This window comes from Equus caballus, chromosome 20, assembly GCF_041296265.1.
Source record: "Equus caballus isolate H_3958 breed thoroughbred chromosome 20, TB-T2T, whole genome shotgun sequence".
NCBI lineage: Eukaryota > Metazoa > Chordata > Mammalia > Perissodactyla > Equidae > Equus > Equus caballus.
Genome location: NC_091703.1, coordinates 35872652 through 36003085, shown reverse-complemented (window position 1 = coordinate 36003085; position 130434 = coordinate 35872652). Strand labels below are relative to the sequence as shown.

The 130434-nt window shown below is 38.0% G+C and overlaps 3 protein-coding genes across 3 annotated transcripts in view; all 3 read left to right on the top strand.

Annotated features, from left to right (window-relative positions):
• Positions 1-8860: 8860 nt before the first annotated feature.
• LOC100060096 (patr class I histocompatibility antigen, A-2 alpha chain-like) lies at positions 8861-23753 on the top strand. The gene is made up of 9 exons (XM_070244137.1): positions 8861-8972; positions 9032-9115; positions 9364-9606; positions 10383-10502; positions 12676-12696; positions 15009-15026; positions 17604-17624; positions 19044-19064; positions 23440-23753. The coding sequence occupies exons 1-9, from the start codon at positions 8861-8863 to the stop codon at positions 23451-23453; spliced, it is 654 nt and encodes a 217-aa protein (XP_070100238.1). The 3' UTR covers positions 23454-23753.
• An 8547-nt stretch (positions 23754-32300) lies between these two features.
• On the top strand, positions 32301-72540 carry LOC111769161 (butyrophilin subfamily 1 member A1-like). The gene is made up of 13 exons (XM_070245385.1): positions 32301-32554; positions 34867-34887; positions 44390-44500; positions 53254-53271; positions 53510-53542; positions 58557-58577; positions 59899-59919; positions 60893-60913; positions 67735-67755; positions 68678-68704; positions 69175-69201; positions 69765-69791; positions 69951-72540. Exons 1-13 carry the CDS (start codon positions 32494-32496, stop codon positions 70478-70480), a joined length of 939 nt encoding a protein of 312 aa, XP_070101486.1. The 5' UTR covers positions 32301-32493; the 3' UTR covers positions 70481-72540.
• Positions 72541-123798: 51258 nt separating this feature from the next.
• The window catches only part of LOC100059994 (HLA class I histocompatibility antigen, alpha chain G), a 15747-nt gene continuing 9111 nt past the window's right edge, over positions 123799-130434 (top strand). The window contains exons 1-5 of the mRNA XM_070244391.1: positions 123799-124367; positions 124675-124944; positions 125196-125471; positions 125868-126143; positions 126275-126468. Coding sequence (XP_070100492.1) covers positions 124301-124367; positions 124675-124944; positions 125196-125471; positions 125868-126143; positions 126275-126468 — 1083 coding nt within the window. The 5' untranslated portion in view covers positions 123799-124300. The remainder of the gene's footprint in view (positions 124368-124674; positions 124945-125195; positions 125472-125867; positions 126144-126274; positions 126469-130434) is intronic.

The window sequence follows — 130434 nt, the reverse complement described above, 5'->3', positions numbered from 1 at the left end:
TTTATTTCTTTTTCGTGCCTAATTGCTCTGGCCAAAATCTTTAGTACTATGTTGAATAAGAGTGGTGAGAGGGGCCAGCCCGGTGGCAGTGGTTAAGTTAGCACTTTCTGCTTTGGTGGCCCAGGGTTCATCAGTTCACATACCGGGTGCAGACCTATGTACTGCTTGTCAAGCCATGCTGTGGTAGGCATCCCACATATAAAGTAGAGGAAGATGGGCACAGGTGTTAGCTCAGGGCCAGTCTTCCTCAGCAAAAAAGAGGACAATTGGCAGCAGATGTTAACTCAGGGCTAATCTTCCTCAAAAAAGAAAAAAAAGAGTAGTGAGAGTGGGTACCCTTGTCTTGTTTCTATTCTCAGTGGGATGGCTTTCAGTTTCTCCCCATTGAATATGATGTTGGCAATGGGTTTGTCACATATGGCCTTTATTATGTTGAGGTATTTTTCACCTATATACATTTTATTGAGAGTTAATATCATGAACAGATTTGGGTCTTGTCAAATGCTTTCTCTCCATCTATGGAGATGATCATGTGGTTTTGCTCCTCCTTTTGTTAATATGGTGTAAGACATTGACTGATTTGTGGATGTTGAACCATCCCTGTGTCCCTGGTATGAATCTCACTTGATCATGGTGTATGATCTTTTTAATGTGTTGCTGTATTCTGTTTGCTAAGGTTTTGTTGAGGATTTTTGCATCTATGTTCATCAGTGATATTGGCCTGTAATTTTCTTTCTTTGTGTTGTCCTTGTCTGGGTTTTGGATCAGGGTGATGTTGGCTTCATAGAATGTGTTAAGAATACTTCTGTCTTCCTCAATTTTGGGGAACAGTTTGAGAAGAATTGGTAATAAATTCTCTTTGAATGTTTGGTAGAATTCTCCCAAGAAGCTGTCTCATCCTGGACTTTTATTTTTGGGGAGGGTTTTGATTACAGTTTCAGTCTCTTTACTTGTGATTGGTCTATTCAGATTCTCTATTTCTTCTTGATTCAGTTTTGGGAGGTTGTAAGGGTCTAAGAATTTGTCCACTTCTTCTAGATTGTCCAGGTTTTGGCATACAGTTTTTCATAATATTCTCTTATAATCTTTTGTATTTCTGTGGTATCAATTGTAATTTCTCCTCTTTCATTTCTAATTTTATTTGAGCCTTCTCCTTTTCTTAGTGAGTCTGGATAATTTTTTTTATCCTCTCAAAGAACCAGCTTCTTGTTTCATTGATCTTTTCTACAGTCTTTTTTGTTTCCATTTCATTTATTTCTGCTATAATTTTTATTATTTCCCTCCTTCTGCTGAGTTTAGGCTTTGTTTGTTCTTCTTTTTCTAATAATGTTTGGTGTAGTTTAACATTGTTTATTTGAACATTTTCTTGTTTGTTTATGTAGGCCTGTATTGATATAAATTTCCCTCTTAAGACCACTTGTATTGCATGCCATAAGAGTTGGTATGGTGTGTTTTTGTTCTAGTTTGTCCCCAAATAGTTTTTAATTATCCCTTTATTTCTTCAATGATCCATTGGTTGTTCACTAGCATGTGGTTTAGTCTCCAAATTTTTGTTCATTTTGTAGCTTTTTTCTTGTGGTTGATTTCTAGTCTCAAGGCATTATGGTTGGAAAAGGTAGTAGATATGATTTCAATCTTCTTAAATTTATTGAGGTTTGCCTTGTTTCCCAATATATGGTCTAGCCTTAAGAACATTCCAGGAGTGCCTGAGAAGAATGTATATTCTGCTGTTTTTGGGTGGAACGTGCTCTATATAGCTATTAAGTTCATCTTTTCTAGTTTTTTGTTTAAATCCACCATCTCCTTGTTGTATTTTTGTCTGGATGATCTATCCATTGATGCAAGTCAGGTGTTGAAGTCCCCTACTATTACTGTGTTGTTGTTGATATCTCCTTTTAGGTTTGGTAATAGTTGCTTTATTTACTTTGGTGCTCCTCTGTTAGGTGCATGCATGTTTATAGATGTTATGTGTTCTTGGTGGAGAGTCCCTTTTATCATTATATACTGCTTCTCTATGTCTCTCTTCACTAGTTTTACCTTGAAGTCTACTTTGTCTGATATAAATATGGCAACCCCTGCTTTCTTTTGTTTGCCATTAGTTTGGAGTATTGTCTTCCATCCCTTCACTCTGAGCCTACGTTTTTCTCTAGGGCTGAGACGTGTTTCCTGGAGGCACTATATTGTTGGGTCTTGTTCTGTAATCCATCCTGCCACTCTGTCTTTTGATTGGAGAATTCAATACATTTACATTTAGAGTGGTTTTTGATATATGAGGGCTTAATATTGCCATCTTATTGCATGTTTCCCAGTTCTTCTGCATTTCCTTTGTTTCTCGCCCCATGTATTTCAGACTACCCATTTGGTTAGGTAGTTTTCTCTGTTGGTTTTCTTTGTTTTCTCCTTTATTGTAAATATCTCTGTTCTAATTATTTGTTTAGTGGTTACCCTTAGGTTTATGTAAAAAATCTCATAGTTGAGACAGTTCATTTTCTGATAGCCTCTTATTTCCTTAGACTATACTGATTCCATCTCTTTCCTTTTCCCCTTATAAGTTATTTTTGTCCTATCTCTTTCCATCCTGTGTTGTCAGTTTGTGCTTAAAATGATGAACTCATTTTTGTTTTTGTGTTTTCCTTTTCTTTATCCTTGATGTTAAAGTTAAGTGTTTACTAACCTGATCTGAAAGAAAGCTGCCATTTTCTCAATATTGTCTACCTATTCACCTCCTTGCTCAGGGCTTTGTAGCCCCTTTCTTATTTTTTTTTTTCAGGTATGAGGGCCTTCTTGAGGATTTCTTGTATGGGGGGAGTCTTGTGGCAATGAACTCCCTTAGTTTTTGTTTACCTGGGAAAGGGTTTATTTTCTCCTGCCATATTTGAAGGATACTTTTGCTGGATAGAGTATTCTTGGCTGAAATTTGTTGTCTTTCAGGATTTTGAATCTATCATTCCACCCTCTCCTAGTCTGTAAGGTTTCTGCCGAGAAATCTGCTGAAAGCCAGGTAGGGGTTCCTTTCTAAGTTATTTTCTTCTGTCTTGCTGCCCTTAGTATAATTTCTTTGTCTCTGACTTTTGCCAGCTTCACTACTGTAAGCCTTTGAGCAGGTCTTTTTACATTGACAAAGTTATGAGATCTGGAGGCCTCCTTAACATGGATTTCCAGCTCCCTCCCCAGGTTTGGGAAGTTCTCATCTATTATCTCTTTGAACAAGCTTTCTGTTCCATTATCCTCTCCCCCCTCTTGAATACCTATAACCCTTATGTTGCATTTCCTGATTGAGTCAGATATTCCTCTGAGAACTTCTTGATTTCTTTTTAATCTTTTCTCTCTTCTCCTCCCTCTGAAGCATTTCTATAGCACTATCCTCTAACTGACTGATTTTCTCCTCCACATTGTCAGCTTCGTTGCTTAGGGAATCCAGATTTTTCTTTATTTTGTCCATTGAAGTTTTCATCTCCAACAATCTTGATTGGTTGTTCTTCATGGTTTCAATCTCCTTAGTGAAGAAGCTCCTGAATTTGGTTAAACTGGCAGTTTTTAAATTGCAGCTTATGAACCATTCTTGGTTAACTTTTTTAAAAAACAAAAGAGAAAAGAAAATATGAAAGTTCATTGCAAGGATCCTCAGGAGAACTACCACACTAGAGCAAAGCCACAACCAATGTTATAAGCCATGTGAGGCAGAGAGCCGGGATGCCATAAAAAAATATACTGGTTAGAAATAGGTTATTTGATCTTTTGCTCACTGGCATCTCTAAGATTTTCTAGTATACAATGTGTAATCTGATGTGCAAGGTAATTCTATCTTGAGAAGGATTTGATGTATTACTTACATTTAACCTCACATACAACTGAATTAACCTGTTTTACAGAAGTGGAAAAGCACATTGTTGATCAATATAGGCTAAACTGCACAACCTTATAAAGGGGTAACCAACCAGTGATAGAATAGAAAGTGTGAATGGAAAATACAGTAGAGCTGCTTTAAAAATCTTCAGAGACACATATAACAGTGCTTTTTGGAATCACGTTGGTGATTCTCATTCCAAAACATAGTAAAAGATGTTAAACTTATTACAGGATGCCAACTGAATAGCCAGTTTTTGGAAAACTTTGTTTCTAGATTGGAGTTAACTATTTCTGCCTCCTGCATCCCACCAAAATTGCTGTCATGATGCTAATCTAGCTACACAGACTGAGGTATGAGAATCACATTTTTCTAACTGAAAAGCAATTTCACTACACAAATGTATTTGAAGATGATGTTGAATGAGAGAACTGGCATCTTAGCCAATATCTTTTATGTTCTTAAACTCAATTTGAAACATCTATGGAAAAACAAAGATAGTTATTATTTTAAAGGCATTTTTATGGCACTCAGGTCTTGAAACTGTATGATCTGGCTGCTATATACTCTCAATTTTGTTGCAACTTATTGTAGGGGACATTATTATTAAAGGCATTTGCAAGAAAAACTTACAAATATTATTTTACCTCCTGTCTCTGTCTCAAACTTTTAATCATTACTTCCCAAAAGAGAAGTGAAAAGCATTAAAGAAAAATAATCAGATAAGACAAGCATTCATTTACAAAATCCTGAAATAATATTTAATTTTGGTTTTAACATGTATATAAATACTTTGATACTCCTCCCTTCTAGAGGTAGAGGTTAATTCCCTCCTCTTGAGTGTGGGCTGTACTTAATGACTCACTGCTAACTGACAGAGTAAGGCTGATGGAATGGTGTGTGACTCTGGGTCCAGGACATAAAACACACTGCAGCTTCCATCTTGGGTGTTCCCTCTCTTGGATCACTTGCTTTGGGAGAAGCCAACTACCTAGTCATTAGCCATATTATGGAAAAATCCACAGGTACGAGGTACTCAGGCCTCCTGCGACCATCCAAGAAGGAACTGAGCCCTCTTCCAACAGCCATATGTGTGAGCCATGTCTCCTCTGAATCCTTCTATCCCAGTCAAGCCATCAGATGATGCAGCCCTGGGTGACAGCTTGACTGCAATCTTGCGAGACACCATGAGCCAGAAGCACTCAGGTAAACCTCTCCTGGATTCTTGCCCCTGGGAAACTCTGGGAGACAATACACATTTGTTGTTTAGAGCTGCTAAGTTTTGGGCAATTTGTTATGCTGCGGCACATAACTAACGCAGTGCCGAAAGAGAGAGTGAATTATTGCACTTTAATTTTCATTTGCTCTAAATGAATTATAAAATGTTAAAATATCATTTGGTTTTAAGATTTAAGGAGAACTTCCATGGCTAATAGGATTTATTTTATTATGACTCACAACAATCTATTTACTTGAACTTTAATTTCCAATTGTGACTCAGTTAAACACAAAAAGAAGACCCAGGCCATGCTAGGCTGATTCTATGATGGTCCACAACAACCACCTGCTAGCTATTCACCTTTCTCCCAGTGATTCAATCAAACACTAATATAGATGCTGCTGTGAAGGGATTTTGCAGATGGATCTAAGGTCTCAAATCAGTTGACTTTAAGACACGGGGATTATCCTGGGTTGGACTGTCTTAATCAAGTAAGCCCTGATGAGGTGTTCTTCCTGAGGAAAGATATTCAAAGAGTGAGAGGGATTCAATGTGAGGGATTTTCTCCATTGCAGGCTTTGAAAATGGAGGAACCACATGGCAAAGAATGCTGATGGCCACTAGGTATTGAGACCAGCCCTCCCCCAGCTCCTTACTGACAGTTGTGAAGGAAACAGGGAGCTCAGTCCCACAACTGGAAAAAATTGAATTCTGTTAACAGTCTGTATATAAGCTTGGAGGAGGATACTGAGCTCAAGATGAGAACATAGTTTTGTGAAACCCTGAACAGAGAACCCATCTGCACTATGTCGGGATTTCTTTCTTTTTTCTTTATTTATTGAAGTAACACTGGCTTATAACATTATGTAAATTTCAGGTGTACATCATTATATTTCAGCTTCTGTATAGACCACACTGTGTTCATCACCAAAAGTCTGGGTGCCATCCATCACAGTACACGTGTCCCTTTACCTCTTTGGCGCTCCCCCTCCCTCTTCCCCTCTTTTAACCCTGAAACTATAAAACTCCCAAAAGAAAACATAGGCAATATGCTCTTTGACATTGGTCTTAGCAGTATCTTTTTAAATATCTCTTCAGGCAAGGGAAACAAAAGAAAAAATAAACAAATGGGACTACATCAAACTAAAAAGCTTCTGCACAGCAAAGGAAACCATCAATAAAACAAAAAGACAACCCACCAACTGAGAGAAAATATTTGCAAATCATCTAACTGATAAGGAATTAATATCCAAAATATATAAAGAACTCATACAACTGAACAACAAAAAACAAACCACCTGATCAAAAAAATGGACAGAGGATATGAACAGACATTTTTCCAAAGAAGATATACAAATGATCAACAGGCACATGAAAAGATGTTCAACATCACTAATTATTAGGGAAATGCAAAGCAAATCTACAATGAGATATCACCTTACACCTGTCATAATGGCTATTAGAATGACAAGAAATAAGAAGTGTTGGAGAGGATGTGGAGAAAAAGGAACCTTCATACACTGCTAGTCAGAATGAAAGCTGATGCAGCCACTATGGAAAACAGTATGGAGATTTCTCAAAAAAATTAAAAATAGAAATACCATGTGCCTAGATTTCTGACTAAGGAACTGTAAACAAATAAACAGGTGTTGTTTCGAGCCACTAAGTCATGCTAATTTGTTATTCAGTAACAGAAACTAATACACAGGCTCACTGTGCAACAGATAGGCACATAGCATTTTTTCCATGGGAATGAATTTATGAATTAGTATGAATGTAATAAAATCTTTCCTAACTTTTTTTTGTATTTTTCATTTTTATTTTACATAATGCAGTTAAATTTTTTAAAATCATATTTCATTCATTCATTCAACAACTAATCTAATGCCTACTACGTACCAGGAGTGGCTTTATATATTGAGGATACAACTTTAACCCAAACAGCTCAAAGCCCATGTGCTCATGTGCCTTACATTTTAGAGGCTTCCCAAGAGTGAGATGGAGACATTGGAGCATTTTAAGTGAAGAAATGACACATCCTGACTCACATTAACGAAATCACTGACCACAGTGAGTAGAATAATTTATGAACTGCAGCGCTGGTGCCATAATTCAGGAGTGAGAGGGTGGTGGAGACTAAGGGGAGACGAGGGCCTGAGGGGTGAGAGGGACAGAGAGAAGGGCTGGAGGAGCAGGGGTGGGGAAAAGAAACAGGTAAAGAATTCTAAAGCAGTGGAATTCTCAGATCTAAACATACATACTGTTTTATTGATCTTTAATAAATATATCTACAGACCTAGTAGAGTATTCTTGGTATTTAATACATTCTTTGGAGCTGCCTAAAAACTAATTGCCTCCTTTTGTTAATCAGTTTAAAAACATGTGTCCTGATAAAATATGCACATTACTTAGATGTGAGTAACTGATAAAAATAGGCAATGAAGGAGCACCGGTGAAGGGCACTTTGACTGAGTTGAGCACTTTCATGTTTGAGGTGATTAATACACAGTAACAAACTGTGCTTCCATGTGCTCCTTTGTACTGAGGATAAGTCAGGGACTCAGACACACTCAGGGCTATGGAATGAAGATCATTTGAAAATGCAACAAACCTGAGTCACAGATATACTGTCTGGGAAAGTAAAACAGGGGCTTTGTGAGTCTGATTGCAGTGCTGTGCAGATATGTTTCTGTACGAAGGGGTCAAAATCACTTCTTTTACAGATTAGATTCCTGATGTTCGGAGGGATTTCAAGATTGTGTTACCCATTGGGGTTAACAAAAAGGAACCTGGTCTCCATGAGAACCTCTATCTGGTGTTTTCAGGCACAACTTCTCCGGGCTTACAGAGAAAACTCCTGTCCCTCCACCTCCATTCCCAGGGCGAGCTCACTCTCTGGCATCAAGTTCTCTGGGGCTGAGTATTTTTCTGCAAGAGTCCAGGAGTAGAGTTAAGAAGTAGGAGCACAGCTCAAGTAGGGGGAAGCCAGGAAGAGAAGAGGAGGAACAGGGGCTGAGCCCAGCCTGAGGATTTCTCCCCGGTTTCCTCAGACAGCCCCGGGGCCAGGACTCAGGGAGACGGTGTGACAAAGAGCTCTTGTTGCGAAAGGAGAGGGGTCAGAGAAAAGTCCCAGGTCCTGGAGTGTGGCTCTCAGGGTGCGGGGCCCGAGGGCAGTGTCTGGGGCGGGGAAGCTCAGTGTTGGGGAGTTCCCATCTCCCAGAGTTTCACTTCTCCCTCTCACAACCTGTGTCAGGTCTTTGTGCCTGAATTCTCCTGAAGATGCCCCAGTTCTCAATCCCATTGCGCGTCCGGTTTCTAGAGAAATCAATCAGCGCCACCGCGGTTGCCGGTAATAAAGTCTCCACTGACCCGCCAGGACTCAGATTCTCCTTAGACCATGAGGATGCAGGTCACGATGCCTCGACCCCTCCTCCTGCTGCTGCTCTCGGGGTCATGGTCCGGATCCAGACCTGGGCGGATGAGTGCAGCATCGGGAGGAAACCACCTCTGCGGCGGGCGGAGCGAGTGGACTGCGCGGTCTGGGCGCAGGACCCCCAAGGAAGGCGAGGCTCCGCGAACACCCGCCCAGACCACCCACCTCTGCCCGGGCCCATCCAGATCCCTCCCTTCTCCTGACGCCCTCTCTCCCCACACCTAAATCCCGGCCCTTCTCGGTTGGCCGGCCCTTTTCCATCTTACGAACTCCTCGTCTCCTCCGTTTTCGGCACCGGGACCCGCGCCGGGAGGAGGATCGGCCGGGTCTCAGCCCCTCCCCGCCCCCAGGCTCCCACTCCATGAGTTATTTCTACACCGCCGTGTCCCGGCCCGGCCGCGGGGAGCCCCGCTTCATCGCCGTCGGCTACATGGACTACACCCAGTTCGTGCGGTTCGACAGCGACGCCGCGAGTCCGAGGGTGGAGCCGTGGGCACCGTGGGTGGAGCGGGAGGGGCCTGAGTGTTGGGAGCGACAGACGCGGAAGGTCAAGGGCCAGGCACAGATTTTCTGAGTCTGAACACCCTGCGTGGCTACTACAACCAGAGCGAGGCTGGTGAGCGAAGCGGGCCCGGGTCCAGGTCGCGACCCCCATCCCCACGGACGGGCCGGGGTCTCCCCGAGTCCAAGAGTCACCCCGAATGTGCGGGACCTGCCGGGCCCCTCCACTAGAGTAGAGACAACAGGGACTTTCACTGGGTTTCATGTTAGGTTTAGGTTTAATCACTGCCTAGTGGTCAGGGAGGGCGCAGGGCTGACCTTGGGGGCAGGGTTAGGGTCTCACACCCTCCCCTGGATGTATAGCTGCGACTTGGGCTGGACGGGCGTCTCCTCCGCGGGTACAGTCAGCCTACGACGGCGCCGATTACATCGCCCTGAACGAGGACCTGCGCTCCTGGACCGCGGCGGACACGGCGGCTCAGATCACCCGGCGCAAGTGGGAAGCGGCCGGTGTGGCGGAGCAGCACAGGGACTACCTGGAGGGCACGTGCGTGTTGTGTCTCCGCAGATACCTGGAGAACCGGAAGGAGACGCTCCCTCGCACAGGTACGCGGGACCGCGGGGCTTGTTCGATCTCGCATCAGGCTGAGGGTCTGCTACAAGGAGAGGAGGCAAATGAGAGGACACCAGAACACCCCTGTCCTGTGGGTAGGGAGACTGAGTCTGCCTGGGTTTTCAGATCTGGTACCAGAGAGCAACACACCCGAAGTGCCCACCATTCTCTCTGGACAATTAAGAGATTCAGTCTCTCTTGGAGATGGAGAGGAAAGCCATCCCTGAAAAAACTGATGAGCAGTTCCATTTGACTCTGGCAGTGGCTGTGGAAACCATGGGGGACTTTCTCTCTTAGGCCTTGTTCTCTGCCCCACACACAATGTGTTTGAAGTCTGACTCCAGTTCAAACTTCTTACTTTACCACTCAGAACCCCCCAAGACACATATGACCCACCACCCCATCTCAGACCTGGAGGTCCCCCTAAGGTGCTGAGCCCTGGGCTTATACCCAGGGGAGATCACCCTGACCTGGCAGGCTGATAGGGAGGACCTGACCCAGGACACAGAGCTTGTGGAGACCAGACCTGCAGGGGACGGGACCTTCCAGAAGTGGGCAGCTGTGGTGGTGCCTTCTGGAGAGGAGCAGAGATACACGTGCCATGTGCAGCACGAGGGCCTGCCTGAGCCCGTCACCCTGAGATGGGGTAAGGAGGGAGGCGTGGGCTCAGAGCCTCTTCTCAGGGAAATCAGGAGCCCTTCTGGAGACCTTCAGCAGGGTCAGGGCTGAAGCCTGGGGACCAGGGACTCACCTTCCCTTCTCTTCCCAGAACGGCTTCTTCAGGCCGCCAACCCCATCATGGGCATCACTGCTAATCAGATTTTCCCTCAAATTGTGACTGCTGTGCTAGCTGTGATGATTGGATCTATGATCTGGAAGAGGAGCTCAGGTAGGGTGGGCAGCGTGTCATGGGATCTTGTTCTTTTATCCATACAGCCATTCTATGTCTTTTGATTGGAGAATTTAATCAATTTCTGTTTAACATAATTATTGATAGGTAAAAACTTAACTGTTGTCATTTTGTTAATTGTTTTTCAGTTGTTTTGTAGAACATTGTTCCTTGTTTCTTATCATGCTGTCTTTTTTTCGTGTTTTGATATCTTTTTTTATCAGTATGCTTTTACTTCTTTATCATTTTTGTGTAATTGCCGCAGGTTTTCCCCTTGTGGTTACCATGAGATTTATATAAAATATCTTAAAACTATGACACCCTATTTTAAACTGACAACTTAACTTCAATAGAATTCCTAAGCTTTACACTTCTGCTTCTTCTTGACCTCAGATTTTACATTATCGTTATTGCAAGTTACATATATTTTACATTGTGTAAGTAATAACAGATTCTTGTAATTATGATTATTTTTACTGTTTATATTTTAACTTTTAAACTAAAGTTGTAAATGAATTATGCACCACCATTACCGTGTTACAGAGTCTAACTTTGACTGTACATTTGACATTACCAGTGAGTTTTACACTACCTTTTATATTATTGTACTAGGGTATTCCTAAAATATATTTTCGTTAAACACTAACGTAATCATTAAAGTTTTAATATCCTTCTTTTCCTAGTGATATTTTTCAATTACGTTTTTGTTTTCAGAGGGAAGGAATTTAGGGATATATCTCTTTAATGCATGGAGTAGGCTTCATATGACTACGGTACAGACAGAGTTATGGACAGATGGGTGTTTTACTGTATACTTCCTCATCACTTTTTAAATACCTGTCTCATGTATGCCTGCTTATTTGCATTTTATTCTGAAAAGGAGAGAAGGCCCAATGAAGGACAAAATCTTGATAGTGTTTACCCCAGATGATTTACCACTCTACTTCCTGTCATTGTATCATTTCCTATCTTAATTTCTTTTGTGCTAAGAGATGGGAGAATATAAAACAATATGGTCTCTGACTGATGAGATGTCCTTGGAACCTTGTGGTTCCAGTTCTCAGAAATATGGGTCAGTTTGAACCACAGAGTAGACTATGAAAGGGTTTCAAGTTTTTGTCCGCCTCCTTCCTGACATCGTGCTCTCATTTTTAATGAACTGGTTATTTCTCCCTTTTATTTTTCAGATAAGAGCGAACAGGAAAAAGACAAATCCAATTAATGTATTTCACTGTGTACCTAGTCACGGTTTCATCTGTTTCTTGTACTTTTGTTTTCAATTCTGTATGATCATATTCCTCAACTCCAACATATACATATTTTTTGTGATTTTGCGTTATCTTTCCAACTGAAGTCTGCCATCCTCATTTATTACTCAATTTCGCCCATTATTACCTGTTTTATTTCTCTTGTCAAGGCAATCAATGTAGAAGATCATTTCTGTGGCACGAATTTTTATTAATAATATACCTGTGGAGTTTTGGTATTTTTAAAGTTTCTGATGTCTAAGTTTTCTGCAAGGATCAGGTCATTTGATTTAGAATAGCTTTTCCTGCCACTAAATACTTCATTTCCCTTCCTTTCATGCAATTTAGTTAATATAATTGTCATTTAGGCTTGTGTTAAAATAAAACTCAGATAAAACAAGGTTATGTACTAATAGATTGAGGGGAATGTTGTAAATAGAAGCACCCAGGAAACTAACTCTGCATTTTCTCTTCAAGCAGTGGTTCAGTAATCTGAAAATCAATGTTTGTGGCTACCTTATACAACATAGTTACCACAATAATGAGAATTGACTATTAATATTTAGTAGCTGTCAAGAGCCTACCAAAACTAAGAAAATGTGTAGTAAAAACTTGAATAATGTCAAAAGGGATCAAGAATATTTTTTATGAGGTAACCACCAGAATTAATGTTTCTAAAATGTTTTGTGTTGCACTAAATTCATTCCAGTTCCCGTTTTCATTTTTGATAAAATATTCTCTGGAGAAAAGTGAGCTTTCAGCCACCACTATTGATGCATGTTTGTGAGTGAGTAAGTGTGTGTGTGTGTGTCCTTTTCTACATCCTGATGGGTTTGATTTTACATTTAAAATTTTGAATACATTTGAATTTTCTTCACGTTTGTTTCCCATGACATTTACATTAATCTTTCCATTTTATTTTTCAGAACGGCTTCAGAAAATATTTGGTAAGATATCTGTGACAATTCTTTACTCTTAAAACTATTTAAGTGACTGCTTTGTTGGTTTTTAGTGCTCCCTGCTGTTTTACCTACATGACATTCATTAGCTCGCCCTTCTCCTAGATGGCTACACTTCCCTCCTCCAGATTTTTGTTTATGAACGTCTTCCATATTATGTTCTCTCCATGTCTGTTTTTCTATCTTTCATCCATTCTCATTCCTTCTTTTTTCATTCCATACTGGTCCATCCCTGTAAACATGGGCTTCTTCCATCTTCTGGAGACTTGCCACAGTTGTATGTTGAAGAGATGAAGGGAATTAGGCTGCTAGGCATATGGTTTCCATTCTACATATATTTTCTGGGAAATGACTATTAATTTAGGACCTCTGTTGTGTATTTGAAGTAGGAGGGCACATTAAGATGCAATCAATTTTAGCTCAAACCTTAAGAAATGAGAGAACAGTCCTACCTTGCTGAATGAGGTTTCTCCCTCCATTGTCCTTTTAAAGTCTGTAAATTCTGTTGTCTCTTATATGGTCAAGTGTCAACTTCTGGCTCACTTTCCACTGCCCTTGAATGTCTCAACCAAGTGCTCTCAGGTATATAAATATTTTACATAATTTTTCCTATTTTTTCTTTCTAACTATAGTAAATATCATTTTACTTTTTCACTTTTATTGACACAATTATTTATTCTGAAAACTGCAGTTCCTTTTAAATGTCTATAGAGGAACTTTATGTATTAAGGAAAGTTCACTGATAATATATTTCTCAATTCAGAACATTTTAATCTATTGTTCTAGGATATTTCCAACAGTTTTTCATGAAACATTAATAGAATGATTAAATGTTCGACATCATCCTTTTCTAATGAGATGTTTCAATGATTTTTTTTCCGAGGGGATGGAGTTTAGGAATATACCTGCTAGAGATACAGTTTGGGGACAGTTGGATGCTTTTACTGTTGGCTTCCTCATCTCTCTTAAGCACCTGTCTTGTGTATTGGTGTGTATTTGCACTATATTTTGGAAAGGAAGAAGGCTCGATGCAAGGCCTATGATGGGTATTGTTTATCCCAAAGGTGGTCATGTCAGCCTCTGCTCATGGTTTCACCTCCTATTTGATTACTTTTGCAGCAAGGGCTGTATGGAAGTAGAACAACATTGCCTGTGATTGGTGAGATGGCTTTTGGAATCTTCTGGTTCCATTTCTCAGAAATATTGGTCAGTTTGAACTGTAGAGAAAAGTAGGGAAGTGATTCAAATTTTTATATTCTTTGCTCACTGACATGTGCCTTCATTTTGAATGAACTGGTTGTTTTTTCCTTTTGTTTCATCTATAAGTGTGAACAGGAGAAAACAAAAGTCCCATTCACGTATTTCACTGTGTGCCTAGTCATGGTTTCATCTTTTTCCTCTTTGTCTTCACCTATTGGTGATCATCATTCTCAACTCTAATATACGTACTTGTTTGCCTTATCTTTCTAAAAGAGCTTGCTGTTTTCTTTTTTAATTCATTTTCCCCTATTATTACTGGTGTGAATTTTCCTGTCATTTCAGTAATTGTCGACAGATCCTTTTTGTCAAGTATAATTTTATTAATCACATACCTCTGATGTTTTGGCATTTTCAAAGTGGCTAATGTGTAGGTTTTGTCTTAGATAACTCAAGTCATTTGATTTAGAACCCCCTTCACTGCCATTTAGTACTGTATTTCCCTTTACTTCGTGTGATTTAGTTAAGATAAGCCTCATTCAGGCAAGAGTTAGAATAGAAACTCTCATAAAACAAGGTTATGTATTAATAGATTGAGGGAAGTGTACTAAATCAAGGCACCCAAGACTAACCCTGTATTTTCTCTGCAAGCAGTGGTTCACTATTCTGTAAATCAGTGTTTGTGACTACTTTATACAACATAGTTACCACAATAATGAGAATTGACTATTTTATTTAGTAGCAGTCAAGAGATTACCAAAACTAACAAAATGAATAATAAAAACTTTAATAATGTCAAAGGGATCAAGAATATTTTTTATGAGGTAACCACCACAGCTAATATTTCTGAAATGTTTTGTATTGCCGTAAATTCATTCTGTTTCCCCTATTTTCATTGTTTGTAAAGTATTCTCTGGACAAAAGTGGCCTTTCAGCCACTGTTGATGCATATTTGTGAGTGAGTGAGTATGTGTTTCTGTGTGTATGTGTGTCCGTTTCTCCATCCTGATGGTTTTATTTTACATTTAAAATTTTTAAATTTGAATTTTCTTCACATTGGTTTCACATGATACTTACATTAATCTTCCCATTTTATTTTTCAGAACTTCATGAAAAAATTGGTAAGTTTCATCTGACAACCCTTTACTCCCATAACCATTTAAGTGGCTGCTGTCTTGGTCTTTAGTGTTCCCTGCCATTTTACCTACATGACATCCATTTCCTCACCTTCTCCTAGATATCTTCACTTCCCTCTCCTCAATTTTTGTTTATGAACTTCTTCCTTATTACATTCTCTCCATTTCTGTTTTTCTACCTTTCATCCATTCCCATTCCTTTTTGTTTTCATTCCATACTGGTCCGTTGCTGTAAACATGGGCTTCTTCCATCTTCCAGAGTCTTGCCATAGTTGTATGTTGAAGAGATGAGGGGAATTAGGCTGCTAGGCATATGGTTTCCATTCTACATATATTTTCTGGAAATGACTATTAATTTGGGACCTCTATTGTGTATTTGAAGTAGGAGGGCACATTAAGATGCTATCAATTTAGCCCAAACCTTAAGAAATGAGAGAACAGTCCTACCTTACTGAATGAGGTTTCTCCCTCCGTTGTCCTTTGAAAGACTGTAAATTCTGTTGTCTCTTATCCGTCAGTTGAGAGCTCGTGGCCTACTTTCCACTGTCCTTGAACTTATTACCCAAGTGCTGCCTGGTATCCAAATATTTTACATAATTTTTCCTGCTTTTTTCCTTTCTAACCTTAGTAAATATTGTTATATTTTTGTAATTTATTGACATACTTAATAATTCTGAAAACTGCAATTCCTTTTAAATGTTTATAGAAGAACTTTATGTATTATGGAAAGTTCATTGATAATATATTTCTCAATTCAGAATATATTAAGCTATTGTTCTAGATATTTCCAAAAATTTTTTCATAAAATATTAATGTAATGATTTAAAGTTGAACATCATCCTTTTGTAATGATGTTTTTCTCCTTTTTTTTTTTGGTGAGGAAGATTGCCCCTGAGCTAACATGTATTGCCAATCATCCTCTTTTTGGTTCAGGAAGATTGTCACTGAGCAAACATCCATGCCAATCTTCTTCTGTTTTGTATGTTAGATGCTGTCACAGCATGGCCTGATGAGCAGTGTGTAGGTCTGTGCCTGGGATCTGAACCTGATAACCCCAGGCCGCAGAAGTGGAGCATATGAAGTTAACCACCATGCCACCAGGCCAGCCCCTCTAATGACCTTTTTCAATGATTTTTTTTTCAGAGGGAATAGATTTCAGGAATATACTTGCTAGAGATACAGTTGGGGGACAGATAGATGCTTTTACTGTTTGCACCCTCATCTCTCTTAAGCATCTGTATTGTGTATTGGTGTGTGTTTGCACTATATTTTGAAAAGGAAAAAGGCTCAATGCAAGACCAATGATGGATATTGTTTATCCCAAAAGAAGTCATATCAACATACTCTCATGGTTTCATTTCATATTTAGTACTTTTGCACCAGGGGCTGTATAGAGGTAGAACAACATTACCTGTGGTTGGTGAGGATGCTTTTGGAATCTTCTGGTTCCAGTCCTGAGAAATATTGCTCAGTTTGAACCATAGAGAAAACTAGGGAAGTGTTTCAAATTCTTATCTTCTTTGCTCACTGACATGTGCCTTCATTTTGAATGAATTGGTCATTTTATCATTTTGTTTCATCTGTAAGTGTGAACAGGAAAAAAGGCAAGTCCCATTCACATATTTCACTGTGTTCCTAGTCATAGTTTCATCTGTTTCTTCCCTGTCTTCAACTATTAATGATCATCATTCTCAACTCCAGTATACGTACATGTTCGCATGATTTGTCTCATTACCTTATCTTTCTAACAGACCGTGCTGTTTTCTTTTTCAATTCACTTTCTCCTATTATTCCTGCTGTGAATTTTCCTGTCATTTCAATAATTGTCAACAGATCCTTTTTGTCAAGTATAATTTTATTAATCATATACCTCTGATGTTGTGGCGTTCTCAAAGTGGCTAATCTGTCCATTTTATGTAAGATAACTCAAGTCGTTGGATTTAGAACCCCCTTCACTTCCAGTTAATACTTTATTTCCCTTCATTTCATGTGATTTAGTTAAGATAAGCTTCATTCAGCCTCGAGTTAAAATAGAAACTCACACAAAACTAGGTTTTATGTTAATGGGGGTCATGAAAATGTTGGGAATAGAGGGTCCAAGGAACCTAACCTAGATTTCCTCCTGGAATAGTGGTTCAGTATATTCTAAACCAGTGTTTTTGGTCACTATATACAACATAGCCACTGCAATAACCTGAATTGACTATATATATGTAACTGCAGTCAAGGAATTTATTAAAGTTAGCAAACTGCATAACAAATATGTAGATAATTTCAAAAAGAATCAAGAATAATTTTTTAAGCAAACCACCAGAATTAATATTTCTGAAGTTTCTTCTTAGACCTTTTACCCCTTTTAATTTATGAAGTATTTTCTCTGGACATAAAGAGACCCTTTAGTGACTGTTGGTGCATTTATATATGCTTCCCTGTGTGTGTGTGTGTGAGCTTATCTGTATTCTGATACATTTAACTTTACGTGTGTATTTTTCAATAAATTTGAATTTAATTTGAGTTTGTATTACCTAATATTTACATTGATCTTTCCATTTTATTTTTCAGAAGAACTTCAGAAAAATTTTGGTAAATTATCTCTGACAATTCTTTATTCCCATACCTCTTTAAAATGACTGCTCTCTTGATATGGTTCACATTCCCTGCCTTTTTACCTGTGTACCTTCCATTGGCCCATCCTTCTTTTGGGTGTCTACTATCCCCTGTCCAACTTTTTTGCTTACGGACCTCTCCTATGTTAAGGTTTTCCATCTCTGTCCCTTCCTTCCATTCTTTCCCCATTCCTTCTTTTCTTTTTTTCATCCCATATTTGTCCTTCCCTGTAAACATTGGCCTCTTCTGTCTTCCAGAGACTTGCCATAGTTTCATTAGGAATTTTGTGAGATGAAGAGGAGTAGGCTAATAGGCGTATGATTTCCACTCTCTATATATTGTGTTGAAAAAGTCCATTAATTTAGAACCTCCGTCACATATTACAAGTTCAAGGGGCCATTATATGCAATTGATATTTTCCAAACCTTAAGGGATGGGAAAATATTCCAAATTTGATGAGTGAAATTTCTCCCTCCATTGTCCTGTGAAAGACTGTAATTTTTGATAGCATTAGTGTGAGCTTGAGTCTCACTCTTTTGTTGCCCGTCATTATATTACCCAAGTGTTCCCAGGTACACAAATATTTTACATAATTTTTCTAGGCTTTTTGTTTCTACCTAGCTATAGCAAATGTTCTTTGTTCTTCCACATTCTTATACATACAATTATTAATTCTGCAAACTTTAATACCTTTTAAATGCTCGCAGAAGGATGTTCTATCTGAAGGAAAGTTCGTATATAATATAACTTCAATTCAGAATTTTTTATGTGAATGACATGAGAAGCTATTGTCCTAGGATGATTCCCAAAGAATTTTTCTAAAGCACTAATTCAATCATTAAACGTTTAACAACCTCCTTTTCTAATGGCACGTTTCAATTATATTTTTGCTTACAGATGGAATGGAATTCGGAAATATGTGTCTTTAATGTATGTAGCAGGCCTCATACAGCTACTGCTATAGATAGAGTTTTTGACTATCTGATGGGTATTTTACATAACAGGGGTACTTTTCCTGTAGATTTTTTCATCACATTTTAACTACCTATCTTGTGTATGTGTGTGTGCTGGTATTTTAGTCTGAAAAAGGTAGAAGGCTCAATGAACGAAGAATGTGTGATATTATTTATCCCAGAGTAAATCCTATTCTACCTCCTGTCATGCTTTCATTTCCTATCTTAATTCCTTTTGCACAAAGGAATGGAGGGAATTAAAATTACATTGCTTTTCTTTGCTTAAATGGTCTTTGGGAGCTTTTGGTTCCAATTCTTAGAAATAAGAATCGGTTTTAACAAAGGAGTAAACAATGGAAGGGTTTCAAAATATTGTCCTCCTCTTGACATTGTGCCTTCGTTTTTAATGAATTGGTCTTTCTTCTTCCTTTTTTTTTTTCAGATGAGTGTCAACAGGAAAAAGGCAAGTCTACTTACTGTATTTCATGTTGGACATGATCTTTGTCTATCTGTTTATTTTACCTTTGTCTTCAACTCTTAACGATTATCTTCCTCAACTCCAACATATATGTACTTTTACATAACTTTTTCTCATTATCTAATTTCTATTCCTACAGATTTGCCATAGTTTCATTATGAAGTGGGTGAGCATTAGGTTGATAGACACGTGGTTTCTATTCTATGTATACATTCCTTGAAAATTTCCAAACTTCGGAATTCTTTCATGTATTCTAAGTTTGAGGGCCTACTGGTGTGAAATTGATTCTTCCCGAAACCTTTAAAGATAAGAGAAGATGTCAAACATGCTGAGTGAAGTTTCTCCCTACACTGTCCTTTCAAAGACTGTGTGAACTCAGAGGTCATTCATTGGTCAAGAGTCACTCTTCTACTACCATGGGATATATTACCCAAGAGTTTCTGGGTATACAATTATTCTACATAACATTTTCTGGCTTTATAAAATTTTCGATCATAATGATTGTTCTTTATTCTTGTCCATATTTATTGACACACTATCAAATCAACAAACTACCATTCCTTTTAAATATTTCTAGAAGGATTTTTATCTTAAGGAAAGGTCAAATATAAATGTATCTCTTAGTTCTGAGTTTTTTATGTGAATGATTCATAAGACTGTTGTCCTGAGATGTTTCTGAAAGATTTCTTCATAAAACACTAATATAATCATTAGAACTTTCATGACCTCCTTTTCTAATGACACTTTGAATTCTATTTTTGTTTTCAGAGGGAACTGAATTTAGGAATACATCTCTTTAATGTATATAGCAGTTTTCATATGTTAAAAGATAACTGAGGCACATGAAGATTTCCAACAGTTTATCTGAGCACACATCAATTTGAATTGGGCAATACCAAACTGAAAGTTAGCTGGAATGCTCCACCAGCAGGAACTAGAGGCAAGGTTTTTATAAAGAAGATGAGGAAGCAACGCAAAGAAATGAGAGTAATCATATTCTCATTTCAGTCTATGTAGACAGATCTTTTCTGTCAAGTGTTTTATTAATAATATCCTTTGGAAGTTATGGTATTTTTAAAGTGACTGTCGTATTAGTTTTCGCTAAGATAGGCTCAGGTCATTTGATCAGAATCCACTCACCTGCCTTTTAATACTTAACTTTCCTCTCTTTATTTTACTTAGTACAGAAATAATGAGATTATTCTCACAGGAATGGATATGAGATAACTATATCTTCATCTTTTGAATTTGGAAAATTGGGTTAGAAGGCATCTAAATTCAGGAAAGTTATCATTTGAGAGACATGGATGAGTATTAATAGATGGTTAAGTCTAGAGAATAAGGAAAGATGGAAAAGGGACCGAGCAGTGGAATTGACACCATCAAAGAGGTTTCTTCAAAGAATGTAGGTCAAGTACATATGTAGTTTTATGTACATACTACATAAAATCTTGAGGCTATAAAGTGCAAGAATCCCCAAGATACTGGCGTTTTACAAACTGTGAGATCTAGAAATGATCTTATCCCTTGAAATTTACAACTAAGTTTTGTCAGGGACTTCAAGAAAGCCTAGAGGGGAGACTTTGGAAGATGGCAGTGTTGGAGGATCCTGAACTCACCTCCTCACATGGACACAACAAATCTACCACTGCCTGTAGAACAGTTTCCTCTGAGAGAGATCTGTAAACTGGATAATAAGCTCTGTAACTACAGACAACACAGACAGGTGGAAGAGGCAGTGACACAGCTGCATTGATGGAAAAACCACAACATTCCTATGGCGCATCACAGGCAGTAATGATCTCAAAAGTACAGATCTTCTCCAGAGGAGTGGGGGATCTTAGCTCCACATTAGGCATCCCAGCCCTTAGATTCAGCACAACAGAGATGAGATCTCATAATACTTGGCTTTGCTGGCTTTGAAAACTATTGGAGAATATGCACAGGAAAACTAAAAATCTTCAGAGAAATAAAAATCTGCTTGTAAATGGCCTATGCACAGATTCACCCAACCTAGAAACACCAGATAAAAATGTGTGTGGTCCATTATAAGAGAGACTCATTCACCAAGTTTGAAGCATATATTAGAGAGGCAGGAAGATCTGCCCCCACCCTACCCCCAAGACTGAGACATTGGCAACAGCTATTACTGTGACCTAGTTGAGTCATGCTGACACAGAGGCTGCCAGTTACCACTGGATTTCTTCCTCTAGCCTGTTACTTCAGGCATCTGCTATGCCCAGTGTAGCACCTGAGGCAATCCCATACAGCCAGGGAACAGGATGCCTGCCCCAGGGAGAAGTTCTGCACACCGGAAAGCCCCAAACTGTTGGACCTATGTCTGCAGGGCATGTGGGACCTGGGTAGCAGGACAAGTGGGTCCATGTCAGCAGGGTGCATGTGGGCCAGTGGAGGTGGGCAATGGAGCATGTTGAAGTAGACTTGTGCCACTGGCCATCACAAGCAGCCACACATTGGATCTTCCCTGCACTCCAGTGCTTGAAATATTTGTGCCCTGCCATGTGTGGGTTGGCTCCACCCATTTTCACTCTTTATGCACCTGTGTATTACAAGGCAGCATAGCCAAAGCTGGCTAGAGGCCTCCCCCACTCAAAAGAGAGCCACCAACAGCCACACACCACAGGGAACTGCACCAGAGATCTGTAGCAATTGTGAGCCCTTGAGCCTAGCAACCAGCTACTTTGGGGACCTGACTTATTTAATAGCCAAACAGCAGCAGTTGTGTGCTATTAGACCTTGCAGACAGATGTTCCAGAGGCTAGTCCCACCCAATAAAGTAAACGTAGCAGCCAAATGTGCCTGAGCCTCACAACCAACCAACTTGGGGACCAGCCTGGCCTACTGGTGTGCCCACAGCAATAGCAACCCAGCCATAACAGAAAGGCATGCTCAGCCCACACAGCAGACACTCCTGGAGCATTTGGCTTGAGTGACAAGAGGGGAGCACATTGTTGGACCCCATAAGTCGTCTCCTACATAAGGCCATGTTTCCAAGATCAGGAGATGTAGCTGATCTACCTAATACATAGATATAAGTGCTGAGAATTAGGCAAAATGAGACAAAGAAATATGTTCTCAATAAGGGAGGAGGGCAAATCCTCAGAAAAAGAACTAAATGAAATGGAGATAAACAATCTGCCTGATGAGGAATATAAACTAATAGTCATAAGGATGTTTACTGATCCTGGGAGAAGAATAGGTGAATACAGTGAGAGCTTCAAAAAATAATTGGAAAATATAAAAAAGAACCAATCAGAACTGAAGTCTACAATAATGGAAATTAAAAATTCACTAGAGGGAATCAACAACAGGCTAGATGACACAGAAGAATGGATCAGCAATCTGGATGAAAGAGTAGAGGCAATCACCCCAGCTGAACAGAAAAAAGAACTTAAAAGAATGAGGACAGTCTAAGAACCCTCTGGGACAACATCAAGAGTACTAACATCTGCTATTACAGCATTATTGACAATAACCAAGATATGGAAACAAGCTAAGTCCTCATCAACAGATGAATGGATAAAGAAGATGTGACATAAATATATATATATGAGATATATATATATATATATATATATATATATATATATATATATGACTACTATTAAAAATGAGGAATAAGGAAATCCTGCCGTTTGCTATAACTTGGTTGGACCTCGAGAGCATTATGTATGACAAGTGAAATAAGTCAGGTAGAGAAAAACAAATACTGTATGATATCATTTGTATGTGGAATCTAAAAAGGACAAATCAGAGAAACACAAAGTAGAATTGTGGTTCCCAGGGGTTGAAGGGTGGGAGAAATGGGGAAATATTGCTCAAAGGGTACAAACTCCCAGTAATAATATGAACAAATTTGGGTATTTAATGTATAGCTCATAACACTGTATCATATACTTGAATGTTGCTAAGAGAGTCCATCTTAAAAGTTCTCACCATGAAAAATAAAATTATAACTATATGATGGGGTGGAAGTGGTAGCTAATGCTACTGTGGTAATCATTTTGCAATTTATAAATGTATCATATCAACATAATGTACACCTTAAACTTACACAATACTATGTGGCAATTATATCTCAATAAAGCTGGAAAGAAAAACGAAAGAAAAAACAAGAAATCTCCTCTTATTAAATGACTAGTCACAGAGGCTACATTTATGATTTTGGAAAACTCACAAAGGATAAAATCAAGTCCTTTTTTTTTGAAGTTTAAAACATGGTGCCAAATACAGTAATTAAAAATACTGGACCTAAGACATTACTAGCCTTGCTGGACCTAAAATAATTTATTTCTCTCTCTCTCTCTCTCTTTTTGTTTTTTGTTTTTTTTTTTTATAGAAATGCCTCCATGAGCTCACAGATAGACACACAAGGAATGTGTAAAATGTTCAGCAGCCTATATTTCACAGTACAAAACACCCACTTGGCCAAGACCAGTCCAACAACGGGGAAGGAGGCAAGGAAAGCCCAACCTTTAAAACATGATAGAGATGAAAATGTAATGCTTATTAATAAACCTGAGATTATGAGAACATTTTCCTAAAGACTACAAGTTGAGATAAAATAAAACTGCATACATGAATATACTGAGCTTTGCAGAATATTTAAAGTCAGAAACAATGAAAATAGCAGGAAAGATTTATGAAAATCAGGTAAGAGTGAAAACTTTGACCAGAAAATTCCTCCAGCATTGATTCATTAACTTACATACTAGAACGACATGTAAAGCTCACCATCCTCTAACTTTATCTAATAACAACACAAAAAATTAAAGTCTAGTTAATATAACATGTGTTAGGAACTCCAGACTGTCTTCTCCACGTGTATAAGATGGCTATACGTTTCATTTGGTATAATCATAGAGTAATGCCCTTCCATTTCTTCACAAATTAGTTCTTATTCTTGCGATCTCATTTCAAAGATTACACTTGCCTTATATATTCTTTAAAGTCAGAATATTTAAAAAATAAGGAAAATGAAATAACACAATCAAGATGGAATCAAAGGACTCTGTTATAGCTTTACCCAAAGATCAATTATACTTTAACTACCCTCATGATTTTTAGTTGCATCCAACCAGTTTTATGGGAGAGGCACCACAGTATCTTTATGTTACAGGCTCTTAACATCAGCCCTGATATCAGTTCCCCCACATTGAACCCAGCGTATATGGGGTTAAAACTAAAACCCACCGCCCCCTTTCCTGCTTCTCTAGCTCCACTCATATGGAAATACCTGTTTCTTTAAACTTGGACTCCTTGAGATTTACAACTAAATGGGAGTTACAAATTGTTAAAAGCCCAGGTGGCCTGGAGTTGGAGGCACACTAAAGTTTAGCTAATCACGTGACCTTGAGTTTGCCAGGGAAGCTGCTGTCTCAAGAGTATCAAGGAGCGGAGGCTTCCCAGACCTCAACTCCTCACTCCCGGCGCTCAAACCCGCCTCAAACAGGAAGAGAGACAAGAGACAAAGGCGAAGGACGCCCACCTGCCATCCTCCTATCTCACCCCCCCCCCCACCCCCACCCCCCGCGCCTTGCTGCAAGCAGCCTCTCAAGGCCAAATGCAGGCTGGTGGGAAAACGCCAGCCTGCACAGCTACATGCACCCCCTCCCCTCCCCAAAGCCCCAAATAAAAATCCCTACCCATTCCTCATCGGGGAGCTAGCAATTTTTGAGGCATGAGCCCTTGCTTTGCTCCCTGTGCCTGGCATAGTAAAAACCTTTCCTCTTCCACTCAAGACTCTGTTCTCATTATTTGGATTGGCATCGGGTTCAGAGACCGAACTTTCAGTTACATTTATACCCATGTAGATAATATGGATAAAGAATGCTCAATTAATTGTAGTAATAACTTTAATGAGAAGAACAAAGTTCAAAATATTTCCTGTCTTTTCCCTCTGTGGCTAGTGAGATAACAGAGTCCTTAAACAGTGCAATCTCTCTCACCTAACCTTGTCCTAAAGGCTCTGCATGAGCTGATAGATAAGGAATAAGAGGCACAGAGATGTCAGCCTAGGCCTGTACTTCTTAATCCTGGGTGCACAGTATTATCACTTGAGAATATTTTTTAAATTACTGATTCAAAATCCTGACTTCTCTCCCCTCCTCCAACCCCTGAGAAATTTCTATTTGACTAGTCTGAGGTGAAACCTTGGTGATGGCACTTTTTACAAAGCTCTTCAGGTGATGACTCTCACGGTTAATCAGAGTTGAGAACTGTTAATCTAGAAGTAGGGTTAATATTTCAACCCAGGTGAGTAAACAAATGGACTTTGATGCTATGCTTCATTATGCTTCATCACTTAGAATATGTATTTCTCAGGTATGAAATGAAGATTGGTACATAGCTGGTTAGCTGGCCAAAAATAAATTTGAAAACTTTTTATCCTTACTAAGCATGGCTTGGGATTAATTTTATGCTTTTGACAGTTGTGAAATTAAGTAAATTTGTGGTTCTTTCCCCAGTCCCATTCCTCTCCGTGTCTTCTCATTCCAGTCAAGGTAGATAAGGGATGTTCGAATTGGCCTAATTCGAGAACAACAGGGACTGCCTCTCTCGGATTATCCCTCATCTTTCTGTAAAGTTAGAGAAGTAAGGAGAATATAGAGCCTCCTTCTGTAAAGCTGGAAAGATAAGACAGTTTGGTGAGGGTAAGGCTCCAATTGCCACTGCCTAAGACAGTGAGGCAGGTAGTATAGATAAGTTATGTTTTCGGTTTTGGGTAAACATTCTTGGAAATTAGCGTTGATGAGGACATTCTTTCTGGGCAAGTTTTTCCTCCCCATCAACAGGTGATGTAGAGAGCTTCATGGAAAAGGGGAAATTTGTCTTTTCTCTTTCAAATGCTATCAAGAGACTTAAAACACTTTCTATCCTTTTGGCTATCAATTTATATCTCAAATTCATGGGATAGAGCACACGATTGTGCTGTCCAAAATTACCCTATGTCTAGGGCCAAAGCCTAGAGAAGAATAGAAAAAGGTATAAAGCAGAAATAAGCATTAGTCCTATAAGACCTCACTGTCCTCAGCCTCTACCTCTCAGTTTCTTCCCATTATTGACTTATGATCTTGGGTAGGCAGGTAGGACAAGGGGAATTGGCATTTTTGAAGGCAAAATCTCACTTGGAAATTATTAGTTCCCTATACTGGATTAAGTGTCTAGGATTTATCAATTAAATTGCAACCTAAAATAATGCCTGGATGGGCAGTGTTCTGGAAAGAGCCAGATTCTGGTATCGGAGAAGATAGAGAGTAATTTTGAGGGTCAAGTCTGGCTATTCTGTGTCTTCAAATACGTAATATAATTAACCTGACAGAAAGTCCTATATCAGATGTAAAGCTGCTGCATTCACAGAAAGACTACTAGATAGGTTCTGACATAGGCATCCATTTCTGGGACTATGGTGGTAAGTGAGGTCACTGCAATCCACAAAGAAGCTATCCTTCTTATGACAGGGTCTCAGTGAATTAGTTATCTATTACTGTGCAACAAATTACCCCAAAACCCAGGGCTTGAAACAACAAATGCATATTAACTCTCAGGTCAGGAATTGGGGATTGGTTTAGCTGGGTAGCTCCAGCTCCTAGTCTCTCATGAGGTTGCCGTCAAGATGTTGGCTACGGCAGCAATCATCTGGAGGCTTGACTGGAGCTGGAGGACCTGCTTACAAGAAGACCCCTTCACAGGGCTGTTAACTGAAGGCCTCAGTTCCTCATCATATGATTATCTCCACTGCACCACCTGGTGTTTGCAAGACATGGCACGTATCTTCCCCCAGAGCAAGAGATGAGAGAGAAAGAGAGATTGGAGCTGCAACGTCTTCTAAAACCTGATCTTGGAAGTGACATTCTATCACTTCTGCTGTTTCAATTGGTCATACAGACCAACCTTGGTAAAATGTGGAAGAGTACAATTACTATGAGTGAGGGTCATTTTATTATACTGCCTTGGTTTAGTTTTCTTTGTTTACAGTATTTGAAATTTGTAGAGATCCTCAGATATGTGAACTTAGTTTGCATCAAATTTGAGAAAAGTTGAGTCATTGTCTCTTCAATTATCTTTCTGGCCCTGTCTCTGTCCTTTTGGGAACTCCAATTGCACATATTTTAGCCCATTTGAATTGTCCCACAGCTCATGAACACTTTATTTTTTTCAATCTTTCATTTTCTCTATATTTCATTTTGGGTATTTTCTATATTGTCTTCGAATTCACTAATTTTTTTCTCTGCAATGTTTAGCCTACGGCTAATCCCATCCAGTGTAGTTTTCATATCAAACATTATAGTTTTCCTCTCTAGAATTTTGATATGGCCTTTTTAATGTCTTCCATATTGCTACTTAATATGTTCAATCTTTCCTCTAGCTTCTTGAACATAGGGAATGTAGTTATAATAACTTTTAATGTTCCTATCATCTGTATCATACCAGTTACTTTTCAGTTGATTCATTTTCTCCTCTGTGTGGGTCATATTTTCTTATTTCTCTGCACAGTTGGTAACTTTAAATTGGATGCCAGACATTGTGACCTTTTCCTTATTAGATGATGGATATTTTTGTGTTCCTATAAATAGTTTTCAGCTTTGTTCTAAAGCACAGGTACACAGGGGCCAGCCCAGTGGCATAGTGGTTAAGTTCTCATGCTCCACTTTGGTGGCCTGGGATTCGCTGGTTCGTATCCCTGGCACGGATCAAGCCATGCTGTGGTAGGCATCCCACATAGAAAATAGAGGTAGATGGGCACGGATGTTAGCTCAGGGCCAGTCTTCCTCAGCAAAAAGAGGAGGATTGGAGGTGGGTGTTAGCTCAGAGCTAACATTATTCCTCAAATAAGTAAATAAATAAATAAATAAAACACAGTTACTTGGTATCAGTTTGATCCTTTGGCATTGTTTTTAAGATTTGGCAGGAAGAATCAGAAATGTGCTTAGTAAAAGGCTAAATTCTGCCCACTACTAACATAAAATGATTCTGAGAACTCTATCTGATACTCCATGTGTTGTGTGGTTTTCCAATTTGACTGGCAGAGAGAACTATTCTAGACCCTGTGTGAACTCCATTGATTGATCCTTCTAATCCTCTCAGGTGGTTTCTTCTCCATCCTTGGGTAGTCTCCTCACATACATGCATTGTTCAATAATCAACTGAAGACTTAAGGGAAACCCTCTGGAGCTCTCTCTCTCTCTGTGCAGTTATCTCTTCTCCAACGCTTTACAAACTCTAGCCAGTCTTGGCTTCCCTGGACTCCCAGATTGATCTCATCAAATCAGGGAAAGAGCTGGGTGCAGCTAGGCTTCCATCTCCATGCTCTATGGCCTAGAAACTTTCTCTAGTCAGTGAGCTGGGGCAATTTCAGGCCTCACTTAATTTGTTTTCCATCTCTCAGTATCATTGTCCTTCAATGTCTGACACTCAATGTCTTGAAAACTATTTTTTCATATATTTTTTCAGTTGTTTAAAAATTTGTTTCAAGTCCCTGTTACCCCATCTTTCCCCAAAGCAGACGTCATATGCTAGGATTTTGTCAAATCCACACACCAATTTTGTGAGAATTTACATCTCTTTTAGTAATAAATCTTTAAACGTGAACTTAGAACATTGAAGTTTTTGAACTGTTTTTAAAGTATTTCTTCCTAAGTATTTTGTGATTTTGAGGATAATGTATCCCTTTTTCAAATTGTATGTTTTGGTTCTATAGAAATACAATGATTTCTTAATATTTTTCATATATTGGATAACCTTGGTAAACTCATTAATTTCAATAATTTAACCATAGAATTTTTTGCGGTTTCTAAATATGCAATTACTTCACTTGCACGTGACAGTTTTAGTTCCTCTATTTCAATATTTGTGAAAGTTCCAACTCCTTTTATCTTAGTTTGTGATTGAAATACTAAGATACCCTACATTCCTGTTATTCTGAAAATTAGGGGATGAAATCAGAGCTAAGGCTTGTCAATTGGTTAGATCCAGATTTCTCACCCATGTGACTGACTGGTTTTGTTAGATCAAGTCTAAGCATGTGGGCTTGAGACAAAGATTGTGGAATCTGAAAGAAGGGAAAATGTGTGTGCAGGTGCAGAGTATGGATTAAAAAAATCAATAAGGAAAGCAAATACCTAAGGCAAAGGGCCTGAGATTATGATATGCTACACTTGGCTGAGTAGTTCTCTCACCTAATAAATTCTTATCTAAATAACTGCCACTTAGAAGCCCTCTGGTTAATCAATGAACAGCTATACAATTAGATAGTACTTTTCATTTTATTTCCATTCACCTTTCTTCCTCTCTGGATTTCAGACATTCTTTCAGGTGCATCTTTGGCCCTTTTAACTCTGGTCTGCATGATATTCCATCCCATATTCATGCGCTCCTTAATGCCTAGGCATTGGTACTCTGGAGGAGTCACCTCTTACTCCTCAGGAGAAAAAAACTGCTGAAGATTCAACCACATTTAACCACTTTAACAGCTCATAAACTAGACAACTAGACAAAGGTACAATCAATTATTGCCTGGATCACTTTAGCAACAGTCTCCCTGCTTCTTCTTTTCCTCCCACTACTGTCTATTCTTAGTACAGCAGCAAGATTGGTTGTTTTATGTCTTAATACAGACATCAGTTGGAATGTGTCATTTTCCTACTCAATGACCCATAGTGTCTCCCTATTTGACTCAAGTTGAAATCAAAGTCCTGTTAGTGGCTTACTAGATGCTACACAATCTGCTACTTTTCTGACCTCTTCTCATTATTGTCTTCCTGGCTCACTTCACACCAGTCACATAGGCCTCTTTATATTCCTTGAAAACACCAGGCACATTCCTTCCTTATGGTCTTTGTTGTAGTTGTTTCCTCTGCCTGGAAAATTCTTCACCCAGAAATCCACTTAGATGAGACTTTGCTCAAGTATTATCTTCTCACAGAGGCCTACTGACCTATTCAAGTTGAAATTCCCCTGCAGCTGCCAGCAGTCCTAATACGCTGCTCATGTTTTCTTTTCCCATAGCACTTATCATCTTCTAATGTTCTGTAGCCCCCGAGTGGTATATTAATTTCACTAATGGCCCAAATTTGTCATCTTCTCCACATGCACAGTCTTTTCAGTACAACTTTGCACTTCGTCCCATTAAGAAGTGGAATATATTCCCTTCTCCTTAATTCTGAATTTTATCGTGTAACTTTGCTTAGTCAAGAGATGTTAACAGTTGTGACATAAGCAGAAGTTTGTAAAAGCACTTGCATGTTTCTCTTGTCTCTTGCCCTGCTGTCATCACAAAACATATCCAGGCTAGCCTCCTAGAGGATGGCACACGGAGCGGAGCCAAGTAGATCTAGTTGTTCTCACTGAGGTTATTCTAGATTAGTCAGTCAGAGCTCACCAGTAGACATAAGTGACCTTAAATCACTGATCTATAGAATCAGGGTCTGAATATATGCTTATTTTTGTATGCCACTGAGATTTTGTGTTTCGTTGCACAGCATTATTGTAGCAAAGATCATACCCTGTTGTAATGTAAGTGACACAAGGGCATGACTTATTTCTTTTGTTTTGTTTTTACTGGTATATCCCAAGTAACTAGTATAATGCTTATGGTGGGTATTTAATACATATTTGCTTAATCATAAATAAAGTGATATAAAAACACACTTCCAATGCATTGCTTACATATGTTAAAGGAGGATTACAGTTAAATTCTACACCAATCATAATGCCTAAACATAAAAGATATTGAGTAAACATCTTGATCTTGAGCCTACACATAAAAAATAATTTTCTCAATTATTTTTAAAAATGAATTATTTTTCAATGAAGTAGACAGCTTTTGGAGATCTGTGTATAAAGTGATAAACACATTTTTTTTTAGTTTAGTTTAGTTTAGATAGGCACCAAACAGTCAACCAGATACCTTAAGTTTCCTTGAGCAGTTTTGGGGATAATATCTACCATACTACTCCCATATAAAATTTTTAGTCAAACAGATCTCGAAGACATTTTGATTTTCCTTCTATCACTTCTGGCTTTACAGCTTCCCTTCATGGTGATATGGGATGGAAAGGTCATACCTGGAATCTGCCAAATTCTCTTTTATCCTTCTAGGCTAGTGCTTCTAGATGAGATACCATTACCCATGGATACTGATCACACAGAAGGTTAACATTTTCTTGGCTCTGTAATCTAAGCTACCCATCCAAACCAATCTTCTCAGAAAAGCTCACTCTTAATTTAATTAATTTTTAAATGTTATTGAGTCATGTTCTATACAGGTATCTTGAGTACAAAGCAAGAGAAAAAGCAGACACAAACTCCTTCCATTAAGGAGTTTACTTTCTTATGGATGAGACAATAAACTTTTAAGTGAGTTAAATATGGGTATATTAAATGGTGATAAATACTAAGAAGAAAATAGAGTAGTAAAGGTGTATAAGGATTAAAGGAGAGTGGGAACATTAGACAATTTGTCCAGGAAAAGTCTCACTGCAAATGTGAATAAAGACCTGAGAGGGTGAAGGAGAGAGTCATGTGAAAATCCAGAGAAAGAGAATTCAAGGCAGACGAAAGAGAGAGTACAAAGAAAAAGCTGCTTGGAGAATTCATGGAACAACAAGGAGGCAGGTCTGGTTAGAGCAGGTGATTAAACAGTGTGAGATGAGGTCAGAGATGCAGTCTCAGGGACACCACTGAAGAGCCTGGTGGGCCAGTGTAAGGATCAGAAAGATAAAGAGAACCCATGGCAGAGTCGAGGTCCAACACAGCAAGTGGAAATTAGAAGGTTACTGAATCTAAGGAGGATAGAGGCCAGTACTGAATTTGTACTGCAAAAGAACAGGCTGGAGCAAGGAGACTAGAATCTGTGTATAAAGTCTTGAGAAAAAAGAAGAGGAACCTGCTTTGTAACAACTCTGGCTTAGTTTTGTTGATCTATACAAATTATCAAGTGAACATAAAATTTCTCATTTTAGCACTAGACAACCTCACTGGGGTTGATTTCCATGGATAAAAAAAAAAAACAAACAAATCCAGTCATCCATTTATCAATCGATCTTTTGTGTATATGTATTTATTTACACATGTATTCAAATGAGCAAATGAACAACTACAACTAAAATATTGTTTTATGATCCTATAAGGTCCAGAGTTCAGAGTCTCCTTCCTTGTTTCTGGATTAACTCCATACTCCACCTAGCTACAGAGCTCGGGAGCAAGAAACCTGATTCACATGACTGAAGCTTCTCTCTGACCCAGGGACATTGCCGTGGGTGGTATATTCTCTTCCCTCTGTGCTTGTATAGGGAACACAAAGGCATTTCAGAATCCTGCCAACACAGCTCAGAACAGAGCTGGGAATTTCCTTTGGGCCACGAGTGACACGTGAAACATACTCCTTCCTGAGATGGTGGCTCAGCCAATAGATCACTGTAGAAAATTATTTATGAAGCATGAGAGCCATGAAGGTGAGTTTTCTTTTTATTTGCTGCTATTGTTTGTGCTTGTATGTATGAGTGTGTGTGTGTGTGTGTGTGTGTGTGTGTGTGTGTGAGGCTATGTGTCTAGTGCCTCTAAAAAAGTGTTTGGGCCGGAAAGATAAAGTATAAGTCAGGGTACAAGGTATAAGAGTTGGATCTGTTACTCTTGCAGGTCTGCTGGAACTGACTTCTCATTTCTTCTCATTCCCTAATTAGCTGCTCCAAAGGAGTTCTCAGTTAACTAACCTCTCTCTCATTAGAGATTCATTTCTCTTCCACCTCATTCTTCTTCCTCACTTCTACCAGTGCACTCAAATTTTGGGATATTATCTCTCTCCCTATATTTCTCCTATTCTTATGTGTAATGCTCCTGGATAATACGCTTTGTGCATGTTCTAACTTTTGTTCTTCTCTCTGCTCTAACTTCACAATTCAAAACTCCTAGAGTGATCTCACTTCCATCCATCCTTTTCTATATGTAATTTATTTAAAAAAATATAACCAGAAGTGAGAAATGAATAAATGTGATGTTTACATTCTAAAAGTCATGAAAAATGACCTTATACACTTGAAAACCAACACTCTCATACAGGCCACTCTGTGTAATAATGAAAGAAAGGCTTCTGTCAAGGAACGCATTGCTGTGGAATTATAACATGCTGTTAATATTCATGGTGAACACATTTTAATGTGCACTAATTGGGGGTTTTGGGAGTTGAGTAGAGATCCAACCTACAGTGTCTGTCTTTCTGATTCATAGTAAGTCCTGAAAAAATCGATGTATAATAAGACTGTGGGTAAGTGATTAACCTTTTCTGTTTGGAAAAATAAACAATCAAGGATCACCCATAAAGACAGAGAATGGAAAAAATTTACCTTTGGCCATCAGTGAGGTATCATTCAAGCTATCCTCACTTAAGATTTATAAAATGCTCTAAAAATGTTTCATGCAAGAATATGGCATTGGACTACTTTCATCTTAACTTTAAAAATTTATTTGCTTTGCAATATTTAATGAACACCTTCTTTTTGCTGCTGTTGTTTTTTCAGTGGAACTGTTGGAATGTGTAGGTAAATTTCTCTTGTATTTTCTTATATCCAAGACCATATCTTACACAGAAGCATTTTTGCTACTATTGACTAATCTATTTAGAATCTAAAATTACACAAATATAATAGAAAAGGAAATATAGTTTGCCATGTTCTCTTTCTCAATGACTATAATATATCACTTTTGCAATGTAAGATAATTTTTTTCATCACCTTACTTACTACGGTTTTATGTATATATCAAATACATAGTATTTTTGCTTAACATCAGAGTAATGTTCAGTAGTGGAATAACATGAGGACAAAAATAAGTGACAGAGAATGAGAGACATATGGGCAGGAGGGAAGGTAGGAAATAATGTTATTATAGAAAGACAAATCAAGTTATATTCAAAAAAGAATGGAGTGGTAGATATTATACATGCTGTAGAAAATTTAAGAACGTGGATCGAAAACTGAGCAGCAGATTTAGCATAAATTGTTGTTGACCTTTAGCAGTGCATTTACAGTGTAATATTGGGAGAAAAAGTGTAACTGTACATGATAGATAAGACAAAGATAGGTGATCTGGTCACTTTTGGAGAAAGGAGATTGGATACAAGACCAAAGGGACCAATCCATGAGGTGACCATTTGCCTAGGCAGACAGCTGGACCAAAACTTCCTGCTCACACAGTACCAATAGTTATTATGTAAATAAGTCCAATTCTCTCCATCAGGCATTTGGCTGAGATATAAATAGGGAATTGTTGGTCTCTAGCAAGAAGAAAGATGAAAATATAAACAAAAAGAAGTGGGAATATAGCTGAGTCATATTACAGCCAGATTAAGTAAAATTGGCTACATCTCAGTAAGTTAAATTCTTGGAATTTATCTCAATTATTTAAATCAATTTTCCATGAAAAACAATAATTAAATAATCTGAATGACATGTAAGACATTATTATCTTCAGAAACATTTTCTGCAAAACCTCTTTTTTAAAACGTAACATTTACGCTATGCTTTAAAAGTTTAGAATGTATAATTTTTCATGTAGGCTTTCAAAGTAAAGATGAGATTCATAGACGAAAAAAGGATTTTTCCTGTTTATTTCTCATTTCTTAGATTCATACTTTTTGTCACAAAAGTTGTTTCTCTTAGATGTGATTCTGTCTCTACATAATGATGCATTTATTTGCTAAAGAAAACTTCAAATTTTATCTTCTACATATTATTTTAAAATAATGATGTGTACTCATTTTAATTTCCAGGAAATCTATTGGAAAAGACAGGTGAGTTCTTTTATTACTCTCTATACAAAATTTTGTTGGGTTCTTAGTCCAATTTAAATCCTCAGTTAACTCATCTCCTAACCTCTATTAATTTTAAGTTAGATGTTTTAAATATGTAAGTTAAACACTTTTTCTTGTATTTCTAAATTTTAGATGTTTTTTAAGTATATCATTTATCTTGAAACCAATTTTGAGTTTATTCTTCTGTAAACCAATTAAACTTGGACCAATTATGTGATCCAGCAAAAATAGCCTAAATTAGGAGGTTGCAGGAGCTGAAAGATGGTTTTATCCAAAGAAAGAAGTGGTAAATATATGGTGACTGCTTCAGAGAGGTCACAAATTTTAACTTTGGAATAAAATGCACATTAGAAAATACATGTCACCTATTAGAAAATCTTCGGTGTTCTTCACTGTACAATCTTATGTAAAGTCCTTAAGCTCTCTGTTCCTCAGATTCATAGTGTGTTAAGTGACTTCCAGCTTCAAAGATCTATCTGCATTAAATGAGGTTCAATATACAAAGCACCTTGTCCTGTGTTTTCACACAAGTTAATGGGAACTGCCTCGTGAAGACAATGATCATGAAAATGGTGAAACTGAGCCTAAACTAAGACATGCTAGAGTTTATTTGTAATTATATATGAAAGTTGACCTTTCTGTTTGCAACTTTAAAATTCTCAACCTGTAATAAGAATTTTAGAGGGTATTCAACTTTTTATTTATCAGGAAAATGTTTACATCAACATAGGGAATTCATTCTTCATTTTTAGAAGAATTTTCAGTTCTTTGTTATCTACTGAGGAAGGTCACAGCAAAGATATTTTACCTCTATCCTAATGGTATTTCTATGAGTCCTTAAATTATACTTTTCATAACAATATCAAAAATATGTTAACATTTATCTGTTTACAAGAAATGTCATTCCATGGTGATATTCCCGACTTTCCTTTTTCTCTTTTGTCTTCCACAATTTTTTTTGAGATTCCCTCTTGCTCTATTTCCTTTGCATTTATTATGCATCCATCCAGGGCCATTTTCATGGGTGTGAGAGCTGTGTAGTTGCACAGACTCCTGCCCTCAGTAGGGCTTCACACTTGGTTTAATGTTTCACAGTCACCATCTTGAAATTCTTAATAAGTTTTCAGCAAGGAGCCCTACATTTTCATTTTGCACTGAAATTTTGCAAGTTCTATAGCTGGTCCTGTATCCATCCCACACTTTTTGGCACTGTTCTCTGCCTTCTTTCCATTTTGCTCCACAATTCCTGTCTCTTCTCTCTTTTCTTAGCTTAGCTCTTCAATCTACTCTCTACCTTTGGAGTGCTCACCATAAATGCCTCCTGAAAATTTTACAAAAGTGGAATTGGAGCATGAAGCTAAACCAGAAAGCCGTGCATGCGTCCCCTCCTCAAGGAAACTCCCCTTTCTTCCACTCTGCTGAGGGAAGAGTTGTAGACTATGCTTTCACCAGGAATCACTGTTCCCTGTCCCAAGTGATCCAGTCACTGCTGAAGGTGAAGAGCAGAACACTTTTCCAAGGGCATCTCATATTGGAGGGCCAGTGACCCTAAAAAGGGCAGATCCAAAAACTGTGTCCTAGCAACAGGAATAGCAATCAGCTCAGCCCATCAAATTATCTCTCACCCAAATGTGGGCAAAGAACTAAGGAAGTAAGTGTCAGTCTGTAGTGGGAAGAAAGATAGGAGTAGAAACAAAGAGGAGTAGAGGCTAAGAAAGGAGCTGGCAGAGCTGGCAGAGCACTTAAGTAAACTTACACGTTTCAATGATGAAGAGGCAGGAAGGCACCAAGTTCTGAGTGATCCACCAGTTACAGTTTCTGTGAGTCCTGCTGTCCTCTCGTCATGTCCTTTCTCAGAGACTGGCCAGTTCCTGTGAGCTTCTCAAACTTGTGTCTTCATTATTGCAACCTAAATCCGTAGAATTTATTTCAAATATTTAAATCACATCGTTTTCAACTACAATAAAAGGTCAGATTACTCTCAAAGGGACTTTTTCAAAATCTTTCCAAGGCTCAGAGTTTTGGTTGTCAGGAAGTTTGTGCCGATGGTTTTCTTGTAAGGCATCTGCTCTGCCTATGTGGTGATCAGTAACAGATAGGTGTGAGTGACACACTGTTCTTCTCTGAATAAAACTTCAAAATTCATCATCTGCTCTTTATTATTTTACACATAATCCTCTCTTGTTTTTCTTTGAAATGTATTCATTTTTTAATATTCATTTTGTATTTGTAGTACAAGTGAAATATAAACAAATAAACACTATTTCCATACTAAACATTACCTTTAAACTACTTTCTGTCTCTTTTTGGTATATCCATAGTGAGCCTAAATATCATATCTGATCTCGTTATCATTCAGAAATAGGAAGAAGTAGGATAAATTCCCATATCACCTTGTAAAAATAAACATGGCAAACGGTAGGAAACTCATTAAGCTGAATTTCTTTCTTTATCTTCTTTGCATATATAGACTCATAAGTTGCTCAGGGTTGAAAAGAATCTCATGGTTAATCTATTCCAACCTTACTTTACTTAGAATTAAATAAGCACCAATGAGCAGTAATCTTTTCAATGGCATAAATCAGTGAGAGAAAGCTCAGGCCCAGAAAGTTAGAAAACAGATCCAGAAGTTAGAGCAAGACTGGAGTGAAGAAAATTTTCAGAATAAAAGAGTAGGTCTGGGCCGGCTTGTGGCCAAGTGGTTAAGTTTGCTCTCTCTCCTTTGGCGGCCAATTCTGATCCTGGATGCGGACCTAGCACCACTCATCAGGCCATGCTGAGGCGGTGCCCCACATAGCAGAACTAGAAGGATCTACAACTAGAATATACAACTATGCACTGGTGGGCTTTAAGGAAAAGAAGAAAAAAAGAAGAAGAAGAAAGTTGGCAAAAGATGTTAGCTCGGGCCGATATTTAAAAAAAAAAAAAATAGGTATAAGATGGAATTTCCTACGCAATTGCCCAGAGAACTCATTAGCGTTTTATTTTTCTCCTATAGTTGATTCAGTACTTAAGGTATGAATTTATTTATTTAATTTCAAAAAGGAAGGAGAATGATTCTTTATTGTTTTTCAATGACACTGTAATCACACTTGTTCCTTTGGAACACCAAGAGTGTAACCCACTTACTCCTATACTTTTTACCACAATTTTATGCAAGATGTTTGTGAAATGAGAATTTGGGAACAAACTCACTAACTTCTATTTATAAAATTCATCTGTGTCTCACCTAAAACTGCACGGTTCTAGAGGTGTGCACATGAATCATTGTGGTGCAGCAAAAAGATATCCAACTAGAAGCCTGATGAGTTAACTGCATCTTCAGGTTCCAACCTGAATGCCACCACAGAGGAGCTATGCTGTTTTCATTCAGGTAGAGTCTCTCCTGTTTCTTACCCCAGATTAGGAGTCAGCAAACATTATATGTAAAGGAGCAGATAGTAAATATTTTAGGCTTTTCAGACCAAGAGATAAAATCAAAAATATTAAGTAGGTACTTAGATAACAAGAAAGAAAATAAATCCCACAAAAATTTTACTGATGAAATTCAAAATGTAATAATAATTATTGAGTACAATTTTTGTAATGCAGATCTAATAATGAGAGGAAAGTAATTTTTGGAGGAAATAAGATCTTGTTTAATTGTGGTTTAAAGTTAGCATTCCTTATCACTAGAAAAATTGCAAGTGTTTATCTGTTAATAATGGTTTGTAATAAGATTTATGCATTTCATCTTTGAAAATGTTTTTTCACACAGAGAGCTACTGACAAATAATCAATCAGTCCACAAGCATATGACTTTGATTGAGCTTAAATCACTTGAAAGGCAATATTTGAATTCTATTTGATTCTTTTCTTACTATTTTCCTTTAGAATGTCATAACCTTGCAGATTAGCAGCGTCCAATTGAAGGTTATTTGGAAGCTCCTTAACTGCACAATTAACTGGATTTTAAAAATATGGAAATGTCCTTTGCTGTTGCATTGAGTACTCCTGGAAATTTAGTTTAAACCTGAAAATATATCTGGTGCAAATTTGTGTGAAAGTGATCTTTTTGCTTGTTTTACCTTTTGACATCACAGAAATTATGTAAAGTAGCTTGACACTTCATGTGCTTCAAGTATTAATTGTAAGAAAAATGTCTTTGTCACAGTGTAAATTTCACATGTAAGCTCTATTTTATCCTGTACTTTTAGGTTGAATTTGTTAAGAAACATTATTATGTCTGCAGTACAAGCTATTTTCCAAAGTTATATTGTTTTCAATATGAGTGATTGACATTATTCTTCTAATTCAGAAAATTTCAATCTCAACCTTGAGTTTAAAAAGAACACACAATAAAACTTTATCACAGCCAAGCTATCAAAATCCTCTCTGGTAAAGTAAGTCAGATTCTATTTCTGACAAAAATTCTCAGAATTAACAATGCTTGAGTAAACCATAGTGAATGAATGTTCAATGATACAAGGGAGATTAAAATGTTTTAAAATATTTTCTGCAAAGTATCTACAGATGAATAACAAAAAATAACCTTACATTCTCACAGATTTTTAAAATATGTCCAATTAAGTCTTATAATGATCCATACGTACTTTTTACCAACAGAAATTTGAGCATATTTTAGCAAATTCCACTTCAGGTTATACCAAGTTAGTGTTTAATCAACTTTTAAAAAAATTTTCTCATTTGTATTTATTCCATGAAAACTATTTATAGAGGCTAATTTTTCAGTCACTTCAAATTTGGCATTGACTCCTTGAAGAAGGAGCAATAACTGAGCAGTATTGGTAAGTTCCATCAAGAGGCAAGAAAATCACTCAAAATTGTTTACCTTGTTTCCCACCTCCGTATTATTCCTTATTTAAAAAAAAATTACCTGAGGGTATTATCCTGAGTGAAATAAGTCTGATGGAGAAAGAAAAATACTGTATGATTTCATTCATATGTGGGAGATCAAAAAAAATAGTAATAACACACAAACACATAAATACAGAGAATGGATTGGTAGTTACCAGAAGTGTTGGGAGGTGAGGGGAGAATGGAAGGGGTAAAAAAGGCACATTCGTACTATGGTGGATGGAAACTAGACTTTTGGTGGTGAATATGATGTTGTCTATACAGAAGTTGGAATATAAAGATGTACACCGGAAATTTATATAATGTTAAATTAAACCAATGTTACCTCAATAAAAAATTATTTCAATATAATTATAAATTCACAGAAAGTTGACAAATAGTACAGTGAGACTCCATGTATCTTTTACTCACTTTCCTCCAATGATTACATCTTACCTAACTATAGTACAATGTACATAACCAAAACCAGGAAATTAACACTGATACGCCAAATGTGTATAGTTTCATGTCATTTTATCACCTGCGTAGATTTGTGTAACCACGTTCACAATCAAGATACAGAAAAATTCCTTCACCATAAAGGACTTTTTCAGGTTACTGCTTGATACTCACATCGATCTCTCTCCTTCCCACCCTCACCATCCTCAGCCCCTGATAACCACTAAACTGTTTTTTAACTCTGTAATTTTGCCAATTTGATAGTGTTATATTGAAGGAATCATACATTGTAATCCTTTGCAGTCAGCTTTTTTTCACTCAGCATAATGCTCTTCTGATCTGTCCAAGTTGTTACAAGTTCAGTAGTTTGTTACTTTTTATTGTGGAATAGTATTAAATAACATGGACATATTGCAGTTTGTTTAACCACTCCCTCATTGAATGACATTTGAGCTTGAGTTTCCGGGTTGTCGTTATTACAAATAAACTTACTATGAACATTCAAGTAAGTCTACTTTATCTGATATTAATGTAGCCACTCCTGCTTCCTTTTATTTAATATATGCATCATATATATTTTTCTATCATTTTACTTTCAACCTACCTCTGTACTTATATTTGAAGTGACTTTCTTGACAGTATATACTCTGGTAATTTTTTAAATCCATCCTATTGATATATGTCTCTTAAGTGGTGTACTTAGGCCATTTATATCTATTCTTATATTAGGACTTAAGTCTGCCATTTTATTTTTGTTTTCTGTTAGCCCTCTACTTTTTACTTCTATGTTTTCTTTGTCTAGCCTTCTCACATGTTACAGAAACATTTTTTAGAATTCCATTTTTATCTACATTATTTTAATTATTTATCTCTTGGAATAGATGTTTTAGTGGTTGTTCTAGCCATTGCACTATACGTAACTGTCTTATCACAGTTTACTGGTGTTGACATTTCGCTAGCTTAAATAAATTGTAGAAACCTTATCTCCCTTTAGATCCGTTTATCCTCGCTCATTTATAATTATATTTTATGTAGCCTCTATATGCATTGAGAAGCATATCAAATAATGTTACAACTTTTGCTTCAACCATCAAATATATTTTAGAAAACTCAAAAGGAAAAGGAAAATCTATTTATCTATATATTTGACCATACTTATCCTCCTTCCCTTGTTCTGTCTTCCCTACTGATGTTCCAAGATCCCTTATTTTATCACTCCCTTTCAATTTCAAGAACTTTATTTAGCCATTCTTTTAGAATAGGTCTGCTGGCAAGAAATTCACTTAGTTTACTTTAATCTGAAAATTTCCTTATTTCCCCTGAAGGATATTTTCACTGAGTATAGAATTCTGATTGATAGTTCTTTTCTTTCAGCACTTTAAAAATATTCTGCCACTTCCTTCTGACTTCCATGGTTTCTGATTAGAAATCTGTAATTCAAATTGATTTTCTCCTAAAGGTAAGGAGTTGTTCGTCTACTTTCAAGATGTTTTTGTCTTTAGTTTTCAGAAGTTGGATTATGATGTTTCTGGGCATGGATTTATTTGGGTTTATCCTATTTGTGGTTTGCTCAACTGACTGAATCTGTAAGTTAATATCTTTTGCCAAATTTGTGAAATTTTCAGCCATCATTTATTCCAATACTTTTTTAGCCCCACACTCTTTGTCCTCTCCTGGGACCCCAATGACATGAACATTAGATTTTTTGTTATAGTTCCACAGGACCCTGAGTCTCTAATCATTTATTTCAGTCTATTTCCTCTCTCTTGTTCAGATTGGATAATTAGTATTGTTCTGTATTCAAGTTCACTGAGACTCATTCTTCATCATCTCTGTTCTCTGTTAAGCCCATTTAGTGAGTATTTTATTTTGGATATTGTATTTTCTTAAATTTCTTTTTGGTTCTCCTTTATAACTTCTATTTATTTCCTAAGACTTTCTATTTTTTTATCTGTTACGAGTGTGTTCATAATTACTTATTTTTATGATAACAATCTTAAAATCCTTGTCAGATTATTCAAACATCTTTGCCATTTTGGTGTTGGTGTTTATTGATTATCTTTTTTCATTCATGTTGATATTTTCCTGGTTCTCCCAGATATGAAGAGTGATTTTCTATTGTATCCTGGACGTTTTGAGTGTTATGAGACTATGGATTTTACTTAAATCATCTGTTTTATCAAGTTTCAAATGTCACCACATGAATCAGAGAAAGAGGACATCACCTCATCAGTGTTAAGTGGAAGTGGAAGTACTCAGCATTCCCCACTAAGCATTTATTAACACTCTAGGAGGAGAGAGGCACTTTGTTACCACTGAGTAGGGCTGAAAGTTCAGGTTCCCTCTGGTCCCCTGTTGACACCATCACACCTGGTAGAGTGATGACCACCTCATTACTATTCTCCATGTGGTCTCCACTGACTCTGTGGCACGGTAGGGGAAGTGGCCTCACTGCTGCTGGCTGAGAATGAAAGCTCTAGCTCTTCACTTTGCCTTCACCAACACCAACCCAGGAGGGGAAGGGGTACATGTTGGTTGAGTGAAGGTGAATTTCTAGGCTCCTTGGTCTTTGCTGAATAGTGGGAGTGGGGCTCAGTTTTTTCTGTGGTGTTTCATTGGAGTAGGGGCGTTATTATTTAAAAGTGCCTTGCTGGGCTGCCAATTCGTGGTCCTTTGGCTACAGAGAGCATGCTTTCCTTGGGGGTTATTTTATCTTCCCCCATTAATATGTCTGGGTTTCTTCAGCAGCTAGTTAGGCATATAATAGGCAGAAAGAAAACCCAGGGAACTCACTATGCATCATTCCCTGGGTCCCAAGAACTCTAGCCTCTTTACTTTCTTGTAAGCACGTTTCAGAGTCTTTTTGTTTTATATATATATATGTACAGGGTTTTAGGCCATAGTTATTAGGAGGAATAGGAAAAAGTATGTATATTCTGTCTTCTTTCATAACTAGATAGTGCCTTGGTTTCTATTTGGCTGATGATATTGTTCACAATGTCTTCAAACTTTTGAACAAATGTTGTCAACAAAAGATCAATAGACTTAAGTTTATTTTCTCTGGACACATTTCTTTGGCCACTTCAATCAAATACAGTTTAATTTAGCTCACCATTGTTCAATGACTTCTCTTGCTTGACTAAGAAATGAGACCTTGAAGACTTACTTTTGTTGCAGTCTCATTTTCCTTTTTATTATTTTCATGAAGAAATTCTTCTGTGTTGAGATAGTAAGCTTTAAACTTTATAAGTTTTCTAAGTTGTTTTACCATAATTTGAGAATATTGTGATGAATATTAGTCAGGCAATGCCAGTTTATATTGTTATCTTTTAGCACAGCTACAGTGTCATTGCATAATAGAAACATAATTCACTAATAAAATAATCCACACTAAAATACCTTAAAATGTTTCTTTCGAAGTCTATTTTTTCTTCTTTTCTTGTTTTGACATGATTGATGTTTTCTGGTAATAAAACAAAGAGATAAAATAAAGTGTTGCTGTGCAGCGAGAGTTGAACAACTCAACATGATGTTAAGCTATAACTGCATCGCTGTACTACAAACAGTCTTGATTGCAACTACTTATCTCTGTTATTGTAATTAAAAAGCAGCTTTAGACCACACATATATGAAGGAGAATAGCTGAGTTCTATGGACATTGAAATTTGAACTGCATATTATTTTGCATCATAAAATAGTATTCTGATTTTCATTTTTTTCAGTGTTTTAAAGATGTGAAATCCATTATGAAATCACAAAACTTCCACAAATATATGTCAACTTGATTTGGTCTGTGGGCCATAGTCTGACAATTACTGCCCTAGATAATGTTTGGCTTCGTAGGGAATAGCAAAGTGATGAGGGCAGACCTGGGACTTGGCAGAGATTCCCTCATTTACTGTGAGGTGTCCACACTCAGGTATTTTTCACAACCCACGAGAGAAGCATCTCCACAACCCATGAACTACTCTGAGATATTCAGTCCCATACTGTCTTCTGTGTGGCTGCTACACTACCACACCTCTGGTACTTAGGAGTCATGGAATCCCTCAACTCTATCCATGAAGACTGAAACTTGGTCATAGACCTACATGTTACTTGAAGTATAGAATAAAATTTTCATTGTAGAAACAGCAATAGGGTTGGTCTGGATGTTAATAAGAAAATTCTGGTATTCATTTTTCAGAATCTCAGCCCAAAGTAGATGATGTGGACATCTTCACTGCAGCTCGCCTTCTCCAATACCTAATGTTATTCTTTATTATTTATATGTGCAGAAGAGAATATCACAAAAGTGGTAAGTTAGTAAGTATGTAAAGTGATATCTTAAGGGAACTATCCACTACACTGACAGATTTTCACATGGTTCCTGAATGATGATAAGAGAGATGAGAAGGATCTGACATTCCTATTATAAAAGCAGAATTGGAGGTAAGAGATATGATAGTTCCACTTTATTGTCTACCTTTCACTTTTGATGGGAACTCATTAATTTAGTTCTGGGGAATACAGTATAAGAGAGATTTTGACAAACTGCAATCCATCAAGTGTACTGTTCCCAAAATTGTAAAGATTCTGAAAACAGTTCTTAAAAATTAACAGGATAAGTAAATAATATGTTAACAAGGAAACGCACAATATATGAGGTACTTGTGAAACTTCTCAATTATTTTGATAACTCTTCATTGAGAAAAGATATTCTCTCTCTGTCTCTCTCTCCTCAGAGTTAGTTCAGCTGTTAGAATTAGAAATACTGATTAAAGTTTTAAAGGGTCATGTCTGAGCACTATATAAGGAAGTATTTTAATGGTGAGACCTTTCTGAATATTGACTATGCCTACAAAGAAGGTCATGAGTTCACTACCACTGAAAGCATTTAATCAAATCTTAATGGTCATATAGAGGAATTGATTTTCTTGTATTAGAGAATAGATTCTTACATTAGAAAATAGATTCGTAAATTACATGGAGGATTGATTATGATATATTTTATCATAAAGAATGTGCAAGTGTAAAACAGAAATCCTAAAATTTTCAAGCAAGATTTGTGGGGAGATATTAAGAAAGTTTTACCTCACATTTTTTACAATTTTTAAAGTTACTTTAGAAAAAAATATTATCTCCTTAGAAAAATATAACATGCAGTACCTACAAATTCAAAAATTATGATCATGCAGAAATATTCAAAGAAATACATTTGGATTTTTTCAGTATAGATTCATAGAAGGAAACAGGAATCAATGATAAAGAATGAAATCTCATGAAATATGTTTCATTCTAGTAAACAAGCACACTGGATTTAAATGAATGCTGCTAAATAAAATCAAGACAACATTTTTAAAAACTCAATTTAAATTAGTATACAGTCAACATAACAGTAAAAATGGATATTGGTACAAAATAGAAAGTAAAATTTGAACAAATGTTTTTAGAGTTCCTAATAATACATTAAAACAATCAATATAGTATTAGAATCTGCTACAAGGCATATAGCCACACAATCCAATTTAAGGAATTGAAATGCCATATCTATGTAAGGACTAATTGCAAATATTTAACTGAAGACTATTACAGAACAGGTGACAGGAAAGCTGTTGTTCTACTCTCTTAGGCTGACAAAAGGGATGGACTTAGTTTTCTTTGTGTAGCTCTTACATATGTAAATCATTATAGCTTTAATGGAGAATACTCAGAGCTACGGAATTCCAAAAGTTTTGCATGGTCATGCCCAGAAGAAACACTCAAGTAGTCATATTCATGTGTTCTTATTATCATCCTTGCCATACTGCACATCTACTGGGTATGGACCACGAAAACCCTCCAATGACATTCTCCATGGAATGGTTGTGTTCAGGGCTGGCTTCACAAGTATGCAATTTATGCAGTTGCTCAAGGCCCAGTGCTGATAATGTCCCATACTTGATAGAATTCTCTGCTGTCATTATCTTGAAGTTTTTAATAATTTTATCTTTGAATATCTGTTTCATAAGTGAAGTCAAATGAGACAATAGACCACACATATGAGGAAAGGAAATACACTGATGGGCAGTGTGTGCAAGTAGCTGTGATCCAGCGGCAGCCTACACTTAGTGGGTTCAGACCTGTGGGTACAATAGGCAGTTCACAAACATTGTGGTTGGCCCAATGCACATGCAAAGCCCTGTGGCAGGCAAGAGCACCATGGAGCCAAGGGTGTTACTGAGCTTTGACCTGAGCCCAGATTTGTGACAGCAGCAGTGGCAACAGCAGCAGAAGTGGCATCAGTGGCTGTAGCTGTGGGAAAGAGGAGGAGGTTTTCATGGGAACAGTGAAAGGACATGCAATGGAAGCCAGTCTGTCAATCTGTTCCCAGAGCCTATCCCTGTAGCATCTGCACAAATATTAACTCTCTGATCTGTGTTGGGAGAAAAACTGCCAGAAAATGGTCAGTAAATTTTGTCAGTAAGTAATGTCAAAATAAAAGTGTGCAAATGGACATTACAATAATTCATATGTGAGAGTTATTACAATTCTTCAAATGGTTTAGAGTTTTCAATTGTGAAATCTACTGAAAAATTACACAGGAAATATCCACAGGCTTACAAATATAAACTAAAGTTAAGGATTGTCACATTCAATTTATAAAAGAATACTATGTTTATACAAAGCTTTGGATGAGCCAGTTATTAATGGAGACCATTTTAAATTAATTTACCTGTAATTGAAGATACAGCAATAGAATGCATAAAAAAGACATTTTGAGTTATATATGAACCATGAAGCCACTTTCAGTTTCCTGTAGAACTTACATGAGTTACAGGAAGTGTCAGAGAAACATTAAAACACCATTGTAAAACTTTACCGTTAAGGGCAGTGCTTACCTGAATAGCAGAGTGAAGATCTCTCTAAATGCATTTCTCCATAAAAGCAATGAAAATACTGATAAAATTGTGAAAGTCAGAGCTCTGTAAATTAACCAAAGTTTTGCCACAATCTGAAGAATATTTATTCAAGAAGAACTGCTGAACTTAAGTAAGAACAATAAGATTTTGTGCATTGTAACCTGGCCTAGTCCTGTCCCTCTCTCTCCAGCTCTGTGGTAGCCTTTAAATGCAGCAGCTTTGCAACCACGGTGGCTGTGGAACTCAGAAGGCTTGCAGCAACCAGAGTATTTGCCGTATTTGACTTGTCTCATCGATCCCTGGAAAAATATCATTCACAGGACGTTGCCATTATTTGGTCTGGCTCAGAACTTGCTTCATGGAAAAAACCCTATCCCCAGGTAATTTGTCAAAAATAATCAACTGTACTTTTTCAGAGCTACCTAAGAATGTGATACCTTTCAGGCAAATAAGAGTCAGAACAAAACTTTTAAAGAAGATTTGCGCAATGAGATGTCCAAAGGGACTTTGAAAACCCTGACATATTCTTGGGAATCTAGAAGTCTGCAGGCATGTACAGGGCTAGGCCCATGCCCAGGAAAACCGAAAAGGGTCCCAATCTCTCACATCTGGCTGACTGAGACTGTGCACATCAGAAAGAGAAGGCTAAAGCAAAGCTATAAACTTCCTGAGCATCAAAGGCATATCCTAACACACACACAGAGCCCCTTAGCAAAAGGTGGTAAACTTATTGGCTCGAGGCAGTTAAGGAAATCTCAGACTGATCATTAGCTGACCAAGAAGCTAAGCAATCAGAGACTACAATGGCTACATACTACATGGAATGCAGACTTCACAGAATCAGTCCAGGAAAGTCACTCAACAAACAAAGATCAGGAAAACAACAACATGACTTGGTGGAGGGAGAGGAACCGGATTTCTAGAGTTGCCATGTTATATTTTCTATAAATTTCAATTTTCAACCAAAAATTAGGAGATGCAAAAAAAAAAAAAGGAAAGCATGGTCCATACACAGAAAAAGACAGAAACTGTTCCAGATGGGGTGTAGATATTGGACTTATTAGCCAAAGGTTTTTAAATAAGCTATTACAAATATATCAAAGCATGAAAGAGAACCATATCTAAAGAACTAAAGACAAGTATAACAACGATGTCCATTGAACAGGGAATAAAGAGATAGAGAATAAAGAGATAGAAATTATTGAAAATAACCAAACAGAAACTTTTTAATTGAAAAGTACAAAAAGAATACTAATTTTTTCAAATGCACATAAACATTCTGCTGAATAGACCATATACTTCATAAAACAGGTACTAACACACTTTAAAGATTGAAATCACATGAAGTATGATCTCTGACCTCAATGAAATTATTTTACAAATCAGCAATAGAAGAAAGTTTGGGAACATATATTAGGAAATTAAACAACACATTTTAAAATAACCAATGGGTCAAAGAAGAAATTACAAGGAAAATAAGAAAATATTTTCATCTGAATAAAAATAAAAACAGAACTTCTTCCCATTTCATGGCTGAATAATACTCCATTGTATGCATAGACCATATTTTATTTATCCTTTTCTCCGTGTATGGATTTTGAGGTTCATGCTACATCTTTTGGCTGTTGTTAACAGTGTTACTGTGAACCTTCCTGTACAAGTATTTGTTTGAATGCTTATTTCCAATTTTGAGGGACATACACCAAGGAATAGATTGCTGGGTCATATGGTGTACTATGTTTAACATTTTGGAGAAATACCGTGTTTTTCACAGCAGCAGCACCATTTTACATCCCCACCAGCAATGTACTAGAGTTTCAATTTCCCAACAGCCTCATCAACACTAGCTATCTTCCTTTTTTTTAAAAAAAAAAAATAGCGATCCATGTGCATATGAAGTGGTATCTTACTGTGTTTTGTGTTTGCATTATCCTAATGATTAAAGATACTGAGCATCATTTCATGTGCTTATTGGGCATTTGTATATCTTCCTTAGAGAAACGTCTATTCAAGTCCTCTGCCTATTTTTAGAAAGGGTTGTTTTTCTTTTTATTGTTGAATTGTAAGTGTTCTTTATACATCCTTGTTACTAGACTCTTATAAGATGTATAATTTGCAAATATTTTCTCTCATTCTGTAGATTGTCTTTTAATTTTCTTGATAGAGTCCTTTGATGCACAAAAGTTTTTAATTTTTATGAGTCCAATTCATCTATTTTTTTCTCTTGTTTATGCTTTTGGTGTCATTTCTAAGAATACATTGCCAAAACCAAAGTCACAGAGAGGTCCCTCTATGTTTTCTTATAAAAGTTTTATAGTCATAGCTCTCACATTTAGGTCTTTGATCCATTTTGAGTTATTGTTTTGGATATAGAGAGGTGAGAATCCAATTTCATTCTTTTACATGTGGAAATCTAGCTATCCCAACATCATTTATTGAAAAGATTATTCTTTCCCCATCGAATTGTCCTGGAATCTTTATCAAAAGTCCGTTGACAATAGACTTACAGGTCCATTTCTGAATTCTCAGTTCTATTTCATCGGTCTACATGTCCATCCTTATCCCAGGACCAGACTGTTTTGATTATTGCTGCTTTGCAGTTAGTATTAAAATCAGGCAGTTTTAGTCCTCTGAGTTTATTTTTGTTTTTCAAAATTGGCTTAGGTGGCTACGGTCCCTTAAAATTTCATGTGAATTTCAAGATCAGCTTTTTTCAATATCAAAAAATATATATTATTGGAATTTTGACAACAATTGCATTGAATCTGTACATCACTTTGGGGAGTACTACGATCTTGAAATATGAAATCTTCCTATCCATGATCATGGAGATTTTTACATTTATTTAGGTCTATGTTAATTTCTTTTAGAAATATCTTATACTTTTCAATGTACAAGATTTTTGCCTCCTTGGTTAAATTTACTCCTAAGCTTTTTATTCTTTTAGGTGCTATTGTTAATGAAATTGTTTTCTTAATTTTATTTTTGGATAATTCCTTGCTTCTCTACAAAAGTAAAACTGATATTTGTGGGTTGATCCCACATTCTGCAATTTTGCTGAATTTGTTTAGAAAAAATGGCAAGGAAAAGGATGGTCTGTCAGAAGAGAAGAGCTTTTTGGCAACATCTGCCCTACTCTAGGGCAAATGACAACTGTCCACCCTCAACCCCCTGAGGGTTTCAGCCGAGCTCAGAGAAGAACTAAGCTTCTACTCTTTCCTGGCAGCATAAGGCAGAAGGAGATAGTGCAAGACAGTGTTAGGTGGCATTCTGCTTTTCTTCTACACTGATGTCAGCTGAATTCAGCTGAGCTTTCATACCCACGCGGCAGGGAGACGGTGACGGGAGGCCACGCTCTGCTTTCTCCAGGAGTCAGTGAGGCAAAGGAGCAAGCTGAATTAGACTTCCACTAGGAATCAATGCAGCAGGATGAATGGGCATCCTGCTTCACCCAGGGTGATAACAGCTGGGACCAACAGGAAGCTGAATATTCACTCCCACCCTGGAAACACATGCTACACATAAGACAGGATGACTTCCTGCTAAGAGGAAGAACAAGTAGAATCCAGGGATCTCACAATATAATACCCAAAATTTTCAGAATAAAATTTTAAAATATCATTCTTCATGCTGAGATCAAAAGACAATCACCACCTGAATGATGGAAGACAATCAACAGAAACCAACACTGAGATGACACAGTTGTTGGAAGTATCTGATATGAATGGCAAAGCTGCAATCATAAAATTGCTTCAATGAGCAATTACAGAAACGCTTGAAACAAACGAAAAATAGAAAATTTCATGAGAGAAATAGATTTTAGAGAAACTGAATAGAGAAACTAAAAAATGTAATAACTGAAATAGGAAAGTGTCTCAATGGGCTCAATGTTAAATTGGAGATGACAGAGAAAAGAAACTGAACTTGAAGACAGATGAATAGAAATCACTCAGTCAGGAAAAAAGAGAGAAAATAGACATGCACACAAAAGAAACAGAGACCAGGAACTCATGGACAATATAAAAATAATCTACTATTTGTGTTATAATCTACCAGAGTCCCAGAGGAGATGACAAAGAGTATGGGGCTGAAAAAAATTGGAGTAAATAATGGTGAAATGAAAAAAATATACAGATTCAAGATACTGAAATGATCCCAAACAGGATAAACCTAAAGAAACCCACAATGAGATATCACTACACACATTTTAGAAGAGCTAAAATTTAAAAACAAAATCGAAAAGCATCCAGTGCTGGTGAGAATGTGAGGAAACTGGATTTCTAAAATTCCTGGTGGGCACAACCACTCTATTAAATAATTTGGCATTTTGTTATAAAAATAAATATGCTCTTAAAATATGAATCAACCATCACACACTTAGGAATTTATTCTAAAGAAATAAAAACTTATGTTCACACACAAAATCTCCTATGCAAATATTCATAACAACTTTACTTGTATTAGCAAAAAACTGGAAACAAAACAAATATCCTTTAATGGATAAATGGCTAAATAAACTGTGGTACATCCATACAGTGGAATAGTATTCAGCAATAAGATTGAGCAGACTATTGATTCATACAAACTTGATAGACTTCAATGGCATTGTGCTTAGTGAAAAGAAGTCTATCTCAAAAGACTACATCCTATATGATTCCATTTGTGCAACATTTAAAAAATGACAAAACTATAGCGATGGGGTATAGATTAGTGGTTGCCAGGGGACAGGAGAAGAGCAGGGGTGGGGAATGGGAATATAAAGAGACTGTACAAGAGATTTTCTTTGTGATTATGAAACAGTTCTGTATCTTGATTATGGTGGTATTTACTTGAGTCTATATGTGGGAGAAAATTTCATAAACATACACACACATCAAAGCACAGAAAAATGGTGAAACCTGAATGAGACATGTTGTATAGTTAACAGTACTATAATATAGTAACATTATTGTACCGATGTAAATTTCTTTGTTTTGATATTTTGGACAAGATATTATCTATCATTAGGGGAATCTGGGTGAAAGATATATATGACTTTATACACAAATTTTACAAAGAGGAAAAAATACTATGATTGCTGTATACTACATCGGGCAAAGTAAAAGAGACTAGAAATGAAAAGCATGGAAATTCACAGCAGAGAAATAGAAACTAGAAAAAATAGCCAAATCAAAATTTTAAAACTGAAAAATATAATATCTGAAATTCAAATATTGTATTGGCACAATAGCTGAATGTAGATGAAAAAGTAAAAAGACAAGAAACTGAAAAACAAATCCATAGAATTTTTCATATCTGAAGAACAGAGAGGGAAAATATATTCAAACAATGAACAGAGCTTTGGGGGAACTGTGAGATAAAACGAAAATTTCTAACACATAATTCACGAGATTCCCAGAAAGAGAGGAGAAAGATTGGGGCATAAAACATATTTGCAGAAGAATGCCAAATATTTTTCAAATTTGGTGAAAGATTTAAATTTAAGAATGCAAAATGCTCAGCAAAATATAGAGAATAAACTCAAAGAATACATCACTAGATATATCACAGCCACAATTATTAAAAACCAAAGATAAAGAAACAAATTTTGAAAGCATCCAAAGGAAAACAACACAATTCCCACAGAAGAGAAATGACTTAAAACCAGGTGATTTCACATCAGAAATCACAGGATTGAGAATATAGTGAATCAACATCATTAAACTGCTGAAAGAAGACTGTGAACCCAGTAGTCTATACATCCAGTGAAAGTAGCAATAAAGAAAAAAATAAAGACATTCGTGCATGGAAGAAAGAAAAGTCAGGGAATTAGTTACCAGAAGATGTGTTTTCCCTGTTGCTTATTTGTCGTAGACATTTTAAAGAAGTGCAGGATTAGAACCACACCAAAATGGAGAATGTTTTTCACCTGTCTGTTGTGCAAGTCTTTCTCTTTGGACACAAATACTCTGGATTTCCTTTGTCACAGAAAGTGCTTACCATGGGGGCAGCTGATGTCCAGGTTTGCTCTTGAAGGGGCTGGTGCTTTGGCCACAACTGATTGCTTTATCTTTCGATCAAGACTCCTTGGCCACTGGAATGTGACCTTCTGACCACTGGCTGCAGTGGGTCAGTGCCATCAAGCATCAACTATTTTATGTAATCGATATTTCTCCTATTTGTTTTTCAGGGGAAAAGAAAGAAAACGGTGAGTTTCAAATCCTGATCCATTTACAAAGGATATCATTACAGCAAACCCAGTTTCAGACAATAACAAAGAAAGAGTTTCAGTATCATTACATTGTGTAGAATAAAACTTTCCCCCACTACACCAATCTATTTGAAAGTATTACTCCATTGCAATTTGCTTCAATTTAATCTCTCATAAATTTGATCCTGTTTGTTTTACAAGTGGTCCAAATTTTTTTATCTAATTTCTTTTTCAGAGACAAGGAAGGAAGAAATTAAGCCAGAGCAAGGTAAGCCTTTTATCTTAACATAAATACAAATTATGTAATTAAGGCAATGTCAGCCCTTGACTCTGGGAGAGCAACACTTTGGGCATATTGGCATTTTGTTGAACCAAGGGCTTTGCCAATGAGTAAACTAATTGATTTTACTCTCTGTTATTTCATTGGTTGATTGCTTCTATTGATTTATTTTTTACTTATATTGATGTGAAATTCATATAACATTGAATTAACCATTTTGAATTGCACAATTTAGTGATGTTTAGTGCATTCACAATATTGCCTATCACCTCCGTCTAGTTTCAAAAGGATTTCATCACCCCCAGAATAAACTTTATACTCATTAAGAAGTCACTTTCCCTACCCGACTTAGTCTCTGGCAACAACTAGTCTGCTTTCTGTCTCTGACTTCACCTATTTTTATATGATCTCATATCCATGGGATTATATAATATGTGATCTTTTGTGTCTGCCTTCTTTCACTTGCGTAAAATTTTAGAGGTTCATTCATGTATCAGTACTTTATTCCTTTTCATGGCTGAATAATACTTCATTGTATGGGTATACAATATTTTGTTTATCCATTTACCAATTGATGGACTTTTGGTTTTTCCTAGTTTTTGACTATTGTGAATAGTGCTGCTATGAATATTCCTGTACAAGTGTTTGTTTGAATACCCGTTTTCAATTTTGGGGATAAATATCTAGCAATAGAATCACTGGGTCATATGATATACCATGTTTAACTTTTTCAGGGTCTACCAAACTGTTTTCCACAGAAGTGTCGTCATTTTACATTATCATCAGCAAAGTATTAGAGTTCCAGTTTCTCCACATCTTCACTAACACTCATTATTTTCCTTTTTTTATTATAGCAATACCAGTATGTATGAAGGGATATCTCATTGCAGTTGTGATACGCATCTCCTTAATGACTAAATTTCAGATGTACATCATTGTATTTCTACTTCTAAATAGACCTCATCGTGTTTAATAGCAAAGTCTAGTTGTCATCTGTCACTGTACACATGTGCCCTTTTACCCCTCTTGCCCTCCTCCCACCCACTTCCCCTCTGGTAACTACCAATCTGTTCTTTGTATCTATGTTATGTGCTTCTTTGTTTACCTTCCACATATGAGTGAAGTCATATAGTAATTATCTTCCTTCATCTGACTGACTTCTCTCAGCACAATGCCCTCAAGGGCCATTAATGTTGTCACAATGGCAAGATTTCATCTATTTTTATGGTTGAGTAGTATTCCATTATATATATATGTATATATATATATGTGTGTGTGTGTGTGTGCATATATATTCCGTTATATATATTATATATACATATATATGTACATATGTACCACATCTTTGTCCATTCATCCATTGATGGGTGCTTAGGTATCTTTCAAGTCTTGGCTACTGTGAATAATGCTGCAATGAACATAGGGGTGCAAATAACTTTCGTATTAGTGTTCTCATGTTGTTTGGATAAATACCCAGAAGTGGAAAAGCTGGATCATATGGTGTTTCTATTTTTAATTTTTTTAGGAATATCCATACTATTTTCAATAGTAGCTACACCAGTTTATATTCCCACCAACAGTGTACGAGGATTCTCTTTTCTCCACATTCTCTCCAACACTTGCTATTTCTTGTCTTTTTATGGGCATTCTGATGGGCATGTGGTGATATCCCATTGTAGTTTTAATTTGCCTTTCCCTAATAATTAGTCATATTGAACATCTTTTCACATGATTGTTGGATATCTGTATATTCTCTTTGGAGAAATATCTGGTCATATCCTCTGCTCATTTTGTGATTGGGTTGTTTGGATTTTTGTTGTTGAGTTGTATGAGTTCTCTGTATATTTTGGATATTAACCTGTTAGCAAATATCTGATTTTCAAACATCTTCTCTCAGTTGGTAGGTTGTCTTTTCATTTGTTGATGGTTTCCTTTGCCATGCAGAAGCTTTTATGTTTGATATAATTCCATTTGTTTATTCTTGCTTTTGTTTCCCTTGCCTGGAGAGCTATGATATTCAAAAAGATGCTGCTAATACTGAAGTCAAAGAGTGTACTACTTATGTTTTCTTCTAGTAGTTTTATAGTTTCAAGTCTTACATTCAAGTCTTTAATTCACTTTGAGTTAATTTTTGGGTAAGGTGTAAGATAATGGTCTAATTTCATTCTTTTTCGTGTGGCTGTCCAGTTTTCCTGACACCATTTATTGAAGAGATTTTTCTTTCTCATTGTATGTTCTTAACCCCTTTGCTGAAAATTAGCTGTCCATAGATGTGTGAGTTTGTTTCTGGGCCTTTGATTCTGTTCTATTGATCCGTGTGTCTGTATTTCTGCCAGTATCATGCAGTTTTGATTAGTAGAGCTTTGTAGTATATTTTGAATTCAAGGAGTGTGATACCTCTAGCTTTGTTCTTTTTTCTCAGGATTGCTTTGGCTATTCGGGGTCTTTTGTTGTTCCATTTAAATTTTAGAATTCTTTGTTCTATTTCCATAAAAAATGTCATTGGGATTCTGAGCAGGAATACATTGAATCTGTAGATTGTCTTAAGTAAAGTAATATGGACATTTTACCTATGTTAATTATTCTAATCCAGGAGCATGGAATATCTTTCCATTTGTTTATGTCTTCTTCATTCCTTTCAACAATGTTTTATAGTTTTCCATGTACATGTTTTTCACCTCCTAGGTTAAATTTATTCCTAGATATTTTATTCTTTTTGTTGTGATTGTAAATGGGATTATATTCTTTATTTCTCTTCCTGCTAGTTCATTGTTAGTGTATAGAAATGCAAGTGATTTTTGTATGTTGATTTTGTACCCTGCAAATTTATTGTATTCATTAACTACTTCTAATACTTTTTTAGTGGATTCTTTAGGATTTTCTATATATAGAATCATGTCATCTGTAAATAGTGACAGTTTTACTTTTTTCCAATTTGGATAGGTTTTATTTCTTTTTCTGGCTTAATTACTCCATCTAGGTCTTCCTATTCTTTTTCTGCTGTTGTTGTTGTTGATTGTGCATTGGTGCCATTTCCAAGAATTCATTCTCAAGTCCAAGATCATAAAAATGTACCCATATGTTTTATTTAAGAGTTTCATAGTTTTAAGTTCTTGCATTTAAATCTTTGATCTATTTTGAGTAAGTAAAATAAATGCAGCAGAGCATTGAAAAATAAGTAAGAAAGGCCCGTCTGTATTATTGAATAGTTGGGAGTTTAAGTGCACTTTAAGTGTCCTAATAGGAGAATCCTAAGAGGAGAAAAGGACCATGATGTTAAATCACTAACTGGATTTTCAAATGAAGCAATTGAAATAAGAAAAAAAAAAAAGGTATGTATTATACTATGTCAAATTTTTTGAGGATCTGCCAAACTGTTTTCATAGTCCTCCTGTATATTACGTAGTATTGTACAGAACTACATAGTATTTAGAGAGTGTTGCTTCACCCTAGTGCTTTTTTCTTCTACTGAAAATATATTTTTCTAATAATAAAATACACAGAAAAATTTGTGTCTTAATTTCTCCCTTCTATCATATATTAAGTTAAATGGAAAGAAAATTATAATATTTATGAATCATTGGAGTAACTTAGTTAAAAATAACTAAGAACTATATACTTAAAACTTCTCTTTATCCCAGGGAGAGTGGGTAATATGAGAATTATGTTAAAATGAAGGTCAAAACAAACAATGATAAAGAGAACTGGAGATGACATAAGCAGATAAGACAGTTTTAAAATTTATAAAAAGAATAAACGGATGACATTTGTACATAACAGAGTGACTGCATAGGGCCATAAAACAGAAGAGGAAGTCTACACTCTCATATAAAGCCTTGACAAGCTCCAATCATATCAAGGCCAAAGGCAGTGAAGAATTAGAGTGCACTGTGGAGTTGAAAATAAGAGGGTAATGGAAACAAGTTGTATGAATTTTCCCAGTATGACTTTTACCGCTAAATAGTCTTTATAATCTAGGAACTTGCACATCACAGAAAAAAAAAAAAAGACAACTAATACTTCACCATTATAAAAAACTAATTTTTATAAAGAAAAAAATCTTTATAATCTGCTACTTGTGTTCCTCAAAATAACGACTATCTCTACATCTTATTATCCTAAAACAAAGCTCACCTTCTATAAAGCCAAATCCAGGGACAGAGGGTGTCCAATTTGCTTTTAAATGGTCTTACTTTTAAATATGAATTCATTACTAATATTCACCCATAATTTGATATGTTGTTTAACACAGAAAATGAAAAACTGTTTCCTTTAAATGATGCTGGAGTGCAGAGGGATAATACAGAAAACAGAATGGATTATTTTTTTTGGATAAAACCATCAACTTTGATCAGACTCACTTTGGATAAAATTCCAACTCTGACATAAGCAACTGTGGGAAACTCAGCAAGTAATACATCCTTGCTCTATTCTCAGTTTACTCTTCCGCATAAGCATAATAATTTACTTCCAGAGCAATTTTGTTGACCAAATTTAATGTGGCTTGCAAAGCACATATCACAGAGCCTGGTACAGAGAAAGCACTCAATGAAAGGCAATGGTAATTGTGATGATGATGGTGGTAATAACGATGATGGTGATGATGATGATGAGAATGAGAATGATGGTATTACATCTGAAGAAGACTTTACCAAAGCATTTTGGGTGATTATAAATTGAATCATAATAAATTTAAAATTTTTTCTCTACCATTTGACATAAAGTAATGATGACCCCCATAGATTTTTCAGTAAAATGCATAGAAAATAAATATATTATTTTCTGTCTGAAGTGGCTAGCCATTTATATATAGAACAGGTGAAAATATTTTTGAAAGACTTTTTGTTTCTGTTTCACAGTGATTCTTATATTACTCTGTGTGTGTGTCCATTTCTGCATTCTCATGGGTTCAATTTTACATTTAAAAATTTTAATACATTTGAGTTTTCTTCATGTGTGTTTCCAGTGATATTTACATTAATCTTTCCATTTTACTCTTCAGAAGAACTTCAGAAAAAACTTGGTAAGATGTCTCTGACAACTCTTTACTAACCATTGAAGTGGCTGCTGTCTTGGTCTTTAGTGCTCCCTGTCATTTTACCTACATGACATCCCGTGGCTCACCCTTCTCCTAGATGTCTACTCTTCGCTCCCCCATATTTTTGTTTATGAACTTCTTCCATGTTACCTTCTCCCCATTTCTGTGTTTCTACCTTTCACTCATTCCCATTGCTTCTGTTTTCATTCCATACTGATCCTTCCTTGTAAACATTGGCTTCTTCCGTTTTCAAGAAACTTGCCATAGTTGTATGATGATGTGGAAGAGATGAAGGGAATTAGGTGGATAGGCATCTGGTTTCCATTCTACATATATTTTCTAGAAAATGACCATTAAGTTAGGACCTCTGTTATGTATCTGAAGTAGGAGGGCACAGTAAGATGCCTTCAGTTTTACCGCAAACCTTAAGAAATGAGAGAACAGTCCTACATTGCTGAATGAGGTTTCTCCCTCCATTGTCCTTTGAAAGACTGTAAATTCTCTTGTCTCTTATTGATCAAGTGTGAAGTTGAGGTTCACTTTCAACTGTCCTTGAACATATTACCCAAGTGCTCCCAGGTATACAAATATTTTACATAATTTTTCCTGTTGTTTTTCCCTTTTCAAAGATAGTATGTATCATTTATACTTTTGTGTTTTTACCAAAACAATTATCAATTCTGGGAACTGCAATTCCTTTTAAATGTTTATAGAAGAACTTTATATATTAAGGAAAGTTCATTGATAATATATTTCTCAAATCACAATATTTTAAGCTGTTGTTCTAGGACATTTCCAAAAATTTTTTCATAAAACCTTAATATAATGATTAAGAGTTTAACATCATCCTTTTCTAATGACATTTTTCAGAGGAAATAGATTTTAGGAATATATCTGCTAGAGATACAGTTTGGGGACAGACGGATGCTTTTACCGTTTGCTTCCTCTTCTCTCTCAAGCACCTGTCTTGTGTATTGTTGTGTGCTTGCCCTATATTTTGAAAGGTAAAGGGTTCCACCCAAAACCAATACCGGACATCGTTTATCCCAAAAGAGGTCATCTCAACCTCCTCTCAGGCTTTCATTTTCTATTTAGTTACTTTTGCACCAAGGAGTGTGTAGAACTAAAACAACATTGCTTGTGATTGGTGAGATGGCTTTTGGAATCTTCTGGTTCCAGTTCTGAGAAATACTGGTCAGTTTGAACCATAGAGAAAACTAGGAAAGTGGTTCAAATTTTTATCTTTGCTCACTGACACGTGCCTTCATTTTGAATGAATTGGTCCTTTCTTCCTTTTATTTTACAGATAAGAGTGAACAGGAAAAAGGCAAGTCCCATTCACATATTTCACTGTGTACCTAGTGATGGTTTGATCTGTTTCTTGTACGCTTGTCTTCAACTATTAATGATCATCATTCTCAACTCCAATATACATATCTGTTTACAGGATTTGTCTCATTACCTTATCTTTCTAACCAAGCTTGCTGTTTTCTCTTTTAATTCACTTTCCCTTGTTATTACTGCTATGAATTGTCCTGCTTCTTCAATATTGTAGACAGATGCTTTTTGTCAAGTTTAATTTTATTAATCATATACCTCTGATGTTCTGGCATTTTCAAAGTGGCTCACATGTAAGTTTTGTCTAAGGTAACTCACGTCTTTTGATTTAGAACCCCCTTCATTGGCATTTCATACTTCCCTTCCTTTCATGTGATTTACTTAAGGTAAGCTTCATCCAGGCATGAGTTAAAATGGAAACTCATATAAAATAAGCTTATATGTTAAGTGATTGAGGGAAATGTTGTAAATAGAGGCACTCAGGAAACTAACCCTGCATTTCCTCTACAAGCCGTGGTTCAGTATTCTAAAAATCAGTGTTTGTGGCTACTTTATACAAAGAAGTTACCACAGTAATGGGAAATGACTTCTAATAGTTAGGAGCAGTCAAGAGCCTACCAAAACCAATAAAATGAATAGGAAAAGCTTAAATAATGTCAAAAGGGATCAAGAATATTTTTTATGAGGTAACCATCACAGCTGATATTTCTAAAATGTTTTCTTACAGTAAATTCATCCTGCTTCCCCATCTTCACTTTTCATAAAAAATTCTCTGGATAAAGTGAACTTTCAGTCTCTGTTTATGCATGCATGTGAGTGAATGAGTGCCTGCACGTGTGTCTGTCTGTCTGTTTCTGCATCCTGATAAGTTTGAATTTACATTTAAAATTTTAATACATTTGAATTTTCTTCACGTTTGTTTTCAATGATATTTACATTAATCTTTCCATTTTATTTTTCAGAAGAACTTCAGAATAAATTGGGTAAGATGTCTCTGACAACCCTTTACTCCCATAACCATTGAAGTTGCTGCTGTCTTGGTCTTTAGTGTTCCCTGCCATTTTACCTACATGACATCCATTGGCTCATCCTTCTCCTAGATGTCTACACTTCCCTCCCCCATATTTTTGTTTATGAACTTCTTTCATGTTACATTCTCTCCATTTCTGTTTTTCTGCCTTTCAGTCATTCCCACTGCTTCTGTTTTCATTCCATACCAGTCCTTGCCTATGAACATTGGTCTCTTCCACCTTCAAGGTACTTGCCATAGTTGTATTGTGAAATTGGAGAGATGAAGGCAATTAGGCTGATAGTCATCTGGTTCCAATTCTACATATATTTTCTGGAACATTACCATTAACTTAGGACCTCTGTTGTGTGTTTGAAGTATGAGGGCTTGCTGAATGTGTTTTCTCTCACCATTGTCCTAATAGAGACTGTAAATTCTGACTAATAGTCATAAAGATGCTTACTTATCCTGGGAGAATAGCTGAACAGTGTGAGAGCTTCAACAAAGAAATGGAAAATATAAAAAAAAAACTAATGAGAGGGGTCACCCTGGGGGTGCAACAGTTAAGTTCGCACATTCTGCTTCAGCAGCGCAGGGTTCTCCAGTTCAGATCCCAGGTGCAGACATGGCACCACTTGGCAAGCCACACTGTGGTAGGCATCCCACAGATAAAGTGGAGGAAGATGGGCATGGATGTTAGCTCAGTGCCAGTCTTCCTCAGCAAAAAGAGGAGGATTGGCAGCATATGTTAGCTCAAGGATAATCTTCATCAAAAAAAATCTAATGAAAACTGAAGAATACAATAATGGAAATGAAAAATTCATTAGTGGGAATCTACAACAGAGTAAATGGAACAGAAGAATGGATCAACAATCTAGATGGGAGAATAGAGGAAAGCACCTAAGGTGAACAGAAAATAAAAATATTTGAAAGAACGAAGACAGTCTAAGAAGCCTCTGGGACAACATCAATCACACTAACATTTGCATTATAGGTGTCTCAGAAGGAGAAGATAGAGAAAACGTGGTAGACAACTTATTTTAAGAAATAACAGATCAAAACTTCCTTGACTTGGGGAAGAAAACAGACATCCAGGTACAGGAAGCATGCAGAGCACTAAAGAAGATGAACTCAAAGAGGCCCACACCAAGACACATTATAATTAAAATGTCAAGAATTCAAGATAAAGAGAGAATCTTAAAAGCTGCAAGAGAAAGGCAACTAGTTATATACAAGGTAAACCCCATAGGGCTATCAGCTGACTTCTCAGCAGAAACCTGACAGACTAGAAGGAAGTGGCATGATATATTCAAAGTGTTGAAAGAAAAAAACCTACAACCAAGAATACTCTATCTGGCAAGGTTATAATTCAGAATGGAAGGAGTGATGAACAGTTTTCTAGACAAGGAAAAACTAAAAGAGTTCATCACCACTAAACCAGCCTTACAAGAGAGGTTAAAGGGATTTCTTTAAGTGGAAAAGAAAAGGCAAAAAATAAGAACAAGAAATTATTAAAGAAAAATATCACTGATAAAGACAAATTTACAAATAAGTTAGTAGATGAACCACCTATAAAGCTAGAATGAAAGTCAAAAGACAAAAAGTACTAAAATTATCTATATATATTAAAAGGAGTTAAGGGATACACAATAATAAAAGAGGTAAACTATGATTTCAAAAACATAAAACACAGGCAGGGGGGAGTAAAAGTGTAGGGCTTTTAGTAAGAGGTCAAACTTAAGAGACCATCAACTTAATATAGATTTATATTACATAGGTTATTATATCTGAACCTCATGGTAACCACAAACCAAAAGCCTATAATAGATACACAAAAAATGAAGAGAAAGGAACCCAAACATAATATTAAAGAAACCCATCAAATCACAAGGGAAGAGAGGAAGAGAAGAAGAAACGAAGAGAGAAGAACTGCAAAGACATCCAGAAAAAGTAACAAAATGGCACTAAGTACATACTTATCAATAGTTACTTTAAATGTCAACAGACTAAATGCTCCAATCAAAATATGTAGGGTAGCTGAATGGATAAAAAACCAGGACCCATGTATATGCTGTATACAAGAGTCACACTGCAGACCTAAAGATACAAACTGAAAGTAAAGTGATGGAAAAAGATACTCCATGCAAATGGAAACAAAAATAAATCTGTTTTAGTAATACTTATGTCAGACAAAATAGACTTTAAAGAAAAACCTGTGTCAAGACAAAGAAGGGCATTACATAATGATAAAGAGAACAATCCAACAAGAGCACATAACACTTGTAAATATCTATGCACCCAATGTAGGAACACCTAAATAGATAAAGCAATTATTAACAGAGATAAAAGGAGAAATTGATGGTAACACAAAAATAGTAGGGGACTTTAACACTCCATATACATCAATGGATAGATCATTCACACAGAAGATCAATAAGGAACGTTGGCCTTAAATGATGCATTAGACCAGATGGGCTTAGATATATACAGAACATTCTATCCAAAAACTACAGAATAGGGGCTGGCCCAGTGGCGTATTGGTTAAGTTCACACACTACGCTTTGGCAGCCCATGGTTCACAGGTTCAGATCCTGCGCACAGACCTGTGCACCAGTCATCGGACCATGCTCTGGTGGCATCCCACATACAAAATGGAAGAAGACTGCCACAGATGTTAGCTCAAAGATGATCTTCCTTAAGCGAAATGAGGAAGATTGACGACAGATGTTAGCTCAGGGCCTGTCTTCCTCACTAAGGAAAAAAAAAACTACAGACAGAATACACATTCTTTTTTTTTTTTTTAATAATTTTTTTTTTTTTAAAGATTTTATTTTTTCCTTTTTCTCCCCAAAGCCCCCCGGTACATAGTTGTATATTCTTCGTTGTGGGTCCTTCTAGTTGTGGCATGTGAGACGCTGCCTCAGCGTGGTCTGATGAGCAGTGCCATGTCCGTGCCCAGGATTCGAACCAACGAAACACTGGGCCGCCTGCAGCGGAGCGCGCGAACTTAACCACTCGGCCACGGGGCCAGCCCCAGAATACACATTCTTTTTGAGTGATCCAGGGTAGATCACATGTTAGCTCACAAAACAAGACTCAATAAGTTTAAGAAGGCTGAAATAGTAACAGGCATCTTTTCTGACCACAATGACATGAAGCTAGAAATCAAATTCAAGAAGAAAGATGGAAAAACCACAAATATGTGGAAATTAAACAAAATGCTACTGAACATGATTGGGTCATGAAGAAATCAAAGAAGAAATTCAAAAAAATACCTGGAGACAAGTGAAAATGAAAATAAAACATGCCAAAAGTTATGGGTACAACAACAATGGGTACCAAGTGGGAAGTTTATAGTGATACAGGCCTACCTCAAGAAACAAGAAAAATCTCAAATAAACAATGTTATAGTACATCTAAAGGAACTAGAAAAAGAAGAGCAAACAAATCCCAAATAGGTAGAAGGAAGGAAATAATAAAAGAGCAGAAATTATCAAATAGAGATTAAAAGACAAAAGGATCAGTGAAACCAAGAGCTGATCCTTTGAAAAGATAAACAAAATTGACAAACCTTTACCCAGGCTCACCAAGAAAAAATGAGAGAAGGCTCAAATAAATAAAATCAGAAATGAAAGAAGACAAATCACAACAGACACCAGAGAAATACAAAGAATCATAAGACAATAGTATGAAAAGCTATATGGCAACAAATTGGATAATCTAGAAGAAATTCATAACTTCTTAGAATCATACAACCTTTCCAAAACTGAATCAAGAAGAAACAGAGACTCTAAATAGTCCCTGGTAAGATTGAAACAGTAATCAAAAACCACCACAAATCCAAAAGTCCAAGACCAGATGGCTTCACTGGTGAATTCCACCAGTGAAAAAGATTTAATATTTTTTTCCTTCTCAAACTCTTCCAAAAAACTGAAGAGGAGGGGAAGTTTCCTGACTCATTCTATGTGGCCAACATTACCCTGATACCAAAGCCAGACAAGGATAACACATAAAAAAAGAAAATTATAGCCCAATATCACTGATGAACATAGATGTAAAAATCCTCAGGACAATATTAACAACTAGAATACAATAATACATTTAAAGGACCATGCACCATGATCAAGTGGTATTTATTCCAGTAATGCAAGGATTCATAATATGCAAATCAAGGTGATATACCACATTCAAAAAATGAGAAATAAAAATCACATGATCATCTCAATAGATGCAGAGAAAACATTTGACAAGACTCACCATGCATTTATGATAAAAACTCTGAATAAAATGGGTATAGAAGGACGGTACGTCAACATAATATTATTAAAGGCTATATATGACAACCTGCAGCTAACACTATACTCGATATGAAGAACTGAAAGTTATCTCTCTAAGAACAAGAACAAGACAAGGAGACCGACTTGTGCCACTCTTATTTAACACAGTAATGGAAGTCCTAGCCAGAGCAATCAGCCAAGAAAGAGAAATAAAAGAGATCCAAATTGGAAAGGAAGGAGTGAAATTGTCATTCTTTAATGAATTCTTTGCAGATGACATGATTTTATATATAGAAAACCCTAAAGAATCTACCAAAAAACTATTAGAAATAATAACCAAATACAGTAAAGATGCAATGTATAAAATCAACATACGAAAATCAGTTGCATTTCTATACACTAATAATGAAATAGCAGAAAGAGAAATCAAAAATGCAATCCTACTTACAATCGCAAAAAAAATAAATAGGAATAAATTTAACAAAGAGGTGAAAGACCTGTAAACTGAAAACTATAAAACACTGTTGAAATAAATGAAGAAGACACAAAGAAATAAAAAGGTATTCCATGCTCATGGATTGGAGGAGTTAACATTGCTAAAATGTATATGTTACCAAAAGCAATCTACAGATTCAATGCAATCCTATTTAGAATCTAAGTGATGGGCTGGCCTGGTGGTACAGAGGTTAAGTTTGTGTGCTCTGCTTGGCGGCCCAGGGTTCACCGGTTAGGATCCGGGGTGCAGACCTACACATTGCTAAACGAGCCATGCTGTGGTGGCATCCCGCATAGAAGAACTAGAAGGACTTACAACTACGATATACAACTATGTTGGGGCTTTGGGGAGGAAAAAAAAAGAAACCCAATGACATTTTCCATGATAATAGAACAAAAAATTCTAAAATTTATATGGAACAACAAAAGATCCTGAATAACCAAAGCAATCCTGAGAAAAAAGAAGAAAGCTGGAGGTATCACACTCCCTGAATTCAAAATATACTACAAACCTAAACTAATCAAAACAGCGTGATACTGGCAAAAGAACAGACACACAGATCAATGGAACAGAATCGAGAGCCCAGGAATTTGGACCCCTATGTTCATTACAGCATTATTCACAACAGCGAAGACTTGGAAACAACCCAAGTGCTCATCAATGGATGAGTGGAAAAAGAAGATGTGGTATATATATACACAATGGAATACTATTCAATCATAAAAAAGATGAAATCTTGCCATTGCAATAAGATGGAAGGACAGTGAGGGTATTATGCTAAGTGAAATAAGTCAGACAGAGAAAGCCCGGTACTAATGATTTCACTCGTATGTGGAAGATAAAAAACAACAGCAACAACAACAAACAAATACACAGATATAGAGATTAGATTGGTGGCTACCAGAGCAGAAGGGGGGAAGTGGGGACGTTGAAAGGAGTAAAAGGGTACATGTGTATGGTGATGGATGGTAATTAGTCTTTGGATGGTGTACATGAGGTAGTCTACATAGAAATCAAAATATAATGGTGTACACCTCAAAAAAATTATAAACCCTAGAGTCACATTATAGGAAAGAGATAAAATGAGAGTTTAAAGCAGTCTTCTAACATTTTAGCAGTAATTCTAGCATTCCTTTACCTCCATTAACTCCTTATATTTCCCTTCAAGTAAATGAGTTAGTAATCAACATTAATTTTCTTCCATTTATTTTCTGTTTGTTTATAAAAGATTGATGTGCTGAGAAATTATGTACTTATATATGTTAATGGGAATGGAAGGAATGTGGTTAGAGCCACATCATTCAATCCTTTGAACTTCTTCTGAGGTAAATGATAAAATCAGAGAATACAAGTTAATAAAAAGCAATTTTGAAATTTCTGTCGGGTGAAAACTCAATTAGCTTCTATTGTAATTTTGTTAAAAGCAGAGCATTAGAAACCATCAGACTTCAAAAAAGGTGGTACCCCATCATGATGGTTATTTGCTTTCTTAATGTTTGTGATATCTTCTAAAAAGAGTTTCTCAGAACTTAAATATATGTTGACCATTAAGTACACAAATTATGTTTCACTTAAAGACACCTTGTGTAATCTGAAATAGAAAGATTTTCAAAACTAAAAATCAATTTCAATACACTGCTACCAAGATGACATTTGTTATCAAATTATTTTATTAAATATATATTTTGACACAAATCTTGAATTATTTATATCCTTAAAACTATTCATAAAAGAAATATGTATGGGATAAAATCCTATTTGTTATTTCTTTCCAAATCTTCTCCATTCTTCTTTTGTTCAATCAATTGGGAAAGTTTATTCCTTTTTCTTACTTTTCTAAGATAAAAATGTGCTTCCTTGATATGGTTTCAGGGTTTTTTTTGTTGTTCTTTTTGTTCATTTTATTTTTTCTGATTACATTCATCCTACCAATTTACTGTGCACTGGAAATTTTCTACTCATTTTCATTTTCTCTGTTGGGCCCCTCAACATTTACATGAGTTTTTCCATTTTATTTTTCAGAAAAACTTCAGAAAGAAATGGGTAACTTTTTCCTGACATCCTTTTTCACTGTTGTATTCCCTAGAAATATTATTCTTGTCCTTTCCTGACCCTTCACTTTACCCCTTCCTGTCTTACCTCTTCCTTCTTGTGAATTTCAAATCACCTTATCTCTTTTCTTTCTGGCATCCTGGACTCCTCCCATGTTATGTTTCCTTCCCATCATCTTCCTGAGATTTTCTTCATTCTCTTTCCTTTCTTTGCTATATCCTTAGGCTTTTTCTATCTTTCAGACGATTACTATAACTTCCTTATAAGATTGGTGAGATGAAGTGGATTAAGCTAAGAAGAATGTGGCTTTCTTCATTCAGCAGAACGCTTCCTTTAACTTGTGTTCTCTAATATGTCCCCTGAGATGGAGTGCCTATTCTTTTGTACATGATATTGTCCTGGTTTTTAAGAGAAGTGTTCAAACTCCAAAACTGCTGAGTGAGATAAGTCCTCCTTTTGCTGACCTTTTACATATATACTGAGGTGAAGTGTAATTTTGAGACTAGCTAATCCACTTCTCTTGACCATATTCTCAAGTGTTCTAAAGTACATAAATATTTTTGCATAATTTTGCCTGATTTTTTCTTTACAACCATAATTACTACTGTTCTTTCATTTTAATTTTAATCCATTCAACTATTAATTCAACAAATTGCTAAACCATTTTTTAGTACCTGATTACAAGAATTATTTAAATTCTCATGTCCTTTCATATCTGATTGTATTCTTCAAATTATAGTGAAGTTTTCAAGCGAAATGCACTTTAGAAATTTCTTTCATTGCATTTGAAATGGACATTACTTGGCCAATTTGCAGACGCAAATATTGGCAGATGTATGGCTTTAATTGCACGTTCTTTTTAATGTTAAGAAAGCCTGTGTTATATATTCATGCTCATCTATTTTTCTCTCAGGTAGGAGGAAGGCCCAATTCAAGTCGGGTGAGTGATGATTGTCTCTCAGAAAGCTCCATTCTTCTGTTTCTCTTAGATTCTGCCCCTGTAGCAGTGGGATAGGATGCAGAAATACAACAGAAATGTCTATAGTGGGCTAAGAAGCATTTGAAGCATTATCTTTCTAAATTTCAGTAACTTCAATAAATTCTCTCTGACGTGCAAACCACAAATGATTCAGCATTTTCTACCTCCTCCCCTCCTTTCCCTCTTCCTTCCTTTCGCTCCTCCTCAGTCTTTCTGACCTCTTGTTGCTTCTATGTTTCTAGCTGTCCTCTTATTGATCATTTTTACCATCACCTTGGAAAAAATGGAATGTGAAGATATAGGATAAAAAGAGAAAGTCCAAAGGATTTAGAAGAAGAAATGTGACAAAGACAGGGAGATATGGAAAAAGACAGTGAAAGAAAACACTAATGGAGAAAAGATAAAGGATTTCCTATTCTGTTCCTTTGCAGCCTGGAGAAACGCACCATTATATGCTGGTGAGTGACATGGAGTCTGATGAAGAAAATCCTGTTATCAGAGATATTTTAAATGAACACATACTGTGTACAAAACAATATACTGAAAATCAAGGAAACTCCAAAGAATAATTCCATGAACTCAATAGATTACTCAATATTTTAACAGCTAATAATGTATTTGAAGCATTAAATTTTAGCAGTTTTATTATTTTTTAATCTGCATCTCACATCATTCTTTGAGGATACATAAAGGGTTATTACCTGCTTTAAAATATAAGGAGACATAGCCAAGAGAAGTTATTTGGTCAGACTGACCATATTCCCTCTTTCCTCGCCAACATTCTAAATAGACACTTATCCTGTGAGAATGTTGGATGAGGAGAGAATAGAGATGGGTCAGGTCTTCAAGTCAGACATAAGTTAGCAAGCTGTGAAAAGAAGTGCAAGTTTATGAAAGAAAACTTTCTTTGGTTGCTATCACTCTTGAATTAATCCTAAGGAATTTATAGTCGCATTATTCTGGACAGATAAGCAGTTTTACCTTTCAAATGGTAAGTTCTCATGTTCATTTTTCCTTGCAGATTGGAGGAAAGAAGAGTTTGAAGCTGGTGAGTCTATGAGGATCCAGGAGGGACCCTGCTCCTTGTCGGGTGGTCTCAGGGGATGATGAGTGGACGTAAGCTGGATCTACTTCATTCTGTGAGGACTCCTCTGGCCGAGGCCTAGAGACCTTTTCCAGAAATATGATGGTCCGCTTGTCTTTGCAGTAAATTTGACTCTGGATGCAGCCTCTGCCCATCCTGCCCTCCGCTTGTCTGAAAAAGGGAGACAAGTAGCCTGGCAAGAAAGGCCTCAAGATCTACCCAGCTCCACACAGAGATTCGACTCCCTCCCCTGTGTGCTTGGTCAGCTAAATATCACCTCGGGGAGATGCTACTGGGAGGTGGAGGTCGGGGACACGTGTTCCTGGGACCTGGGAATTTGTAGGGATAACATAACAAGGAAGGGGGTGGTCACAATGTCCCCACAGAATGGTTTCTGGGCCATCAGGCTCTATGAGGGGGAGTACTGGGCCCTCACCTCCCCAGAAACTCTTCTTATTCTAAGAGAAATACCCCTTAGTGTGGGGATATTCCTGGATTATGAAGCTGGAGATGTATCTTTCTATAACATGACAGATGGCTCCCACATTTTCACTTTCCCCCAGAACACATTCTATGGTATCTTAAGACCTCTTTTCAGACTTTGGTCCTCTGACTCAGGCCCCTTGACTATTGTCAAGGTGGAGGAGAACTGACTGATATTGCAATTTATATGCCTACCCATCTCCTACTAGCCACAAATCGATTTCTTTCTTCCTCCTTACTGGTTCATTCTCAAGATGAAGTTCTGGGACACAAACAGATGGTTGCCCCTCATATCAATTCTCCCTTCTTCCTTAGTTATAGGCTCCTTCTTATTATTACTGTGCCCTATGACAGCCTAGTATAAAGATTAGATTTCCTAGCCCTACCTGCTGAATGTGACTACGTGATGAGCAGTGCATTATAAATTGAATTACTCTGTATGACTTATGGAATATGTCTTTAAAGGCTAATTCTATGTCTTTTTTGTTTTCTTTCCTTTTACCAATGGTTATAATGTGTCATGATGCATGGAAACCGTAGAACATTTCTGACATTGTAATGTGACATGGATGGCAGAGAACACAATGAGCATGGGTTTTTGACAACTTCATGGAACTACTCTATTGCACAATTCTTGAATTATTTTCTGTGAGAAATAAACTTTTATCTTTTGGCCATTTATACATTGGATTTTTGACAGTTATGATTGAATCTAATCATAACTGATGCAGCCTCCCTATAAGAACAGCAGCAGATGACATCCATAGTTGACTATGCAGGTGAAACAGGTGTAAAGTCCTGTACTTGCTTGCTTAGCCACCTCTGCACTCCAGTGTGTCAGCCTCATCTGAGCCTCTCAACTTCTCCTGATCCATCAGTCCCTCTCGACTTCACTTGCTGCCCTTTCCTATGTAGATGCCTGACTAATAATTTTAAGTATTCTCTTACTAATAAATGAAAATCCCTGGACTCATTGTCTTTGTTTCCCATCTGCTTGGCCAAACTCCAAACACGAATGGATCTACTTATCCATTTCCCATACTGGGAGCTTAACACTGTAAAAATCCACACATATGAGCAAATTGGTTCCTCTATAGTCGCCTATCACAACGTGGATGCCAGCACCATCTGGTAATCGTCCCACGTGTCTCCTACCATCTGCTGTTCCTTACTTTTGCACAGTCAATTTCATTAAAAGTTACACTTTCTTTAAACTTCAAACTCTGCTCTCACCTTACTCTGAATATATGACCTTGTTCACACTTTGAAAATAATAATAATAGACTAATATGCAATTATTCTATATAGTTATATTTTACTTATGTATACTATTATATGTTATATATACTATATGTCATATAGTATATATACAAATTATATAATTAGTATAAGAATAATTAGAATCCATCAGAAGGGAATTGTTTCATCTTTGTAATAACAAATATAACAAACCTATATAAATCTCTAACTCTCATTCCTTCCTCATTGTTATATTAAGAGAAGTATTCGTCTTCCTTTATAGAGAACACCACACCTATCTATTCTCTCTATCCATCCTGTACTGCCCTCTGTGGTACTAGGATCCATCAGTTTTTCCTCTCAGCCTTTCTACTATCTTCTACCCATGAAACTTGAAATTTTCAAAATCTTGCCCATCTTAATACAATACAGTTTTCCATCAACTCTCTATCCTGCTTTATATATATTTCTAACTCTCTTTCATAATCAGACTTCTCAAAATAGTTATCAAAGAACCTTATTTCTACTTCGCTGATTCCCATTTTCTTCTCAGAATACTCTGTTACAGATTAAATTGTCTCTTAGCAAACCCCCCCCAAATTCATGTGTTGAAATCCTAACCTCCAGTTCATCAGAATGAAACCTCATTTGGAAGTAGGGTCGTTGCGGATGTAATTAGTTAAGATGGAGTAGGGTGGAGTCCTAATCCAAATGACTGGTATCCTTATAAAAAGGGGAAATTTTGGCTCAGACATGCACACAGGGAGAACACCATGTGAAGACTGGATTTTTTCTGCCACAAGCCAAGAAGTGCCCAAGATCACTGGAAAACCACTAGAAGCATCTTCCAAACAGATCCTTCCCAAGCACCTTTAGAGGGAGCATGGCCCTTCCACTCTGTTCTCAGACTTGTAGCCTCCACATTGTGAGACAATAAACTTCTGTTGTTTCAACCATTCAGTTTGCCGTACTTTGTTACAGCAGGCCGAACAAACTAATATACTCTTTTCTTTAAAAATACAATTTGATCATTTATTTTCTTTCATATTAAACCAATGAAAAATGACTTGTTAAAGTTATTCCAGGGAGTTCTTACCTTTATATAAACTTCATGTCACACTTGAAGACCAACATATAAAAAATGTGCTTTAACCATACTAGGAATTCTGAAATTCTGATGAATCTTAAAACTATGATAATTATGCCTTGCATTTACACTGTTCATAATTCCACATGCTTTTATGGCATTATCTCATGTCCAACTTAACATCCCCTATAAACATTTTATTCCTATTTTGTAGATGAGTAAAATAAGGGTTTGATTATTTAAATTACATGACTGACTTCTCCAAAGTAACATATTTACTAGATGCCAGAACTGGAACTGATCCCAAGTCTCCCAACTTCCCAAGTCCAAGGCAATTTTCGACAATCAATTAAACTTGCTCTCTTCTTTTTTATGTAGGCCAGGGCATCCTGATACATGTACTTCATGCTGAGAAGGGGTGACAGGTTTACAATGTAAGAAGCCAGATTATAGCAGTGTGGCCAAAGAGAGTTATAGTAAATGGTGGGCATTAAGCTCTTCTAGTTTAAATGACCCTAAGCCAGTAATTCTCAAAGTGTGGTTCCATGGAACCTTAGTTCTCTGATAACCTCCTTTGTCAAACAAAGCTTGCAAATTCTTTTACAGTGCAAAGATTATAAAAAGCCTGTAGGCTCCAGTACACTCTGGAAAACACTAAACTATTCCAACCCCAAAGCAGTAAAAAAAAATAGGAAAAGAACCTATCCTTATACACAAGGACTCAAAAATGTTAAAAATATTTCTGAAAATCATGTCTAAATTGCTTTTTCTGTTATTAAATTCTATTCGTTTAAGAAAAAAATCTGTAGCATAAGAGCCATGGTTTCCTTTATGGCATTAAGAGTTTGTGCTATTCTTTCCCTTCACTTTCTCAGTCCAGTATACCCCCAGGATACCCCAGTCCGGTTCCACCTATGGGCCTGACCAGTGCACACATCCACATTAGTTGCCATAACAGAAGGCATTTTTAGAACCTGAAGATGCTACTGAGATAACGTAATCCAAGGTCTTGAAGGATTCTTTCCGTCAACCACAATGGATTACCAGGTCTTTAAAAATCAGAAATGAATGAAAACATATTTGAATACTTTGGGCAAGTGGTTCTCCACACTGGATAAACTTAGAAGCACCAAAAATGGCTTTTTAACTTTAAGCTTTTAAATTCTGAAGCCCAGGCTTCACTTCAATTGAAATAGAATCTTCTGAAGTTTTGCCTGAAGCAGCAGTATTTTGTTTGAATTTCCTCCAAGAGATGTTACACACAGCTGAGTCCAGTCTTTGTTTTAAGTAGCATATGCACTTTTGAATTCTCATGTGCAAACATTCACTCTGGATTCTAATCAAACTTGCCAATTTTACAGATCAGCTTAGAGGACCTGAGGGGCTTGACCACGTGCCCAAGGTCGCCTTGGTTAGTGCTATCTCAGAAGTGAGATTCCACCAGGACTTCAAGGTGTTTTGTTGTCATTGTTGTTGTTATGTCATACTGATTGCATAAAAGAAAGATCAAGCCTACACCACAATTTGCCTCAAAATTAGGAGATTCCTAGGACCTATGGTTTTATCTGGTCATCTGACACATGCCTTCAATTTTTCTGAGATTCTGATTTCTAATAGCATATTTGTACTTATGAAAATCTATTTAGTCAGGCTTGACTCTGGTTCGTGGTGCTTCTACTTTTATCTTCCTCTCTGAGATGGTTAGTTTAGTGTGTCAACTTGGCTAAGCTAAGTACCCAGTTATTTCATCAAACACTAATCTAGGGTGTTGCTGTGATGGTATTTTGTAGATGATGAAACATCTACAATCAGTTGACTTTAAGTGAGATGATCACCCTCAAGAATGTCAGTAGGCCTCATTCAATCAGTCCAACTTTAAGAACAAAAACTGGTTTACCAGGGAAGAAATTCTGCCACAAGAGTATGGCATTAACCAGACTTTCCAGCCTGCCAGCCTATTTGCCCCATGGTTTTCAGACTTGCCAACATCCCAAAATCATGTGCTACTCAAAGAGCGTATCTACTATCAGTATAAATATGGGCAGTTTTGCCCTTGGCTAAAGTACAAGCCCATGCAAGAACATCCAATTCAGCCTGTCATACTGAAGTAGCCATTTGGTAAAGTACTGCCTCAATAAAATCAAAAGAAGTTGCAATAGCGTACCCAGTACAACATTTGCCATTGTCACCTTTTAAATAAGAACCTTCAGTAAACCCTGAGAAGTTGCTGCTAGCCAAAGGAGTTTCCTGCAGATCGTCATGAGGAGTTAGGAGCTGATCCATCAGCATAAGCAGCCATGAGGGATTTTGTTGGTAATGGAGGGGAGAAGAGTAACAGGGTTAAGGTTATCAGAAAAGAGTTATCTGAGGATCAATTAAAATAATTTCATAGGAAGTGAGCATCTGGGTCAAATGTGTTGAGTGTGGTGAAAATTCAGGAGAGCTTCTATACATGAGATACAAAAATGGGTAATGGGGATCCTACAATGATTTTCTTGGTGGCCTTAACCAAAAGGACAGTGGCAGTAATGGCTATAAGGCAAGGGGAGTGTCCCCATGCCACAGGGTCCAGTTGCTGGCTATAATACCCTATGGGTAAATGGCAATCCCCTTATTCTTGAGTAAGTTCCCCAAGGCCATTCCCTTCCTTTTCATATATAAAGAGAAAAAGGCAAATCTTATCATTGGGGTGTCCAAGGGCAGGTGGGTTCATCCTTAATGGCCTTTAAGACTATGTAATCTGGTTTTTCCCATAAAATTGAGTGGGAGTTGTTGTTCTTTAATAAAATATACAGGGGTTTGGCCATAAGAGAAAAATTTGGAATGCAATGTCAGCAATAACCAACTAGCCTGAGATAACCTCACAGTTGGAGCCTACTTTTGGGCTTGGGGAAATTAGGACACCATGAAGCCTATCTGGACCTAGGTATAGCCCTTGTTCTGATATCAGATGCCCTAAATTTCAAATCTGGGTTGAGGAAAACTGCAATTTCTCCTTGGTGACCTTATGTCCCTTTAAAGCTAAAGCTTCAGCAAGTGGATCCTGTCTTCCTGTGAGAAGACTTGGGAAGGAGAGTAAAGAAGCAAGTCATCCACATATTGTAACAAAGTAGAACTCCTAGGGAACTTTACGTCATCTGGATCAGCCTTCAGGACTTGTGAAAAGAAAAACAGCTCTCAGGAAAACCCTGAGGCATTACTGTCCAAGTGAATTGTTTTCCTTCCCAAATGGAGGCGAAAGTTATTGAAGAGCTTCATCAGCTGGAATGCTGAAGAATGCACTATGTAAATCAGTTACCATAAAGAATTTGCTCCCAGTGGGAATGGATGTTAGTAGCGTATGAAAGTTATGAAGACAAGGTTGTGGAGGGATAACAATGTTTTTATTGCTCGAAGGTCCTGGACAAATCTCCACCCTCAGCCCTTGGGTTTCTTACAGGTAAAATGGGACCATTACAGGGACTAGTACAGTGGATAATGAGGCCTTGAGCCCTATAATTTTTCTTTATCAGCTTTATACCTTGAAGGGCTTCTTTACTTATATGGTATTGAACTATTCTGGGGACGGGGTGTGAAGGATCTATTTGAATATTGATGGGATGTCTGCTGTGAATTTTACCAACGTCAGTTGATGGCAGCTGATTCAATAGGGACAAATGACCAGTGTTTCCAGAAGCAGCTCTAGTCCTGTCAGAGATGAAACAAGTAAAAGATGTCAGTGTCATTTAATTCTCCTGGTTGGCTGTTTTGATGACTACTGACAAATCTTACAATTATTTCCCCCTTTTTGGAGAAAGAAATTTCAGCTTGGAAATTTTTTAAGAAGTCTTGGTCTGAAAAATGAATAGGGGTGGAGGAACTAAGTTGAAAAGAGTTTGTGTGTCTCAAAGAGCCTAAACAAAAGGGAATAGTTTCAGAGACAGGAACCTTTAGAGGTTATTAGACACCCCCACTATTTCAACTGTTTTAGTACTCTGAAGGAGTACTGCCTACAATAGTGAGGTCGAGCACCGAGAGTGCGGCTCCATTGTGAATTACAATAGAAAGACATTCATCTTCAACCAGGAGAAGTGTTTCTCCAAGCCAATTAAGGAGGATCAGGAAGAGCCCTTGCAGTTCTTTGGAGCCCCATCATTGAGAATTTGGAGGACCGTGGAAAGGCTGGTTAGAAAACTGAAGGTGCTCAAAGTGCTTAAATTTGTAACAATCTCTTTTCCAATGGCCTGGCTCTTTGCAATAATAACAGAAACTAGGGTTTTGATTTCGTTTAGGGTCCTTCGTATACTGCAGTTGAAGATTAAGAATTTTAGTGGTTTTTCTTTTAGGTGATTCATTGAAAGGTCGAGAGAGTTGGTTTGCCAGATTATTAACCATGTCTGGAGTGGACGTAGTTTTCCATTCCATCCTGATCCTTTTTACTAGAAGGGAAAGATTCCAGCTCAGCCCATTAAGAGAGTTAAAAGCTGCCTGGGTAGAATCAACATCTGAAGGAAGACCAGAATTTTCTTTAAAAACAATATGAGGTGAATTGTAATAGTCATGAACAGGTTCATCAGGTTTCTGTGCACAAGCTGAATTAGGTTCCAATCAACAGGCTTTGGGAAAGCCCTAGGAATGGCCTGATGAAGTCATCTAGTGGTTTCCTGAGCCTGATCATACAACAGGTTAATGGGTTGATGTCCTGGTTGTAACTCTAGACTTTTCAGGATTCTCCCAATTAGCAGTTTTTATTCAATGCTGGCCTGGCCTTTACTGACAAGCGTATGAACTAGCTGATATAAGTCTGGGAAACCCGGTTGATAAGTTTGAATGACTGTATTGAGTTCCTCAGCAAATCTGTGAGGATCTTTGGGTACTATGGGAAAGTCTTTGAATAAGGCTTGCAGTTGAGTCTTAGTCCAAGGAACATATGAAATTAAGGGTTTAGCCTTTGGATCCCCAGAAAACTTAGTTTTAAAGGAACAAGTTCTGATAGATTCAGAGGAAGAGAGAGTGAGGAGAGTTTCAGAGGAAAGGGAAGTTTGGAAAAGGTGTTAGTTTGGGGGAATTGAGGGTGTAGAGGAGGTGCAGGCGGTATAGAAGGGAAGGAGGAAGATGGCGTTGGAGGGAGAGTCTGAGACTAAGAAACCAGGAAGAGGAATAAGATGACACCAGAAGAGAGGAACACAGGCCTTCAGAAGACACTTTATCTTTCTTTGATCATTTGTTTGCCTCAGTTAATCTTAAAATTTTATTTTGCAAAGAGGCAATTTTAGACTCCTGATAATGTTTGGAAGCCTCAAAATACCAGTTGACATGGGCATTCCATTCAGTTTTGGAAATTACAGAACTATGATCATTTAGTTTAGTTTTACAAAAGTTAAGTTTGGAGAGTTCAAAAGTTCCCCATAATGGCTATTGATATGCTCAATTACTTTGGTTAAATCGGTCCATTTAGTTAGAAATGTGCATGAGAAATTGTGATTTTTAAACATAAAATAGGTCATGGTCCCTGTCTGCAGGGCGCCCTCAAAATATTCAGATAACTGGGATCTAATTTCTTAGTGATTTTTCTCTAGAGCAAAGGGACAATTCTCAAACAGCCTAAACAGCTCAAACAGCTTCAACAACTTGAAAAGCTCAAACAACCTATAGGCTTAATACAGCCAGCTCTAATACAACAGTCCAATTTTATTAAGGTGGACCAAATCAATGCAGTTCCAAAGAACAGTTTGGTAACCAAAGGAATAGGGCAGAAGGTTGATCAATACAGCTTAAAGGGACAGTCTGCTCCCAGTGCAGTCAGGCCCAAGGCTGGATGGCACAGTTCCAATGAATAGTCTGAAAGTCAGGCTGAAGGCTAACCAGTTCCAAGCATGAGAACAGTCAAGTTCCAAAAGGAATCAGACCAAAGCCCAGCACAGTTCAAAGAAACAGGCTGATTCAGAGTCAGGCTGAAGCGCCACCTGAGTACCCACAGACAAACAAGGCCTTAACCAGAAAAGGACAAAGCCTTAAAATAGATCTCAAATAAAGCCTGGAGAGCCTCACATCCAAAAAGGGTGGAAGCAAAGATCCAGGAGAAAGACTCACCCTCAAACTCCGGGGTCGGCAAGAAAAACAAGCTCAATGGGCTCTGTTGTGGGTACCACACCTGTTTACTCACCAGCCTTGGAGTTGTCAGAGTTGTCTCTGGATCCCCATTCAGGCCAGCAAAATGTTGATCTTAAACAAATAGGCAGCCATTTATTTCTCCAGAAAATATCGGTTTATTCAGGCTCAGCAAAGAATTGCAATTCAAGGTCTGCAACCGTGGTGTTCCACGTGCAAGTTCCACACCAGCAAGAGAGGAGAAACTCTTTTATGAAGAGGACGAGAAAGTTGACAGGGCTATTCTCAACAAAGAGTTGGAGTTGTACTGGCTTTTCATTGGCTGAATTGTGACAGTCTCTCCTTGGCTGAGCTTCATGCTGGTCAAGAAGAGGAAGTCTTTCTTCCTGTTAGGCTCTGCTGTCAATGAAGAGTGTGAGAGCTCCTCTTTTGGCCTCCTAATTTCAATTTAATGATGTTTTTCTTTAATATCTTGAAACTAGGGACCTTAGAGCCTAGGCCCTATCTTTCTGCTTTCCCTCTGCCACTCCAGGACACAGGTATCTCCTGAGGTGATGTTTGTACAACTGTCTAGTGCCCTGGTCTTTATGTCCAGTGCCCCAGGTTTGGTGGCTGCTTCCCAGGATACGCTCCTTGAAAGTCTGGCTCTGGTAGCCAGCAGGGCTTCTGTGCAAGAGTGCAATGGGAGAGTATCAAAGAAAGAATACATAGGAATAAATTTAACCAAGGAAGTGAAAGACCTGTACACGGAAAGCTATAAGACATTGATGAAAGAAATTGAAAAAGACACAAATAAATAGAAAGTATCCATATTTATAGTTTGGAAGAATTAATATTGTCAAAATGTCCATACTTTCCAAAGAAATCTACAGATTCAATGTAATCCCTATAAAAATCACCTTGGCATTTTTCACAGAAATAGAAAAAACAATCCTAATATTTTTGTAGACCCCAAAAGAGCCCAAACATCCAAAGAAATCTTTAGAAAAGAAAATGAACCTGGAGGCATGACGCTTCCTGATTTTGCTATATTACAAAGCTATGGTAATCAAAATAGTATGATATTGGCATACAATCGCACACATAGATCAATGGAACAGAACAGAGAGCTCAAAATAAACCTACACATATATGGTCAATTAATTTATAACAAAGGAGCCAAGATTATACAATGGCAAAAAGGAAGTTTCTTCAATAAATGGTGTTGGGAAAACTGTACAGCCACATGCAAAAGAATGAACCTGACCACTACCTTACACCATACAGAAAAATAAAGTATGGATTAAAATGAATTAAATGGACTAAAGATTTGAACATAAGATTGGAAACCATAAAACTCCTAGAAGAAAACATAGGCAGTAAGCTCCTTGACATAAATCTTGGCAATGACTTTCTGGATTTGACAACAAAAGCACAGGCAATAAAAGCAAAACAAGTGAGACTACATCAAACTACAATGCTTTTTCACAGCAAAGGAAACCATCAACCAAATGAAAAGGCAACCTACCAAATCGCATATCATATATCAGATAAGAAGTTAAGATCCAAAATACATAAAGAACTTATGCAAATCAATAGCAGACACCACACACACACACACACACACAAACAATTCAATTAAATGGGCAGAGGATCTGAACAGACATTTTTCCAAAGAAGACATACAAATGGCCAACAGGTACATAAAAAGATGCTCAACATCACTAATAATCAGGGAAATGCAATGCAAAACCACATGAAATATCACCTCACACCTTTTAGAATGCCTGTGATAAAAAAGACAAGAAACAAGGGCCAGCTTGCTGGTGCAGAGGTTAACTTCGCCCCTTCTGCTTCGGGGTCCCAGGGTTTGTTGGTTTAGATGCTGGATCCTGGGTGTGGACCTATGCCCTCCTTGTCAAGCCATGCTGTGGCAGGCATCCCACATATAAAGTAGAGGAAGATGGGCATGGATGTTAGCTCAGGGCCAGTCTTCCTCAGCAAAAAGAGGATTGGTAGCAGATGTTAGCTCAGGGTTAATCTTCCACAAAAAAAAGAAATAACAAGTGGTGGCAAGGATGTGGAGAAAAGGCAACCCCTGTGCACTTTTGGTGGAAATGTAAATTGGTGCAACCACTATGGAAAACAGTATGAAGCTCCTCAAAAGATTAAAAATAGAACTACCATATCATCCAGCAATTCCACCTCTGGGTATTTATTTGAAGAAAACAAAAACACTAACTCTAAAAGATAAATGCACCCCATGTTCATTGCAGCATTATTTACAATAGCCAAGATATGGAAACAACTTAAGTGTTCATTGATGGATGAACAGATAAAGAAAATGTGATATATGCAAACACCCAATGGAACATTATTCAGCCACATAAAAGAATGGTCTTGCCATGCAACAACATGGAAACATGGAGAGACCTTGAGGGCATTATGCTAAGTGAAATAAGTCAGAGAAAGAAAAATACCATACAATCTCACTTATAGGTGGAGTCTGAAAAAAAACAGCTCATAGATACAGAGATCAGATTGGTGGCTGCCAGAGGCTAGTAGTAAGGGTTGGGTCAAATGAGTGAAGGGAGTCAAAGGGACATACTTCCAGTTATAAACTAAATGTCATGGGGATGTAATGTACAGCATGGTGACCATAGTTAATAATACTGTATTGCGTATTTGAAAGTTGCTAAGAGAGTAAATCTTAAAAGTGCTCATCACAAGAAAAATAAAATTTTGTACTATGTATGGTGACATGTGTTAACTAGAATTAGTGTGGTGATCATTTTACAATAAATACAAATATCAAATTAATGTGTTTAATATAATGCTATATGTCACTTATACCTCAATAAAAATAAAGCTGAAGTGAGTCTTTTGTACATACCACAAAGTTGGGTCTTGCGTTTTTGATCCATTCAGCCACTTCATGTCTTTTAATTGGGAAATTTAGTGCATTTACATTTAAAGTAATTATTGATAGGTATGGATTTATTATCACCATTTTGTTAATCATTTTCTGGTTCTTTTGTAATTCCTTTGTTCTTCTTCTTCCCTTACTATCTTCCCGCGTGGTTTGATCATTTCCTTTAGTGGTATGCTTAGAATCTTTCCTCTTTGTCTTTTGTGTATCTAATATAGGTTTTGTTTTATGTTTGCCATGAGGTTTACATAAAACGTCTTAGACTTATAACAGTCTATTTTAAGCCAATAACATCTTAGGTTTGAATGCATTCTAAAGTTTTACATTATCTCCCCTTCCCCAGATTTTATGTTTTTGATGTCACAATTTACATATTTTTATCTTGCGTATCCATTAACAGATTATTGTAGTTATAGTTATTTTTACTGCTTTTGCTTTTTAAACTTCATACTACATTTATAAGTGATTAACTCACCACTATTACAACATTATATTATTCTGAACATAACTATTTATTTCCCTTTACCTGTGACAATTATAGTTTCATATATTTTCTTGTTACCAGTTAAGGCCATTTCTTTTCAGCTTAAAGACGTCCCTTGAACATTTCTTCTAAGGACCATCTACTGGTGATAAACTCTTCCTGCTTTTGCTTGTCTGGAAAACTCTCTCTCCTTCACTTCTGAAGTACAACTTTGCCAAGTAGAGTATTCTTGTTTGGCTTTTTTTTTTCTTTCAGCACTTTGACTATATTAAGCCATTCTCTTCTGGCCTGTACAGTTTTTGCTGAAAAATATGCTGATAGTATTATGGTGGTTCCTTAGTACAATACAAGTTGTTTTTCTCTTACTGCTTTAAGATTCTTTAATTTTTGACAATTTAATTATGATGTATCTTGGTGTGGGTCTCTTTAGATTAATCTTCTTTAGAACTCTCTGGTTCCCTGGATCTGGATGACTGTTTCCTTCTCCAGTTTCAAGAAGTTTTCAGCCATTATTTCTTCAAATAAGTTATCTCACTCTTTCCCCTCTTTTCCTTCTGGGATGCCTTTAATGCAAATATTCGCCCACTTGACTATGTCCTATAAGTAACTTCAGCTATCTTCACTCTTTGTCGTCCTTCATTCTTTTTGCTCCACTGACTAGGTGAATTCCATTCCCCCATTTTCAAGTTCACTGATCCTTTCTTCCATTTTATCTACTGCTGTTGAATCCCTCTATTGAATTTTTCAGCTCAGCTTTTGTATTCCTCAGCTCTGTGATTTCTGTTTGCTACTTTCTTATATTTTCTATCTCTGTTTAAATTTTCACTTTTTTCATGCATTGTTCTCCTGACCTCAGTGAGCTACTGTATGACCATTATTTTGAAGTCTTTATCAGGTAAGTCACTTATCTCCAATTTATTAAGGTATTTTTCTGAGGGTTTATCTTGTTCTTTCACTTAAAACATATTCCTTTCTTTCTTCATTTTGCTTGACTCTCTGTGTCAGTTTCAGTGCCACATCTGCCAGTCTTGTAGGAGTGGTCTCATGTAAAAGATAAAGCTTATCACTCAACCCTTTTCCAATAGCTCTTGGTTGTCTCTCAAACCTTTGTGATTGCCTAAGCAGCCCTCTTTCTTCTCAGGGGCTCCCATTAGTTGAAGGTGTGCCCCAACCTGTCAGTGTCCCAGACGGGAGTTTCTCAGTCAGCACCTAGGTGCAGGTATGAAATGAAAGCTGGTTCCTCAGGCACCAGCTTTTAAAGTATGCAAGTGTACCTCTTTAAGGGGAGAACTGACAAAACGGTGTCTCTGTCTACTCCTTCTGCACCAAGCCCTGAGAAAATAGCCAGTGAAGAAGTGCTTCTTTGTTTTCTACTGTCCCATTGAACCTGTGAACACAAGCCCTGCTGGTCACCAGAGCCAGGCTATCAAGGGATGGGTCCTCTTGGTGACAATCACAAGAGCTGGAGCATCAAACCAGTGCACGAGTTCATTGCATGGAGACATTAGTGACCTGGGATGGGGCTGAGGAAAAAGCACAAAGATGGCACTTTCTGGCCTTTTCAGTCTCTGTAGATAGTTGTAGTAAGCGCCTACATGTGCATTAAATTAGAAGTCTGCCCCTCGGGCCACAGCTTTTAAGATAAGCAAGCAGGCCTCTTCACAGAAAGACTGCATATTTCAATCTGCTGCCTCTGTGCTGGGTCCTGGGGGAGAGCCACTGTGAGCCCACAGGAAACTTCTATGAATTGTTTCTCAGTTTGCTATAGTGTTGTGGGTCTTGTGGCCATAAGCCCCTTTGGCTTTCAGAGCTAGACATTTTGGAGGCCTGTCTCTCAAGTGGAAGTCTTAAAAACTGGGGTGCAAGATGTGGGGTTCAAACCCTTGACTCCTCAGGGAGAGGCTGGGATTTGTGAATGCCCTCTTGATTGTGGCTCACTGCACCAACGGTGGGGTTTATGGTGAGATTGTGTCTCAGCATCTCCTACCCCTTCTGATGGGGGTTGTTTCTTTTTTGACCAATGTGTAGGATTCACTCAACCAGCTTCTAGATTTCTTTCAGAGGGAACTGTTCTGTGAGTAGCTTTAGATTTGGTGTGTCCATGGAAGGAGATGGGTTCAGGATCCTCCTATCTCCATGTTTCTACTTAATGCATTCTATTTTCATCCCAGGAATTCCACCACTGACCTTTTCTCATTAAAGCCATTATTCTCAGTCACTCTCAGTGGGTGCATATAGCAGTGATGTGAACCATGTGTGTCTTCTCCATGCGTAAATTTTCATACAGAGATAGCCTCAGAGCTCTGGTATTTTAGGGGGCCAAGTGAATGCAGTCCTGTCACATATTGAAAGTGCTAAGTATTAAGAAGCCAAGTTACACACCCACGAATTCCCATCAATTCTTCTAAAATTGTTTGCTGAAATTCAATCTTTCTTTCCCAAATGCAATATTTGAACCCAACACACAATTCAAGCTTCATCTGCCTGCTTTATGGTTAATGCTCCAGAGGTTTCATACAATATAAGAGATATCCAGGTTCTAAGGAGAGGAAGTCTCCTTATAAAGTGGCAGATATAAGGTGAGGGCCTAAATGTCTAAAAAATTTTCCTTGCAATTACTATCAAAATAATGCATAATTAAAGGGTTGTTTACGTGGGTGAACAGGTTTTTCACAGGGAGAAATAAAGCTCTACCTCAAAAGCAGTATTCTTTCTTCTTTATGTTGTCATACAAAAATTGCAATTCATGTTATATCACAAATATTCTTCATAGCGATACATTATTTTGAGGATATAGAGACCTGAAGGATTTACTAGTCACCGAGTAACTTTTCATCTATTTATACTAACACCAAAACATATGCAATGCTTCCTGGGACTGGCATCATGGATGCCATGGCACGGGTCCCATTGTTTGCATGTCAATGAGCCACAGGTTTACTTTAGTGCATAGTGTCAGTATGTCAGCCTGACCAGTACTTCCCAGATGACTTGAGAGTCTTGGGTTATAAATACCACTTCAGTGATTATTTCAGTACATGTGCTCATGGTTTAGGTTATGGGGCACTTCAAAAGGCCAAAATATTATCCTCCAGGACATTAAGGAACTTTAAGTCTGGAAGAGGCCTGTTTGACTATGAAGCAATTCCTCATTCGATCTCCCTATAAAGCCCCCTGCACTTTAATTATTAGTATTGCTGAGGATGCAGGCAGCTCAATATATCCAGAAGGTATTGGTCTCTGAAACTTCCCTCATATTTCTATGCTCTTTTAAAAGAATATTTTTAAGAGTATTCTCTTTAACCATTTAAAAAACTGAAGAGAAAAATATTTCTGCACATAGTCATCCTCTCAATAATAATTATATTTCATTTATTTACTATTGACTAAATTCGAATGGCTACTGATTTTATGACCCAGATATCTTTGCTTAGTAACCATTTATGGTTGATTTATTACAGCAATCTTTCTCATATTCAGTAAGTTTGCCTTTGTGTGACACTTTTATGACATATTGAATGGTGCGTGTAAATTGAATAACATGGTGAGAGGATGATAAATAGAAAAATCTTACTTGCCCTTTACAGAAAAAAAAATTGTAAGACAGGTGGAAGTAAGATATTTAGAAAGCAGCAAAGGCATTTGATGATGTTAATTTGTAACAGGTAGATTGAAAGTTTTTTTTGTTATGTTTAGTTAATTTGAAGAATCTCAAACTTGAGGGGAGCACTAAAAGATACAAGCATCTTGTGAATCCAGAGTAGGGGTGAGTCAGTGAATTTGGTTCAAGCTTGTGAATAAACCAGGAGAGTTTAGAATCATATTTTAAAGAGATGATAGTTAGAGATAGATAGATAGATAAGTAGGTAGGTAGATAGATACATAGATAGATAGATAGAGGATGGATTTAGACAGATGATAGATATAGTAGGCAGGATTATGACTCCTCAAAGATGTCCAAGTTTTAACCCCTGGAACCTGTAAATGTGTTTTCTTACATGGAAAAACGAAATTAAGGGAGCTGATGGAATTAAGGTTGCTAATCAGCTGGCCTTAAAATAGGGAGATTGTCCTGGATTATCCCAGAGAACTCAATATAATCACAACAGTGTTTAAAGGTGGAAAGGAGAGGTAGAATAGAAAGTCAGAATGACATGATGTGAGAAAGACTCAATCTACCATTGCTGCCTTTGAAGAAAGAGGAAGGGAGCCACAAGTTACAGAGTATCAGTGGTCTCTAGAAGCTGGAAACGACAAAGAAACAAATTCTCCCCTATAGCCTCCAGAAATGAATGCATCCTTGCCAATCCTTTGCTTTTTATCCAGTGAGATCTGGGTCATATTTACTCTACAGAATTATAAGATAATACATTTGTGTTTTTTGAGTTGCTAAGTGTAGGGTAGTTTATTATGGCAGCAATACAAAATTAGTACATAAACAGAGTATGCGTGGAGATGATAGTTGACAAAGATACATGATGAGAGATGAACAGAGAAAAAGAGAGATAAAGATAGATAGAGAAAAGTGAAAGAGACAATGTAGAATCAGTATCCAGTGAAAATTCCTAAGAATGGATTATTTCATTCCTTCCCTAAATTGCTTCCATTCCATAATTAAAAATCCTATAGCAATTTCTCTGAGTGAGCACTCAGTCTTTTCTTATTAGATACTCTTCCTACACTTTCAGTTTCTTATCTCTTCCCTTTCATCTTCTACTCTGTGATTCTCAGGATTTATTTCATTCTATCCCACTTTTGTTCTTGACTCCACCCATGGTTCTTATACTATACCGCTGTCCATCTCTGTCTCCACCTCCACTCACTCCTCTTTCAGAGACTGAGAACCATCTGAATCCCTTTTCCCCCATGTACCCACTTTCTTGAGCTCAATCACTTGGAGCGAAATGAATGCTATATGTTCTCTTTTTAATCATTAATATTAATGTCAAATACAAGTTTTGTTGTGCATAATGTCCAACCACTGTTCCTGTGAACATACTGTTGAATACTCACATGGGAATATATATCCTGTGCTCTTTACTTTGGAGATCTGTAATTTCCTTTGTAATGAATGAATTAAAAATGGGGAAAGAAATGTCTGAAGTGGCACAGGGAAATAAGAAAACACAATCTGTAAAATTTAAAACCCACATCATCACTTCTTCCTTCCTCTACATGACAATGAAAGATAGTTTATTTTCCAAAATGTAAACTTAGGTATACCTATTGGAGTATTGTTGCCTTCTACATTTACACCATTCCACCACTTATGCATTCTCAAAAGGGAACAGACATCCCTCTATGCCTACCATTGCCCCCTGGATAGAATAAGTATTAAATGAATATGTAAAACAATTCTTCTTCTCTTTGAGAGAATTTATTCTTCACCATCTCTAAGCATCAAGCATAAGCAACAGGAAGAGAGGGAAGAATGTGTTTCTACCAATATCAAAGAAAAACCATCCTTAGTAATCAAATGGAATAACCAAATCCCACTCCAAGTTCTATGGAAAAATTCCCTCTTCGCTAAAAGCTATTTTTCTTGGGTAGTAAGAATGGACTTGGACTGATTTGATTTTTCAATATAGAACAATAATGGAGTCTCATTCTGCTATTCACCAACTACATTAGAACCTACCGAGTTCTCAGGAACATAGTTTGATAAGGAATTTGACATATTTAATCTTAACAAGAATATGATAACTCTAAGTGAGAAGGGTTTGAAATCCCTCAAGAAGAATAAATGTTTAAAATTATTGCAGGTGGAGTGACATCAGCATCATGGCAGAGTGAGCTTGCCCAGGATTCTCTCCCCTCCAACATACAACAAAATGGAGAGAGCATATTCCAACAAAAAATGTCCTATTAGTACAGGAATCCTTGGAGAACCACAGCAGCCAAATGGCAGGGGACAGAGAGGCTGGAACCCCTCGGAGGAGCTGGAATGGGGTAAGAGAGAACTTCCACTCCCTCCCCTAAAGACTGGGATTGCTGCCCAGGGAGGGTCTTTGAGGGAAGGAGCAGGGGAGGGGTCACACGTCCACAGGATCACCCAGGACTCCCCAGCGCCCTTGCAGCCTAGAGGGAAGCCCTCTAACGGGGCAAAAGCTTTTGCATGGGGTGACCTCATCAAGCCAAGACCCCAGGAGACCACATAGCGACAGCTGATCGGGAAACCAGGGTCTGTGGGGAAGAGAAAGCGCGCCCCGACCCCTGCAACCTGCGCTGTGCTGCACCATCCTGGCCGAAGGTGGAGGGCTCAGAATATGCGGCTCTTGATCCCCATCTGGTGGCAATAGACTGTAACTGCAATCGAATAATATCACAATGCAGAAAAACTGTACTTCCAGCAACCAGCAATTTATCAAAACTCCAGACCAGAGGGAAAATGATAAAAGCCCAGAATAATGTTATGAACACTCAGAAATAAGTAAACTAAATGACAATGAATTCAGAATAGCTATTGTCAAAAAACTCAATGAGGTAAAAGTAAATATAGAGAAACAATTCAACAAGTTCTGGAGCTACTTCATAAAAGAGATTGAAACTATAAAGAAGAATCAATCAGTAATACTAGAGATTAAAAATATAATGGAAAAGATAAAACTAAATACAGATTCCATGAATGCTCGTGTGGACATCATAGAGGTGCAAATCAGCATATTCAAATATAGACAAGTTGAACAGCTCCAGACAGAGGAGGAGAGAAACGAAGACTAAAAAGAAATGAGGAAAATCTCCAAGAAATAGCCAACTCAATGAGGAAATGCAATATAAGAATTATAGGTATCCAAGAAGGAGAAGAGAGGGAGAATGGAGCAGAATGCGTTCTCAAAGAAATAATAGCAGAGAACTCCCCAAATCTAGGGTATGAGAGAGAAATGTGTGTGGAAGGAGCTTTCAGATCTCCTAGATTGGTCAATGTAAAAAGACCTACTGTAAGGCATATAGTAGTAAAACTGGCAAAAATCAATGATAATGAAAGAATGCTCAGGGCAGCAAGGCAGAAGAAAATAACCTAAAAGGAACCCCTATCAGACTTTCAGTGGATTTCTCTGCAGAAACTTTACAAGCTAGGAGAGAATGGAATGACATATTCAAAACTTTAAAAGATAAAAATCTTCAGCCAAGAATACTCTATCCAGCCAATATATCCTTCAGACATGAGGGAGAAATTAAATCTTTACCAGAAGAACAAAAGCTAAGGGACTTCATAGCCACGAGAGCCCTCCCCCCTACAAGAAATCCTCAAGAAGGCCCTTATACCTGAAAAAAACAAGAAAAGGGAGAAAGGGGCCACAAAAGGCAGGGTAAGGAGACAGATAGAATCAGAATAGGATAGCAAATATTCAACTATAGCATTAGGATAAAGGGAAGGAAAACACCAAAAACAAGGACAATTTTGTCATTTTAACGAAAAACTCACAATCAAGTTGGACAAGATATGAAAATAATAACCTAGGAGGGGAGGAGGAAAGGGACTAAATCAGTTTAGACTAAGGAAATGAGGCCATCAGAAAATGGACTATTTTATGCACAAGATTCTGAATACAAACTTCAGGGTAGCCACTAAACTAAAAAGCAGAACAGAGACACAAAAAATAAATAAGGAAAAAGCTAAGAAATGCAGCATAAAAAACTTCAGAAGTCAATGGGTAGACCAAAACACACAGGATGAGAAACAAAGGAAATACAGGAAAATTGGAAAATGAGTGACAATGAAAGCATTAAGCCCTCATACATCAATAATCACCCTGAATATAAACGGATTGAACTCTCCCAATAAAAAGACACAGAGTGGCAAGATGGAACAAAGAACAAGATCCAACAATTTGTTGACTCCAGGAAACACACCTCAGCTCCAATGACAAATACAGTCTCAGAGTGAAGGGGTGGAAGGTGATACTCCAAGCTAATGGCAAACAAAACAAAGCAGGTGTCACAATACTTATATCAGACAAAGTAGATTTCAAGATAAGACAGATAAAGAGAGACAAAGAGGGGCAGTATATAATGATAAAAAGGACACTACATCAAGAAGAAATAATGCTTATAAATATCTACGCAACCAACCTAGGAGCACCAAAGTTCATAAAGCAACTATTAACAAACCTAAAATAAGATATCAAAAATAACACAAAAATAGTAGGGGACCTCAACACTCCACTCACATCATCGGACAGATCATCCAGATCGAAAATCAATAAGGAAACAGTAGAATTAAATGAAAAGCTAAAACAATTGGACTTAATAAACATATATAGAACACGCCATCCTAAAACAGCAGGAATACGCATTCTTCTCAAGTGTGCATGGAACATTCTTAAGGATAGACCTTATGTTGGGAAACAAGGCAAGACTCCATAAATTTAAAAAAATTGAAATAATAACAAGCATCTTCTCCAATCATAATGCTACAAAGCTAGAAATTAATTTACAAGAAAAAAGCTGAGAAAGGGACAAAGAGGTGGAGACTAAACAATATGCTATTGAACAGGCAATGGATCATTGAAGAAAATAAGAAGAAATAAAAAAAATCTGGAGACAAATGAATATGATAACATGCCATACCAAATCATATGGGATACAGCAAAAGCTGTATTAAGAGGGAAATTCACTGTGATACAGTCACACCTTAACAAACAAGAAAAATCCCAAATAAGCAATCTCAAACCACACCTAACTGAATTAGAGAAAAAAGAACAAACAAAGCCCAAAGTCAGCAGAAGGAGAGAAATAATAAAACTCAGAGCAGAAATAAATGCTATAGAAACAAAAAAGGCAGTAGAAAGGATTAATGAAACAAAGAGCTGGTTCTTTGAGAAGATAAATAAAATTGACAAACCACTAGCCAGACTTACAAAGAAAAAGGAGAGAAAGCTCAAATAAACAAAATCAGAAATGAAAGGGGAGAAATAACAACAGACTCCTCAGAAATACAATGGATTATAAGAGAATACTATGAAAAACTATATGCCATCAAAATGGATAACCTAGAGGAAATGGATAAATTCTTACTCTTACAATCTCCCAAAGCTAAGTCAAGAAGAAGCAGACAATCTGAACACATCAATCACAAGGAAAGAGATTGAAACAGCAATCAAAAGCATCCCAAAGAATAAAATCCCAGGACCAGATGGCTTTCCTGGGGAATTCTAACAAACTTTCAGAAAGAATTTAATACCTATACTTTTCAAGCTATTCCAAAAAGTTAGGAAGGATCGAACACTTCCCAACACATTCTACGAGGCCAACATCACTCTGATACCAAAACCTGACAAGGACAGCATGAAAAAGGAGAACTACAAGCCAATATCACTGATGAACATAGATGCAAAAATTCTCAACAAAATTTTGGCAACCCAAATTCAGCAATACATCAAAAGGATCATACTTCATGATCAGGTGGGATTCATACCAGGGACACAGGGATGGTTCAACATCCACAAATCAATCAACGTGATATACCACATCAACAAACTGAGGAATAAAAACCACATGATCATCTCAATAGATGCAGAGAAAGCATTTGACAAGATCCAACAGCCATTCATGACAAAAACTTTGAACAAAATGAGGATAGAAGGAAATTACCTCAACATAATAAAGGCCATATATGACAAACACACAGCCAACATCATACTCTTTGGGAAAAAACTGAGCGCCATCCCCCTGAGAACAGGAATGAGACAAGGATGCCCTCTATCACCACTCTTATTCAACATAGGACTGGAGGTTCTGGCCAGAGCAATCAGGCAAGAAAAAGGAATAAAAGGAATCCAAATAGGGAGGGAAGAAGTGAAACTCTTGCTGTTTGCAGATGACATGATCTTATATATAGAAAACCCCAAAGAATCCATTGGAAAACTTTTAGAAATAATCAATAACTGCAGCAAAGTTGCAGAGTATAAAATCAACTTACATAAATCAGTAGCATTTCTATACTTTAATAATGAGCTAACAGAAAAAGAACTCAAGAACAGAATACCATTCACAATTGCAACAAAAAGAGTAAAATACCGCAGGGTGAATTTAAAGAAATAAGTGAAAGACATATACAAGGGAAACTACAACATTTTCCTGAAAGAAATTGATGATGACATAAAGAGATGGAAAGACATTGCATGCACACTGACTGGAAAAATAAACATAGTTAAAATATCCATACTACCTAAAGCAATCTACAGATTCAACGCCATCCCAATCAGAATCCCAATGACATTCTTTATAGAAATAGAGCAAAGAATCCTAAAATTCATATGGGGCAACAAAAGACCCCGAATAGCCAAAACAATCCTGAGAAAAAAGAACAAAGCTGGAGGCACCACAATCCCTGACTTCAAAACATACTACAAAGCTACAGTAAGCAAAACAGCATGGTACTGGTACAAAAACAGGTGCACAGATCAATGGAACAGAACGAAAGACCAGAAATAAAACCACACATCTGTGGACAGCTAATCTTCGACAAAGGAGCTGAGGGTATACAATGGGGAAAAGAAAGTCTGTCCAAGAAATGGTGCTGGGAAAACTGGACAGCCACATGTAAAAGAATTAAAATTGAACATTCTTTTTCACCATTCACAAAAATAAGCTCAAAATGGATCAAAAACCTAAAGATAAGACCTGAAACCATAAGGCTTCTAGAAGAAAATATAGGCAATACACTATTTGACATCAGTATTAAAAGGATCTTTTCAGACACAATCTCTGCTCAGACAATGGAAACAATAGAAAGAATAAACAAATGGGACTTCATCAGACTAAAGAGCTTCTTCAAGGCAAGGGAAAATAGGATTGAAACAAAAAACAACCTACTAATTGGGAAAAAATATTGGCAAGTCATATATCCAACAGAGGGTTAATCTCCATAATACGTAATGAACTCACACAATTCAACAACAAAAAATGAAACAACCCAATCAAAAAATGGGCAGGTGACATGAACAGACATTTCTCCAAAGAAGATAGACAGATGGCCAATAGGCACATGAAAAGATGTTCATCATCACTGATCATCAGGGCAGAGCAAATCAAAGGTACACTAAGGTGTCACCTTACACCCATTAGAATGGCAAAAATAACCAAAACAAAAAGTAACAAATGCTAGAGAGGTTGTGGAGAAAAAGGAACCCTCATACACTGCTGGTGGGAATGCAAATTGGTGCAGCCACTATGGAAAACAGTATGGAGATATCTCAAAAAATTAAAAATAGAGATACCATATGACCCAGCCATCCCACTGCTGGGTATCTATCCAAAGAACTTGAAGTCAGCAATTCCAAAAGTCCCACACACCACAATGTTCATTGCAGCATTATTTACAATAGCCAAGACATGGAAGCAACCTAAGTGCCCAACAAGTGATGTTTGGATAAAGAACATGTGGTGTATATGCATATACAATGGAATACTACTCAGCCATAAAAAAGAATAAAGTCTTCCCATTCACAACAACATGGATGGACCTTGAGGGAATTATGTTAAGTGAAATAAGCCAGATAAAGAAAGACAAACTCTGTATGACTCCATTCACATGTGGAAGTTAAACATGTAGACAAAGAGAACAGATTACTGGCTACCAGGGGAAAGAGGGGTGGAGGGTAGACAGAAAGGGTGAAGGGGTGCACCTACGACATGACTGACAAACAATAACGTACAACTGAAATTTCACAAGGGTGTAAACTTTCATGAAGTCAATAAAAATTTAAAAAATAGAAATTAAAAATTAAAATTAGTCTTACTATATTCTTTTTTAATTTTATGTTTGACAGGTCCTCAATTTGCAATATTGTTATTCTTTTTTAAGATTCTTAAGTTTTCTTTGTACCCTTAATCATAAAAAAAAAAACTTCTCAAAACTAAAAAACCCAGGACCAGATGATTTCACTGGTGAATTCTACCAAAGTTTCAAAGAAGAATTAACACCAATCTTTCTCAAAGTTTTCCAAAAAACTGCTATAACTAATCAACAAATCCAGTAAAGTTGTAGAGTACAAAATCAACATACAGAAGACAGTTATGTTTCTATACACTAACGACAAAGCATCTGAAAAATATAAAGAAGCAATTCCATTCATAATAGCAAAAAATAAAGAAATAAAATACTTAGGAATAAATCTAACCAAGGAGTTGAAAGCTCTGTCTGCTAAAAACTATAAGATTTTGATGATAGTAATTGAAGAAGATACAAATAAATGGAAAGATATCCCATGTTCATGGGTCAGAAGAATTAATATTGTTAAAATGTCCATAGTACACAAAGTCATCTATGAATTTAATGCAATCCATATCAAAATTCCAAGGACATTTTCACAGAGAAAGAAAAAGCAATCCTAAAATCTGTAAAGTGCTACAAAAGACCCCAAATAGCCAAAACAATCCTGAGGAAAAAGAACATAGCCAGAGGCATACACTTTTTGATTTCAAACTATTCTACAAAGCTATAGTGATCAAAACAGTGTGCTGCTGTCATAAAAATAGACACATGGACCAGTGAAACAGAATAGAGAGCCAAGACATAAATCCCTGCATATAAGGTCAACTAATATTTGACAAGTGAGCTAAGAATATTCAGTGGGGAAAGGGTAGTCTCATCAATAAATGGTGTTGGAAAAATTGGATGATCGCATGGAAAAAAATGAAATCACACCCCTATCTTACACCACTCACAAAAAAAGAACTTGAAATAGATTGAAGACTTTAATTTAAGAACTGAAACCATAAAATTCCTAGAAGAAAACATCAGGAAGAAGCTCTTTGACATTGGTCTTAGCATCAATTTTCTGCATTTGACAGCAAAAACTCAAGCAACAAAAGCAAAAATAAACAAGTAGGAATACACCAAATTAAAAAGCTTTCTCACAGCAAAAGAAAGAATCAAGAAAATGAAAAGGCAACCTACAAAATGGGAGAAAATATTTGCAAGTCATATATCTGATAAGGGGCTAATATCCAAAATACATAAAGAACTCGTGCTGCTCAACAGCAAAAAGACCAAACAATTCAATTAAAATATGAGCACCGGAACTGAACATACATTTTTACAAAGAAGACATCCAAATGGCCAATACGTACATGAAAAAGAGCTCAACATCACCAAACATCAAAAAAATGCAAATCAAAACCACAATCATGTATCACCTCACACCTGTTAGAATGGCTATCATCAAAAAGACAAGAGATAACTGTTGGTGAGGATGTGGAGAAAAGAGAATCCTAGTGCACTGTTTTTTTCAGAATGCAAATTGGTACAGCCACTATGGAAAACAGTATGGAGGTTGCTCAAAAAATTAAAAATGGAACTACCATATAATCTAGCAGTCACCCTTTTGGGTATATCTCCAAAGAAGATGAAAACAGGATACCAAAAAGTATATCTGCACTCCCATGTTCATTGAAGCATTATTGACAATAACCAAGACACAGAAACAATCTTAAGTGTCCCTCAATAGATGAATGGATAAAGAAGGTGAGATGTATATATGCAAATATTCAAATATATGAATATTGTTAGCCATAAAGAAGGAAATTCTGCCATTTGTGACAACTTGGATGGACCTTGAAAGCATTATGTGTGACAAACGAAATAGGTCAGAGAGAGAAAGACAAATACTGTATGATATCATTTGTATGTGGAATCTAAAAGGGACAAAGTCAGAGAAACAGAAAACAGAATGACGGTTACCAGAGGTTGAAGGGTGAGCAAAATGGGGAAATATTGTTCAAAGGGTATACACTCTCAGTTATAAGATTGACAATTTGGAAAATCTAATGTATAGCACAGTGATTATAGCTCATAATACTGTATCATATACTTGCATGTTGCTAAGAGAGTTGATCTTAAATGTCCTCACCACAAAAAAGAAATAGTAACTATATGTCAGGAGGGAGATAGGAGCTAAGACTATTGTGGTAATCATTTGTACACCTTAAACTTACAGAATGTTGTGTGTCAATTATATCTCAATAAAGCTGGGGGGAAAAGAAAAAAGAAAAAAATAAGAAATCCACTCATTAAGTAACTAGTGATTGAGGCTACATTTACAATTTTCGAAAACCTATAAAGGATAAAATTAAGTCTTTTCCGTTGGAAATTTAAAATATTGTAGCAAATCCAGTTCCTTAAAAGTACTAATCTAAGACATTACCAGCATTGCAGGACTTAAGAGAATTTCTCTCTCTCTCTCTCTCTTTTTTTCTTTTTTTTTTTTTTGATAGAAATACCTCCATAAGCTCACAGACAGACACAAACGGAATGTCTAAAATGTTCGGCAACCTATACTTCATAACACAAAACACCCACTTGGCCAAGACCAGTCCAACAGTGGGGAGCAGGGGGAAGGGAAAGCTCAACCTTTAAAATCTGACAATTCTGAAGTAGAGACGAAATTTTAATGGTTATCAATAAATCTAAGATTATGAGAAGGTTTTCCTAAAGATTACAAATTTTGATTAAAAACTAGATACCCCAATACACTGAGCTTTACAGAATATTTAAAGTTAGAGACGATGAAAATAGTAAAAAATATTTATGAAAATCAGGTAAGAGTGAGAAATTCAACCAGAAGATTACTCCAGAATTGATCCATTAACTTAAATACTAGAATGACATGTAGAGCTCACCATTCTCTAACTTTAAAACAATAAAAAATTAAATAAAGTAGTTAATATAACACACATTAGGAACTCCAGACTTTCTCCACATGTATAAGATGGCTACAGCTTTTAATTGCTGTAATCATAGAGTAATGACTTTCCATTTCTTCACGTTAGCCCTTATGTTAGCGAACCTGAAGTGAGTTCACTCACCCGTTGCGCAGCAAGCCAATCTCTGACACCGGGTGTGGTGGAAGAAAGTAGGAACTTTATTTTTGCACAGGGCTGAGCAAGGAGAGAGGGCAGCTAACACTCAAATCCCAAACTCCCCGAAAAGCTAAAAGGAAGGGTTTTCATTTGGGGCTTTAGGTAGGGGAGGGGGAGCATATGGCCTTGCTGGTCGGAGCTTTCCCACCAGCCTGTCTTTGGCCTTGAGACACTTGCAGAGAGGAGGGAGCTCGTGACCTTGCTGGTCAGCAGCTTTCCCACCAGTCTGTATCTCTTTGCGGGAGGAGATAGTCCAGGTGCTTGTCCTTGACGGTGTCTGTCTCCATGGAGGATAGTGGATTCTGGAGCCAGGAAGCCAGAGAGTAAGCAGGTAATGAGTGTTGTGGTTTTAACTCCATATATGCTGAGTTTAATGTGGGGAAAGTGATATCAGGGTCGATATCACTTATTCTTGCAATCTCATTTCAAAGATCACTCTTGCCTTATATATTCTTTAAAGTCAGAGTATGTAGAAAATAAGGAAAATAAAATAATCAAGATGGAGTCAGGGGACTCTGCCAGAGCTTTACTCAAAGACTGATTATACTTTAACTACCCTCATAATTTTTAGTGGCGTACAACAAGATTTATGGGAGAGGCACCACAACATCTTAATACCCACGAAGATAATGATATAGATAAAGAATACTCAATTAACTGTGGTTAAAAACCTTAGTGAGAAGAACAGGGTTCAAAACATTTCCTGTCGTTTCTCTCTGCGGCTGGTAAGGTAAGAGGGCCCTTCAACCGTGCAATCCTTTCCATCTCACCTGCCTTGAAGTTTCAGCATGAGCTGATAGATAAAGAAGAGGAGGCATGGAGAAGTCAGCAAGGTCTGTGCTTCTTAATCCTGGGTGCTCAGTATCACTTGAGAATATTTTTTAAATTACTAATTCATAACAGCCCTAACTTCTCTCCCTTCCCTCCACCCCTGAGAAATTTCTATTTGACTAGTCTGACGTGAGACCTTGACAATGGTACTTTTTACAAAGCTCTTCAAGTGACTGCAATGGGTAATCGGAGTTGAGAACTGCTGATCTAGAAGAAGGGTTAATATTTCAACCCCACTGAGTAGCCAGATGGACTTTGATGCCAGGCTTCATTGTGCTGTATCACCCAGAATATGCATTTCTCAGCAATGACAATGAAGATTGGTACATGGCTGGTTGGCTGGCCAAAATTTTGAAGAATTTTTATCCTCACCAAGCAGGGCTTGGGATTAATTTTATACTTTTTGGTGGTTGTGACATGGAAGAGGTGTGCAGTTCTCTCCCTAATCCCATTCCCCTTACCTGTCTTCTCATTCCACTCGGGTGGATAAGAGATGCTTGAATTGGCCTGATTCAAGAACAACCGGGACTGCCTCTCGAGATTACCCCTCATCTTGCTATAAAGTTAGGAAAGTAAGGAGAATACGGAGCTCCCTTCTGTAAAGCTGGAAAGATAAGAAAGCTTGAAGAGGGCAAGGCTCCAATTGCCACTGCCTAAGAAAGATTGAGGCAGGTAGCATACATAAGTTATGCTTTAGGCTTTGGGTGAACATTCTTGGAAATTAGCACTGGTGAGGGAATTCTTTCTGGACAAGTTCCTCCACATCAATAGGTTATACAGAAAAGCTGGGAAAAGAAGAAAATTTTCCTCTCTCTTTCAAGTGTTGTCAAGAGATTTAAAATGCTTTCTGTAGTTTTGATTGTGAATTTACACTTCAAATTCATGGGATGGAGCACATGATTCTGCTGTCCAAAATTACTCTAAATCTAGGGCCAAAGCATTCGTAACTAAGAGAAGAATAGAAAATGTATAAGGCAGAAACAAGCAATAGTCCTATAAAAACTCATTGTCCTCAGCTTTTACCTCTCAGTTTCTTCTCATTATTGACTTATGGTCTCAGGCAGGCAGGTAGAACGAGGCGAATTGGCATTTGTGGAGGCAAAATTTTACATGGAAATTACTAGTTCTCTATCCTGAAGTGTCTATGATTCATCAATTAAACTTCAATGTTAGGTAATGCCATGATGAGCAGCGTTTTGGAAGCAGCAGCCAATTCTGGTATCAGAGGAACTAGAGATTAATTTTGAGGGTCAAGGCAGACTAGTCTGTGTCTTCAATTATTTAATGCAATTAGCCTCAGAAAAAGTCATATATCCAATGTAAAGCTGCTGCATTCAAAGAAAAACTACTAGATAGATTCTGGACATACACATGCATTTCTGGGACCATGGTGGTCTCTGCCATCCACAGAGAAGCTACGCTTCTTATGACAGGGTCCCAGTGAATTAGTTATCTATTACTGTGCAACAGATTACCTCAAAACTTAGTGGCTTAAAACAACAAATGCATACTTTCTCTCAGGTCAGGAATTGGGGAGCAGTTTAGCTGGGTAGTTCTGGCTCATAGTCTCTCATGAGGTTGCAATCAAGATGTAGGCTAGGGCATCAGTCATCTGAAGGCTTGTCTGGGGCTCGAGGATCTACTTCCAAGAAGGCTTAATCACAGGGCAGTTGACTGGAGGCCTCAGTTCCTCACCATGTGAGTCTCTCCACTGAGCCACCTAGTGTCTTCAAGACATGGCACACCGCTTCACCCAGAGCAAGTGACGAGAGAGAGGGAGAGATTGGAGCTGCAATGTCTTCTAAAATCTGATCTTGGAGGTGACATATTATCACTTCGGCTGTTTCCTTTGGTCATATAGAGCAATCCTGGTAAAATGTGGAAGAGTATGACTACCAGGAGGTGAGGGTAAGTTGACTATAATATGCCTTGATTTAGTTTTCTTTGTTCATAGTATTTGAAGTTTGCAGAGATCCTCAGATGTGTGAATTTAGTTTGCATCAAATTTGAGTATTGGGGTCATTATTTCTTCTATTATTTTTCTGGCCCCCTCTATGTCCTTTTGGGAAATCCAATTGCACAGATAATAGCCCATTTGAATTGCCCCGCAGCTCGCTGATACAGTTTATTTTTTCAATCTTTTATTTTCTTTTATTTATTTTCTTTATTTTATTATTTGGATAGTTTCTTTACTCTCTTCAACTTCACTAATTTCTTCTTCTGCAATGTTTAATCTGCAGTGAATCCCATCCAGTATAGTTCTCATGTCAAACATTATAGTTTTCCTCTCTAGAATTTTTATATGGGATTTTTGAATGTCTTCAATGTCTCCTAATTAAACTTAATATGTTCAATCTTTCCTCTAGCTTCTTGAATATATGGAACGTAATTATAAGAACTTTTAATGTCCTCATCCACTGATTATAATAACTTTTAATGTCCTTATCAACCTTTGTACATCGGGTTACTTTTCAATAGATTGATTTTTTCCTCTTTGTGGGTCGTATTTTCTTGTTTCTCTGCACAGCTGGTAACTTGTAATTGGATGTCAGACATTGTGAATTTTTCCTTATTTGATGATAGATATTTTTGATTTCCTATAGATAGTTTTGAGCTTTGTTCTAAAACACAGTTACCTGGTGTCACTTTTATCCTTTTGGCATTGTTTTTAGGATTTGGTAGGAAGAATCAGAACCTGTGTTTAGCATAGCCCTAAATTCAACTATTCTTTTTTATCCTTTTCCTACTGAGATAGCATTGATTTATAAACTATACAAATTTCAGATGTACATCATTATATTTAGATTTATGTGTAGACATCATGTACAAGGGCTCTTTGGGTGCTGAACAAGATGTAGCCTACATAAAACTATTCTGAGCAGTCAAACTGATGCTCTGTGAGTTGTGTGGTTTCCCACTATTCTGGACCCTGTGTGAGCTCTATTGGTTGTTCCCTCTAATGTTCTCAGGTGGTTTCTTCTCCACCCTTGGGTAGTCTCCTCATGTACGTGCAGTGTTCAATAAGCAACTGAAGACTTAAGGGAAACCCTCAGCAGATCTCTGGACCTCTCTCTCTCTCTCTTTCTCTCTCTCTTTGTGCAGTTATCTCCTCTCTGGCTGTTTGCAAATTCTAGCCAGTCTTGGCTTCCCTGGACTCTCAGATTGATCTCATTAAATCAGGGAGAGAGCTGGGCTCGGCAGGGGATCCATCTGCCTGCTCTATGGCCTAGAAACTTTCTCTAGGCAGTAAGCTGGGCAATTGCAGGGCTCAGGTTATTTGTTTTCCATCTCTCAGTATCATTGTCTTTCAATGTCTGATGCCGAACGTCTTGAAAATTATTTTTTCAGCTTTTTAAACATTTTTTTCAAGTCCCCGTTACTCCATCTTGCTCCAGATCAGAAGTCATATGCTAGGATTTTGACTGGGATTTCAATCCATATACCAATTTTGTGAGAATTTACGTCTCTTTTAATAATAAATGTTTTAAACATGAACTTAGAACATTGAAGTTTTGAACCATATTTTAAGTATTTATTCCTAAGTTCATTGTGATTTTGATGATAATGTATTGTATCCCTTTTTCAAATTGTATGTTCTGTATGTTTTGGCTCTATAGAAATATATTGATTGCTTAATGTTTTTCATATAGCAAACAACCTTGGTAAACTGATTAATTCCAATAATGTAACTGTGGAATCTTTTGCAGTTTCTAAATACACAATTATTCCCTTGAACATGACAGTTTTAGTTCCTCTCTTCCAATATTTCTGAAAAGTCTCCAGTTTTAATATGTATTCTTTTACCTTAGTTTGAGATTGAAATACTAAGATATCCTACATTCCTGTTATTCCAAAAATTAGGAGATGAAATCAGAGCTAAGTCTTGACAATTGGTTAGACCCAGATTTCTCATTCATGTGCCTGACTGGTTTTGTTAGATCATGTTTAAGTCATGTGGGCTTGAGACAAAGATTATGGAATTTGATGGAAAGGAAAATGTGTGTGCAGGTGCAAAGTAGGGATTAAAAAAATCAATTGGCAAAGCAAATACCTCAGGCAAAGGGCCTAAGATTATGATCTACTACACTTGGCTGAATAACACTCTCATATAATAAATTCTTATTATCTAAATAACTGCCACGTAGAAGCCCTCTGGTTAATCAATAAACAACTATACAATTAGATAGTGCCTTTTCTTTTTTTCTGACGACCCCTGCCACTCTATTTCTGTTCACCTTTTTCACCTTTCTTCCTCTCTCTGATTTTCAGACATTCTCTCAGGTGCATCTTTGGCCCTTTTAACTCTGGTCTGCATGATATTCCATCCCATATTCATGCGCTCCTTAATGCCCAGGCATTGGTACTCTGGAGGAGTCATCCTTTACCCCCCAGGAGAAAAAACTGCTGCAGATTCAACCACATTTCACCACTTTAGCAGCTCACAAACCTGACGACTAGACAAAGGTGCAATCAGTTATTGCCTGGATCACTTTAACAACAGTCTCCCTGCTTCTTTTCCTCCCACTCCTGTCTATTCTTAGTACAGAAGCAAGATTGGTTGCTTTATGTCTTAACACAGACATAAGTTGGAACATGTCATTTTCCTACTGAATGACCCACAGTATCTCCCTATTGGACTCAAGTTAGAATCAAAGTCCTGTTAGTGACTTCCTAAATGTTACATTACCTGCTACTTTTCTGACCTCTTCTCGTTATTGTTCTCCTGGCTCACTTCACACCAGTCATATCAGCCTCTTTATATTCCTCAAAAATGCCAGGCACATTCCTTCCTTATGGTCTTCTTGTAGCTGTGTCCTCTGCCTGGAAAAATTCTTCACCCAGAAATCCACTTAAATGAGTCTTTCATTCAAGTCTTTGCTCAAATATTACCTTCTCACAGAGTGGCTCAGTCCTTAGGTTCTAACATGTGAATAATAGGTATGGCAGAAAGAAAGAACTGAAAAAGTGAAAAAGAAAAACATCATAAATGAAATAATTAGACAAAATTTTCCAGTTCAGGAAAACATAAATATTCAATATAAAATAGCACATCAAATTATTGGCCCAATGACTGAAAACATATTCATATGAAGACACATCAGTGGGGATTTACACCTCACAACAGAATCAATAGAAAGAAAATAACACTTGAAGGAAAAGAATCTTTTACCCAAGCTTCTATAGCCAGCCAAATAAGAAATCAAGTATTAGAGTAGAACAAAAGCATTTCCAGCCCTGCCAGATGCCTATTCTGATGTTTCCATTGTTCTACGAATTATCTTGCTTGCTGATGTCTCCAGAAAGTGCTCTTATAAACTGTCAGAGAGCATTTCACTGGACTATGCCCAAGAAATTCTGTTCATTTTATTCTATTCTTAGAGCTTTCATGTAACAGTTACAATATTGTCCTTTCTTTCCAAAAGTAGGCTTAAGCCTGCTACTTGGTTTTTCAAACTAAATTTAGGCTGTTTAAAGACAGCTAGAATGAACAACTCATTCTAGTTTGCCTGGGATTTTCTCAGTTTTATCACTGAGAGTCCTACATCTGGGCAACTCCTCAGTCCTGGGAAAACTGGAATGATTGGTCACCCTAGGAACAGATGATACAGCTATAGAAAAAAGTAAGATAAAAATTAACATACAAGAGAAGAGAGTGAGAGATCTGGTAAAAAGGGAGGGGATGCATTCAGAGAGGGACACGGTCTAAGCTTCTCAAATGATTTTAGTTCTTAATTTAGGTGATTTATAATAATTATTTTTAAAACATATAGATAGACTTCCACTTTCATCACAAACATCTAAAGAGCTTGGAAATCATCATTACCACCCTTCCAACAATAAAAGATGAGCAAAATGAAATCAATGACATTTCTTGGACCCATTGGAGAACTGAGGTCTTAGGGACAACCACGACCTTGACATATAGAGAGACATGTGCATCCAGAGAGACACAGCATCTGAGATCTGCTTACCTGGAGGAGAAGCCACTGGAGCCATAAACTTGTAGGAATACTTCAGTTGAAATTTTGATGAATTTCTGGAGTGTGGACTAAACTGTGAGTAAGAAATTCATGGGGTTGCCAGTTTTGTTGAAGCCCCCACACTTTTGTGGGCCTTCCCTGTAGTAACTTCACCTGGTTCTCATGATGAATATTGGAGAAAGATCCTCTGATATTCCTGGAGAGGAGAGGGCAGACATAGCATTTTAAAACACATCCAGATCATACTTCCTACCAAAGACCCACTCTCCAGGGAAATGGACTTCATCAGAGCATAATTCTGAAAATTTATCCCAGCTTGTAGAAGGGATTCCTCCCGCTACAGCCCCCTCCATCCTTCTTATCTCACCTAAGGGTAAGGAGGGGTGAAGACATAGTCAGCAAGAGAAAGACTTTCAAGAAAATAAATTTGGAACACCGTAGCCAGGGAAGGAGAAGGAAGCAAGGAGAAAAAACATTATGCCACTTGAGGAAAAAACACTTTTTCAGGCCACAACCTTGAGATATAGGACCACAAAGAGCCTTAGCAAGAAGATTCCAGAATTCTCGACCATCCCTGGATGCTACTACATATAAGCAAGTTTCAGTGTAGTTACAGTGGATTACATCTGAAAGAGCTTCAAGACACAGACTCAATGTGAAGAATCATATATAGGGAAGCACCAAAGCCAAGAGTGGAGACAAATACAAGGATAATAGAAGTTAAAGCCTAAATAGAGGCCTATGCTACAGCAAACATTAAATTCAGCCCAACTCCTATAGGAGTAACATAAATCCTCCAATTAAAGGCCTAATTGCTTTAGTTCCTATTACCTGATCCAACACATCTGGCTTTCAGAAAAAACTTACAAAGCAGGCCAAAAGGCAAGAGAATACACAGTCTGAAGAGACAAAGTCAGCATCAGAATGAGACACAGGGGTGACACAGATGTTGCAATTGTAAGAGAGGAAACTTAAAATAATTTCAATTAATATGGTAAGAGCTTCAATGGAAAAACATAGACAACATGCAAGATCAGATGGGTAATGTAAGCAGAGATAAAGAAATTCTAAGAATAAACCCAATGGAAATTCTAGAAATGAAAGGAAAAAACAACACAGTAACAGAAATAAAGAATGCCTTTGATAGACTTGTCAGTAAACTCAAATTGGTCACAGAAAGGATCAGTGAACCTGAAGTTCAGTGAATAGAAATTTACCAAACTGAAATGCAAGAGAAAAAAGATGACAAAAATAGATCATAACATCCAATAACTGAGGGAAAATACCTAAAGTTGTAACATATGTACAACTGGAACACCAGAAGAAGTAAGAGAGGATGCAGAAGAAATATTTGAAGTAATATGGCTGAGAACTTCCCAAACTATTTGACAGACACTGAAGCGCAGATCCAGGAAGCTCAGAGAACGTCAAAAAAAGGATAAACACTAAAAATACCACACTTAAGTATATCATATTCAAACTGCAAGAAGGGAGTGGATTCAAATCTTTCAGTGGAGTGGAGTAAATTTTATAGTTAGCAAAGTGTGCTAAGTGAAAGAAGCCAGATGCAAGAGTTCAAATATAGTATGATGCCACTTATATGAAACATCCAGAATAGGTCAATCCATACAGACAGGAAGCAGATTGGTGGTTGCCAGGAGATGAGGAGAGGGAGTAATAAAGAGTGACTGCTTCATGGGTGTGGAGTCTCCTTTGGGAGTGACGGACATGTTTTGGAACTAGATAGAAGTGATGGTTGCACAACATTGTGAATGCAGTAAATGCCACTGAATTGCACACTTTAAAATAGTTAATTTTATGTTACGTATGCACCTAACAACAGAGTATCAGAATACATGAAGCAAAACCTGATATAACTAAAAGGAGAAATAGACAAGTCAACTATTACAGTTGGAGACTTAAACACCTCTCGTAATAGTCTTATATTGCTACTGTTAACAATTTACCAAAACTTAGTGGCTTAGCACCACACAAATGATCATTTTACAGTTCTGTACGTCTGAAGTCTGACAGGTTTCACTGGGTTGAAACCAAGGTGTTTGCAGGGTTGAATTCCTTTCTGGAAGCTCTAGAGTAGGACCTGTTTCCTTGGCTTTTCCAGCTTCTAAAGGCTGCACATATTTGGCTCATGGGCTCCTTCCTTCATCTTCAAACCAGAAATGGCATGTTGAGTTCAGCTCACATCACATCACTCTGATCTCTTGTTCTACCTCCCTCATCCACTTTTAAGGATCCCTGTCATAACATTAGGTGCACTCAGATAATCCTGGATAATCTCTCTATCCTGCAGCCAGCTCATTCGCAACTTTAATTTTTCCTGCTACCTCAATCCCTATTTGCTATGTAATATAACATATTTTACAGGTTTGGGGGATTAGGATGTGAGCATCTTTGGAAAGCCATTATTCTGCCTATCATCTTCCCCTATTGGTAACTGATAGATCAAGATTAACATCAGGTGATCAAAGTTAAAATCAATGGGGTCTGGCCTAGTGGTGTAGTGGTTAATTTCACATGCTCAGCTTTGGCAGCCCAGGATTCATGGGTTCGGATCCTGGGTGCGGACCTATGCAGGACTCATCAAGACATGCTGTGGTGGCATCCCATATACAAAGTAGAGGAAGATTGGCACCAATGTTAGATAAGAGCTAATCTTCCTCAGCAAAAAGAGGAAGATTGGCAACAGATATTAGCTCAGGGCCAATCTTCTTCACCAAAAATAAATTAAAATCAACAGTGATAAGTCATGTTGATTGTACAAGCATAGCTCAGAGATATTGCAGGTTCAATTTCACACCACTACAATAAAGCAAATATCACAATAAAGTGAGTCACATAAGTTTTTTGACTTCCCAGTGCATATAAAAGTTATGTTTACACTATACTGTATTCTATTGTGTCCAAATAGCATTATGTCTAAAAAAACAATGTACATGCTTTAATTTAAAAATATTGTATTGCTAAAAATTGCTAACCATCATCTGAGCCTTCAACGAGTCATAATCTTTTTGCTGGTGGAGGTTTTGCCTCGATGTTGATGGCTGCTAACTGATCAGAGTGGTCACTGCTGAAGGTTGGGGTGGCTGTGGCAATTTCTTAAAATAAGACAACAATGAAGTTGGCACATTTATTGACTCTTACTTTCACAAAAAATTTCTCTGTAGCATGTGATGCTGTTTGATAGCTTTTCCCACAGAATTTCTTTCAAAATTCGAGTCAATCCTCTCAAACTCTGCCACTGCTTTACCAACTAAGTTTACATAATATTCTGAGTACTTTGTTGTCATCCCAACACACTTTCAGATTTTTTTTTTCCTTTTTCTCCCCAAAGCCCCCCGGTACATAGTTGTGTATTCTTCGTTGTGGGTTCTTCTAGTTGTGGCATGTGGAACGCTGCCTCAGCGTGGTCTGATGAGCAGTGCCATGTCCGCACCCAGGATTCGAACTAACGAAACACTGGGCTGCCTGCTACGGAGTGCGCGAACTTAGCCACTCGGCCACGGGGCCAGCCCCCATCCCAACACACTTTAGAGCATCTTCAGTTGAAGTTGATTCTATCTCAAGAATCCACTTTCTTTGCTCATCCATATGAAGCAACTCCTTATCTGTTAAAGTTCTATCATGAGATTGCAGCAATTTAGTCACATCTTCAGTCTCCACTTTTAATTTTAGTTCTCTTGCTATTTTCACCACATCTGAAATTACTTCTTCCACTTGAATCCCTCAAAGTCATCCATGAGGATTGGAATCAACTTCTTCTAAACTCCTGTTAGTGCTGATATTTTCACCTCTTCCGGTGGATCAAGAATGTTCTTAATGGCATCTAGAATGATGAATTCTTTTGAGAAGATTTTCAATTTACTTCGCCAAGATACAGCAGAGGAATCACTATCTATGGCAGCTATACCCTTACGAATTATATTTCTTAAATAGTAAGACTTGAAAGTTGAAATTACTTCTCAATCTATGAGCTGCAGAATGGATGTTGTATTGGCAGGCAAGAAAACAACAATTTATCTCATCGTACATTTCCATGAGAGCTCTTGGGTAACCAGGTGCATTGCCAATGAGTAGTAATATTTTGAAACAAATTTTTTTTTCTGAGCAATAGGTCTCAATCGTAGGTTTAAAATATTCAGCAAACCATATCATAAACAGATGTGCTGTCATCCAGGCTTTGTTATTCCATTTATAGAGCACAGGCAGAGTAGATTTAGCATCATTCTTAAGGGAGCCTAGGATTCTGGGAATAGTAAATAAGCATTGGCTTAAATTTAAAGTCACCAGCTGCAATAGCCCCTAACAAGAGAAGCAGCCTGTCCTTTGAGGCTTTGAAGACAGGTATTGACTTCTCCTCCCTAGCTATGAAAGTCTTAGATGACATCTTCTTCCAATATAAGGCTGTTTCACCTACACTGAAAATCTGTTGCTTAGTGTAGCTACCCTCAATAATGATCTTAGCTAGATATGGATAACTTGCTGCAGCTTCTACATCAGCACTTGCTGCTTCATCTTGCATTTTTATGTTATGGAGAGGGCTTCTTTCCTTAAACCTTATGAACCAACTTCTGCCAGCTTCAAACTCTTCTTCTGCAGCTTCCCCACCTCTCTCAGTCTTCATAGAATTGAAGAGAGTTAGGGCTTTGCTCTGGATTGGGCTTTGGCTTAAGGAATGTTGCGGCTGGTTTGATCTTCTATCTAGACCACTAAAACTTTCTCCATATCAGTAATACAGCTGTCTTGCTTTTTTATCATTCATGTGTTTGTTGGAGTAGAACTTTTAATTTCCTTCAAGACCTTTTCCTTTGCATTCACAACTTGGCTAACTGGTGCAAGAGGCCTAGCCATTGGCCTGTCTTGGCTTTTGACATGCCTTCCTCACTAAGCTTAATCATTTCTAGCCTTTGATTTAAAGTGAGAGATGTGCAACTCTTCCCTTCACTTCAACACTTACAGGCCATTGTAGGGTTATTAAGTGGCCTAATTTCAATATTGTTTTGTCTCAAGGAACAGTGAGACCTGAGGAGAGGGAGAGAGACAGGGGAATGGCTCGTCAACGGAGCAGTCACAATACACATAACATTTGTAGACTAAGTTCACCCTCTTAGACATGCATGGCTCATGACACCCCAAAACAATTACAATAGTAACATCAAAGATCACTGCTCACACATCACCATGACAAATATAAAAATAATGAAAAAGTTGGAAATATTGCAAGAATTACCAAAATATGACACATAGACATGAAGTGACCAGATGCTGTTGGAAAAATGGCACAGATAAACTTGTTCAACACAGGGTTGACACAAAACTTCAATTTGTAAAAAATGTAATATTTGCAAGGCACGACAAAACAAAGCAAAATGAAACAAGGTATGCCTATACAGAATTTGCATCAATATATTTGACAGTTGAAGTAACCTCCACATTGGGTCCTGGTGGTGTTGCTTATTAGCTCCATTTAATTCAGCAATCTGTCCCTGCAGAAACCTGACAAGGTCTAAAGAAGTAAGGTCTAAGGAGTGTGCTGAAGGCCAAAGGAAACCTCTGAAACTGGCCTCATCCTGGTCAAATCAGAAATGATACTGTGTCCCAGGGCAGGTATTGTGGAGGTTTTGCAGGTATTGCAGGAGTTAGCACTACCATTAGAGACCTGATGGATGCAGAGGCCATGGTGGTCTTGTTTATTAGCTCCATTTAATTCAGCAATCTGTCCCTGAAGAAACCTGACAAGGTCTAAAGAATGCATGAGCTGCTTCAGACTCAACCAAGTAGTGGTCCTGATGCAGCAGCTGTGCTGGATGTGATGTCACTGCCAGAGCAAGTTAGTAAGGCCTCAGGCACATGGTATCAGGCTGTAGATATGGTGAGTGCATTCTGTTTTATTGCAGTTAGAAAAGTGGAGGTGGAATGATTAGTGTGCACATGTAAGGAACAACAACATTTATGTCTAGTTTGCCTCAGGGCTCTTTTAACTCTCTTGCCTTCTAAAAGATCTTAAGATCTCAAGAGATCTGAAACTCCTGGACATCCTATAAAATATCACATTAGTTCATTTCATTGACAACATTATGTTGATTGGGATGGATGAGGAAGATGTGGAAAGTACACTGGAGGCCTTAAAACATGTGCACTCCAGAGGGTAGAAGATAAACCTGACAAAGACTCAGGGAGTGGCTGCCTCAGTTCAGTTCTAGAGGTCCAGTGGTTAGGGACATGCAGGACGTCCCGTCCAAAGTCAAAGACAAACTGTGCATTTTGCATCCCTCACTGCACAGAAGGAAGCACACTGCCTGGAAGCCTTTTTTGGGTTCTGACAACACATGCCACACCTCGGTATATTGTTTGGCCCATATTCTGGGTGACTTGGAATGAAGCCAGCGTTGAGTGGAGCTTGGGCATGAAAGGACAGTGCAGCACATCCAAGAAGTAGTCCAATCAGCCACCATCCATCAGACCTGATGGTGTTGGAGGAGTCAGTGGTGGGAAAAGATACAGTGTGGAGCTAAAGGCAGAGAATCACACACTGGCCCCTGGGATTCTGGAGTAAGGCCATGCCATCCACAGTAGAGAAATATACCTCCCTTTTAGGAGCAACTTTAGGAGTGTTACTGGGCCTTATTAAGACAGAATGCTTGACCATGGGACACCAAGCACCCATGTGATTAAAAATGACCATATGCACTGGGTTCTATATAACCCACTAAGTCATCAGTTGGGTGGATCCACAGCAGTCCATCATAATATGGAAATGGCATAACTGTGGTTAAGCCTGAATCATCTGTTCACACTCAACAGAAAACATCCACTCCTGAAGAGCCACTGAACAACTACGCAGACAAACTGACTTCAGCAACCTCCATCATCGGTCAACCCAGGACCAACAGGATGGGCACATGAGTGGAGTGACCAAGATGGCAGAGATAAGGCAATATGGATCCAGCAGCAGTAAGTCTCACTTACCAAGGCTACTGCCACCTCTGAACGTCCAACTTGTCAGCATCAGACAAACACTGGGCCCTCATATAGCACTATTTCTTTTGCCACCAAGTGACACCCTGACTGCTTCCAGCTCCTTCCATCCTGGGAGGGCCAGAGGTTCATCCTCACAAGGACAGTCACTTATTCCATGTGTGAGTTTTCCTTTCCTGTCCTCAGAACTTCAGTCAGCACCACTATGGGGGCTATTGAAAATGCAGTGTATTTATTGAATAAGAGACCTCTATATGGTATCTTCAGTAGGAAGAGTACATGCATCCAGGAACCAAGGGCTGGAAGCAGGTGCAGCCCCACTTACCATCACTCAGATTCATCCACTGGGGGATTTTGTACTTCCTGTCTCAACAACCCTGGGTGCTGCAATTTAGGAGTTCTTGGTTCCCAAAAAGGGGGTGCTCATACAAGAAGACACAACAAGGGTCCATTGAACTATGCATTACAGTTGCCACCAGGAAGTTTGGACTCCATGCGCCCAGAGACTAACGGGTGACAAGAGGAGTTCCCTCTTCTTGAGGCAGAAGTACTCGACCCTGATCCAAAGGAGGGGTTAGGGCTGTGTCACTTGTGGTGGCAAGAGGAATACCTGTAGACCTGGATGATAGACTTGGGCACCTCCTGGTTCTCCCTTGCTCCCTTTAACTGTGACTAGACACGTGCAGCTACCTAGCCTGAGAAGGGTTTGAGTTCCAAGTGCCTATACCCCTCAGGTAGGAAGATTTAGGTCACATCCCCCAGATAAGCCACAAGGACCCCTTCTCCTGTGCTCTGAAATCCATGGCAGCACTTGTGCAGAGATTCTGCATCCCATGGGCTGTTCCCACATGACTGATCACAACAGGGGCACTAAGGCAGGCCATTCCTGGGAGACATGAGGTTCCTCTGATGGCTGAAGGTGGCTTGAAGACTCTCTACATCCTTACTCGACTTCACTTAGATTGCCTGGTGGTCCAAGATACATGCAACAAACCCTCTTTTCTTCTGACCATCACTTGGGATCAGACTTGCCTCTCAGTCTGCTGCCTTTCCCAGCATTTCTGGCTCCTTCTCCATACTCTCTAATGGAGGTTTCCTCTAATAAAATACTGCTGAGTTTAATTCCATCTTGGCATCTGCTTCTTGAAGGACTTGGACTAACAAAATCATTTTCATTTGTATACCAACAACCTATTTGCTTATTCCATCTTGTAAAATCCTCTATCCAACTTCTCCCACTAGCATTGGCCCCATTTTGCTCATCCTCCTGTTATCTCTTTGAGGTAATAGATGTTTATTGTTTTAAGCTACTAAATTTGGGGCTAGTTTTCGGCACAGCAATAGATAACTAATAAAGCTCTCTTAAATTTCTTTTAGTCTACATCTCTTTGATTTCCTTGCACTTCAAAAATGTTCTCTCTCCTCGGTATATCCAGTCCCACTCCTGTTTTCTCTTTTGTCCTTTCCTTCCTTACTTTGCTCCCTCTCTCCCTCTCTCTATCCCCTCTTTTTCCTTTTTATTATGGAAGAAGCCAAACATATAAAATGACTCTATGTGGTTATGCTAAAAGGGAGCAATATCTGGACTTCTATGCTAAAAGTACAATGCCAATGTATGTGTAGTAAAAGTAAATAAAGTTACTAATAGAACCTGAAGAAAATACGTGGGCAATTCTGCAGCCAAGGCAGTGGCTTTCAACACTTAATTTCTCCCCTTCAGCTGAACTTTTTATTTTCAGAACAATCACATTAGCACCATGAAGTCTCACACATTCCCGGCAAAAGTTTAAATTGGTTCAAGTACTATGGAAATCAAATGAGCATTATCTAGTATGGTTAAAATACACACCCCATAAAATCCAGCAATCCTACTCTTGATCATATACTCTGGGGAATTTCTTGCCTATGTGTCCCAGGAGACATGTACACTAATATTTACAGCAAAAATTGGAATAACCCAACACGCATCAATAGGAAAATAGCAAAATTGTGATATAATCATAAAATATAAGATTTCAGCAGTAAAAATGAATAAATGGCAGCCTCACACATGAGGGATAACTCTCCTGCATAAAGCTGGGTCACACAAGAATCCACGCAGTACAAGTTCACCGCACAAGAAGTTCAAAAACGGGCAAAACTAAATAATATTTGGTTTGGGGATATAAACACTTATTATAAAATCTTTAGAGAAACTCAAGGGAATAGTAAACCCAAGATAAGGATAGAGGTTCCATCTGGGGGATGGGATTGGGGAGGTGCCCACGGTGGCTTCATAGCTTCTGTTTCTTACACCAGCGGTGGGTGCCCAGGTATGTACTTGGTCATAACTCCTTAAATTGGCATTTTTCAAATTGAAGCTTATGAACCATTCCAGGTAAACGTTTTTTTGAAAGAAAAAAGTAGGAGCTCGTCAAGATGGCGCTGTGAGCAGACGTTGAACTCGCCTCCTCCCACGAACACAACCAGGTTACAACAATTTTGGGAAGAATCACCCTGGATTGAAAACTGAAAACTGAATAAAAAGAACCCCCACGACAAGGGACAGTCCTGACGAAAGCAGAAGAGGCAGTAACTCTGGCAGGAGAGGAAAAAAAGCCACCTTTGGGAGCAGCAGAGATTCTCAGCTGGCCTGGCGGGAGCCAACCTAAGGTACGCAGCCCTCCCTGGAGTAGTGAGGTCCGGAGGGGGGGCAATACTCCTATAACCATCCTTCGGACTCAGCCCAACTGAGATGGGGGTCTTACTGTCTGGCTTTGCTGGCTATTAACTGCAGCGAGGACACCCCAGAAAAGCTATGGGCCGAAAGCCAAAAAGATCCGGGTCTTAAAGGGCCCACGCACAAACTCACTCATTGCAGCAACCTAAAATCACCAGAGAGAAGGCTGACTGTCCTTTGGTGAAACAAGACTCACCTTGTGGGCTCTGGGGGCATCTTGGTGAGAGGAGGATCCTCTCCCGAGACTGAGACATTGGTGGGGGCCGTTGTTCTGAGCTGGTCCAGGCATGCTGATATGGACACCTGTGGGGGCCATTGAGGTGCATCCCTTGGGTTGTTAGCCCAGGGGTCTGCCACACCCACTAGAGCACAGATTTAATCCAGTTCTGCCAGGGCAGGCAACCCCCTCTAGGGACTGGCCCCACCTAACAGCAAGCCCTCAGGCTACTTTTCAGCCTGCATTGAATGAGTGCCTTGATCCTCTACAGGCAGGCAAGGGTGTCTGCCTCTGTGGGGCAGGGCTTGTGTGAGGACCAGGTGAACTGTAGGGGGCATTGGTGTAGAGGTGGAGGCCTCTGCAGTGTGGTGATGGGGTACATTCCAGGGGGTTGAGAAGTGTGCACAGACCAGGACTGTGTTGACAGTATATGTGGTCCAGTGGGGGCTGAGGCTTATCAGCAGCAGAAGACTTGTGCTTCACAAATAGCCATAAAAAGGATCAGCCCCACCTTCCAAAGCCTGAAACAACTGAGTGCCTCCATGCCAAGGGCTAGCCCCACTCAGCTGCACTCCTAAGAGAACTGACAACAGCCTCTTTGGCCTCAGGCCTATCACAACTGTACTCCCCTGAGCCTAGCAACCAGCTACACTGGGTACCAACCCAATTAAGAGGACAATTGCATTAAGAGTGTGCTAATAGACTTTGTAGCCAATAGTGCTGAGGCCCCTCCAAACTGGATTTACAAATAGGTTGCCAGGGAAGGAAAGATCACACTCCCTGGGTACATGCAGTGGAAGCAACCCTGCCACAGCAGAAGAACACAAGTAGCCTACAAAGGGGTCACTCCTGGTTCTTATGGTCTGGTGATGAGAGGGAAGTGCACTGCTGGGCCTCATGAGGCATCTCATACATAAGGCCACTTCTCCAAGACCAGGAGACTTAGTCGACTTACCTACTACAAAGAAAATACCACAGAGAAAGGCATAATGAGGAGGCAAAGGAATACTTTCCAAGCAAGGGAACACTACAAAACACCAGAAAAAGAACTAAGTGAAACAGAAACTAGCGACCTCCTTGACAAAGAATTCAAACAAAACATAATGAGGATAGTCACAGATATGCAGAGAAGAATGGATGAACACAGTGAGCACGTCAGCAAAGAAGTGGAAGATATAAAAAAGAACCAATCAGAAATGAAGAATACAATACTCGAAATGAGAAATTCACTAGAGGGACTCAATAGCAGAGTAGAGGAAGCAGAAAAATGGATCAGCAAGCTAGACGAAAGATTAGAGGAAATCACCCAGAAAAGAGAAAAAAGAATTAGACAGAATGAGAACAGTGTTAGGGAACTCTGGGACAATATCAAGCATGCTAACATTCGGATTATAGGGGTCCCAGAAGGAGAAGAGAGAGACAAAGGGGCAGAAAATTTATTTGGTGAAATAATAGAGGAAAATTTTCCTCACCTGAGGAAGGAAACAGACATCCAAGTTCAGGAAGCACAGAGAGCTCCAAACAAGAGAAGCCCAAAGAGGCCCACACCAAGACATATTATAATCAAAATGTCTAAAATTAAAGACAAAGAGAGAATCCTAAAAGCAGCAAGAGAAAGGCCACAAGTGACATATAAAGGGAAGCCCATCAGGCTGTCAGCAGACTTTTCAGTAGATACCCTACAGGCGAGAAGAGAATGGCACGACATATTTGAAGTGCTAAAAGGAAAAAACCTAGAACCAAGAATACTCTATCCATCAAGGCTGTCATTCAGAATGGAAGGAGAGATAACAAGCTTCCCAGACAAGCAAAAATTAAAGGAGTTTATCACCAAGAAACCAGTTCTATAAGAAATGCTGAAGGGAATTATTTAAGTGGGAAAGCAATGACCACAAATAGAGATAAAAGAAAAAAATTATCAAAAACACCCAAAACAACAACAAGAAAAAACAGGCAATAAAATCACTTGTAAGGTAAAAGTATAGTAAAGGCAGCAGATCAACTACCTGTGAAGATAACATGAACGTTAAAAGACAAATGTACTAAAATCACCTCTTTCAATGATAAGAGGGTAATGGATAGATACACACTAAATGAAAGACTATATATGATGTGAAAAACATCTAATGTGGGAGGAGGGGAGTGAAAAAGTAGAGCTTTTAGAAAGAGGTCCAGCTAAAGAGTCTATCTACTCAATATAGACTGTTATATGCATAGTATATTAAAAGGGATCCTCATGGTAACAACAAATCAGAAACCTATAACAAGCAGGAAAAAAAAGAAAGACCAAAGAAATCAAACATAGTACTAAAGATAGCCATCAAACCACAAGTGAAGAGAGCAAGAGAAAAAGAAAGGAACTGAGAAGAACTACTAAAACACCCCAAAAAAAGAAAAAGTGACAAAATGGCAATAAATAGCTATTTATCAATAGCTACTTTAAATGTCAATGGATTAAATGCTCCAATCAAATGCCACAGGGTGGCCAACTGGATAAAAAACAAGATCCATGTATACGCTGCATACAAGAGACACACTTCAGACCTACAGACACTCACAAACTGAAAGTGAAAGGATGGAAAAAGATATTCCATGCAAATGGCACAGAAAAGAAAGCAGGGGTAGCAATACTTATGTCAGAGAAAATAGACTTTAAATCAAAAACTGTAATAAGAGACAAAGACGAGCACTACATAATGATAAAGGGAACAATCCAACAAGAAAATATAACACTTGTAAATATCTACGGACCCAACATAGGAGCACCTAAATATATAAAGCCATTATTAACAGACATAAGAAGAGAAATAGTAACACAATAATAGTAGGGGACTTTAACACTCCACTTACACCAATGGATAAATCATCCAAACAGAAGATCAATAAGGAAACACTCCCCTTAAAGGACACATTAGACCAGATGGACTTAGTAGATATATACACAACATTCCATCCCAAAACCACAGAATACACATTCTTTTCAAATGCACATGGAACATTCTCCAGGATTGATCACATATTAGGCCACAAAACAAGCCTCAATAAATTTAAGAAGATCAAAATAATACCATGCATCTTTTCTGACCACAAAGGTATGAAACTGGAAAGCAACTACAGAAAGAAAACCAGAGAAGCCACAAAAATGTGGAGATTGAAAAAAATGCTACTGAACAATGATTGGGTCACTGAAGAAATCAAAGAAGAAACCAAAAAATTCCTGGTGACAAATGAAAATGAAAACATGACATGCCAAAATCTGTGGGATACAGCAAAAGCAGTTCTGTGAGGGAAGTTTATAGCAATTCAGGCCTACCTCAACAAAGAAGAAAAATACCAAATAGACAATCTAAAAGTGCACCTAAAGCTACCAGGAAAAGAACAACAAACAAAGCCCAAAATCATCAGAAGGAAGGAAATCCTAAAAATCAGAGCAGAAATAAACGAAATAGAGACTGAAAAAACAATAGGAAAAATTAATGAAACCAAGAGCTGGTTCTTCGAAAAGATCAACAAAATTGACAAACCCTTAGCTAGATGCACCAAGAAAAAAAGAGAGAAGGCTCAAATAAATAAAATCATAAACGAAAGAGGAGAGATTACAACAGACACCTCAGAAATACAAAAGGTAATAAGAGAATACTATGAAAAGCCATACGCCAACAAATTTGATTCTCTAGAAGAAATGGATAAATTCTTAGAAACATACAACCTTCCAAAACTGAACCAAGAAGATGTAGAAAATTTGAATAGACCGATCACCAGTAAGGAGATTGAAACAGCAATTAAAAACCTCCCAAAAAATAAAAGTCCAGGACCAGATGGCTTCCCTGGTGAATTCTACCAAACATTCAAAGAAGACTTAATACCTACCCTTCTCAAACTCTCCCAAAAAATTCAAGAGGAGGGGAGGCTTCCTAACTCCTTCTACGAAGCAAACATTATCCTGATACCAAAACCAGACAAGGACAACACAAAGAAAGAAATTTACAGGCCAATATCACTGATGAACATCGATGCAATAATCCTCAACAAAATACTAGCAAATCGAATACAACAATACATTAAAAAGATCATACATCATGATCAAGTGGGTTTCATTCTGGGGATGCAGGGATGGTTCAACATCCACAAATCTATCAACGTGATACACCACATTAACAAAATGAAGAATAAAAATCACACGATCATCTCAATAGACGCAGAGAAAGCATTTGACAAGATACAGCATCCGATTATGATAAAAACTCTAAATAAAATGGGTATAGAAGGAAAATACCTCAACATAATAAAGGCCATATATGACAAACCCACAGCAAATATCATTCTCAATGGAGAAAAACTGAAAGCTATCCCTCTAAGAACAGGAACCAGACAAGGATGCCCGCTGTCACCACTCTTATTTAACATAGTATTGGAAGTCCTAGCCGGAGCAATCAGGCAAGAAAAAGAAATAAAAGGGATCCACATTGGAAAAGAAGAAGTGAAACTGTCACTCTTTGCAGATGACATGATTTTATATCTAGAAAACCCTAAAGAGTCCACTAAAAAACTTTTAGAAATAAATACAGTCAAGGAATACAGACAAGTTGCGGGATACAAAATCAATGTACAAAAATCAGTTGCATTTCTATACACTAGCAATGAAGTAGCAGAAAGAGAAATTAAGAATACAATCCCATTTACAATTACAACAAAAAGAATAAAATACCTAGGAATAAACTTAACCAAAGAGGTGAAAGATCTGTACACCAAAAACTATAAAACATTGTTGAAAGATATTGAAGACACAAAGAAATGGAAAGATATTCCGTGCTCTTGGATTGGAAGAATTAACATTGTTAAAATGTCCATACTTCCTAAAGCAATCCATAGATTCGACACAATCCCTATCAAAGTTCCAACAACAGTTTTTACAGAAATAGAACAAAGAATCCTAAAATTTATATGGAACAACAAAAGACCCCAAATAGCCAAAGGATTCCTGAGAAAAAAGAACAAAGCTGGAGGTATCACACTCCCTGATTTCAAATTATACTACAAAGCCATAGTAACCAAAACAGCATGGTACTGGCACAAAAACAGACACACAGATCAATGGAAAAAAATTGAGAGCCCAGAAGTAAACCCACACATTTATGGATAGCTAATATTCGACAAGGGAGCCAAGAGCATACGATGGAGAAAGGAGAGTCTCTTCAATAAATGGTGTTGGGAAAACTGGACAGCCACATGCAAAAGAATGAAAGTAGACCATTCCCTTACACCATGCACAAAAATCAACTCAAAATGGATTAAAGACTTGAATGTGAGGCCCGAAACCATGAGACTTCTAGAAGAAAACATAGGCAGTACGCTCTATGACATTGGTCTGAGCAGCATATTTTCAAGTCCCATGTCTGACCGGGAAAGGGAAACAAAAGCAAAAATGAACAAATGGGACTACATCAAACTAAAAAGCTTCTTTACAGCAAAGGAAACCATCAACAAAACGAAAACACAACCTAACAATTGGGAGAAGATATTTGCAAACCACATATCAGATAAGGGGTTAATATCCAAAATATACAAAGAACTCATACAGCTCAAGAACAAAAAAACCAACAATCCAATTAGAAAATGGGCAAAAGATCTGAACAGAGATTTATCCAAAGAAAATATACAGATGGCCAACAGGCATATGAAAAGATGCTCCACATCATTAGCTATCAGGGAAATGCAAGTCAAAACTACAATGAGGTATCACCTCACTTGGTCAGAACGGCTATAATTAACAAGACAGGAAACAACAAATGTTGGAGAGGGTGTGGAGAGAAGGTGTGTCTTCACTGCTGGTGGCAGTGCAAACTGGTGCAGCCACTATGGAAAGCAGTTTGGAGTATCCTCAGAAAATTAAGGATAGATCTACCATATGAACCAGCTATTCCACTGCTGGGTATTTATCCAAAGAACTTGAAAACACAAAGGCATAAAGATACTTGCACCCCTATGTTCATTGCAGCATTATACACAATAGCCGAGACTTGGAAGCAACCTAGGTGCCCATCAAGGGACGAATGGATAAAGAAGATGTCGTATTTATACACTATGGACTACTACTCAGCCATAAGAAATGACGAAATCCGGCCATTTGTGACAACGTGGATGGACCTTGAGGGTATTATGCTGAGTGAAATAAGTCAGAGGGAGAAAGTCAAATACCATATGATCTCACTCAAAAGTAGAAGATAAAAACGACAAAAAAACCCCACAAACCACATAGCATTGGAGATTGAACTGGTGGTTACCATTGGGGAAGGGGGGAGGGCAAAAGGGGTGATTAGGGTCACATGTGAGGGGGTGCACTACAATTAGTGTTCGGGTGGTGAACATGATGTGATGTATACAGAATTCGAAATATGATCTACATCCAAAAAAAATAAAAATTAAAAATTATAAAAAAAGAAAAGAAAAAAGTAAAGAAGCTATCAAAGTTCCTTGCAAAGATCATTAGAGAACTACCACATCGGAGCAAAATCACAACCAATGTTATGAGCCATGTGAGAGACAGGGCTGGGATGCCATAAATAATGCAATGGCTAGAAATAGGTCATTTGATCTTTTGCTCACTGGCATCTCTAAGATTTTCTAGTATACAACGTTTAATCTGATGTGCAAGGTAATTCTATCTTTAGAAGGATTTGATGTGTTACTTACATTTAACCTTACATAGAACTTAATTAACTACTTTTACAGAAGTGGAAAGCACATTGTTGATCAATATAAAGTAAACTGGAAAACCTTATAAAGGGATAACCAGTTACAGAATAGAAAGTGTGAATGGAAAACACAATAGAGCTGCTTTTAAAAAACGTTAGAGGCACATATTAACGGTGCTTTTTAGAATCACGGTGTCCAAATCACTTCTATCAAATCTCATCCCAAAACACAGTGAAAGATGTTAAATTTATTATAAAGTGCCAAATGAATAGCGAGTTTTGGGAAAACTTTGTTTCTAGATTGGAGTTAACCTTTTCTGCCTACTGCATCTCACCAAAATTGTCATGATGCTAAGCTAGGTGTATAGACTGAGGTATGAGATTCACATTTTTCTAACTGAAAAGCAATTTCACTACACAAATATTTTTGAAGATGATGCTGAATAAGAAAATTTGCATTTTAGCCAATAGTTTTGACATTCTTAAGAAACTAAATTTGAAACGTCTATGGACAAACAAAGATAGTTATTATTTTAAAGGCATTATCATGGCACCCAGGTCTTGGGACTATTTGATCTAGCTTCTATATGTTCTCAACTTTGTTGCAACTTATTGAAGGGAACATTATTATTAAAGGCAATTGCAAGAAAAACTTGCAAATATTATTGTATCTCCTTTCTCTGTCTCATAATTTTAACCATTACTTTCCAAAAGAGAAATGAAAAGCATTAAAGAACAATAATCAGATAAGAGAAGCATTGATTCACAAAATCCTGAAATAATTAACTTTTGTTTTAACATCTATGGAAATACTCTTCCTTCTAGAGGTGGAGGTTAATTTCCTCCTCTTGAGTGTGGTACTTAAGGGTACTGTACTTAATGACTCACTGCTAACTGACAGAGTAAGGCTGATGGAATGGTGTGTGACTCTGGGTCTAGGACCTAAAACACATTGCAACTTCCATCATGGTTGCTCTTTCTCTCTTTAATCACTTGCTTTGGGAGAAGTTGGCTACCTAGTCATTATCCATGTTATGGAAAAGTCCACATGGCTAGGAACTCAGGCCTCCTGGGACCACCCAGGAAGGAAATGAGGCCCCTTCCAACAGCCATATGAGTGAGCCATGTTTCTTCTGAAACCTCCAGCCTCAGTCAAGCCCTCAGATGATACAGCCCTGGATGACAACTTGACTGCAATCTTGAGAGAGGCCATGAGCCAGAAGTGCACAGGTAAACCTCTCCCGGTTTCCTGAACCTGGGAAACTCTGGGAGATAATACACGTGTGTTCTTTGAGCTGCTAAGTTTGGGGTAATGTGTTATGCTGTGGTACATAATTAATACAGTGTCCAGAGAGAATGAATTATTCTACTTTAACTTTCATTTGCTCTAAATTAATTGTAAAATATTAAACATGTGATTTGGTTCTTAGATTTAAGAAAAATTTCCATGGCTAATAGGATATATTTTATTATCATTCACAGCAATCTATTTACTTGAACTTTAATTTCCAATTGTGACTCAATTAAACTCAAAAAGAAGAACCAGACCATGCCAGGCTGATTCCATGACGGTCCACAACCACCACCTGCTAGTTATTTACCTTCCTCCCAGTGATTCAATCAAACACCAATATAGATGTTGCTGTGAAGGGATTTTGCAGATGGATCTAAGGTCTCAAATCAGTTGACTTTAAGACACGGGGATTATCTTGAGTTGGACTGTCTAAAGCAAGTAAACCCAGAATAGGGGTTCTTCCTAAAGAAAGAGATTCAAAGAGTGAGAGGGATTCAATGTGCGGGATTTTCTCCATTGTGGGCTTTGAAAGTGCAGAAGCTACATGGCAAAGAATGCTGGTGGCCACTAAGTGTTGAGAGCAGCCCTCCCTGAGGCTCCTTGTCAACAGTTGTCAAGAAAACAGGGACCTCAGTCTCACAACTGGAAGAAACTGAATTCTGCTAACAATCTCTGTACAAGCTTAGAGGAGGATCCTGAGCTCAAGATGAGAACCCAGCTTTGTGAAACCCTGAACAGAGTACTCAACCACACCATGCCTGGATTTCTGACTAAGGAACTACAAGCAAATAAATGGGTGTTGTTTTGAGCCACTAAGTTGTGATAATTTGTTATGCAGTAATAAAAAACTAATATACAGACTCACTGGGCAACAGATAAGCACATAGTATTTTTTTCTACGGGGATGAATTTATGAACGCATATGTATGCTAGTTGCACAAAATAAAATCTTTCCTAACTTTTTTGTATTTTTCGCTTTATGATTTTTATATAATGCAATTAAATTTTAATACAATCATATTTCACTCATTCATTCAACAATTAATTTAATGCCTACTATGTACCAGGAACAACTTCATATGACGGGCATACAGCTTTGACCTAAATAGCCCAAAGCCCCTGTGCTCATTTGTCTTACATTCTAGAGGCTTCCCAAGAGTGAGACAGAGCCATTGGAGTGTTTTAGTGAAGAAATGACACATCCTGACTCAATTAGCAGCATTACTGACCCCTGTGGGGAGAACAGTCCTTGCGTGGCAGGCAAGGGGTTGGTGCTGGTGCCACAATTCAGGTGTGAGAGGGTGGTGGAGATTAAGTGAAGAAGAGGGGTGAGAGGGACAGAGAGAAGGGCTGGAGGAGCAGGGGTGAGGAGAAGAAGCAGAGGGAAAGAACTCTAAAGCAGTGGAATCCTCAGATTTAAACATATTGTTTTATAGATCTTTAATAAACATATCTACAGAGCCCAGCAGGGTATTCTTTGCATTTGGTATTTCATTCAATCTGTGGGGCTTCCCAAAAACTAATTACCTCCTTATGTTAATCGGTTTAAAAACTAAGTGCCCAATAAAATATGTACACCACTTGATGTGAATAAAATTCATAAAAACAGGCATGCATGAGCATTGGTGAAGGGCATTTTGACTGCATTGAACACTTGCAACTTTGAGGAGATTAACACACAGTAACAAACTGTGCTTCCATGTGCTTCATTGTACTGAGGACATGTCAGGACTCACATGGAGACACTCAGGGCTATGGAATGAAGGGCATTTCAAAATATTAACAACCTGGAGTCACAGTTATACTGTCTGGGAAAGTAAAACTTAGGGGCTTTGTGAGTCTGACTGCAGCGCTGTGTAGACACATTTCTGTAGGAAGGGGCCAAAATCACTTCTTTTACAGATTAGATTCCTGATGTTCAGGGTTTTCAAGATGTGTGTTACCCACTGTAGTTAAACAAAAAGGAAGCTGGTCTCCATGAGAACCTCTGCCTGGTGTTTTCAGGCACAACTCTTCCAGGTTTAAAAAGAAAATCGTTGTCCCTCCCCCTCCATTCCCAGGGCGAGCTCACTCTCTGGCGTCAAGTCCTCTGGGGCTGAGTTTTCTTCTAGAAGAGTCCAGGGGAGAGGTCAGGGGTGGGAGGCAGCGAGTCCATTTCAGGGAGATGGATTCCAGTAAGAGGAGGAAAAGGAGCTGAGCCCAGCCTGGGGTCTCTCCCTGGTTTCCTCAGACAGGCCCTGGGCCAGGATTCAGGGAGACAGTGTCACAAAGAGCTCTCGGTGCAGGAGGAGAGGGGTCAGGGCAGAGTCCCAGGTCCCCGGGTGTGGCAATCAGGGTGTCAGGCCCCAAGGGCAGCGTCTGGCGAGGGTAAGCTCAGTGTTGGGGAGTTCCCATCTCCCTAAGTTTCACTTCTCTCTATCACAACCTGCGTCAGGTTCTCCTGCCTGGATTCTCTTGAAGACGACCCAGTTCTCACTCCCATTGCGTGTCCAGTTTCCAGAGAAGCCAATCGGTGTCACTGCGGTTCCTGGTTATAAACTCCACACTGACCAGCGGGGACTCAGATTTTCCCCAAACACGGAGGATGCGGGCTACGGAGCTGCCGACCTTCCTCCTGTTGCTCGCGGGGACTCTGACCGAGACCTGGGCGGGTGAGTGCGGAGTCGGGAGGAAATGGCCTCTGCGGGGAACGGAGCTAGGGGACTCGGCAGGGGCGGAGGACCCCCGGGGAAGGCGCGTCTTTGAGGATACCTGCCCAGACTCTCCCCCAACTTCGGCTCCACCTCATCCTGACCCCTCCCTTATCCGGCCCCCTCCTCGTCCCATCCCTAAATCCAGGCCCTTTTCTGTCCCACTGCCTCTTTTCCGTCTTCGACCCCCCTTGCCCTCCCCTCCCGGGCCCCGGGTACCCTCTCCGAGAGGAGGGTCAGCCAGGTCTCAGCCCCTCCCCGCCCCCAGGCTCCCACTCCATGAGGTATTTCTACACCGCCGTGTCCCGGCCCGGCCGCGGGGAGCCCCGCTTCATCGCCGCCGGCTACGTGGACGACACGCAGTTCGTGCGGTTCGACAGCGACGCCGAGAGTCCGAGGATGCAGCCGCGGGCGCCATGGGTGGAGCAGGAGGGGCCTGAGTATTGGGAAGAGCAGACACAGATCGCCCAGGAAGCCGCAGAGAATTTCCGAGTGAACCTGAACACCCTGCGCGGCTACTACAACCAAAGCGAGGCCGGTGAGCGACTCGGGCCCAGGTCCAGGCCGCGACCCCCGATCCCCACGGACGGGCCGGGCTCTCCCCGAGTCTCTGGGTCCGAGATTCACCCCGAGGCTGCGGGACCCGCCCCGTCCCTCCACCAGGGTGGAGCCCGCGGGGACTTTTACCCGGTTTCATATTCAGTTTAGGCTTAATCACTGCCTAGTGGTCGGGTCGGTGGCGAGTCTGGTCACGGGGCGTGGCCAAGGCTGACCTCGGGACGGGGTCAGGGTCTCACACCATCCAGCACATGTATGGGTGCGACGTGGGGCCGGACGGGCGCCTCCTCCGCGGGTACACTCACTTCGCCTACGACGGCGCCGATTACATCGCCCTGAACGAGGATCTGCGCTCCTGGACCGCGGCGGACACGGCGGCTCAGATCACCCGGCGCAAGTGGGAGGCGGCTGGTGTGGCGGAGCAGCGCAGGAACTACCTGGAGGGCACGTGCGTGGAGTGGCTCCTCAGATACCTGGAGAACGGGAAGGAGACGCTGCAGCGCGCGGGTACGCCAGACCGCGGGGCCTCCCTGATCTCGCGTGTGGCTGAGGACCTTCTACAAGGAGAGGTGGAACCTGTGGGCAGGGAGACTGAGTCGGCCTGGGTTTTCAGATCTGGTACCAGAGAGTTACTCGCCTAGAGTGCCCACCCTTCTCTCTGGGCAATTAAGGGATGCAGTCTCTCCACGGATGGAGAGGAAAGCTATCTCTGAAATAATTCATGATGGGTTCCCTTTGCCTCTGGCAGTGGCTTTGGAAAGCACTGGGGGCGGTGCGGGGTGGGGCGGGGAGTGGGGGGGTGGGGTGGGGGGGAAGGCTTTCTCTCTCAAGCCTTGTTCTCTGCCCCACAACCAATGTGTTTGATGTCTGACTCCAGTTCAAATTTCTGACCCGTCCTCTCAGAACCCCTAAAGACACATGTGACCCACCACCCCATCTCTGACCATGAGGTCACCCTGAGGTGCTGGGCCCTGGGCTTCCACCCTGCGGAGATCACCCTGACCTGGCAGCGTGATGGAGAGGACCTGACCCAGGACACGGAGCTTGTGGAGACCAGGCCTGCAGGGGACGGGACCTTCCAGAAGTGGGCGGCTGTGGTGGTGCCTTCTGGAGAGGAGCAGAGATACACGTGCCATGTGCAGCACGAGGGGCTGCCTGAGCCCCTCACCCTGCGATGGGGTAAGGAGGGAGCCGTGGGCTCAGAGCCTCTTAGGGAAATCAGGAGCTCTTCTGGAGACCTTCAACAGCGTCAGGGCTGAGGCCTGGGGGTCAGGGCCCTCAACTTCCCTTCCCTTCCCTTCCCTTCCCAGAGCCGCCGCCTCAGGCCGCCATGCCCATCGTTGCTGATTCGGTTCTCCCTAAAATTTGTGTACCTGTGGCAGCTGTGGTAGCTGTGGCCGCTGTGGCAGCTGTGTTCGCAGTGGTAGCTGTGGTAGCTGGCATATTTGCATTTGTGAACTGGAAGAAACGCTCAGGTAGGGTAGGCAGCATATCATTGGATCTTGTTGTTTTATCCATTCAGCCATTCTGTGTTTTGGTTGGAAAATTTAATCCATTTACATTTAAAATAATTATTGATAGGTGAGAACTTAACTATTGTCATTTTTTTAATTGTACTCCAGTTGTTTTTTAGATCCGTTGTTCTTTGTTTTTTATCGTGCTTTTTTGTGTGTTTTGATGTCTTTTTTTATCAGTATGCTTTGACTTTATCATTTTTGTGTAACTGCTATAGGTTTTTCCCTTGTGGTTACCATGAGGCTTACATAAAATATCTTAAAACTGTGACACCTACTTTAAGCTGACAACAATTTAACTTCAATAGAATTCCTAAATGTTACACTTTTACTTCTTCTCCCCCTCATATTTTAGGTTATTGCTGTTACAATTTACATATATTTTACGTTGTGTAACTAATAACAGATTATTGTACTTATGGTTATTTTTACTATGCTTATATTTTTAACTTTGAAATTAGAGTTGTAAGTGAATTATGCACCACTATTACCATATTACAGAGTCTAACTGACTATATATTTGCCATTACCAGTGAGTTTTACACTACTATTTTATGTTATTGTCCTAGGATATTCCTAGAATATTTTTTTTTGTTAAACACTAATATAATCATTGAAGGTTTAATATACTTCTTTTCCTAATGATATTTTTAAGTTATATTTTTGTTTTCAGAGGGAATGGAATTTAGAATATGTCTCCTTAATGTACAGAGCAGGCTTTATATGACTACAGGTACAGATGCAGTTATGGACAGATGGGTGTTGTACTGTATACTTCCTCATCACTTTTTAAGTACCTGTCTCATGCATGCCTGCTTATTTGCATTTTGTTCTGAAAAAAGAAGGCCCAGTGAAGGACAATATCTTGTTAGTGTTTATCCCAGTAGATTTTCTACTTCCTCTCATTGTATCATTTCCTATCTTAATTCCTTTTGCACTAAGAGATGGGAGAATATAAAACAAATCGCCTCTGATTGATGAGATGTCCTTGGAACCATGTGGTTCCAATTCTCAGAAATATGAGTCAGTTTGAACCACAGAGTAAATTATGAGAGGGTTTCAAAGTTTTGTCCCCCTCCTTCCTGACATTGTGCACTCATTTTTAATGAGCTGGTTCTTTATTCCTTTTATTTTTCGTATAAAAGTGACAGGAAAAAGGCAAGGCCAGTTAACGTATTTCACTGTGCACCTAGTCATAGCTCTATCTGTTTCTTGTACTTTAGTCTTCAGCTCTCAATGATCATATTCCTCAACTCCAGCACGCACATATTTTTCATTTTGCTTTCTTATCTTTCTAACTGAAGTTTGCTGTCATCATTTGGTATTCAATTTCCTTGTTTCATTTGTCTTATCACTGCAATCAATATAGACAAATCCTTTCCGTCAAGTGAATTTTATTAAGATTATACCTGTGGAGTTTTGGTATTTTTAACTTTCTGATGTGTAATGTGTACATTTTATACAAGGCTCAGATCATTTGATTTAGAACCCTTTCTCCTGCCACTAAATACTTCATTTCCCTTCCTTCAATGCAGTTTAATCAAGATAAGTTTCGTTTAGGCATGTGTTAAAATAAAACTCACATAAAACAAAGTTATGTATTAAGTGATGGAGGGAAATGTGAATCGAGGCTCACAGGAAACTAACTCTGCATTTTCTCTACAGGTACTGGTTCAATATTCTGTAAATCAAGTGTTTGTGGCTACTTTATACAACATAGTTACCACAATAACAAGAAATGACTATTAATAGTAGCAGTCCAGAACCTACCAAAACTAACAAAAGGAACAATAACAACTTAACTAAATAATGCCAAAAGGGATCAGGAATAGTTTTTATGAGTTAGCCACCACAGCTAATATTTCTAAAATATTTTCTCTTGCAGTAAATTCATTGATTCCCCTAATTTCATTTTTCATAAAATATTCTCTGGACATAAGTGGGCTTTCAGCCACTGTTGATGGATGTGTGTAAGTCAGTGAGTCTGTGTGTGTGTGTGTGTGTGTGAATGTGTGCTGCAACCTGTTAGATTTGATTTTACATTTAAAATTATTAGGGCATTTGAATTTTCTTCATGTTTATTTCCCATGATATTTACATTAATCTTTCCATTTTATTTTACAGAACTGAAAGAATTGGGTAAGACTCCTCTGACAGCCCTTTACACCCATGACAATTTAAGCGGCTGCTGTCTTGGTCTTTAGTGCTCCCTGCCATTTTATCTACATGACATCCATTGGCTCACCTTTCTCCCAGATGTCTACTGTTCCCTCCCACAGACATTTGTTTATGAACTTCTTCTCTGTTACATTCTCTCCACTTCTGTTTTTTGGCCTTTCATTCATTCCCGTTGCTTCTGTTTTCATGCCCTACCAGTCCTTGCCTGCGAACGTTGCTTCTTCCGTCTTCAAGAGACTTGCCGTAGTTGCATTATGATGTGGAGAGATGAAGGGAATTAGGCGGATAGGCATCTGGTTTCCATTCTACAAATATTTTCTGGAAAATGACCATTAAGCTAGGACCTCTGTTATGTACTTGAAGGAGGAGGGCACAGTAAGATGCCTTCAGTTTTACCCCAAACCTTAAGAAATGGGAGAACAGTCCTACCTTGCTGAATGAGGTTTCTCCCTCCATTGTCCTTTGAAAGACTGTAAATTCTGTCATCTCTTATTGGTCAAGTGTGAACTTGAGGCTCACTTTCCACTGTCCTTGAACATCTTATCCAAGTGCTCCAAAGTATAGGAATATGTTACATAATTTTTCCTTTCTTTTTCCTTTGCAACCATAGTAACTGTCGTTTAAACTTCTGCGCTTTTACCAACACAATTATTAATTCTGGGAACGGCAATCCCTTTTAAATGTTTATAAAAGATCTGTATATACTAAGGAAATTTCGTTGATAATATGTCTCAATTCACAATATTTTCAGCCGTTTTCTAGGACATTTCCAACGAGTTTTTCATAAAACCTTAATACAGGATTAAAACGTTTAACATCATCCTTTCTTAAACATTTTTCAATGATTTTTTTTCAGAGGAAATGGATTTTAGAAGTGTATCTGCTAGAGATACAGTTTGGGGACAGATGGACGCTTTTACTGTTGGCTTCCTCATCTGTCTTAAGCACCTGTCTTGTGGACTGGTGTGTGTTTGCCCTATATTTTCAAAGGGAAGAAGGCTCAATGCAAGACTGAAGACGGACATTGTTTATCCCAAAAAAGGTCATCTCAACCTCCTCTCAGGGTTTCATATTCTGTTTAGTTACTTTTGCACCAACGAGTCTGTACAAGTAAAACAACATGGCCTGTGATTGGTGAGGTTGCTTTTGGAATTATCTGGTTCCAATTCTGGGAAATATTAGTCAGTTTCAACCATAGAGAAAACTATGGAAGTGTTTCACATTTTTATCTTTGCTCACTGACATGTGCCTTCGTTTTGAATTAATTTGTCTTTTCTTCCTTTTATTTTCCAGTTAAGAGTGAACAGGAAAAAGGCAAGTCCCATTCACATATTTCGCTGTTTGACTAGTGCTTCTTTCATCTGTTTCTTGTACGCTTGTCTTCAACTATTAAGGATCATCGTTCTCAACTCCAGTATACATACTACCTGTTTACGTGATTTGTCTCATTACCTTATCTTTCTACCCAAGCTTGCTGTTTTGCTTTTTAATTCTCTTTCCCTTATTATTACTGCTCTGAATTGTCCTGCCACTCCAATATTGTAGACAGATGCTTTTTGTCAAGTATAATTTTATTAATCACATACCTCTGATATTTTGGCATTCTCAAAGTGGTTCAAGTGTAAGTTTTGTCTAAGTGAACTCACGTCTTTTGATTTACAACCCCCTTCGTTGCCATTTCATACTTTACTTCCCTTCCTTTCATGTGATAAGCTTCATCCAGGCGTGAGTTAAAACAGAAACTCATATAGAATAAGGTTATGTATTAAGTGATTGAG

Excerpts from the sequence above, each read along its gene's own strand:
- LOC100060096 (XM_070244137.1), top strand. The coding sequence starts at position 8,861 with ATGAGTTATTTCTACACCGCCGTGTCCCGGCCCGGCCGCGGGGAGCCC. Across the intron at positions 8,973-9,031 it reads GTTCGACAGCGACGCCGCGA|CGACAGACGCGGAAGGTCAA; the intron begins GTCCGAGGGTGG and ends GAGTGTTGGGAG. Across the intron at positions 9,116-9,363 it reads CTACAACCAGAGCGAGGCTG|CTGCGACTTGGGCTGGACGG; the intron begins GTGAGCGAAGCG and ends CTGGATGTATAG.
- LOC111769161 (XM_070245385.1), top strand. The coding sequence starts at position 32,494 with ATGGTGGCTCAGCCAATAGATCACTGTAGAAAATTATTTATGAAGCAT. Across the intron at positions 32,555-34,866 it reads GAAGCATGAGAGCCATGAAG|GAAATCTATTGGAAAAGACA; the intron begins GTGAGTTTTCTT and ends TTTAATTTCCAG. Across the intron at positions 59,920-60,892 it reads TAAGAGTGAACAGGAAAAAG|AAGAACTTCAGAATAAATTG; the intron begins GCAAGTCCCATT and ends TTTATTTTTCAG.